This window comes from Gossypium raimondii, chromosome 5 (assembly GCF_025698545.1).
Source record: "Gossypium raimondii isolate GPD5lz chromosome 5, ASM2569854v1, whole genome shotgun sequence".
NCBI classification, from domain to species: domain Eukaryota; kingdom Viridiplantae; phylum Streptophyta; class Magnoliopsida; order Malvales; family Malvaceae; genus Gossypium; species Gossypium raimondii.
Window position 1 is genome coordinate 7,123,464 of NC_068569.1, and position 115,157 is coordinate 7,238,620.

Consider the following 115,157-nt stretch of genomic DNA (forward strand, 5'->3'; position numbering starts at 1 on the left):
AAGATGGAGATTGATACACAAAAGCTGAAAGATTTGAAGGCCAAAAATTATTTGTTCCAAGCAATTGATCGTTCAATTCTTGAAACGATTCTTTGCAAGGATACGGCAAAACATATTTGGGACTCAATGAAAAAGAAGTATCATGGCAATGCAAGGGCAAAGCATGCACTGCTTCAAACATTGCGAGGGGAATTTAAGAATTTGCGCATGAAGCCAGAAGAGACTATTTCAGATTATTTCTCCAAATCAATGACAATCGTCGATAGGATGCGTACTCATGGAGAAAAGCTTGAAGATGTTGCTGTCATTGAAAAAGTTTTACGATCCTTGTTGTCGAAATATAATTTTATTGTCTGCTCAATTGAGGAATCAAAAGACCTCGATGCTCTTTCCATTGATGAGTTAAAAAACTCATTAATGATTCATGAGTCAAAATTCGTTTTACAGGAGAGTGGGGAGCAAGTGCTGCAGGCACTGCCGACTCACAAAGATTCTAGGCATGGTAACAACAAATGGAGGGGAAGAAGCGCCGATGAGAGGAGAAATGTTTGGGATCATCGCATACCTGATGGGAAACCAAAAGCTATAGACAAATCCCAGATTGAATGTTTTCGATGCCACAGGTACGGTCATTACCGTAGTGAATGCTATACCAACCTAAATGAAGACAGTGGCGGAGGTCGAGGTCGAGGCCATTGGAGAGGGAATGGTAGAGACCGCGGCAGAGAAAAGGTAAATTTTGTAGCAGCAACTGATGAAGAGGAAGAGGAAGAAGTTACTCTATTAATGGTGTGTGATTCGAATGAGGAGACTCGAAAATATTTATGGTATCTTGATACAAGTTGTAGCAATCATATGTGTGAAGATCGATCAATGTTCTCTAAGCTCGATGAGACATTTCGAACAACAGTAAAGTTTGGTGACAACTCTCTCGTTTTTGTCCAATGAAGAAGAAAGGTAAAGATCCAAACAAAGTTCTCATCTGTGCAAAGTATTTTTGATGTTTTCTATATTCCGAATCTAAAGACAAATTTATTTAGCGTGGGTCAACTCTAAGAAAAGGGTTATGTAACAGTTGGATTTGTTTGTATGTATTCTGCAAACCACTCATTCATGATTTGGAAGAATGTTTCTTTTGCCTCCTCTCGACCTCAAATCACGGACCTCAACACTCTTGAGCGAAGTTTAGCTTGGCTCTTATGCTTCATCTCGGTTTGAACATTATTATTGAGCTTGGCTCTTAGCTCCCGTTATCACATTCATCTCGGTTTGATGACATTATTAGATTATATGATGAAATGTAACACGTGTTTAGGAAATTTATTATTATTACATATCAGTCATATATTAGTTTACAAGTCAAACATTATTAGTAAGTCGAGAAAATTAGAATTGATTTTTTCTTTGTTATTGAACCTTGAGTTAAAGAAAGACCATCATATGGCCCAACCTTAGACCCATGGATGTGATGGGATTTCTTTAACTCAAGGTTCAATAATAAGAGAAAAATTCGCCGAGTTTCTGATTTAGTCCTGACTTGTTTCTAATGTATGTTTAGGGCCTCGAGCGCTCATATAATGGACGATAAGATAAATTTATGACTAATTTCTGATATGAATATGAAGTAATATGAAATATATGCGTCTGATCGGTAAACTCTAGTAATACTCTTAAACCCTATTCTAGCGACGGATACGGGTTAGGGGTGTTACATTTATTGGTATCAAAGCTACGGTTTAGCCGATTCTCGGACTAACGTAGCATGTACCAGTCTAGCTATACAAGCCATTATATAACCTGTGATAGTGTGATATCTCCTAACCATTTCAAATATGTTTTTCATATAGTAATGTCATCCAACTGAGCTGAATTCGAGGAAGCTGAGAGCCAAGCTCAAGCTTCAGTTTGAAGAGATGCATCCAGTAGTAGAAGGCCCGTATATGAGGGCCGAAGAGGAGAGGCAAAAAAAGTCTTCTTCTAAATTACGAATGAGTGGTTTACAGAATACATACAAACAAATCCAGCTGTTACAACTAACTACTCTTTCAATTCCGTTGGTGCCATTCTATAAGGTGCTATTATTGATATTGGTGTTGTTCCAGGAACAAGATCTATAGAAAATTCCACTTCTCTATCCGGTGGTAATCTAGGTAATTCTTCCGGAAACATATTAGGATATTCACATACCACTGACACTAATTTAATCTTCGATTCAAATACTTTAGTGTCCAACACATAAGCAAGGTAAACATTACACCATTTCCTGATATATTTCAGTGCTGACATGACTGATATTACATTAATCAAACCATTCAATTTATCAAATTCAATACAGAGTAATTCATCGTCCTGACATTTCAATACAATATACTTCTGTTTACAATTTACCACGGCATCATGCTGAGTCAACCAATCCATACCCAGAATTATATTAAATTCATCAAATGACAATAGCATTAAATCAGCCGAAAAATAATAACCTCGTATCATTAATAGACAATTCTTACAGATTTTATCCACCATTACATACTAGCTCAGGGGGTTTGAGATTTTAACCACATATTCAGTGGACTCAACAAATAAATTTTTATTATTCACTAAATTCGTACAGATATATGAATGAGTAAAACCAGGATCAATTAAAGCAAATATATCAGTATCAATAAGAGAAAAAGTACTAGTAATCACATCAGGTGCAGAGGCATCCTCACGTGCACGAATAACATATGTTCTTTTTTCATCAATCATGTAATGCCAATAAAATGATATCATTTACCCTTAATTGGGATATGAATTCCATCGTTGCGGAATAATGCTACATTATGCAAAAGACGTATACCCAACGTACTAATTTTCAGTTCCTTAGTTATTTGAAATCAAGCTTTCATTTACATCAAAGTATATGAGTCATGCATACATAATCCGTCATCCACTCAGGATTAAGATATGTCATTATAAAACACAAATTACTAATTCAAAAGTATTTTAAAAACCACATTTGGCTCGTAAATATTAAATAATAAAAATTTACGAGCTTATTTGTCAGATTTGGTGGCTCGAACCACTATTTCTAACATCACTAAAAATCAGACTGTTACAGGCTATGAGGTGATTATCAAGGATGGAGTGTGTAAGATCCAATACGTCAATCTTAGGTTAACTGCTAATGTCACCATGACAGCCAATAAGCTTTTTCCATTGCATATTCAACATATTAAACATGACCATTCTTGTTTTTCAACACAAGAAACAAGTTTGGCGTGGCTTTGGCATTACAGGTTCAAGCACTTGAACTTTGGAGGACTGCAAACACTACATGTAATACCCCTTACCCGTATTCAATACCGGAATAGGGTACGAGGCATTACCAAAACACATGCACTTGTAAACGTATTTAACCGAGTTATAAAACTTCATCTAAATTAAAACTTTCAAAATAATTAACATGCTCCTGTAACTTTTCACAGTATATCCTCAAAATATTATAATCATAATAATTAGGGCTTACGAGACCCGATACATACTCATGCAATTCAATGCTTCATTTCCATTTCCTTCAATTCGCAATTTCTCATGCTCACGATTTAGATCATATCACTAGCAATTTCCATTTAATTCACGTACAATTCAATGACATCAAGTTCAACACTAATATGTATTTACCATTTCACTCAATGTTTATTGATTATACCATTCAATAACACATTTATGAAATTCTCAATTTTGCAATGAAAATATTACTTTAGCTTGAATAACAACATCGTCCTGATATAAATACACTACCACTTATCCATTTACTTTAATTCTTTTGGGTCCATTTGTCACTTACCATCCTAAATCAAATTAGGGAACAGTTACAGAAAATTGAGTACTTCACTTTCACTTTGCCATAGTATAACTATGGTCTTACGTATGATCACTTATCACTTGTCCCTGATCAGATAAGTGTAGCTAGGCTACCACTTATCACTTTGTCACTTGATCAGATAAGTGTAGCTAAGGCTACCACTTATCACTTTCTCACTTGATCAGATAAGTGTAGCTAAGGCTAACACTTATCACTTTCTCACTTGATTAGATAAGTACAACACTTATCACTTTTTCACTTGATCAGATAAGTATAGCACTTATCACTTTTTCACTTGATCAGATAAGTGTAGCTAAAGCTACTACTTATCACTTTGTCTCTTGATCAGATAAGTGTAGCACTTATCACTTTTCACTTGATCAGATAAGTGTAGCTAAAGCTACCACTTATCACTTTATCTCTTGATCAGAAGTACTCAAATCCGGCGTTCCGCTTAATTTGATCATTTATTCGATTTTTGCATTCTTATTTTATTCTCATTTCAACAATAAATATATTTCATCATACATTATATAATTCATGAAATTAACATTTAATCATTAAATTTCAGCCATATGAACTTATTATTTAATTATCTTTCCACACTTGTTTCTACGCACATCACACAAGATATAAGCATATCATTCAACTATAGTTGCAAGCTAGTGTATTTAAACATAACTCTTTTTGGAACTAACCACACGATAAACCATTTCAATGCATAACTTATAAATTTAACGTGGCATAATCTAGCCACTACTTGGCCAAAGTCTAAGCATATACACCAAATATGTTAGCCAAATACACGTATAGTATAAGCATTATAAGCATGGATGAGCACAACATTTATTCATGTATCAGGCTTACCAACATGTGTTAATTCATAAACCATTCATGACATTATTTCATGCTAAATCCTATACCGAATATACCATACACACATACTATGAAACTTTTATTTTCACACATGAGCTTAAACCATGACCAATAATGCACAAATATAAGCATCATTTCTATTTCATCGTTTATCAATTAAAATCAAGCATATGACCAATTATACACAAATCATTCATATATTTCCCAATTTTTGTCCTCCTCCTCTCCATTCCACATCCTTAATGTGTATAACACACTTAAACAACATTAGCTATAATTTCACTATTCACTCACATGTATATTCAAAACTGTTTATCCGAGTCAGAGTCACTAAATTATTTTTATCTGGAGCTACAGAGCTCCAAATTAAGATCCGTTAATTTTTCCTGAAACTAGACTCACATATCTTCATACCATAAAATTTTCAGAATTTTTGGTTCAGCCAAATAGTACAGTTTATTCTTTAAATTTTCCCCTGTTTTGCTGTCTGACAGATCCGACCACTCTTCACTAAAAATTAATTATCTCATTGTACAGAATTCGGATGATATTTTCATTTGTTTCTTCTAAAAATAGACTCATTAAGGATTCTACCATATAAATTATAACTCATAATAATTTTTTTACAATTTTTAATAATTTTCCAAAGTCAGAACAGGGGAACCCGAATTCATTCTGACGTTGTCTCACAAAATCTATTATATCTCATGATTTACAATTCCATTGCTCACACCGTTTCTTTTATAAGAAACTAGACTCAATAAGCTTTAGTTTCATATTTTATTCATCCTCTAATTAAATCTATACTATTTTTGGTGATTTTTCAAAGTTACACTACTGCTGCTGTCCAAAACTGCTTTACTGCAAAATGTTGATTTCCATTTTGCCCCAAATTTCACAATTTATACAATTCGGTCCTTTCTCAATTAACCCCTCAATTAATCTAATTTTCTCAATTAATACTTTACCTAGACATTATAAGTTGTTACACAACTATTGAAATTCAGAATTTCCACATATAACTCTATCTTCAAACTCTTTTACTATTAGGTCCCAAATATTTACTTTCTATTCAATTCTTTCAATAAAATCAGCATATGAACAATTTAAAGCTCTAATTTCATGATAAATCATCATATAATTCCAGCACATATTCATATCAACTTTCAAATTCTTTCATAAAATCAAAAACTAATGAATTTAACAAGTGGGCCTATTTGTAAAAGTCATAAAAATACAAAATTTCAAGAAATAGTCAAGAATTGAACTTACTTGTAATAAAAATATGAAGAACCAGCTTGAAGAAGCCCTTCCATGGTGTTTTAGCTGATGAGAATTCAGAAAAATGAAGAGAAATCTAGATAATTCCTCTTTGGTCCTAACTTTATTAAGCAAATTTTTCAATATTCCAATTTTACCCTTAATTCTTCTTACTTTCTTGCTGATTTCATGCCTTTGCCGTCCAGCCCAAATAGACCTTGGCTCTATTTTCCTTTTAACCCCTCTTCGTTTTATCATTTAAGCTATTTAATCATTTCCCAAAATTTTGCATTTGTTACAATTTAGTCCTTTTTGTTCAATTAATTATCGGAACTTTAAATTTTCTTAAAGAAACTTTAATACTAACTTTTTAACACTCCATAAATATTTATAAAAATATTTATGGCTCGGTTTAAAGTCCCCGAGGTCTTGATACCTCATTTCGATTCTAATTATTTTAATATTTATTTCTAGTGCACTATTCATTATTTCAAAAATTTTCCTAACTTCACATTTAATTTATACTTACTAAATTAATAATATTTTCTACCCATTTGTCGAATTTAGTGATCTCAAATCACCGTTCCGACACCTCTGAAAATTCAGGCCATTACATTTTTTTTTCTCGTCGGATTTATAGTCCCGAAACCACTGTTCCGACTAGGCCTAAAATCGGGCTATTACACCACAACAAAAAAAGATGGTTGTTGGTCTCTCTACATTCGATATTCCTTTAAGAGTGTGTGAAGATTGTGTTGTGGAAAAAATGCCTCGAGATAGTTTTCCAAAAGAAAAAGCCTGAAAAGCTTAAAAACAGCTTGAACTGGTTCACTCTGACATCTGCGAACTACTGAATCCAACTTTAAATGGAGGTAAGCGTTGTTTTATAACATTCACAGATAATTTCAGTCGGAAGAGTTGGGTTTACTTTTTACATGAAAAATCTGAAGCCTTTGTAGCTTTTAAGAGCTTTAAAGCGCTGGTTGAAAAGAAAGTTGGAATGTTAATTAAAGCTATTTGCAGTGATTGTGGAGGATAATATCTTTCTCAAGAATTTGTAAGCTTTTGTGACTCTAATGGGATCCATAGACAACTCACTGCTGCTTATACTCATCAACAAAATAGAGTTGAGTGAAAGGAAGAATCGAACAATCTTAAATATTGTTCGAAATCTCTTACGAATAAGTAATGTTCCAAAATTCTTTTGACCGGAGGCGGTGAGTTGGAGTGTTCATGTTTTAAACAGAAGCCCTACACGTGCTATTCAAAATATGACACCGGAATAATCTTGGTCAGGTCGACAACCGGATGTGCGTCATTTCAGGGTGTTCAGATGTGTTACTTATTCTCATGTGCTGGATCAGAATAGGACAAAGCTTGATGACAAGGCTGAGAAGTGTGTTTTTCTTGGCATTAGCAATACATCTAAAGCCTAAAAATTATATAACCCCACCACCAAAAAAATTATTATGAGTCGTGATGTAGTTTTTGATGAGCAGGTGTTCTGGTCGTAGGAAAAAAATAATGACAACCAGCAGTTGAGGCAAATTCCAACTGATTTTAGTGAGGAGATCACAGAACCAGCAATGGAACAACCTACAGTTGAAGCAGATCAACAGAATGGGCGTGGTAAAAGAAACAGAACAAAGTCGATGTGGATGAAAAATTATGTGGTCGGTGAGAATCAATCTGAAGATGACGAAGATCCTCAGACACTTTTTGCTTTATTTGCAGATTGTGATCCTGTGAATTTTGACGATGCTTGTAAAAAGTTGAAATGGCAGGAAGCTATGAATGACGGGATTGTTGTAATTGAAAAGAATGACACTTGGGAGTTAACTGATCTTCCAAGAGGACAAAAGTCAATTGAAGTTAAATGGGTTTACAATACCAAATTTAAAAAAAATGGTGAGATTGACAAGTATAAAGCTCGTTTAGTAGCTAAAGGCTACAAGCAGAAATTCGGTGTTGATTACAAAGAAGTATATGCTCCTGTGGCTCGGCTTGACACAATCAAATCGATGGTGGCAGTAGCAGCACAAAACTCGTGGCTGGTTCTACAACTTGATGTAAAGTCAGCTTTCTTACATGAGGAGTTGGAAGAGCAGGTATTTATCGATCAACCTCCTAGTTATGTGAAATATGGTAGTGAACAGAAGGTATATAGATTAAAAAAGACACTATACAGGCTGAAACAAGCTCCAAGAGCCTGGTATAGTCGAATAGATGCTTATTTCATTTCAGCAGGTTTTAAGAAATGTACATATGGGCATACTCTTTACTGCAAAGTTGAGAATGAGAATATTGTTATTACGTGCTTGTATGTGGATGATCTAATTTATACTGGGAATGATTCAATGATGCTTGATAAATTTAAGTAATCAATGATGAAAGAATTTGATATGTCTGACCTTGGGTTAATGCATTATTTTCTTTGTATTGGAGTATATCAATCAGATTGTGGAATTTTTATTTCACAAAAGAAGTATGTCGGGGAAATTTTAGACAGATTTGGGATGAAGAATTGCAATTCTGTGGTCACTCCCACTGAGCTAGGTCTGAAATTGGAGAAAAATCCTTCTGGTAAGAAGATTGACAGCAATTTATACAAACAACTCGTGGGAAGTTTGATGTACTTGACAGCCACATGACCTGATATTATGCATTCCGTTAGTCTTATTAGCAGATTCATGGAACACCCAAAGGAGATGCATTTTCTTGCTACTAAAAGAATTCTTCGTTATTTACAAGGGACATCGGATTATGGGATCTTATTCAAGAAATGAGTAAAGTCTAATCTCATTGGATTCACTAATAGTGATTTTGCAGGAGATACAAATGATCGGAAAAGCACTTTGGGGTATGTGTTCATGCTAGGATCAAGGGCTATTTCTTAGTCATTTAAAAAACAATTGATTGTTACTCTGTCAACCACCAAAGCAGAGTATGTTGCAGCCACTACATGTGCTACTCAAGCAATTTGGCTAAGAAACATTCTTGCGAATGTTTTTTTTTTCCACAGAAGGAACCTACTCCAATTTATTGTGACAACAGTTTAGCTATAAAATTGTCAAATGATCCTATTTTGCATAGAAGAACGAAACACATAGATGTAAAATTTAATTTCTTGAGAGATCTCAGGAAGAAGCAAATTATCGAAGTTGTTTATTGTAGAAGTGATGATCAAGCTGCTGATATTTTCACCAAACCTCTCAAGATTGAAAGGTTCATGAAGTTGAGAAAGCTTTGGGAGTTTGCACATTGAGGGAGGGATCGCATGATGAAATTGCTTAAGCTGGAAATCTGCTTTCAGTTTAAGGAAGGGATTGATGGAAAATTAATTACACCACATTTCTATTTTTTTATGAAGTGTTATGGTCAATTTGTTAACTCCTATTTATTAGCAAGTCTGTTAGTCAAATAAGTTTGTTTAATCTTGATAGGATTATTCTGTTTTCATTAGTCTGTTAGTGGAGAATCTTACTTCCATGGTTTAATTTCTCTGTAAGCCTATATAAAGGCATAATTGTTGAAGTTAATAACAGTGAATTGATTTTGGTTATCTTCCTCTCTTGTGTTAAGTATTTCTTTAAAGTTTGTCATCAAACCAATCAGATGGTGGCACTTGGTTTACACATAAAAATTATTAAAATATATGTATATATATATATATATATATATATATATAAATATCAATATAAGAAAATTTATAGAAAATATAAATATTAAAAATGAAAATTTATATAAACTTATAAAAGATTAAAAGATTATAAAAAGTATTAAAATATAAAATTCTAATATATTATAAAATAATTTATATAATTTATAAAACATATTCAAAATATTTAAAATTTTATAAAAGCATATTAAAATTCTTTAAAAATCATAAAATACTAAAATTGATATAAACTTATAAAATAATCATAAAAACTTGAATTGAACCGGGTTAGTTGGTTGGACCGATTAGACCGAAATCGACAAGGATATTGGTTCAGAGAAAGTCATTAGATCGGTTGACCTGGGAAACAGATGAATAGATCTTTTTATTTTTAATGTTTTATTTAATTGAACTAGACAGATCAATCGAACTGACAAATTTGTGACCTAATAGGTTATGATATTTTTAATATTTAATAAGTTTAAACATATAATATATAATATTTTAATTTTTTTAATTATGTTTTTTAAATAATTTTTTTGATTTTTGTAGGGAAAATATTAGATTAAACCAGAAACTACACGTGTCACCATCTAATTATTTCATCAATTTTTTTTAACGGCCAACATGGTCAATGACAAAAACCGTTAATGGAGGGGCTTAATTGATTATTTTAATTGGATGCGAATTTATTATGGGGCTTAATTGAATTTTTTTTTTTTACATTTTCTTAAGGTTTTTTTTCACATATAATCCTAAATTTTATATTTTTATTATAAGGTGAATATTAGATTAAAAATTTTGACAAATATTAACAGTATTGATGGAGATTGAAATTAGTTATTTTTTAAACATAACCAAATCAAACTTAAATTTAAAATTTAATTTATGAATCTGTTGTTTTGTAGGCCCAATTGAGATTCAAGTTACAAGGTAGGGCCCTAAACTTCAGTGTCGTCATGCGCAGGGCTCAATACCATAGTCCACCCCATTTGTGTCATAACCTGTTCTGGTTTGATTGAGACTTGACAATAAAATTATTAGAAAATAACACAAAAGGGGAAATGTTCACGATACATATATGTGGCATATATCATGAGAGATGTCTTGATGATTTATTTTTGGATTTTCCCTGGTGACGAATTACTTTCATTTTAATTTTAGAAGTCCATATAAGTTTGCATGCCATGATTAATTAGATAGTTCAGTTAAGTTATAGGATAGGTGGACTAGAAAAATAATGATGATGATTCTTTTATAAATGTGGTAAATGCATGCAAATGAAGTTTGAGAACCCATTGAAAGCACATCCTACACGAACCAGTCTCCAAACGCCACAGTGCAGGCATCTAGAAGTCAAACCGGGACACTCAGAACGTACCTAATATTTTTAAATTGACAACAAGTACAATTTGCTGACACCTGCTCATCTAGGAAGCTCCTCTCCATACAGGGGATTTAAGCAAGCTAGTTGGTTCATACAGAATGCTGGCAACCACATCTCGGTTTTTGCAATTTTGCTCTGTATGGCCATTTGAGGAATACAAAGGATAGAGTTTTCACCTTTCTTTTTTGCTCTATATTTGTGTTTAATAATAGGAAAGATAAAGATGGGAGCTCTTTAGACTTCAAATGATTTAAAAATAATATTCTTGCAGGATATCAAGACTAAACTATGGACAACTAGTCAAAAATCATGAAAATGCAGCACCACTGCTCATTGTCAAACAAACGGATCAAACTTATTTGAATTCCACAATGGTTAAGAATATAACTTTTTCCTCGTGTTCATAAAGTGCAAAACAAAAAAGAGGCACCTAAATTGATGAGTGTACATTAGTTGACTTGTAAAATGTAGTTTTCCTTTGTTGTTTTTAATGCCTTCATAGCACTTACAAAAGCAATATCCTAGACGCAGAGCACTAAAAATACACATCTAATCATTCCAGAAACCACAGCGTAACATTCAGTTATATTTGTATGCAGTCTAATCTCATGTCTCATTATAAACGCTTTTATGGATCCTTACTGCTATATGACGGACACTGATAAAAGTTGGTAAGTGGTAAGAATTAGCAGTAATACAAAGCAAACAACCTGATGTGAACCATCCTGCCTTAGATTAACCTTTACCTCACAAGACTCTCATCACACACACACACACACACACACACACACACACACATATATATATTGTCTTTTCTTGTGTTATGCATTGCTACTTATACCTGTATCAATATCCCAGTAGTGTTCATTGCTCAAATTTGTAGTAAGTTAGGAAAGTGGATCTTGTCTGACAAAACTTCAGTGCTTCACAAATTAAAACACCTTTCAGTAATTTTAAACTTGGAATTTCATAATTTAAAGTAACTCGTGTTCCTGAGATCTTAAAATTGTAAAGCTTAGCTCCTCTAGTACTACAAATAAACCAACAGTATGTTCGGATTTCCTCAATGATCATTCTCTACTCAACGAGTATGTCCAATAAAAAATGAGCAAGACTCCAAGTTCCTACATCTGCAGGATCCAGCCATATCCCAAATACTAGTTAGGGATATTCTTATTCGAAGATGGCTTCTTTCTTAAACACCAATCTAGAGATCACTTCCGTGAGCACAACCTAACTCTGCATAACGAACTTACAAAAGACTACCAGAACTAACTGAATTTTTCTAAAGAAATAAGATATTAAGGTGTGATTTCTCCATAATGAATACTAAATCAGATAGCTCCCGACCTTGGCAAACGTGAGAGAGCATTTGCCATTAATGATCATAATCAATAGGTCAATTCATTTTATTCAAGAAGTTCAAATATATATGTATCATTCAATGAACAAAGAGAGCTGCAACCAATATGAAAATCAATGAAAAAGCAACAAAAATTTCAGTAAAAGCATTAGCACTTACCTAAGTCCAAAGCTTAAATAGTTCAATAATTTCATTACATTGCATACCTGTTTGCCGCTAGTACACAAAAGGTATGAATTTGCACCTAACTTTACTCGCATACTCCAAATAACTCTCTCCAAAAGTCTCTACCATTAAAACCTCCTCAAGTTTTGCTTTCTGTTCATAATACATCAAACAAACTGCTACAACGAACATCAAGCTCAGAGGTGCTCTAAGTGCAAGGCAATAAGTTGCAAATAAAAGCATTGTAGATGCATATACTGGATGCCGTACCCATCTGTATGGCCCAAATTGGACAACAGCAGTTGGCACCACAACCTTCTCTGAATACTTTGCAAGATACAATGTTGAATTATATTGCATCAAAAGAGTTACCACAATCAATATCCACACTCCAACATTGCTCCAACCTCCTGGGATCCGATGAAGCTCCGGTGCTTCAAATGCAGCAAGCCAGTGCCCTACCATGACTCCAACACAGAACAAAAGGCGATACCATTTGGGTGGGTTCACATCCCACTTAGGATCATGTGGACGGGCATAATAATCCCCGTACAGTCGTTTTCTAACACTGACGTTGAAGAAAAAGAAATAGTGGTAGACAAAGAAGAAGACAAAGGGCCAACCTTCAAGATAGCCATTGAAATAAGCAGGGGGTACTAGAGTTAGCCAAGCGAACACTGAAGTGACAATTGCAAGTTGCTCCACAATGCTTGCTTCACCAATCGAATGTTTTCGGAAACAATACAAACCATAAACAGCAAGGGCTATGGCTACAAACCATGGCCAGAACAACCAACTCCAGCTAAAGTACATCCAAAAGAAAGGGCTGAAAGCCAATTTTACAGTCCATTTGGTAGCTGCAATTCCAAGGGAAACAGTAGTAGCCCATTTCACAATCTTTATAGGCGTTAACTCAGAAAGACTTGATTTGACTGAATCGAAAGAGAGGTTTTTGAAGGGTTTAAGCAAAGGGTTTTGAGAATCTGAGCTAGGAATGTCGGAAAATGAGCATTTGAGAGGCGAAAAAAACTGGGTTCTTGTTTTATGAAGTGGTGATGGTAAGAGACTGAAGCTTGATGGGTTCTGGATGAGTTTGAGGCTCTGATGGGAATAAAAACCCTTGCTTTGAAATTGTTTGTTGAAATGCCTGCAAGAAACAATTTGGTTACATTTCAAGTTGAAGCCGAAAGGGATTGTTCTCGACTGCAACAGCACTGAGGCAGTTTCCATGGATTGGTTGAACAATGGGGGTGCAAAAAACTATTATGGAAATCTACGGTGAAACATTTGTTGCTTTCTTTGAAGATAAAATGAAATCTCTTCTGCAGCCATTAACAACTCGCAGATTACTAGCAGGAAAAGGAAGACCCTCGGCCCAATTACTAACTTGGGAATCTATTCACTGGCCCAGTATTGTTTTCTTCGGTAACCCAATTGCAGTATAAAATATTATAGATTAATTTTCCTTTTTGATTTTTTTAAAAGCTTTGGTCGCATGAAATGAATTCTTTAAGCTATTTTTTTCACAAACTTGTCCCATTAACACAATATAATAAAAACAATAATAAATTACTTCTCACACTAGCTTTCAACTAATCAAACAATTAAAACAAAAACAATCAAATGGATCCTGATTTAAACAAATAAAATTAGATAGGACGTGCCATTAAGGTCCTTTTCAAATGTTCCTCAATGATTCAGGTTAGACATATATTCAAAGAGAGGAATAAAGTTACTGATGGCTTGACAAAAATAACGTTCTTCAAATTTTTGAAGAGATGTATTTATATGTAAGGTTCAGTCTAATTTATTTTTGTTTTAATAATTTTTTGTACAAAAAAAATCAAATAAGAAAAGAAGACTAGAAGTTTTGGTAATAATTGACACTTTTTCATTTTTTTTTTGAAACTTACAAATTGGAGTGAAGTATTATATAATATATTTTGGAGTTAATTTGCTATTAAATTAATTTTCTACGAGTTATTTTCCTATACATCATTGCCTTTTAAAATGTTATACAAAGGAAGAAAAATTACAAATTTTGTAATATTTTTATAACTTTATAAAAATTTGTGTCATTTTATTAAATCCAAAATAAATTTAAATTACTATTATTCTTGTTATCTTTTTTATAAAGATATTATTATTGAAACCATGGGCTGGTTGGTCTTGTGTAGACTTGTTCATGGATCAAGCCACTCAGCCCAGCCCAAAGGTCCACTTGAAATGTAAGAGGATTTGGATAAAAATATAGTCTCGAAAAATGGGCTTAGATAAAAAAATAAGGCCCGTAATAAAAATGAGCTGGGCCTCAGGTAAGACATATTTGGCCCGACCCTGCCCTGGCCCAAATTCACGAAAGGACAAAATTTGTTTAATATTATTTTTTATTGTTTTCTCCCTATCTTGCTACCATTTTACTATTATGTTCTACTATTTTGTTGTTATTGTTTGAATATTGTATAAAACTTATTTTATTGTTAATTTTGTTATTATTTTAAAGACATTTGTTAATTTTGTTATTATTTTAGATGCATTTGCTTGTTAAGTTGCATCTATCTTAGTGTTATTTAATTATACATATTTTTTAAAATTTATTTTTAATTTGTTGAGAAATATTTATTTTAATATTTGTAGTATTTTTGATGTATTATATATATTTTAAAATTATATAAAAATAATATAAAAATTAAGATGAACAGGCAAGGTCGGGCTCGGGTTTTAACATTTTTATTTAGGTCGAGCTTAGATAAAATTTTAAACCCATTTTTTAGCCAAACCTAGCAAACGAACTTAAATTTTTAATTGAGCCCGGCCCGACCATGCACACCTCTAGTCTTGTGTCTTGTTTGCCAAGAAAATGCAGGAAATGAACCTACCCGTTTGGTCATCTTTATACAATTTCACGACCATACCAATAAATCCCATTTTTAATATAACCCAAAAAATATCTAGCTCCCGTACTGATACACCCTACCCTATTTATCATCTTCCTCTCCCATTTCCCAAAAGAAAAAGAAAAATTTCACGCAAATACCTCTCTTTTTGTCGATTTGAAATCCAACCCAAAAACCTGAAAAAACGAAAAAAAAATACGTTAACGCTGTTTACTAGATTATTTCTTTACTTAAAAAGCTCTTTTTTTCCCCCAAAAAATCTTCTAATTTATATTTTACCTTCGATTTATTCATCCTTAAATCATCGAATTATGATATTTTCTAAGCTTGGCCGATCATCTCCCCGATCTTCTCATTCAAGAGTATGTTTTCCATTATTATTTTTTAATTTAAATATATTTTTTCTGAGTTCAATTTTTATTTTTTAAGGCTTATTTATCTTCTTTTTTTTCCTCTAAAAAATAGAAGTTGTTGTACCGTGGCGAAGGAGGTGCCACTACCGGTGGAACGTCGCCGAACTTGCCGCTTTTGAGCGGGAGCGTAGATCGAATAATTGGGCAATCAGGGTATTTGAGAGGATATCTAGCTTCAATAGGAGCTGGAAAGGAGTTTACTTCAAAGGCTTATTTGTCAGATTTGAATTTCGTTCTTGCTAACCCTAGAATCCGTCGCTTTTTCTCAAGTGAAGCCCCAAAGAAGAAGAGTAAGCCAAAATATCCCCTTCTTTATTTATTTCGAAGTTGATAGGTCATTAATTTGTTAGAAGTGTTGATGAATGTTGCCATTATTAGTTTTTATTAGCAAAATTGATAGCTCTTGATAATTTGAGGCGATTGAAATGGAATAAAGTCTTTATTTTTCTTTTTCCTTTTTTATGAGACGTCTTGTTCTTAAGTCTTAAGCGTTAAGCAAGTTTAGAGTCTTAGCATTTTGGGATGTTTATTTTGTTTTTTAATAATAACAGTTTGATGGGTTGATGAAAAATAACTTTAGAAAATTTTGATATTTGCATTGGCTTGAACTTAGAGTTCTTACTTTTTGCTATTGTCTTTTATTATTTGCAGACTATGAAAACTTTTACCCTAAGGAAAAGAAGGAAATTCCAAAGCAAAATGACCAAAAACCTGACTCCAAAGGTGATTTACGTATTCTCCTCCCCCTTTATTTCTAACTAGTTTTTTCAATGTTATAAATTTGCAAAGACATCACGAAGATGTTAGTTTTAAATTCTTTTCTCAAAGAGAAATAATTTTATTGACATCTGATAGCAACAGTTAGCATTGAGAGAAGTGAAGCGTGGTGCCATTTTCTTAAAAGCTATAGGTGATGGTAGACTTATCTATCAATCTTTCCCTCTTGCAATCATGCAATGTGAGAAGCTACAAGATAGGATTTTGAAATGATATCTTGTCGGATGATTGTCTTAGCCATGTAGGCTTTTACTATGTTGAGGTCGCGTATCAGAGTATAGCACTGTGACTGCCTTTGTTTTTACTATTTAATGTATATAAGTGTTCTTTGAATCTACTCTTATATTCCCTGCATGATAGCTTGCATAGAACTTTAACATTTTTCAACTTTTTTTCTACAATTTCAGAGGATTCGAAGACAGATGACCAATGGAATTTTCAGGAAACTTTCCTGAAGCTTTTTCAAAATTTGGTTACCCCTTTGCTTGTACTTGCATTGTTTCTTTCTATGTCTCCCTGGACTGTTGAGCAGCAACAAGTAAGCAATACTCAAGTTATTTCAGCTTGTTGATTTTCTGCATGCCTAAGTGGGTTAATTTTTACTTTGATGTGGGGGTGATCTTTTAAATGCTTTAGGACTCTTCATATTTTGAAGTTAGAAAGTAGATATTTCTAGAATGGATGTATGTGTATAAGCACATTTTGGCTGCACTTAAGAGATTTCTAGAAAGTAGATATTTACTATGTAACTTTTTGGCTGCATTTAAGAAATTTCCTCCTTTTACAGGTGATTAATGAATTGAGTTTATCGAAATCTTATTTTAAAGCTCGTCCATCTCTGATATTTTTGGTTCTGAATTCTGGATTCTGGAATTCAGTATTAGGTTGATAAAAATTTTAAATGGACCTAAATGTATATAGAATCACACTGGCTATTGCCAATTTAGAATTTAGTTCTTTCTTCCACGTGTATTTGGGTTTTAGAGATAAGCAAAGTTCATCTCTTTTCTTGCAGATTAGTTTCCAAGAGTTCAAGAACAAGTTTCTGGAACCAGGTTTAGTTGATCATATAGTTGTTTCTAATAAGTCAGTTGCAAAAGTGTATGTGAGGAACACACCATACAATCAAACAAGTGAAGATCTTATCCAAGGTCCTGCTAATGGTTCTTCTGTCAGAGGGCATGGAGGTGAATACAAATGCTTCTTCACCATTGGAAGTGTTGAGTCTTTTGAGGAGAAGTTGGAAGAAGCCCAAGAAGCTTTAGGGATTGACCCACATGATTATGTTCCCGTGACATATGCCTCTGATGTGATGTGGTACCAGGAGTTGATGAGGTTTGCACCAACTTTATTGCTTCTTGGAACCCTCATGTATATGGGACGGAGAATGCAAGGTGGATTGGGTGTCGGTGGAGGTGGTGGTAAGGGTGCCCGTGGAATTTTCAACATAGGAAAGGCCCATATAACCAAGGTGGATAAAAATTCCAAGAATAAGGTCAGTTTTCTGTTTCTTATCCAGGTGCATAAAATGGAAAACCTGAATCTGAAAATTTCCAGTTTTCTTTGTCTCTATTACCCAAACTTATGGGCCTTCTTTTCCCTTTGTGTTGCAAGAATATGAGAAGGTAATCACCGAGTCATTTTCCTATCGTTTCTGTTTCTGGTATGTGTAGGTCTATTTCAAAGATGTTGCTGGCTGCGATGAGGCTAAACAAGAGATCATGGAATTTGTGCACTTCCTTAAGAACCCAAAGAAATATGAGGACCTAGGAGCTAAAATTCCAAAAGGTGCTCTGCTTGTGGGTCCTCCAGGTACGGGAAAGACCCTCCTAGCCAAAGCAACTGCTGGTGAGTCAGGTGTACCTTTCCTATCAATATCAGGTTCTGATTTCATGGAGATGTTTGTTGGTGTTGGACCATCCAGGGTGAGGAACTTGTTCCAAGAAGCAAGGCAGTGTGCTCCTAGTATAATATTTATCGATGAGATTGATGCAATTGGTCGAGCAAGAGGTCGCGGAGGTTTCTCAGGTTCTAATGATGAGCGTGAAAGTACTCTTAATCAATTGCTAGTAGAAATGGACGGATTTGGAACCACTTCAGGAGTAGTTGTCCTTGCAGGTACCAATAGGCCTGATATCTTAGACAAAGCTCTATTGAGGCCAGGGCGATTTGATCGTCAAATTTCAATTGATAAACCTGACATTAAAGGCCGTGAGCAGATATTTCTGGTCTACTTGAGAAAGATAAAGCTTGATCATGAGCCATCATATTACTCTCAAAGACTTGCAGCTCTTACCCCTGGCTTTGCCGGAGCCGACATTGCTAATGTTTGTAATGAAGCTGCTCTAATTGCTGCAAGGAGTGAAAGGGCACAGATCACAATGGACCATTTTGAGGCCGCTATAGACAGGATTATTGGTGGTCTTGAGAAGAAGAACAGGGTAATTATCTCTTGTCTATGTGATTGTTTTATTGTTGCTTTTCTGTGCTTGTGTAGTTGTTTTTCTTTCGATGACTATATGATACCTATTATCCTTGAGAATATTGAAATTAAGTCTTCTTCATGTTCACTTTTGTTTGGTAATGATGAGAAGTACAACCTGCGACTTCTTTCAGTTAAACATTGCCTTTCTACCAGTCATTAGTATGAGATGGTGATTATTGCATTACATGTTATGTCCAGAGAAGTGATAATTGACTTAACATCATTATTTTATAGTTCCTTTTCATTTTCTTTTCTTCACCCTAATAACCAGATTCTTTTGGGTTTCAAACAGGTAATAAGTAAACTTGAAAGGAAAACGGTTGCTTATCATGAATCAGGTCATGCTGTTTCTGGCTGGTTCTTGGAACATGCTGAACCCCTCTTGAAAGTCACAATTGTTCCTCGTGGTACAGCAGCACTTGGATTTGCTCAGTATGTTCCGAATGAAAACCTTCTCATGACAAAAGAGCAGCTTTTTGATATGACGTGCATGACCCTTGGTGGTCGAGCAGCTGAACAGGTAATTTGAAATTTTCTTATGTCATGTATGGGTGGGTGCAAATAAAAACAAGAATTCAGGGAAATAGTTACTTGAGGACTCCCTTTTTGGTATTTGTCATACCAAAATATTCCAACATTGATGTACAAACTAGAATTCAAAACGTAAATCAAGTATTTCGGTTATGATGTCCATGCATCTAAACTAATATTTATTTTCATGATTCAGGTTTTGTTGGGAAAGATATCAACAGGTGCGCAAAATGACCTGGAAAAGGTGACTAAGATGACGTATGCCCAGGTGGCAGTTTATGGCTTTAGTGACAAGGTAGGTCTCCTCTCTTTTCCTCTGAGAGAAGATGGATTTGAGATGTCGAAGCCCTATAGCAATAAGACGGGTGCCATCATTGATGGTGAAGTGCGTGAGTGGGTAGCAAAGGCGTATGAAAAAACAGTACAACTTATAGAGGAACATAAAGAACAAGTAGCCCAGATTGCTGAATTGTTGCTTGAAAAGGAAGTTCTTCACCAGGAGGATCTGGTTCGAGTTTTGGGCGAACGACCATTTAAATCAAGCGAACTTACCAACTATGACAGATTTAAGCAAGGTTTTGAAGATGAAGAAACTAAGAGCATGCAAACACCGGAGGGTGGGATTGCGGACGATGATGGTTCCGCACCTCCCCTTGTTCCTCAGGTTGTCCCAACTTGATGGATCTTTCAGGTTAGTTTGATTTTGTACATTTGGGCTAATAAATTGTTACCTTTTTACTCGAATCTCTATTAATGACCATGTCTTGGCTGCTTTTTAACATTGTATCATTTGTACATGATTTTAAGTTGTCAACAATAGTTGTTAAATTCAGAGATATGTTTCTTGAATTGAAATTTTATTTCGAAAATGTAATATGAAATATAACATGTTTTACGACCAAATTTTAAGGGATAAATTTTAAAATTATATATTAGCTTTGATTTAATTTGTAATTGTATGCATGAATTAATTTGATGTAATTATACATGTGAAATTTTAATTATGGTTCAAATGTATATTTAAAATTTTAATTTTGATTTAATCATACACATTTAAAGAAATAAATACATTAATTTATTTTAATATTAGATAAATGTAATTATTTATGTATTTAATATATAAATATAAAATGATGTTATATCAATAATTGTATTAATAATTTATAAGAACTAGATCAAATCAAAATTTCATGTATAAGATTGTGCAAAATCAAAGTTTATGTATACAATCACATATTAAATTATAGATCATGTACAATTTTAGGATTTATCCCATTTTTCAAAAATGTCGATTTTAAGAAAAATTACGGGATTAGATCAATTTTATTAAAACACTTTCAATATATTTTTATTTTTTGATGCTATTTTTGAAAATAAAATTTCCAAAACATGTTTTTAATTAACTCCAAGTCTCATTTTCTTTATTTTCTTAAGTGATGTGGGACATGGGTTTATAGAGGCTTATAATCCCATATCGTTTAAGAAAACAAGTAAAATGAGAGTTGAGGTCTATATAAAGATCTGATTTGAATATTTTATTTTCATAAGTGGTGGCATATTTTAGGTGTTAATATTAAATTTTTTTTAAAAACAGCAACAATAAGGTGAGTATTTACCCAAAATTGCAGAATGTTTTGATAGGCCTTCTTTCTAAACCTTGAATCCGCAAATGGCTCATTTAAATTGGGCCAATTTGTGCTCAGACCTAAAGTTTGAATTTGTCAGCCCAAGAATGAGCAATTGAAAGCCCTAAATTAACTGTGATTAAAACAGAACCTAACTGAAATTGCGTTTCCCTAACCCTAAATCCTCGTTTTTCCTTCCTCCTTTTTCCCTCATTCAAAATAGTAGACTGAAAATTTTACCTTCTCCTGCCGTAAAAGAGAAATTACGCGATTCAGATAAATTTAATTCCGAGGTCCTCATTTGACACTGAAGGAAATTTCGGATCCTTAATGGCGAAGCGAGAGCTATCCAGTACTTTGAGGGGCTTGAAGGTAATAATATAAGAGAAAAAAAATTCTTAGTATTATTTTTCCCCTTGATAATTGAGGTTGTTTTTTGCTTTAATTTATCTGTTTTTTTTTTTTGATTTTCTTCTTAATTTGCCAAAAAAAAGACGTTGTAATATAGATTCTGGAGTTCCAAATATTTGAGATTTGAACTTGGCCTTGTTTTAATTCATAGGGGTTTTGCTTATTTTTTAAATTCTTTTGAAGATGGAAAAAGCAAATAAACCTTTTAACTTGTTTGAGTTCTGTTTTATATTCTACTTCATGCTATAATAGTTCATGCAAAGGGCAGCTCAGAGAGAGGAGACAGTGAAAAAGGAAGAAGAGGTTAAACCTGAAGGGATTAGTACTATTACTAGAAAATGGTATTAAAATTTCCACCCTTTATTTATGAATTATCTTAAATCTGTAAATTATTTTAAACATTATTCTTTTTTAAGCGATTGTTCAGATTTAGGTTCTTCTGCATCCAATACGATTGTATGATCGCATATAGGGTATACTTCGTTTGTTCCATGAACTTATACTGTGAGAGAGAAAACTAAGAGTCCATCTATGTTTGTTTCCTGGGATTTAAAAGATTCTTGCAATGCCAATCATTGGACTAGATCCTTGATAATTATATTTTTGTGTAGGACAAAATTTCTGGTGTCCAGAATATAAAGAAAGAGGGATCTTTGTAAAATTGGTTTGCGAGGATGTAATTACTTGTTGCATCTGCTCGCTTGTGAACTTTTCCTAGTTTCAATTTGTTTCGACTACAATTTATATTTGCAAACTTTCAGTGTGGTGATTATAGAAGGGGATCCTCATCCTGGAGCAACTGTTGGGCGGATGTCATTTCGAAGTTTCAATCCTTCTATTGATGTGAGTTTATGGGCCATCTGAACTGATAATTTTCTCTAACGACTTTTCACTTTGCTGTTATCTTGTTGCTTATGTCCTTACATGAACGCCTTGTCTTGTTAGAAACTGAATGAAGAAGCATCAAATGTGTCTCGGCTGGATGCCTCTGGTGGAAGAACTTTGTCTAGGTTGGTCTTCTTCTTTTTTTTCTCCAGGGCTGCTGTAAATGTTTTGTTGTTTCCTCCAAGTTTTTGAAAATTATGTTGCAGTATTGTGTTGTAATTATATAAGTCTAAGAAAGGATCTTTAATTTGGATGAAAATCCAACATCAAATATTGGTAAGGGGCGTAGAGAAGAAATATGGGCATGTTGAGATGGAAATGCTAGTGGCATGTAGGCTTAGTTCGCTTTGAGTGGCATGTGTTTGCACAAGATGTGAATTTTTATCTGACATTTGGTTCCTTGAATTGAAACAGTGAAAATGGATCTGCATCTGAAGCAACTCACTCAAAAGTTGGCACTGATAAACATGAAGGTAATGGAGACCTTAAGAGAAAACAATCTGACATTCAATCTACCCCTAGCAGCGGTAAAGCCTCATCCAAAAAGCAGTCAAAGCGTGAGAAACTGGACTGGAATGTTCTCAGGCCACCAAAGCCTAATAGGTGATCTTAATTAAGAAATTGTCTTCAACATAGTGTGGCGATTAGTATTACTTTTCAGGGTTCTCATGAACGTGTAACGTTATCTCATATTATTAAAGCTCAGCCTTGTTAACTTTCAAATTTGTTTATTGAAGATAATTTTTATCTCCATCCCTACTAAATTAAGCTTATTCAAGTTATAGTGACAAACAGTTTTAATAAGCTTCCAGCTTTGCCTGCCTGTTGCAATCTTATGAATGCTATAATTTTCTTCAAAATATTAAACATTGATGAAGTATATCTGTGTAACAGCTCAATTTTTCAGTGATGTCGGAAACAGTGGTTCGAGGCCACCAAATTCGGTAAGTAAGTTCGTAAATATTATTATTTAATATTTACGAGTCAAATATGGTTTTAAAAAGGTTTTTGAATTAGTAATTTTTGTTTTATAATGATTTATTAGGTCAAGTGATTTTAGAAAATGAGGTATCGGGATCTCGTTTTTATAAATTGAGCCGTAAATAGTTTTATAAATATTTACGGAGTGTCATTAAGATGATATTAAAGTTTCGTTGAGATAATTAATTAATGAAAATGATTAAATTGAAAAGGTATAAAACTTGTTAAATATAATAATTAGGTGATTAAATGACTTAATTAATAAATAAAGGACTTAAATAATAAATGTACCTAAATTTAATGGATGAGGCAGCATAAGAGAAAAAATAATAAAATAAAGATATTCAATGACAAAATTGTAATTTTGGTGAAATTAAAATAAAACAAATTTGAAATTAGAAAGTTTCTAGACATTTTCCTCTTCAATTTTCGGTTCAAAACAAACATAGAAGAGATTTTAAGCTGGTTCTTCAATTTTTGCTTCAATTCTTCCTGTTTTTGTAATTTTATGTTTTTGAGATTGTTACAATTAGGTCCAACTAAACCTTACCTTAGTTTTGACTTTATTAAAAATTTGGAAGTTTCCATTGATAAATATTAGATGTTTTTGATGAATAATATGGATTTAGAGCTTTAATCATGTTGTATGATGATTTTATAAAGTGATTTTGTTAAATATTGATTTTAGGATTAAATTGTGAAAATGTTAAAAATATAAGGGTTTGTTGTGAAATTATTGCATAAATGGGATGTTTTGAATATCATGAACATTCAGCTAGCTTGAGTTTGTATTAAAATGATTAATTTACATGTTTTGGGCTTAGGGACTAAATTGAATAAAAGTAACACTTTAGGGTAATTTTATAAATATGTCAAAAATAACCAAATTGCATGAAATGAATTGTTTTGTTGTCTAAACTAATATATGGAATGAAAATATTAATTTAGATCAAGGTCGAGTGGAAAATCGAGAAAATAAAAATTACCAAAATGCCCCGAATATTAATATTTCTGTAATTTAACCAGGTAAGTTTATATGAACTGTATTCTATAAAATTTTGATTAAAGTGAATGTTAATTGGTGATTGGTATTATATATATGTTCTATTGTTGGAATTAAATTATTGTTGGAAATATATTATCGAATTTAATATTCAATTTGGATTGAACGCGAAATTTGAGTACATTTTTAATTTGGTGTATCATGGTATTGGAAGGAGACAACGACATTTACCCAAGTAAACCGAGGTTCAACATTTGTTGCGAACTCTCGTGTTTTACTTTTTGTTCAGCTCTTACGAGCTTCTGTTCAGCTTTCGAGCTTCTGTTGGTGTATTCAGGAGGACTAGCTCTTATGAGCTTTTGTTAGCGATGTACTCTTATCCGTAAGTTGTTCTTCGATTTGGGAAAGTCTTGGTAAAGTGATTTATTTAATGAATTTGAAAGTTATCCAACAATATTCTAAATGGTTCAACGGTAAGAGAATGATATACATGAAATACAAACTAATACAGGTATATACATGAAATACATGGAAATGATGGTACATGATATATTGATATGTAATGATATATTGAAATGGATGATATATGTATATGAAGAAATGGTAAGAGAATGATATGTATCATGACATGAACATATACGAATATCTTTGATATGTTGATACATGGAAATTATGTAAGTTGAGACGAGTAATAAACTTAAGTGTGACATGTTGAGATAATAAGATTATCGATGTTGAATTTATATGAAATATGTTCAAGTATGCTAACAAGTGTTGTTGTTTGATGCTTAGGCAAATGCCAAGTTGTTGGTTGAATGGTAATATGTTTAATTATAAGTTGTATTGAAACGGTAAGTATTCAAATGAAAATATGCTTGAGCTCATGAAAGAGTGGTAATGTTTAAAGTTATTTAAAATCTTAATTTGCTAGGGATGATATGTATAAGTGATGCTGTGGATTTATCCACCTTGTGAATTGTTGAATATAGCTTCATGAATCTTGTGGTCTCGATATTGGATTGTTCTTGATATGTATAAATTTCATATTTGAAATGAATTGATATGATTAAAGTTTATACGAGCTTACTAAGCATTCATTGCTTACGTAGTTGTTTTCCTTTACTTTCAGATTATCGGAAGCTCAATTGGGTTAGAAGCTTGTCGGAGTTATATCACACTATCCATCAGCTCTATCGGTACTTTCGGATGTTTTAATTTTGGTTATAATGACATATATAAGTATTTTGTTTAATGTTGGCCTATATGTAATTTGTTGAGATTAGTCACTTATTTTGGCTTGTTTTGGTTGCCTAATTATGGCTTGTTGATATGCATAATGTTGATTGTAGGTTGACACAAAATTGAGTGAGAAATATGGCTTGTAAAATGACCTATTTTCGTCCACACGGGCAAAGACACGGGCGTGTGTCTCAACCGTGTGTGACACACGGCCAGGTGACACGGTCGTGTGTCTCTTGTATCTTTTAAAGAGTGCAAGTTAGTATATTCACACAGCCTGGTACATGGGCGTGTGGCTTGGCCGCGTGGCATAAGTCAGTGAGTTACATGGACGTGGACACGGGCTGAGACACAGCCGTGTGTTCCTATTTCGAATGTCCACACGGCCGTGTGACCCTTGCAGTGTTGAAAATTTTAAATGTTTCCGAAAATTTTTCTGAATTTTTGATTTAGTCCCGATTTGTTTATAATGCGTAATTTGGGTCTCGATGGCTCGTTTAAGGGACAATATGTATGATTTTGATTGGTTTTTGACATGAATGCTACGTGGTATGAAATGTTTGCATTTTCTGTCTATTTGATTTGTAAACTCTGGTAATGCTCCGTAATCTTGTTTCGGCGACGGATTCGGGTTAGGGATGTTACAATATGATTATGAATAATGATCACAAAAAAATTGTCAAAACTCCCAATATCATTGTCTAGTTTCACTATCAGTTACCTACAAACATGGGAAAAAGGAAAAGACAAAAAAGCTTAGGATTGTTTGCTATCTACATGCTTGATGCGAAACGAGCTTTAAGCCACATGCAACGACCCTTCTTAGAGTTGATATTTTACAAACATTACCAAACAGATAGGTGACTAAATTTATACAACAAGCGAGTCTTCACATCAGATGACCCCTATTACGGCTATGATTTGCTGGTTTAACGGCCTTAACTAACTATTACTCCTCATCACAGATACGGCTCATTCTTAACAGGTTTCCAAAAAGAAAGGGCATAAATAACTCTCCCTTTCCATCCCTGTAGCATCCACCGGCCATCTACGTCTACAGAAAAATCCCTATGATAATTACATTGGACCATATTCCTCACCTTCTTCATGAGCTGTTGTTCCAATGGCGCCTGCTTGAACCCTGCCTTCAGAGTCCTCGCTTGCCATTGCTTATACGTCTCCGGTCTTTCAACCCTCTCACTACCCTCGCATGCAACCACATTCATAACGTCCCTTCCAAGCACTTCCTTCTCATACATCATCCTTTCTGCATCTTCCCTACAAACATTAGCTTCAAATATATCGAACTGAGCAGAGAAATGGAAGAGGGCTTCTCGGAACCTAGTGACGAAGAAGGGAGCATTATATGTCCCATTTGCAACCCCGTGGATGAATATCGCTGGGTTAATGCTTTTGATCAGTTTCAGAACAGTGTCCCTCGCACTGGTCGGCGCCATTGTATCATCCGGAAGGTTCTTTAGCCGATACATGCAGTTAACAACAACCACTTCGTCGTAATTAATCTTTAGTTCTTCAAGTTGGATGGTTTCCCATTTCTTTGCTATCACGTTGTACTCAAACGGGACATTGAATCTCTCACAATACCTTTTCAAGCGACGCCCCGTCTCTTCCACCCTTTCTGCAGGTCGAAAACCTGGTTGGGGGAACTCAATACCGGTAATACGAAGCTTGGGAGGTCCACCGGCCCTTGCTGAGAGACGCTGGATAAGGCAAGGCCATTGGAACCCATAGCAAATGCCGAAATCAACGATGTGGAGCGTGGTTGCCATTTCTGCAACTTCCATTATCTTTTTATTGGCGCAAAAATTCGACATTTTCTTAAAAGGGCAAGCTAAAAGATAGACGCCGTAAGCTTTTAAGACATCAGCAGCGGAAGTCTTGTTGCTTCCCAGATGTAAATACGATGGTGCTCCCTTGCCAGCCAAACGCGTTTGAAGTGCATTACCAAAGTAATGTGCTAATCTTTGGGTTCCATCTCCAGAATCAGAAGAGTGTTGACTTATCTGTTTCAGCAGCTCATTGGCAGTTCTTTGGTCATTAATGGCTACAGATTGTGCACATTGAGTTAGGAGACTCCACAAATCCACCACTTCACTTCTTTTACTGCTTTTCTTCCTGCGTGACCCTGTTCCGCCATTGATAGACCCTTTCAGCTGCGCATTCTTCGGGGAGTTCCCGTTAAGAGAAAACTTCGGAGAGACCTCATTTTCACCTTTGCAAAGCAGTACCTCGTCGAATATGTCTGACTGTTCTGAATCTTCAAGTGAAGTTGCAGATTGCTTGCTTATCCTACCTTCTTCCAAATAATCACCATCCTCACGCTGATAATTTTTCCTTCCCTTTGAACTTAATGGTGATTTATACCTTCCATCAGGAACACAAGGCGATGATAGGCTGCTTTGTGGAGGCAAAAGCACCTTGTCACCACTGTGAGGGGACTCAGTAAAAGGCTCAGATAAAGAGGTTCTTTCAAGAGAACCATACATCCCAGTACTCGATTTAACCGAGTTGGTGCCAGTAATATTATAGCTGTTACTGGTTTGAGTGAGATTATCGTCTGGGAATGGAGAGATGGGGTGGAGTGAAAGTGGATATTGGTGGCCAAGGACTTCATAGAAGGATTTTTCAGCAGCTTGGAGAGCTAAACAATCCTGCAACATGCACGACTTTTCCTGCAGGTCTTCTTCCATTAGCATCTCATTTATGTACTTGAGCATCTCATTGGCGAAAGGAATATTATCAAGCGGATGTCCTTGGACACAGCTGCCTGATGATGAAGCATAACCATCAGGAGACTCTGGACTACCCTCTTTAAACCCATTAACTAGGTTGTGATTTGTATACATTGGCTCTGACCCATTATCAAAGTTGAACCGAGGAAAATCTTGGAATAGTGTGTCCATATAAAGCTAGAAATTAACTTCTCTGATACAAAACGATCCGACTGAAATCGGATTGAATGAAAAGAAGGAAAATACTAAAACCTGACCTACCTGATCTTGTTGGTTGCCAAGAATCTTGAGGGTGAAAACAAAAATGACGAGAGAGATGAATGTTGATTCAAGAAGCTAACAAGGCTAAGAATTGAAGTGAAGTAAAACTTGGGGGGAAAGTAGTCAAAGAGCTAAGTAAAGAAGCTATATAATTTTCGTAGTTTGAAGAAACGAAACTGAAGATGCACTTCACTTATAAAGCTCAACTTGATAAGCTTTGGAAAAGAAGCTTCGAGGAAACTACAGTTTGTGGCACAACAGCAGCCGCCTCCTACTCCGCGTTTTGAGACAAATTTTTTCGTGTCACCGGAGTCAAAAGGAGAAAATTTGATTTCATTGGAGACAGGCTTATTTCACCCCCCCTTCACTCACCTCTTGTTTTTATGATTTATTTTTTATAGAGTAAATGTCACTCATTAATCCTATATCAATTTAATTTAAAAATCATTAAGATACTAATTTTTTATAGAATAATAAATATTAATACATAATTTATACTTATATTAAATTATTATTGAATTTGTGTGACTAATTAATTAAATGTAAATTCAATTTAAAAATTATTAAAATATTATTACTTCTACAAAATAACAAATATTGATATAAAAGTATTTTTTTCCTTTTCGTGTTTTTAATAAAATAAAATTATAATAGAATTTCAACTACAGAGATATGAATTTTTTTAAAAATTAACTTAATTTTTATAAAGATTTTCTTTCACAACTACAACAAGAGTGCAAAGCCGTCTGTTATTCTTATAACAATTACAGATATTTTTTCGTGCAAGAATTACAGACAATTTCCGGTAATAATTAAACTGTTAAAATAAATGCCTGACTTTTTAAAACCATTCGAATATAAATAATATTATTATAAAAGAAGAGACATTCATTTTAACCTCTATGAAATTAGGATAGTTTTATATTATTTGGTATATTTTACATAATTAATATTTTAATGATTCAGTAATTTAATTTATAGATATAATCATATTTTTCATGCATGTCAGTTTTTTATTTGATCCAATATCTCTATCCTATCAATAGATTAAGGTCTATTCCATTACCTTTTCATTCATTAATATTTGATAGAATGGTTATCACCATTCAAATTTATAGGACTCATGTGTGGCGCATCTATTAAACATAAAAATGAACTCATGAATGATGATTAATAATGATTTTTAAACCGGATCAAGCCGCCAGTTGACCAGTTCAATTAAAAACTATTAATTTTTTTAAAAAAAATCTGGTTCAATCGGCCCGCGATCTAACCGGTTCAAAGTCACTCTTTGGACTGATACCCTAATCGATTATAAATCCAATCAGTTTGATCGGTTGGTCCGGTCAAGTTCAAACAATACTGATGATTAAACATGCAATGGATATTAATGGATGAAAAGTAATGGAGTGGAGCCAAATCTCATATCGATCTAAAATAGTATATATATATATATTTATATTTATTTATTGAACAGTTGAAAGTTCTTTTACATAAAAATAAATAATTAAAAACTCTTAATTTATATCAAATTTGACATGCATCATTTATATGAATGAAATATTTACATTAGTGTAAGTAGATCGGATCTCTCCTCGTTATAAAATATTTGTTAGATATTGAAATTTAGTAAATCACAATAAAATTTTAAAAATAAAATAGATATATAAATGAACAGTTAAAACAATTTTCTAGTTTTGAAAAGTTAGTCTTGACCCAAATAGTAGCAGTTAAATCTATTTGATTAAATTCAATTATTAGTCATGTACTATGTGTATAGTTGTAGATTTAGTCCATATTTTCAACTAAATCATTCTAAATCTTTATATTTTCAAATTTTAAAATTTCAATCTTAACACAAATAACAATCATTAATCTATTAATTAAAATTTTAATAAATAAAATATTAAAATAAAATTATACATAAAATAATATTTTTACCGCACCAAATTCATATAATACAATCAGCAAAGGCAATTGTGGACCATCACCAGAAGCGAATGCTTCCCTTCACCATTCAGTATTTGGAAAAGGGCATTTCGCTCAATTAGTAGAAAATTGTGATATCCATTGACCCCACCAAATATCATAAAGCATAAAGACAATATTCCCATGGCCGAGCCAAATAGAAAATCGCGGTATCTATTGAAGCCAAATAAATTAAACTCTTTGCTGTTGAAATTCAAAAAATAATTTATTTATTTCAATATCCATCATTTCTCTCTCAAAATTCTCATATTTTTATACCATCTTTAAATTTTTACAAAATAAAATAATTAATATTGGGTCTTCTTAATTTAATAATAACATTTGTTTCTATTAATTAAATTTTAAAAAATATTAATATTTGATTTGTGCTAGATTAAAATTTTATGCAAGATTTATTTTTTATTGAATTATTTTGGAATGCTATTTTTGTATGACATTTTGATTGGGTAATAAATGGTATTAACTCAAATCCTTGCATAAATTAAGAAGGTTAAATTTATTGAATATTAATTAGAAATTTAACATTTTTGTTTTAAATTATTATTGTCAATATGATTGCTTTGAATCTTGTATATGTGTTCATTTTGTATTTGACGTATTTTTTACTTATGATACAAATACTTGCAAATTGAAAAGAACAAAAAAAAACATTAGTTTTGTAATAATTTTACATTTAATTATATTATATATTAGTTGATCAAATTTTAATATTACATATTAATGCTTTTTCTATTTTTAAATATATTTATTTTTCAAACTTTGATAATATAGTCAAAATTTTCTAATTCAGACTTATTGCATGAACACATATTAATTTATGGATATACATTTAATTATTTTTTTCAAATAATAACACATCATCAAAAAATTTAAAATTAATGTATTTATATAGATATTAATTTGAATATGAATGTATTAAAAAATCGAGTGAACAGAATCCGTGTACTGTTCTGATAACTAAAGTGTTTATTTACGAGTGAATTGGATTCGAGTCGCGCTAATCATGTTATTGTTAGAGAAAATTAATGGCTAGGTTAACAAAAATTTGCATAAAATAACACCTACAGATTTCAATCATCCAATGATTCTCAATGCTCATGTAACAGCTCAATTTTCAATGGTTTCGAAAATAGTGGTTCGAGACCACTAACCCGACAAGTGAGCTCATAAATTTTATTATATAGTGTTTATGAGTCGATTGTGAATTTATGAAGGCTTATGAATTAGTGAATTATGCTTTGGAAATATTTGTTAGATTAATTGGTTTTGAAAAAGAGGTATGAAGACTTCGATTTTATAAATTGAGCTGTAAATATTTTTATAAATATTTACGGAGTGTCACTAAGGTAGTATTAAAGTTTCGTTAGAAAATTTTATCGTTTCGATAGTTAATTAATTAAAAAGGACTGAATTGAAAAAGGTGCAAAACTTGCTAAAGTGATTAAATAGCATAAATGGTAAATAAGGGAGGAGTAAAAGGGCAATTAGACACCCAAGGAATGGCTGAGACAGCATAAGTAGAAAAATATCTTGGAATTAGGTGATTTAAGGGCAAAATTATAAATTTGGTAAAATTAAGCTTAAATAAAAAGAAATCTAAAGATTTCTAGATAATTCTTCTTCAATTCTCAGCCAAAAAAACAGCCATTAGGGAGTTTCTTAAGCTGATTTTTACATTTTTACTTCATATCAAGAGCTCGTGGATCAACGAGAAAAAGAAAAATTAGTTAAGTAGTCTCTGAACTATTACCAATTTTACAATCCAACCCAGGTAAGTTCATATGGTTAAACTTTCATGATTATTTGTTAATTTAGGAATGGTATAATGTATTCATTCATAATTTTTTGTTGAAATTAAGATTATTGTAAAAGTATGAAAATTGAATTAAATGTTTAAAATGAGTAGAACGCAGGATTGAGTACGATCATTCCGTGACAAAGAATGAATTTGACGGATAAGACCGTGGTTGGACCATGACAATGTTTAAATGTAAGACCATAGCTGGGCTATGGCATTTTAATGAAAAGACCATAACTGGGTTATGACACCTTGAACGTAAGACCATGGTTGGACCATGGCAGTATAAATACATCTGTAAGACCATAGCCCAGCTATGGCATTTTGATGATAAGACCATAACTAGGGTATGACACTACAAATGTAAGACCATGGCAGGACCATGCCAATACATGTGTAAGACCATAATTGGACTATGGCACAAAAAGAATAATATACTCATATTCGTAAGTCGTTCTTCGATTCAGTAAGAATGGGTAAGAGACTTATGTGATTGAATTGAAAGATTTATAAATTATTATTGATATTGATCTGAAGAAAGTGTGTTTATTGATTATATTGTATTTGACAGAAAAAATGTATGATTTATTTACAATTTAATTTATTATATTATATTAAGTTCGGTAAGATCAATATTTAACCTATTGAACTTACTAAGCTTCATTAAGCTTACTCGTGTTGTTTAATGTTCTTGTAGATTAACGTGTAGTCGGAAGATCGGATCAACACATCAAGTTACACTATCCAGATTATTCCGATAGTTTTTGCAATGTAAATTTTAGTTTATTTGGCATGTATAGGGTTGGTTTGGCAATGAAATAATTTGAATTGTGGTTGTGAATATTAAATGTTTGTATGCATGTAATTAGTAGTAGAATTTGATAAATCAATAAAATGAGTTAAATAGGTAGGTATAAGTAAATGAAATATTTGTGATGTTATGTCATGTTGAGAACATGTTTTAGCTTGTATTGATTGCTTGGTTGGGATATATTGGTATATGTGAATGTTGAGTATAGGTTAATGTCAAAATGAGTGAGAAATGTCAAAATGAGTGAGAAAAGTGGCCTTAAAATGACCTATTTTCGTTCACACGGGCAGAGACACGGGCATGTGTCCCCTGCTTCTAAGAAAATTTTTGAAATTTTGGGAAAAATTCATTGAGTACGCAGTTTAGTCCCGATTCACTTCTAAGGTGAATATTGGGCCTCGAAGGTCCATCTAAGGGACAATATAAGTGTTATATAATTGGTTCTTAATATGTGTAACAAAAGTTGGGAAATATCCGCATTTAATTTGTAAAGTTTGGTAATGCTCAGTAAGCCTGTTCCGGCAACGGATGAGGGTTAAAGGTGTTACAGCTCAAGTACACTAGAAGCACATGTTTGAAAAATCATTAAAAAAGTTTTATCTTCAATAAAATTGTGTTTTCAAACAATATTAACTTTTTATTTAATATATATTTTATAAAAATATTAAATGTGATAAGTTACTTATCATTTAATCTTGAAAAATATTAAATTGTTTTTATTTTTTTAAAAATATTTTTAAAATAAGTTATTTCCTCTTTATTAAAAGTTAAAATATTTAAAATATTATTTTTACCTTTTATTCAAACTATTCAAAATAAAATAAATAACATCATACTAAAAACATTAAAATTATAAAATAATAAAATTTCAAAATCAAAATCAAAATTAACTATTATCAAACAAATTAATTGCTTGTGCCCAAAAGGTTTATAATATAAATTCAATGCTCATAATGTTTAGTGCTAAAATTTCAATATTTAATTTTTCAATTCATCAAACATGCTTAAGGTTGATAAAAAGTTAGACCCAACAGGTTTTCATTGGACCCAATTTGATAGAGTTGATTCTTTTCTAAAAGGTTGAGTTGAACAAAGTCTAATTTTTCAATTAAGGAAAAACCTGACCTACTCAAAATAATTATCAAAGTGCTGTTTTAGAAATAATATTAATTTTAATATATAATAATATTTATATTAATATTTTTCTAACACAATTAACAGGCTCACTAAAAATAATATATATATATCATTCCATTTTGATTTAAAAATAAAAATTTAATATCGAAAAAGATGGGTTTATGGCATGGTTAAAATTGATAAAGTTGATGAAGTTAGCTAATGCCTAATGGTGATTTATATAATTAAGTTTCACTGTTGTTTTGAGGTTGGTATGATTTGGGTCAAAGTTCAAAAAGGGGAAGAGTAAAATGAATGAAATCCAAATCCGATTCAATGAATCTCATTAACAAATCCATGCTTTCTTTGAAATTAAAAAAGGGTTCACGTGTAATTAAATACTCAATACAGAAAGCAGCAGCAACAAAACGAATTTGCATTTGACTCTGCTTTCATGCTGATAAGGAGATGCATTATTGTTTGTTTATAGCCTCCGAGCAAGGAAAATTAGCTTGCGTTTCACTCATTTAGGTTAGGTCAAGAATCTTAATTTTGAATATGCTTATACAATCATTGACAAATATTTCTTTTTAATTTATTTCATAATCATAATAAAATTTCATTTAATATAAAAAAACTAATAAATTACCTATTTTTCAAAACTTTTTTATTATAAAATTTATCATTTAATTTTGGGATAAATATCAAAATCTAACTCGCAATGTCGTACATAAACTTTGATTTTGTATGATTTTATACATGAAATTCTGATTTAATTCGATTTTCACAAATCACTAACCATATTATCGATCTACAAACAATTATATTAATCTAATTTAAAAATAAATAAATATTCATTTCTTTAAATGTATGCAATTGAATCAAAATCAAAGTTTCATGTATACATATGATTCATAATTCAAGTTTCACATGTATAATTATACCAAATCAAAGTTCGTGTATCAAATCACACATTAAACCAAAGTTCATGTATTAATTTTGTAACACCCCTAACCCGTATCAATCGCCGAAACAGGGTTACGGAGCATTATCGGGGTTTACAGATCAATTAGACAGAAATTTCAAATGTTTCATTATATATCAATATTCATAATAAAACCAATCAAAATCATAAATATTGTCCCTTAAACGAGTCTTCAAGGCCCGAAATACATATTAGAAACAAGTAGACACACGCCCGTGTCTCTACCCGTGTGAACAAAAATAGGCCATTTTCTATGCCACATTTCTCACCCAAATTGACACTAACCTAGCCTCAACAAATTGCACATCAACAAGCCATAACAAGGCATTCAACACAAGCTAAAATTATGTCTTAAACATGTATTATCACCGCATACAACCAATATGTCATTAAGTACCTTAAATGATAACTTTAAAAAAAATATCCAAACTTACCTAATTTTTTACCCAACCAAGTTACCAAAGTTCACTATAATTCAATTACATACATACATACATACATACATACATACATACATACATACATACATACATACATACATACATACATACATACATACATACATACATACATACATACATACATACATACATACATACATACATACATACATACATACATACATACATATAACACTCATACTCATATCACAATATACCTCACTCTCATACCAATATGTTAGTTATTTAAACAAAATATCTATCATAATATTTTTCACAAGCCAAGCCTTGACTAAACCGTACAAAAATCTATACATGTCATATAAACCATATTGAACGTTTCAAAAACTACCGGAATAAGCTAGATAGTGTGTTTTGAGTGTTGATTCGATCGTCCAACCTTCCGAAAATCTACAATGACATTAAACAACGCAAATAAGCTTAATGAAGCTTGGTAAGTTCGACGGAATGAATAAAAATCTTACCGAACTAACTATAGTAAATCAAATAATAAAAATCATTCACGATAACTCCCTGTCAATCACAACTTAAATCGATGAATACATCTGTTTTCAAGTCGTCACCAAAAATAAATAACATTTCTTTCAATTTCAATAAATAAATTACCTTACCAAATCTTTCCCAAATTGAAGAACGGCTTACGGATAATAGTACATCGTCAACAGAAGCTCATAAGAGTTGGGCCTCCCAAATACGCCAATCAGAAGCTCGAAAGCTGAACAGAAGAACAAAAGCTCGAAAGAGCTGAACAGAAGCTCGTAAGAGTTGAACAAAAGCTCGTAAGAGTTGAACAAAAACTCATAAAATTTAAACAGAAAGTAAAACACGAGAGTTCGCAATAAATGCTGAACTCCGGTTTACTTGGGAAAAATGTCATTGTCTCCTTCTAATACCATCATACACCAAAATACGAATGTACTCAAATCCCACGTTCCATTCAAACTGAAATCCAATTCAATATTATAATTCCAACAATAATTCAATTCCAACAATAGAATAAATAAATAATACCATTCATTAATTTATACAAAATATTAAATTTTTTAACCGTACGAACTTACCTGGGCTGAATTGTAGCAATTGCAGAAGTTCAAGGACTATTATGCTATTTTTCTTTTTTCACGAGTTTCTACAGGATCTTGATCTAAAATATAAAATTACTCATTCATTAGCATATATTTCACTTCCAATTCATTTCACAATTAATACCCTTTTATTTTTTAAATCTATACAATTACCCCAAACTTTTACAATTTTTTCAATTTAATCCTTTAATTAGTTAATCTATCAAATTAACTCATTTTCCTCAATAAATAATTTATTCAAATATTCTAAGTCATTATACAACACCTAATAAACCAAAAATTCACTATCAAACCCTAATATTTTAACATTTTCACAATTTAATCCTAAAACCAATATTTAACAAAATCACTTTATAAAATCATCATACAACACAATCAAAGCTCTAAATCCATGTTATTCATCAACATCAATGGTAACTTCCAAAATTTTAATAAAATCAAAAACTAAGATAAGATTTAGTTGGACCTAATTGTAACAATCTCAAAAACATAAAATTACAAGAATTGAACTCACATTAAGCAAAAATATGAAGAACCAGCTTAAGCTCTCTCCTATGTCTGTTTTTATCCGAAATTGAAGATGAATTCAATAGAAACTTTTAGAATTTTCTATTTGTTTGTTTTAATTTTACTTAAATTACCATTTTGTCATTAAATGGCTTTATTTGATTATTTTCTCTCTAATGCGGCCTCATCTTTTATTTTAGGTATATCTTAAGTTCTTCCACTTTTATTAATCAAGCCATTTAATCACTTAATTATTATAATTAATAAGTTTTGTACTTTTTAATTTAGTCCTTTTAATTAATTAACTATCGAACGTTAAAATTTTTCAACAAAACTTTATTACCATCTTAATGACACACCGTAAATATTTATAAAAATATTTACGGCTCGGTTTATAGAAATGAGGTCCCGATACCTCACTTTTTAAAACCACTTGACTTAATAAATCATTATAAAATACAAATTACCAATTCAAAAACCCTTTTAATACCATATTTGACTCGTAAATATTAAATAATAAATTTACGAGCTTACTCACCGGATTTGATGACCTCAAACCACTATTTCTGACACCACTGAAAATCGGGCTGTTACAAATTTAATATTTAACCCCTTTTAACTTTTGATAAAAGAACATAATTGTATTTATAAAATTGATCTGTTGTATTTATAGGCTAGATTCATGGCATCCTACCTGAAATGCAACTTTCTCTCGCATTACCTGACAAAGCCCAGACCTTTGTTATTATAATATCATTTAGTCCCACTACTATAACTTTGGGATTTTCTTATTATTATAATATACATTGTTAATGATAAAAAGATATTCCCTTCTTTGAGAGTCGTTGATGCGTCCATACATTTAAAAGTTTACTGCTGATGAGTAATGCAATATGTAACTTGGGATTTTCTTATTATTATAATATACGTTAGGGAATAAGAATGCCATGTTATTGAAGAGTGAAAGATTTGCTTTATTTGTATTGAACTGATCTGAAGTTCCTTTCCTATCAGAAAGATGTAATCTGCACAAGTATAGGTTTCATGAAGACTGCTACATTACAGCCCAAGCTATTCTGAATCATGTGCTTGAGTTACTTTCCAGGAGTCATAGAGAAACAAGGCCTATTCTCAAGATTGAGGCATTCCATGTTCTTTTACTTGTCCTAAAAGTTTAGATTAAACTTCGGATACTGAGTTATTTCAGTTTGATGTATATGCAAGCAGATTAGTCCTGGACAGGTTTCCAGCAAGAAAGTGCATGGATTACTCTCCCTTTCCAGCCTTGAAGCATCCACTTGCCATCCACCTCAATATCAAAATCCTTGTGGTAGTCCGATTTCAACACTGTCCTTGCCCTATTCAACATATTCTGCTCTAATGAAAGCTGCCTGAAACCAGCTTTCTGGTTCCTCAACTGCCACTGCTTGTATGTTTCTGATCTGTCACTTCTCTCCATCCCTTCATATGCTATAACATTAATGGCATCCCTTCCAAACGTTTCTCTTTCAAGCAGCAATCTATCTGGATCTTCACCACCTACATTGGCCTCCAGTACGTCAAACATTGCTGAGAAGTGGAAGAATGCCTCCCGAAATCGATTGATAAAGAATGGGAAGTTGTAATTCCCATTAACAACTCCCTGGATGAAAAGATCTGGATTCAATCTCTTGATCAGCTTTAAAACCATGTTCCTTGGACTGTTCAACGTGACTGAATCATCAGGGAGGTTCCTTAGCCTGTACATACAATTAACGACGAGCAACTCGTCTTTTTCGATGTTCAGCTCCTCGGCTCGGATGGTTTCCCATCTTTTTGCTATGGCATTGAACTCGAATGGGACATTAACATTCTCACAATACCTTCTTAAACGACGACCTGTTGCTTCAATTCTTTCTGCAGGACGGAAACCAGGTTGGGGAAAATCAATCCCCGTAATGCGAAGCTTAGGAGGCCCGCCAGACCTTGTTTAGAGACGGTGAATAAGGCAAGGCCATTGAAAACCATAGGCAATGCCGAAATCAATAACATGGACCGTGGTTGCCTTCTCTGCTAGCTTTGCAATGTTTCGATTTGAAAACAAATTTGATATCCTCCCGAAAGGAAATACTGAAACATGTAAAATGTGGGATTTTAAGACATCAGTGGCCAATGTAGTATTGGATGGAATTTGGGTGAATAGAGGTGCCCTGGTACCATTTAAGCGTATTTCGAGACCCTTGGCAAAGTAATGAGCCAACCTCTCAGTTCCATCACCATAAGGAGAAGAATAGTACCCGATCTTACCAAGTAGCTCAGTTGCAATTCTTTGGTCATATACGGCAACAGCTTGTACGCATTGAGTTAGGAGACTCCCCAAATCCACCATTTCCTTTCCATTGCCGGCTTGTTTCTTTGCAGGTATTCTTTTCCTATTATTTCTTTTCACCTCTCCATTATCTTCCAACTTGCTGTTGGCTTCTCTATTCTGATATCCTTCATAAAGAGGACATGACATGGATACACCATTCCCAGTCTTAACAAGGAAAACCTCGTCGAACATGTGTTCTTCAGACGAACCTTCTACAGCCATTGCCAAATGCTTGTTTTTCCTCCTTTCTTCCAATGAATCAAAGTCGTCGTGTGGATCATAATGCCAGGTTGATTTGTTTGGGACTTGTAAATTGTGATGGAAATGAGGAGGTGAAGAGGGATACTTCTGAGTTAGAACATCATAGAAAGCTTTCTCCGCAGCCTGGAGAGCTAAACAATCCTGCAACATGCAGGGTCTACCCTCTACATCTTCTTCCATAAGCACATCGTTTATGTATTTTAACACAGTATAGGAGAAGTCGGCGTTTTCATTACCGTATGGACAATTTCCCTCTGAGTTGGAACCAGGATGGTTGTTTGATTTGGCTGAACCGGGATCCACCCTACAATTGGACCCATTAACAGGATTCTCAGCCATTGTTGAATGAAAATGGCGACCCAGGGCAATTACAATAATGAATATGTTGGAACCTTTTTTGAAAGCCCCAAGGTAGGGCCAAACCTTTAGCTGCCTGGTAATAACAAAGCTGGAGAGACGACAATCACTGGAGTTATTAAAGAAGCAAAAAAGTACCTAAAATCATTGTCTACACCACAGAAAGACTCCATCATTGAATATTATATTATGTTTCTATATGTATGCTGGTAAAAGAGAAAGGTATTGCTAGGTTAATTGAACCTGAAAAAGTGAACCATTCTCATCTGTCTCTTATGTATTATATGACATACACCCACGTTTGCAGAGCTCTTTATTTAGTTGAAAAGATAATTTTTCCATCTCATAAATCTGACTACCACTGATTCTAATTGTTTATCATATTCATACATGACCAAAAAAAAATCTAATATGTTGATGGAGACACAATCTTAGCGAATAAAGGTGCACATAAAATCAAATACAAACATCATTTGTAGTAATTAATTTAATTTCTTAATCACTGTAATGTTTTCAGCTATAAAAGTATAATGATTATCATTTTCCTTAGCCAAGATAATATAGTTTATAGCTACATAAATAGCCACCAAAAAGAAAGAAAAACAAAATTATTGCGGGGAGACATCATTCAAACTAATTAATTCTAGGATTCATGTTAACCATTAGTTTTCAAACTGAGTTTCTCATCATTTCTTGTCTCCAACAACACTAATAATTGCAATAATTAAATGTTATTTAGAATAAAAAATTTGACTTACTACTCATTAAAACTAAAATATACTCATACCTTGGCTTATAAATCATTTGAACATGTACATGTATTAAGTATATTGGTGCTTTGAAAAGCCTTAGGCCGACACTATGGTTTGACAATGGGCTTATAGTGCTTGGACCTCAATTCTATTTATTCATTTTTTTCATTGAAGGTAATAATATGTATGTTTTTGCTTGTCCAATGCTATATATGTTTCTTAAATTTGTCTATCAAACATTGCACAATTAATTACATGCTTTTCAATTTATCTACCAAATGTCAAGTTATTTATTAATTATGTTATTACGACCCATTTTAATACATATATATATATATATATAGAATACAATTTCCACGTTTTATTACATCTACTCCTTTTTATTTATTTACCAAGTCAAACCAATGATACTCCTTAATTAACACGAAGTTGTGGATGATGGTGAATGATATTATTAATCATAATTAATCCAAATGATCCATAAATAAACAATGGTAGAATTTCATTTAAGACCCCCATCTAAAATCTAGTCCACAAATATTTTCCCTTGGAACAAATCATTTGACATTCATCTCTTTTTCAAGAAGAGACATTTTAAAGACTCGGAAAATAAGAGAAAAGAAAGCCAGCCCAATTTCAATTTGTCTTTATTATTTTCGCTTTTTGAAAATTTCAAACTCAAATAATGTATAAATAGCCTTTTGTGAAAGAGACTGAGGGTGACATTGCAAGTGTTAATGAATGCTACCACTAGGAGAATGAATGCCTGAAAATGCCACAGAGTAATATTAATGACCTTAGCCTAACAAATAGTAGATGCCAAGTGAATCCATATTTTATTTTATTTTATATTCACTTCTTCAATTAATTTTCTTTCCAAAATAATGCATAATCATCTTTTAAAAATAAAATTATAAAATTCAAATCACAATTCTTTCTCGGTTTTCATATTACAGCACGCTATACATCATGTGTAAGCCAAATAACATGAGCGGGAAATGATTATGTGAAGTTTAATACAGTCAACAAGCCTTTATTTAATCAACCATTCACAGAAGGGCCAAATATCTTTGTTGCAAGAGAATAATCATAAGCTAAGAGCAGACCATAAAATATTACATAGATTTCTTGGTACTTCTATTTCATCCTTGTCATACCTATTATTTTTTACATAATCATAATAAACATACAGGAAATTAAAAAAAAAATCCTAAACCCATAATCAACCTAAGATATTTTCGTCATCATCACATCGGCCACTACCTATCATTGTAGAGTTATAATGGGGAAGGCAGCTCTCTGGCAGCTGCTGCTGCTGCTGCTTGGCTTGCTGCTGAGACCAGTAGGTGTGGGCGTTTAGAACCCTGTCCAAGAGTTCTTGGGGTACCGGCTCTCCCCGCCTTTGCTGCGGGGATATTCTTGCCGTGTGCAGTAGTGTTTTCCACTTATCCTGCACGATCCCATTGAATACCATCACAACCACATGAAAATGCTTTTGATCTACCAATCAACAGACTACAAAGGAACAACTCATGCTGTTTGTTCCCCTTTTCCAACTGAAATACCAAAAGCAGCAGAAATTTCCAACTAGCCGAGTAGCCGTGTATTATTCATGTACAATCATACATCTATATAAACACATATTTATTGTGAGAAATCATGCAAGATTAAGATTCAAAAGATTCCTTGTAGTGTAGTTATCTTACAGATAAAGCTACAAAGTTTGTAAGAGCTTGTATAAACCACCAATCAACCTGTTGTACAAACAACTATGTGCCTGAAACAGATCAAACTACGTACACTGTGGGTCCAAGCCATAAACCAGACCTTTTAAATTTTAAAAACAAGGGGTTTAAACAAAACCCTTTAAGAAACAAACAAACGACCTTATAACGGGATCAAAATATAACATACAAGAAATTATGAAAGAGAGAAGCAGAATTATCAGCAGGTCAAGAGAAATTATGAAAGAGAGAAGCAGAATTATCAGCAGGTCAAGAGATTAGCCCAAAATAAGAACATAGAGTTTTGCAGTTGCTTTATGAAAAGAAAGTAGAGTTTTGACTTACCTTCAAATCAACATAAGTGCGATGCTTCGCATTATCAAAAGCTCTTAGTTTAACATCACGCCACCTGCAGATTAATAAAGTATAGAGTGAGTGGCAAAGAAACCAGTTTCTAAGTTACATACAGTACATTCCTGATAGTAAAGTATGGTGTGACAAGAAAACAGTATCTTCTGAGTTCTTAGTACATAGTTTTCCATAGAGCAAGCACCCATGCAAAGCTCTGATTGGGTATCAAGCTGAATCAAATTTCAAAGACACAGCCACAGTTCAACAGCCCCTCATAGTTTCTTCATTTAGTTCAAACATACCTTCCAGTTCCAAGTTTCTCAACGGCCTGAACCAAGGCTTCAACTTCAGAAATAGAGAAAGGTCGACGAATTCTTCGCTGTGCAACTTCAGATTGCTTGGATTTCTTATGAACGGGAACTGCAGCTAATGTTTCCACGCTCATTGCTGGTACAGCTACCAATGCTTTTGATTCAGTTGTGCTTTTGTCAAACATGTCAGTAGGTGAGGCCGTACAATCATTGTTGCTCTCAATAAAGTCGCACGCATTGGGTATGCAAGGCTCAGTTGAGGGATGACAAGTAACCTGATTAACTAAACCAGGATTTGCCGGATACCTAGCAAGAAACAGTATTAAATCATAAACTGAATCTGCACAATAACCAAAATAACTCTTAATTGATCCGACGGTCAAGGCTCAAGAGTATTTAAGAGATATATGCATAAGAACCTTCAATTCTAACATGTAAAACCTAGGCCTTTTTAATTACATGAACCATGGGATACTCATGCTACAACTTTCCAGGACTGACAAGCTCCATGCATTTAAACCATGCAGCCTCATGAATGAGAATACTGTTATCAGACAAAAAGTTAGCCTCCTCTCCAAGGCTGTATTCAGGAGAACAAAGTTAATCTAGAATACCAAGATTCCCATAGTTGCAAGTAATAGCAACATTTTCCTTTTTTTCCAGAAATAGAAAGAAACTACATAATTAGAAATGACTGTTCTTTTCTATATGTTTTAACTCTAGAAAACAACAAAATGAGACCCTATTTTAAACCATCATGAGTAGATATCTGCCAAACTTGTAAAACTATTTTTATTACCTAGCTAGTGGTAGAGGTATGTCATGGGGAAGTGTTAAGGGAGAACCTCCAGGGCATAAAGAAGGGGAAGTATGTGATGGGTTAGGCTCCAGGCTAAAACCCAGAGAATCCATCTGGTTATCACGAGAAATTCCCGTCTGCAGCAGAGTTTTATTATCATCCCTAACCTTCTTTCCTTGAAGCAGTACACCAACACACAATCCACCTCCAAGTATCGCTGTTACTGCCTCCTTAACAGTCCTCTACAGGTATTTCACATCATCAGAAGGAATGTAATGATGAAGCCAGCCAGTAGATGAGACAAGTCACTGGAATTATAATTTAAAAAAGATACTACCCAAGTATTCATCATGGACTGAAGATATATGCTGCTCTCAGAAGGACATAAAATGCATGCTGATAATGAAACAAATAGAACAGACATAATTTTTCAAGGTCCAAATGAAGCAGAATGTAGTAAGTAAAATCCATAATAGCTTCGCTAACAGCATACAAAAAATTAAATGCTAAAAGTATCTGAAAGCATTCTGTGTAAAATTATGGAACAGCGGCCAAATGTTTTACCACAATAATCAGACTCTGAGATCATTATACCTTCAAAGAACCAACAGTTGCAGATTCTGGAATTTCAATAAATAATTCCGGTACCCTGAAAGATTTGATCCTGAGCTTCACTGAGTAAAAGGAAAGATATCTTGATGTAAGAACCTCTTTGTATGCCAGACACCAATCAAGTGAAAAGATACATATGGATAGCTCCATCAAAGGCTTTCATACCATGAGGATCCCTAGAGTTGAATGATTTGCGTTGGTCTGCTAGTGAAGATGATTCTCCAGTGACTGCAAAAGGTTTAGAACCAACATGTGTAATACTGATGTTAGCAATAAACACCAAGAAAAGAGAAGAATAGTGACAGATGAAAAGTACGCAACTCACCTCCATGCATCTTTGAATATAGAATGGAAGCTTTTCCATTGATGTTCTTCTCAGGTAAATCAGAAATGCCCTCACCGATGGTTCCTCCATCTGAGTTTGACTCTGAGGTATAGTGCAAAAACTTTCTTTTTTTGAAGGGGAAGTTCCTTCCAGACCTTAGGCGTTTATAAGTGCTCCTATTGCAGTAACCCGATTTCAAATTCTCATCTGAAGGATCAAGATATCCATTTAATTAAAAATTACATACTTGTCAATATCCTATGATTGGTATCCAGACAATATACTCAAAATTGCAATGATTTTGATTACAAGAAGCCACATACCATAATTGGAATATGTTGCATTCTTTGATCTCAGAGCTACTTTCCAGTATCTAGAAGCCAGTATCTTCCTAATTCTTCGGTCTCCAATCCGAGGGGTTGACCTAAATGGTTCTCTTATGGGGCTAGGGTGAGTACACCCAGAAGATTTTTCATCATCATCTCTACTGACTACATTTACATCATACTGCTGTATGGGAAAGGAAATAAAGGGGTCGTGTTCCCCAAATGAAGGTGCCTTAATACTACTGTCTGAGCTAACTACAGCAGGGGGTTTACCATCCAAGACAAGTGGATCCTCTAAGGGGCATTTATCAGCCACTTCCCCAGATGAAGCCTTATTAGTTCTATCCAGTTCCTCATCCGTCAACACTTTATTTTCAGAAACTGGTTCAACACAATCACCAGGTGTCCTGGAAACAAATGGACCTGTCTCTACCTTACAAGCCAAACCTCCCATTTCATTCTTGATTTTTCCATTTATCAACTTCTGAGAATCGAGTCTTTCGGAAGTTGTTATGGCAGAAGTAACTCCAAATTGGGTGCCATTTTGTAGGCTAGGGGATTCCCTAGAACTATAATTTGGGTCGTTAGTTTGGGGAACAAGTTCAGAAACATTGCAAGTTTCTAGCTTCAATGACTGATCTCCATCCTGCCTTTCCTCTTTTACATTATTTTTTTCAACTGCAGACTGATCTTCAGCATTCCATGCTTTATTAGATGCAGGAGAACTTTCTTTATCTAGCAATAACGTCCCAGCTACAGTGGCCAGTAAATCAAATGCACTAATTCGGTTGCCTTCAACTCTCTTTCTAAATGGAACCCTTTTCTATAAAAATAAGTAAAAGTAGTAATTTAAAATAGATCAGCATTTTCCCAAACAGAACATGGAAATGGAGTAAATATGAAATACAACACCATCATACTAAAATATATTACCCTAGCTGATCTGGTTGCTCGAGGAATAGTGGGCACCTGATAGCCATTGAATCCATAGTCTAACCTCTTCTGCAATACCATGTTTCAAAGATGGAACCACATCGAACACATTATAAGCAATGAATCAATTTCCAAGCGATTGAAAGTATATGTGATTATATCAATCAATGTCTCGACTAAACTCAGATGATTGGACCCTGATAAGAGATTAATGTACGAGTTAATCTAAAAGACATATATAATTAACAAATAAAAAATTACTACCATTTAAGAAATAATTGGACAACAGGAATTGAAATTCAAGGCACGAAAAAAGAAATCAAAAGAACAGAAAATTGCACTCCTATAAGAAAATAAACATAATAAAAAGTAAAAACATATAGCAAAGTAGAATTCATATGCCGCAGCCAAAGACGGGGAAATCCTCTAACTAATAAAAAGTAATTACAGATTAAAACTGTGCTTATGACTTTTAAGCTTTTACTGGTTATTTTCAAAATTTACATGGGAATTCAAGCCTCCAACTCCAACCAAACTTTCCGATTGTCGGTAAGCTTCAAAAAGATCCACATGATCTGATAAGAAATGGAAAATTCCATACTCAACAGTCAACCCTCCATCTCCAGGGGACCTTCAATGAAACTCTTTATACTTAAAAATATAATAAAATTCAAACACAAGCTTTTGCATCAAACCCCAGATGGATCAAACTAATAAACTTGCCGACTTAAAAAAAAACGTCGAAAAGGAAAGAGAACTGATGGAGACATTTGAAAAAAGTTTTCTTTTCAATTATTTGTTCAAAACATCTAAATTTTCCAATTTGAGAAGAGAGATGGAGAAGAAAGCAAAGAGAAATTAGCAATTTTTTTGTTAAAAAGGAAAACCCTTAAACCACAACAAAACCCCGAGAGATCAGATTCAGCCCCAAATAACTAACTCAGGCCTCAACGCTAGAAAATGGAAATTCTTGTAAGTTAGATAAATTTTGCTTTTAAGAAGATCTAGAACCCTGAAGAAAAGGTCTATCCTGAAAAACCAAAAAAAAGACAAAAAAAAAACTGAGAAAAAAAAATATTTGATCATCTCTTCGGCTTTTCCAATAGGTTGTCTCCAAAATCGCAGATCGAATGCGTTATGACCCAAAATTATCGACGAAAGAAGAATTTAACGTTAAAAAGTGGCAAAATTTTAAGAATTTTCAAAAGAAAACGAAAAACAGAGGAGGAAAAGAACGGGCATTTGAATGCTTAAAAGTTGTAAGCTTAAAAATATTAAACCTTAGGAGTCATTTAGCAACTTTCTCCTCGCATTACCAGCCAAAATCGAATTTTTCCTTCCACTTTCTCATCGTTTCTAGGCAGCCAGAGCAACCCCGAAAACTTTCGGGGGAAAGAAAATCAGGAAAAATAAATTATTTTCTCACCTATAAGCTATGAACTTTTCACTCAAAAAATGAAACTCGAAACCAAACTTAAGATCGCAGAAACAACTAACCAAAATGAAAATTCTCTTCCCAGACGAGAAAAAAAAATACTCACTTCCATTTTCTACCCCATATTTTCCCCAGAAAACAGAAGGGAAATCTTCTCTGTGCTCATCAAGCAGAAGCCATCTGGGATTTTCTCTTGAATTGTCAGTTTATTTTTCTCACCAAAAACAAAACAATTTGCGTTCTTTTTTCCCCCCTCTGATCGCCTAAACCCTCTGAAAACCACTCAATTTTTGCTTAAACCCCAGGTCTTATACCATTGACCCCTAGTTACCGGACCTATCGATAGTCACCATGAACTTCACCGGTTATAACCGGTATGAAGGAACCACCTAAAAACCGGTTCTTCGTTATTGGATGACCCCACCAGTGGTTTAGTCCTCTAAGATTTCGACAGGTGTATCAAACATAAATCATGCGGCTATGGAATAGTTGCAGCATCGAGAAAACCGACGGGTGACACAGAGAGTGATTTATTTTATATTTAGTGTTTATAGTATAATTTTGGGGATTGGGGTTTTGATCATTGTTGTTTGGTAAGCCATTGACATGTCCACTTAGGTTTTGTTTCTTAGTAAAAAGTTAGTATATAATACTATTATTATCCAGAATTTGAAAAACTTTTGGCTCTAAAAAATCTACAATAATTTTATTATAATAAACAATATTATATTTAAATTTTAAAATTAATATGATGTTCTGCTTTTTTTAGCACTAAATTTTACTGTGTTAATAAAAATTCGTAACTAAATATTGATGTAATTTAACATCGTAGGGAAAATGCAACAACTTAAAATAGAAAAATATATATTTATAAGAATATTCTCTTTTTTTCCCTTATCAGATTCCTGTGGACGTGGAATGGTAAAAAGGAAGACGATGAAGAAGCTAATCATCACGTGCGTAACAGATCTAGACCATATATTTCTTCTTTGTTTTTTGGGAACACCATATATCTCTATTTTTTTTATTTATTATTCTCTTTATGATTTTTTAAAGTATAAAAATAAGCCTCAATATTTACTATATTGGTATTGTATTTTATATATTTTAAAAATTTTTTATTATAGTTTATATACATTTGGATTTTTAAATTTCATTAAAATTTATCAAATACTTTTCCTAAAATCATTTCTAGTAAGTTAGGTATAAGTTTTATATTATATTTTTTACTTATCATAAATACAGTAAATAATTTCATAAAAACAAATAAATATTATAATATATTAAAATTTAAACATAAATATAAGAAAAATAAATTTTAAACTCTACAAACAACAATATAATAACAAGTATTCTATAAAATATAATAAAATATTTTAAAAATAAATATATAAAAATGAGACAATAATAATTATTTAAGTCTACTTGTAAAATTAAAAAATACACGTTTAATGTACCAAATATTTAATGCATTAACATGAAAAAAATGTTACCTAACTACTTTTAAAAAAACGTTATCTAACTTCTTAAAAAGGAAATTTGAGATCATGTCTTTTTTTTTTTAAACAAAAGGTAAATGCCAGGTCGGAAAATGCACAATAATCCTACGTGGTAAATGGGAGGCTATCATTGGTCGCTTTTTAGTCCATGTTATCAACAACGTTGTGGCTGGGGTTTTTTTTTTTTGTTCTTAATTTTTTGAAATCCAAATGGCTTGGGGGCCCTCTGACGGTGAAATAGGAAATTCCGTCAAATTTCAACGTTGACGGCGTGGTTTACGTGCGGACTCCGAAAAGGCAAAGAGGGGGAAACGTCCGTTAAATTCGAGGATAAGGGTTGGGGAAATCGTGGCGGGTCCTACACTTATAAATTTTTTTATTGAATAACGGAAAAAAAAAACAATTTAGGAGAGAGCCATGGGAGGACACTTGGTGGGACGTGCAGAAAGAGCGATTACTTAGGAAATGTGATTAAAATAAAAATGATTTACTTTTATGCATGCCTTCCATTAATTAAATATTTTATTCATGGATTTATTTTTTTATAATTAATTGGATGAATTTAATATATTAATAAAAAGAGTTTTCGCCTTCAATTCGGTAATTATTTTTATATTATAATTAAAATATAAAATGTTTTTCTTAAATTAGTCTTTAAATTTAGTAATTGCTTTTATATTATGATTTGAATTTTTTATCTAAATTAATCTATAAACTTGGCAATCATTCTATGTTAAAGTCTAAATTTTTTCTTATCCAAATTAATTATTGATATTTCATTGAAAACTCTAAAGTTTAGACTCCAACATAGGAACAATTAGGAACAATTGTCAAATTTAAAAATTAACTTAGATAATAAAAATTTAAATCGCAATATAAAAATGATTACCTAGTTCAAGTCGTATGAATACTATTACTAAATTCGTGAATTGAGTTAAATAAAAAAAATCAACCTACCAAATTTAAACTTACTAAAAACATTTATGAGTAACTTGTTTACTTTTTATTAGTTGAGGAGGAAATTCGTGTTGTCAGTACAAGGCAAGAGATTTGAATGGCAAGACTTGTTGTCCTCTATTTGCTTTCCTTGTGGAGCATGTAAAAGTACAATGGCCGCAATTTAGATAAAAATTATTTGATATTTTAGTTGCAATGTTTCGGATTCTAACTTTGATTTATTATATAAAACATAAAAAATTAATTTAATTTATATATAAGAAGGTATTAGGTGTTATATTAATCTATGGCTTTAACTTAATAAAATATCTAAAAAATTGAATAATAAAAGATAGTTTAAAACCACATTATTAAAAATAATTCATGTGACAATGTCATGATAAATTTATCTTTATTTGTTCATTATAATAATTCATAAAGATCATTGAGTTCCAATTGAATGGCTACAGCGCATATTCTTAAGCACAAGATAGAAGCAGCCATTCGTTTGTATCTGCATGTGCATGTCTAGATGGATCAGTCGGATCATGGTTAAAATAATATGTTTCAATTTTATTTATATTTATATTTTGATAAACGGTTCGACTTTTTAAATATTTTTCTTACTCTAGAACAACAATGCATTTTTGTTGAATTTAATAAAGCAAGTATATATCTATCTAAATAAGAAAATAAATATCGTGTTTACATTATATTTTTAGTATGTATTAGTCTCTATTTCAAGCACTTAACTGATTAGATAGTACTCACATAACTCACACTTACATTATAAATAAATTTCTTAAAAAGTTTGAAGTTATTTATATAACAACATCTATTATTTATATACAATTTATACTATAAATTCACATTTAACTTATAAATAAGTGTCAATTTATTCACGATTTACGATTTAATATATATATTTTATTGCAAGATTTTGGGTAAATAAAGAAAAGAACATCGTGTCATCATTACAATTTTTGGTACATTTATACATATACTCACATAATTTATAAATAATAATATTAAATTAAAATATTGGTTTAAATAATGCAATAAATCTTTTATAAAAATATAAATTAATTAAATGTGCTTTTTAAATTAAATATAATAAACCCATGTATCTATATATTACATTATTATTAATTAAATACATATAAATTATTTTATAATTATAATCAATATTATTGCTATGTTAAAAAACAGAGAATGTATTATACTGATAAAAGCATTAACATATTTGACTTTTGTTAATTTTTTATCATTACCATATTAAAAGAGTGGAAAGATGATACGATTTAAATTTGTGATATTTAAGTGTCAAATAAAAACTCTAATCCTTACTTCAAAGATAAAGTTTATACATGCAGATTGGATATTATTATTTAACAATTAACGCATTTTACTTATTTTCCTTTTGAGAATTGTGATGAGATGACATTAATAAAACTTTACTCTTTTGGTTTTAAAAATTTGCTTATATTAATTTAATTATTAAAGTCAAATTTGGATTAAAAAGTTAAATGGAGTAATCAATTTTATTTAAATTAATAATTTCAAATATTATATCTAATATTATGTGACAATTGACACAAATAAAATTTCATTAACATAGAATAATTGAATTACACTTGAACGGACCAGCTTTTTTACTCAACTTAGCAACCTTCTTTTAATATTGGAATATTATTAAAACCCTTGGCAAAAGTTGTGTTGTTTACTTGAGGAGTATGCTGAATGGCAGCATGTTAGACGAAAAGCTGCTGAATAAATATATAGAGAGAGTGAGAGAAAAGGGCATAAAAAAGGGGAGTTATAGATAAAGATAGAGATATGAGAGAAGAAGAGTTTGGAGGCAAGTGTGGCATTTCTTGACGTAAAAGCAATGACCAAAGCTGATGGAATATTGATGGTCAATGAAAATGGTGTGAGGTTTGATTGGATGACCAATTCTGTTTCATTTCACCTTTCACCATACACTTCCTAACATTACATAATTTACGGAAATTAAAGAAAGTTAAATTAATTTTGTTGTAATTATATGGTAAGGATCCCAGATCTAGCTTCAGTAATTCATCCTACCTGATAGTCACTCTCAAAATACTAGTAATTCATTTGAAACTCAAATGTCAAAACTAAAGAAATATAATCACTCTTAGAAGCCAAGGTACTTTTTTTTTTTTTTGAAAAAAAAAATCTACTTTTCTTTCCATTCGCTCCAAGAAAAGCTTCTCGAAATTGGAAAGAAAAAGAAAGCTCCCCAAAATTCAAAGCAAATTGGGAATCTGTAAAAGTAACAAACCAATTAGAGAAATAGGCTTGGAGGCTAATGGGTTGTTACTTGTTCCTATCATCAATTATCATTTCTTGTGATTAAACTCTAATCTCCAAGGTATTACAAAATTGAGAAACAACCCAAATTATAGTGCAATTCTTTATTTATTTGTTATATATATTATTTGGGTACACTTTTTACTTATTTATTTGTTATATTATTATTTGATATGCTAGGATTTGGATCAACTTTAAGCGGTTTAACTAATACCTTTAGTAAAAGGCAAAATTAAAAAAAGAAATTGTTGAAAAAATGGGACGCAACTTTCAGATTACAAGTCGATTGAACTGCAATGGAACACTTAAAACTACATGAAAGATTTTGGTATTAAAAATGGTCAGAGCTATCGGGTGTGGTTTTGGGGTCAAAGGCAATGTTGGATGCAAAATTATTTTGGATGATCAGATGAACAAGAAAAGTGTGCATATTAATTGGATCTCCTCAAGATGGTACAAAATAACAACAGTATAACAAAACCGACCAACATATGAACCTATACAAGCTTACGAGTTTAGAATCAAATCCTGGATAATGGCAAATTCCAGCATGCATTTTTTTTGTACATGGTTTGGGCACATCAACGAAAACAACCATGCAAAAAGCCAAGTTATGACTAAAGTTGCTGTATCATCATGTCAATTACTAAAGCAAACAACACAATCCCAGCGAGTAGGAACTATAAATACTTCAAAATGCCATCTAGTAGATATACCCCATGATTGTATATATGTACAGAAATTTAAATCTGCAAGATTGCTATGAAATTTCCAAAACAGTTACCCGGAACATCACCTCAGAAAGTAGAACCCAGCAAAAGAGCATATCCTTTCCATCCATCTATTCTAATGCTAGTCATATGCTGTCATCCGCTATGGTTATGAAAAACACAAGTTTCTTGAGAAATTTGGAAGAGAAGTGATGAAAAAGTGTTCTGAAACAGTTTCAAATTTCCCCAGGGGTGATTATGATGGGATTATGGAATGCGGTACAACGCACACATGCCAACAACATATTGCTTCTAACATATAACACCAAACGGTTACTAACTGCCAAGTTTTAGAAGTATACATTAAAACACCAATACCTATTCAGTTGACAAGTTACCATACTGCCATGGGTTGAACTCGATTGAAGCCAAGTCAACCTCATCAATGCCGTCTGAGCTATCTACAGTAGCCCGATGCTCCGTGTATTTGCCATTGAAGCGATAGATTTCCAGGTCACCCCAAGGTGTGGCTGAGATTTCATCTGTCAAATCAAACCATCTAGGAGTAAACTGATGTCCCTTGGCCTCTCGTGTCCTCTTTTCCGCTCTCTGCCTCTCTTCCAACCTGTAAAAATTAGCAAAAGGTACAAATTATCTTGACATTGTAAGATTTGATGTTCTGAACACTATGAGAGGCAAGTAAACATTCTAAATACGTAATTCAATGATCTATAGCATTTCTTTTTAATTTAACCATACAAGAAATTAATAGAAGGGTCTGAAGGGAAAATAAAGAATAAAATTTAATATCTTCCTGCATTCACTATTTTCATTTCTTCCTCATTAAGGTACAAAGAAAGCAACTTCCTGTTAAAGAGCCCCTCCTATATTTCATTTTCTTTGAACATTTGTGGATGGTCAATCCAGATGGAGAGTTTATCTTACAAAATTCTCAAAACTACAACCCTTAAGGAAGCTTATGCATCTGTTGATCAAGGTATTGACATCAAAAGTATACCTGCAAGTATTGTTGCATCACCATAGGGTGCCAGGTTCGTATTTTAAATGGCATTGACGATGTGAGATTAGATAAGAATAGTGCATGGTTATAGATTAAGACCTAGTTTCTGGTATTTCATTAAATGAAGCAAGACGGAGACATGTACTAATTGCTACAAACCCTTCAATTCCATTTCAGAAGTTGACATTTTCAATGTATGCAAAAAACTGTTGAGCGTTTTTTTTATATTTTTTTTTGTGTGTGTGTGTGTGAGAGAGAGAGAGAGAGAGAGAAGAGAGACCTGCTCTTCTCAGAACCGGCCTTGGATAAATCACCCTTCTCAAGTGCAAATCTATCAGGCCGGAGACGAGAGTCTGATGCTAGCAACTTCTTAGGGGCAGTGTCAAAGCTATTTATTTTGTGTGCAAAATATGTAAACTGGAATTTGTCGTTTTTTGGAGTATCAGCAACATGCCACACCTACAGACCAAAAATAATAATAAAGAAGTCATAGATACAATTAGTTCACTGGTCACGACTCTCTTGATGAGATTTAATGTAGGGTAAAATTATCAGGGTTGAATTTCGCATTTATAACATTAAGGTAAATGCATGAAGACTCAAAGGCTTTGACAAAACAAATAGCCAGCCAACCAAACATTAAACATGAAATGCATCAAGAAGTATTTCAAGGATTTATACAATATATAAGATAGCCAGCCATCACCATAGATATTTACAGAGGAAAATTAAAACCTGACGTCACAATGCATAATTACCTAGGAAAAAGAAAAAGATGCACCCATTCCACACTGTAAAGAATAGGTTAAATAAAGCAGATGGTCACTATTGTATGGTAAGGAAGGTCTAAGAAAGAACCTCTTTCAATTCTGTGCCCTGAAGAGGTTCTCCTTCCATATCACATGGCTGATAACTCATTGACTCATTCCACTTCCCTGTCATCAATATTTTAGGTTCCTCAGCAGCATTATAAACATAACCATCCACTTCATAACGACCAGCTCTGCAATGAAATAATGCCATAGACCATAAATCAACCTCCAGTTCGACAGTAATCAGTAGCCAGATGCAACTGATGCAAAAGTGAGCATACCAGAAACACAGACAATTGTAGAAACAGATTTAGGGGGGAATGGACCAATTATATAAAATGTACGTATCTGACTGGCATGAATTGCATGAATAAATAAATTAAGAGTGCAATTTTGCGCACGTAGAAGCCTCATCAGAGACAGAGAGTACAAGAGTGGATGACATCGGAACACAACGTGGTGCAAGTCAAACCTTCAAATCAAATTTCATCTCAGAGCACTCATTTTAGAAAATCCCAGATATAATAATGCTATTACCTTCAGTTCCATGTGAAAGTACACTGCTTATAAAAAAAGAGCAAATGCTTAAACTAGTCTAAAAGATAGTATCAAGTTGTTAACAATACCCAAACCAGCCACATGGTTGAAAATAAAGCACAACTTTGTCCCCAGTAGTCAAATTCGTCATGATCATCTCTCCTGGTGAATCAACCCAAGTTCGTCCAAAAATCAGATTGTTAACCTTGGTGGGAGGAGGCACCAAATCTAAAACGACCCCATCTCTTTTAAGAGTAACGCGTGTTCTGCAAAGAATAACATACACGAGTATTACCTTCCAATAGACATTAACCATTATACCAGAAAAACAAGAAGACATAAGGGGAAAAGATAGGTTACAGATAACAGCACGAGTATTACCTTCCAACAGGATAAACATCAAGAGAATTTCCTAAAAATTTTGTCTTTAACTTTGAAGTGACATCATAAGTAAAATGTTCATTTTCAGCATGCCCAGCACTCATTGGAGGATGATGACTGACCTGAAATGATAATATAATAAATAAAGAAAACTTTGGATGAGCTCAAACTGATAAAACTGAACATATGTGATCCAGTGTTGCTTTTGGAACAAGAAAGAGAGTGGAGAGGAAGGCATAGGAACCGCTAGGCACTAAGTAGTGACCAGAAACATTTAAAAAAGAAAGAAAGCATGCTTAAAATAATCAAATAACTCGAAAGTAACCTGTTCAGAAATGAATGTAATCCCTTCATGATTAACCAGCTCATATGTTTCCCCAATAATAGGATTAAAAGGTTTCCATGTACGTTGGTAGGCATAGTACACAGATATAGCCCATGATGCTGTACAGGATCAGGAATTCCATTAGTTGGAAACTAAAACTAGTACTTACCTCATTAATTAAATAAAATTGATAAAGCATACTCACAGGCGTATACCAGCCGGAGATAGGGGTCCTCACATTCGTCTGCTCGGTCCAATAAGTAGGAGTATTCCATCAACTGTAAAAGGCCTGGCATATCACATATTGAAAAAGAAAAATACTGCATACCAAGTAACAAACCTCTGCAAAGTTAGACAAACCTCGGCCATTTTTTGAAGCATAGTCATCGGTTCAAATATGAGGACAGGAAGAGTCACCATTGATGTAACATCTGAACCTATATATTTGTGCATCATTTTCCAGTAGCTCTCTCGCTCCTAATAATAATAGTAATAGTAATAATAATAATAATAATAATAATAATAATAATAATAAAGAAAAGAGTAGTCAAAATATCAGCTTCTAAAACTAGTGAAATTAACGAATGTCTCTCTTGATCTCCATCGCCCGTAAGAAAAGGTTACAAGTACAATTAACTATTCCTAAAAGTTCCCAGAGATAGAGAGAGTAAAGCAAAAACAAGAGCATCTGTTGAATTGGTCTATGAAAGAGAGATCTAAATAACACAGTTAAAGATGCATACCTCCTGCTTCCATCTTCCTCTATGAGCTTCCTCCTCAGCATCTTCTTTTCCTCCTTCTGGATGTATGACTTCTACCCCTTCATAGCCAAGTAACCTGAAAGCCATGGTAAAAAGAAAAACATATAATGCCTCCTTCATAACAGGCAAATAAGAAACTTCATTAGAATTGAAACTAAAAGGTAAAAGGAATCAAAGCATACCAATAATTCCTATAATTCACAATGACAAGAGGTAAGCAGATAAATTGTGCAAGACACTTCTAAAGTTATAAAATAAACCAAATGAACGATCTGATCAACTTTCTCATGAAGTCCACAAAAGCATGCTTTACGATTAAACTATAATATGAATTATGAAGTTTGCAAACACAAGAGAAAGTATATTACTAACTAAAGCTTCTACACCTAAGCATACATAGAAACTGAAAAGATTCATTCAATCAACGCTCTTTAATAGCCCAGATGAAGCTTTTGATTAGTGAGAATTTCTGACAACTTGCCCAGAAACCATCTAAGTTTCCTAAGCAGTAATCAACCATGAATTCCATTAACAACCTTTAGGCGTCCTATTTGAAAGGCTACACTAAGAAGGGGGGAAATGAAAAAAAAAAAACAAAACGCAAGAAACAGACTGAGTTTCCCCATACAGCAGGACGCTAGGAAAAGTGAAGTTTGGGGTGGGGGGGGACCCTGCGAAGGACATAATTTACAGACAAAATTTAAGAAATACAAACCTGTAAAATAAATAGATATTCCCTCTAGACACGTAAATAAACAAAACTAGGAAATCGAATACTTCAAGTTGATAGTATATAATATTTGACATAGCCCTCTTGTTTAAAAAAGGAAATGATTACATAACTGGATTGACTTCCCTAAAGAAAAAGAAGTAGAATTGAGCTGAAGAACATTGTATGAAACAAGTACAAAAGTAGATTTCAATAGCCATTGCATTGCATACAAGTAAAAAAAGCAAAAGAGTCAAGGAAGAATCTTAAACATGAAATCAAGTGCAAAACCAACTCTTTTGTTGTTCAATTTTAAACAACTTTTTGTTAAAAAGGAGCAAAATTAAATTCAACCTATTTAATTTGGAATTTTATGCATTCAAATGAACTAAAACAACATCATATTAATTGCCAAAGAAACCCACAAGTTTTTGGCAAACTATTTCCAGACGAACCACGTTATTTTAGTTTAAAAAACGATGTACATTCCAATCAAATAATGAACCAAATAAAAAAATTTGTCAAATCACCCAAACTAACAAATCCTGGAACAAAATTTGAATTTTTAAAAAAAAAACATCGTGTAATTCGAACAGTCAATTATGGAGTTGATACTTAATTGAACAATCTCATCCAATTCAATGAAGGGAAAAAGAAAAACGTCCTAAGTAGAAAATGGGAATTTACCCGTTGACAGATCTGTGCATGGCGTTGCCAAACAAAGATAAACCCGAGGTCATCGCTGAGAAAAACCCTTTATTCTGATCTTTATTTGGACTTCCCATATTGTAAATTCCTTTTTAAATTTGTTCAAGAATTCAACTTAAAAGCTCAATTGAATTGCTATTTGTTCAGCGAATCGAAGCAAAGGGACGAATATAGAAAGGGAAATTGGGTTTTGAGAATTGATAAAATATTTTAGTGTGAAGAAGAAGAAGAGGAGGGTAGGATCTGTAATTTTAGTCTGATAAGGGGGGGTTTCAAAGGCGGTATTTTATAAATACTTTCTTTTTTTATTTTATGATATTTTTTATGGGATGATGTAGTAAAATCTCACGCTCTTCGTGGAGAATCCATGATGAAATATATTTGAATTTTGGGTCAAAGTCAAACTGGCGTTTATGCTTCATGCCTCCTGAATGGGTATACATCAGTCTAGAAACTTGGGCTGAAGAACTTGGCCCATCTCTACACTCCATATAGCTTTTTTCATCTGTTAACTCAATTTTGCATGCAACTGATGTGAATTTATGGTATTATTAAAATTTAATTTTATCTTAAAAATATTTGTTTTAGTTTATATAAAACACAATATTATCAAATTTTTATTTTATTATTTCAAATAAAACTTCATTTGTTTTTGAAATATTTTTCAAATAAAAACTTTTATCCAAATTGTAAATGTGTCATAATCTAATATGTAATTGATAAATATATATATATTCATGTTTGAAATATTAAATTACTACACTTCCTCATAGTCTGTGGTGAAAAATCTTCTTTTAAAATATTTTTAAATAATAATATATAAAAATAAATTAAAACTTCAAATTTTGAAAAAAACTTTTAAGTTATTTATTATTTTAAATAAAATAAATAAAATTTAAACACAAAAAGGTAAGTTTTAATTGAATGATAATGTTTAAGTGTCTTATACACTCTTATTTATTTTTGATTATTGTAACTTCGATTTTGGTGACAGTTGCTTCATAATATTAATTTAATTAGAAACTTGAATATAATATAAATAGTTATATTTATATAATTGGTGTAGAAAAAAATACAAAATATTAATGCTCATACACAAATTACTAGTGTGTTTCGATCGTTTTCATCATATTTTGGCAATAGCGGCTTATGTCTGTGCCTATTAATACAAGATTTTAATATTTTAAATTAATTTTAATTTGGCACTTCACTCGTTTGGGAGAGTATGAGGTAAAATCGGGGTATGTGCTGCCTTTTAAATACCATGTCTAATATTATGAATTTGGCATTTAATGGGCCGTGGAACAGTTTGTGGAACATGAAAGTCCCTACAAAGGTGGTGATTGTTGATTTTTGGTGGCGTTGCTTACAACGGTTGAAACTGTTGAGCATGTACTGCTATATTTGCCCGATTGCCATGGAAGTTTGGGGGGAGGTAGGAATGACTCGTTAACGCGGCCGTTTCTTTTTTCAACAATATTTTAGCCATTCCTGTTGTGGGTTCTCGATGTCGACTGATGAATATTGCCTGGAGCTTATGGTTGCATAGTAACCTTCTCGTTCGGAAAGGTAATGTTGCCTCTTTTCATTCTATCATTTCAGCTGCTGATAAATTTTTACAAGATTGGTCTGATGCCCGGAGAGTTGGCGACGGAACGCAGCAGCATGCTGCTGTAGGTGGCATGAGCAGCGAGCATTGGGTTAGACCTGCAGCGGACTAGCTTAAGTGCAATATAGATGCAGCAGTCCCTAATGATCAGAGAGGTTCGTCTTTTGCTGCTATTATCCGGGCTCACTCGGGGCCTTTTGTCCGGGGAGTTTCCGGTCCACCGCGGCTGAACTCATAGACATACGTGAGGCCTTGTCGTGGCTGAAAGAAGAAGGGTACGATAAAATGATCATTGAGTCGGATTGCAAGCCGATTATGCTTGCATTGAGTTATTCAACGACAGATTTATCTGAATTCGGAAATGTATTACGAGATTACCTTTTTCTTAGTGCATCGTTTGAGCTTTTGTCTTTCCTTTGTACACATTTAACTGCCAATAAAACTGTCCATGAGTTAGTTCAAGTGGCTTAATTCTCTCATGGTCGACATACTCGGGAGACTCCGTCCCACTTTATTTATCATATTCTTGATTTGGATTGTCCTTCACCCACTGACTTTGGGGAACATAGATTCAAGTAGAATTCTTCCTTTCAAATTTTTTTCTATAATGATGATTACCAATAGACGACTTGATCAATTTTTAATATTTTATCTTTAACTCTTTTTATTTATATAATGACTAAGGTTAGTAACGTAATTGTCTAAAAAAAATACATAAAATAGATCTGAAGCGAAAGAAAAAATTTGCATCACGTGCAGTGCAGTGATACAAGAAATAAAGTATGGTAGAAAATTAAAAAGAAAATATTGATAATCTTCTACCACTTTCTTCTTCGCGACATCCAATCTACTCTCCCTTTTAGATCAACATTGAAGCATTTCGAAAATTTTAAATATTCTTTCCCATCCAAAATCCTTCTTCAACTTTAACCTCAAATTAATCAAAATATTTTACTTGTACTAAATTTGTATTTGTTTTTAGAAAATTGACTATGAAAGAAGCGAAATCAGTTAAATTGAATTCACAGCAACATCAACAGCACGAAAACGGTCACTTCTCTCCGTTCAAATTCGCTAAGTTATTGGATCCAGAAGCTTCTTGGGACAAGGTTAATCTTCTTCTTCTTCTTCCTTTTTGTTCGTTAATTTTGTTGACTTTATTTAAAAGTTTCACTATTAATTTGACTCAGATACTCTAACAGTAAACTGTAATTATAGTCATTTATACTTTAATTATGCTCTTAATTGAGTTTATTTAGTTCTGGAAGTAGTTTAATTTAATGGGTTTTTGCTTTTCCTGTTAAATTGGGGGGAGTGGGGGTTAATTGGATGATCATGAGTTTTCGAAAAAGAAAATTATGATGGGTTTTGGTTGATTGTTGGTGCAGGATCAATTAGGAGATGTATTGCATTGGATTCGACAAGTTGTAGCTCTTTTCTTTGGCTTGTTATGGGGAGCAATCCCAGTGGTTGGAGGCATTTGGATCTTCATGTAAGTTCTTAGATTCATGTTGCACGCATTAGTAAATTGCAATGCTTTGGATTTGTATCGGATTGTTCAACTGTACCAAGTTTAGTGAGTTCACTAGTTATGTAGATGTCATATTGTGATATGCGGTGTGCTCATGGTATGACCCTGCATATAGCACTGTACCAAGTTTAGTGAGTTCACTAATTATGTAGATGCCATATTGTGATATGAGGTATGCTCATGGTATGACGCTGCATATAGCAGGAACCTAGTGTATTGGGCTTTTGGTATTTAACTAGTGTAATTAGCTGGAACTATTGCTTTCCGTTGACAAAATCTTAGATTGGCTGAGGATGAATCACCAATAATTTTTAGCTATTGACTTGGGTGTAAAATAAGGATTTGAACATTCTCTTAAGCTATCAGGCTGAAAAGGGATAAATAAATTGCTTTGCTAAAACTATACCAGAGTGTGTTTTAGTTCATGTGCATACCCCTGGTTCGCTCTGATGTATATTTCCTAGAAGGTAGTGAGAATTTTGAATGCAGTATCTGTCATTGGTGTTTTGAAATCGATAAGTTAAATACATAACTTTTCTACTTGCATTTATGGATTATGGAATGTCTTATGTCACCATCCCGTTTCTTTGAATATCTGAAAGAACTATGATGTTGTCTTCATGTGCCAACTACTTTTAAAGCTAGCTTACCAGTTTTGTTGAGGGTTTTATGCTGCCAACTTCCATTATCTTGAATGTCTTGACATCCGCCCAGTGTTTTTGAAGAATTCATTCAATAAGCAATAGTAGTAGTATTTGTCGTTGTCCTGCGTTTTTTTAGTTCTTATTCTTGCTGAACCTTTACTCAATTATTTGATGTTGTTATAATGTTTGCAGTTTTCTGGCCATATCCACTGGTATTATATATGGCTATTATGCAATGATACTGAAGATCGATGAAGAAGAATTCGGTGGTCATGCAGCCCTTCTCCAAGAAGGGCTTTTTGCTTCAATGACTCTCTTTCTGGTACTTGTTTAACTTTTCATTATTTCTTTCATGTTCAAATGCCAGCATTGCATAACATTCTCATGTTTATAGTTAACAAAACTATCTTTTCCTATTCAGTTGGCGTGGATTCTCGTATACAGCTTGGCCCACTTTTGATACGCATTTTAGCATCAACTCTGCTGCCCTCTGTTTCTAAATTCACATTTCAAGGATCTCTTTAGATGAGGAACAATTCATTATCTCTGAAAACAATGAGAAACTTTCTTAGTTGAGAAATGCAAATAGCTTTTATTTCCTTTTACGACATTCCGATTTTGCAGAACATGAAGTTTTTTTTTTCCTTTTATCATGGTATGTGTATATTTGATTTCAGTTTATGGTACAAAGCACCTGATGCTAGACTAAAACACCTTTTTCTCTTGCTTCAAAATATCTGTTACTGGAGAAATTTCTGATAATGCATGGAACTTGGGCAAATTTCAATAACGTTCAAATTGCCCTAGATTTTGTCATTGTTTTAAACAGATCAAGTACTGTGCTCTTTGTCCCCCCAAATCCACCGTTTCTTGAAGATTCTTATTATTTTCATTGTTGTTCATGAATGCTTGCTTTGATTCAATTGAGTTTAACTCCGATTTCTATGATTTTCCCTCTACAAGTTCCCCTTTGTCACATTCCCCTGTATTTGCCATCTTACTGAACTAGTAAATTTTCAAAACTCTAATTAATGAAAGAAAAAAAAAAGACTTTGGAGTTCATAGATAACAATAATCTCCAATAATTACAGAATCTAAATTGGTACTACTACTATTTACAATAATTAAAATAAAATTCCTCTTTGTTTCTTCCTCTAGTTTCATTGCTAATACCTCTCCCTACTGGACATTCGCCAGTTAAATTTGATTTTCTTTCTTAAAAAAATTAAGGGAAATTAGGATCAAATTCAAGGGCCATGTTTCCCAATTTTTCTTGAGAAATAAGCATCCCATTCATGGGGCCCAAGTTTCCCAATAGCAAAATACTTCCAAGATTCTTCTTCCTCAAAGTCATAATTCACTATTCTCCCTTCATTCATTTGATTCCTCACTGTCTCAACTCTGTCAAGAATACCCTTAACTGTTAGATCAAATGCATCTTCAATTTCCCCCAATCTTGATGATGGATCTGCATATATCACCTTTGGGATCATCTTTATAATTTCATCCTTCATAGCTACTCTTCTGTCTCTAGAAACTCTTGTTAATATTCTTTCAATGTTGGCTTTCCCAGTTTTAACATCACTTTCCGGGATCATCACCGAGTATTTATTGTAATCCCTGGGGAAATGCCATATATATTGAACATAAGCTGAACCTGGATGGAAGAAAACTGGGATACAACCAGCTATAATTGAATCAAATATTGACCTCCTGGTGTAGGAATCTCCTGGTGGTTGTAAACAGAAGATGGAGTTTTGAAACAATCTCATCACATTAGCTGGCTTGTGGCACTTCTGCGTTTTATCACATTCAAGGAACCTGCATCTCCTTCTTGAAGCAAGACACTGTTCGATGAGCTCATTGCGGATAGATTCGTGGCGACCAGGCCGTCGTGCACCTGCGAAAGAGAACAAGAATCGTCGTTTCAGTCTTCTCATCTTGTTCTGCCATTGAAACACAGCGTCATCTCTTGAAGGATGGAAATATGTTGGATACGGTATCGCAAAGTCATTGTAGTTCCATGGACTCGACTCGAGTACCAACATCGTCATGTTCCTCGATTCATCAAAATTCAGAAGCTCATTGCCCCAATCAGACTCGTTTTTCGGGTCTCTCCTGAAATCCCAATTAATCCTTCCTGCAACCAAGAAATGGTCTCTCCCCCACATTCTTTTCCATTCAGGTCTAGATGCAAGCCACTTGACAAGATTAAGTGCATCATAGTCCCTCATGAACCCATCAGGATCCCAAAGGTAACGACCGACATCGAGGCCGGCATAATACGGAACATAGATTGCTGAAGCAACCAATGGATCTTTAGTCAAGCACTTGTACTGCTTCATCCTGTTGTGGAAAATGACTTCTAGTAAGAACTGGTTTGTAGCAAACCAACCTGAGTTTGAATAAAGCTTTTCATCATTAGAAAGACGGGCACCTAGGCCTAGATTCGACGCACATTCACACATATCCGTCCAGAAACTAAGCGAGCGGCAGTTTTCGAGTAAATCTTGGTTAAATTTCCTGGGAAGGTTATGAATATATATATACCGCCCTGAACATGAATCCAATCCAGCTTGCACCGGATTTTGTCTTCTTGGTTCCGCAACAACTTTCTCTATCCTTTTCTCCATGACAGGATTCAATGAATCCGCAGGTTTATTCCTTTCTCTTCTCCTGGGACGTTGAGGCCTTTCGGTTCGGCTCTTAACAGCCGGTAACATGTTTTCAACAGGTTGATCCTCAGGATTGTCTTCCCTTTGTCGTTCTGAAACATCAGCATTCTCTTGTCGTTTTGCCGTTTGATCTTCAACATTCTCTCCCCTTTGTCGTTCCAAAAAATTTGCCGCCCCTTTCCGTTTAGCTGCTTGATCTTCAACGTTCTCCCCCCTTTGTCGTTCTAAAACATTTGCAGTCTCTTTTTGTTTTACCACACGATCTTCCTTTCTTCTTTCTTGATCCTCCTCAGACTTCTTGTCCCTTTGTCGTTCTGAAACATTTGCAGTAGTCCCTTTTCTTTGTTTGGTCGAACGACCTTCCTTTCTTTTGTCTTGCGCTGAAGATTGAACAACAGGTTTATCATCTTCATCCATATTTTTAACCTCTTCATTACTTGTTACATCTTCGTTATCTTTGGCAGAATCTGTGTCGGTGCCGTTCTGATCTTCAGACAACATGGAATCAATGACCTGGTTAACTTCTTCGACGTCGGAAAACTCAGTAGTTTTATCCTCATCAGTTTCGGTTTCATCATCATCAACAACATTATCTACAATATCAATATCTTCTACATGAGAAGGATCTTGAGTTTCATCATCTCTAACAACAACATGAAAGGACTGGGATGAATCTAAAAAACCCGTATGGTTGTTGGCTACGAAACTATGCCCCCTCTTGCGAAATGTTACAGATGAAGAATACAAATAGCACATGTACAGTGTGAGCCACAAAAGGAAAGAGACCAAAACAATGTACCAGGACTGGGTTCTGCATCGAAATTTTCCACTCATCGGTTTCTCCATTAACGTTTCACTGCTCATACTAATATGATGGTTAATTCAAAATAGATTGTATTCATGTGTGTGAAGAGATTGTATTAACAGAGGAAAGCATAGGCAGAATCTGGAAAGTCGTGAAATGGAATTGCTTGAAAAGCAATTAAGGATTTTTGAACCATTCAAGAATTTTTGGTACTGAATTAAATGTTATTAAAGGAAAAATTCTATAAATTATTATGCCTTTGCCGGGAAAAAAGAAAAGTAGTTAGCTCTATTCTGAGTCACTGTGAATTAAAAAGAAAATTAGAGGACTGATTTGGAATATATGGTTTCCAATTAATCTTATAAATTTGATGACACTAGACAAATTAAGCCTAACAATGAGACCTTGGATTTGATTGGGCCAATTTGCTTTAGACTCCATCCAAAATTGGGGTCTTAAGCTCTAATGTATTGGCTCTTTGTTTTCGTCCTTTGGGCTCTAAATGAGTTCTTTAGTCTCTTTCAATTATTTGTCAATTTACAAGTATAATTTTTACAGTTTACATATGTGCAAAAGTAACCAAAAGGAAGAAATCGAAATAAATGTATAAATTTTCAAAGAGATTATATTATGAGAGTCTAAATTAAAATTTTTAATAATATACAATTTTACTATATGAAATATAGATTGGTGTGATTGAGTCGGCTTTTCTTTTTTTTTAAAAAATCACAAATGAATCAGATAAACTAATTAAAGTAACTACCTAATTATCAAAGTCAGAATAGAATTGGTTTTGGTAGACAACAAGGCTTTCTCTTTCTGGCTTTCTAATTGTAGCGTTGAAGAAGCGGTAGTACACATTTTCTATAATTTTTTGGTGAGGAGTACTTGTAACTATTAGCAAAATGTCTCCATCGCTCGTTTCTTCCTTTCTTTCTTTTATGAATTTTAATAATCGCATGTTGGATATTTTAAAAATAATTTTATTATAATTTATGATTATATATAATCTTATTGAGATGGCATTTCAAATTATTTATAACCTTTTCTTAATGTATTTTAACACACTAACTTTGAATTATCAGCAAAGACAAACAATTACAAAAACCAACCCAGATTTGAGGAGTTGAGAAGTCAAACACTTTCTACTTGTTTATTACCATTTCTTTTGTCCAATCCTTTTGTCTTCAATATGCTGTCAACTTTCCTAAATTAAATCTTCCAAAATCATTGTCCCAGCACGTGTCAACCTGAGATGATTTTAAAGAGTACTTTATAACGGCAAACAATAACTTGATTTCTAAAATATTCGGGACTTTTTTTTTCAAAAATTACCGAAATGGGATAATTATCTAATTATTTATTGGAATGGTCCATTTTCTGTGAAATCGCGTCCATGTCAGCGCAATATCAGGGTACGCGCCAGGAAATCGCGTCCACGTCAGCGCGATTTGCTAACGTGGACACAAATCGCGCCCTCTAGGACGCGATTTGCTGACGTGGCATCAGTTTATGTTTTTTAGCTTGGAAAACTTTGAAAGGCCATAACTTTTCGCTCGGTTGTCCAATTGAGACGATTTTTTTTATTTCGAATAACTTTTCGAGATATACGCGCTGACAAATAGCCGAAGGCGGTTTGCCGCGGTTTTCGTCCAAAAAGATCCTTTTTTGCTCCTCAATTTTGATTTTTTCGGTTTAAAATTGAATTTTGAAACATTCAAATCATTATTTTCCTTATTTATTTGGAGTAAACACCGGATTTTTTTTACAGAATTGTTGTATTATTTTTCCTGATTTGACACGTGTATGGAATAGGTCCGATAAATTGTTAGAACGTAGGTAATATAATTAAGATAATAACAGTATTTTAATAATATGTCAATTAATTAGTTTAGTTTAGTTTAGTTGGTTAATATACTTGTTCTTTTCCTTCAATATCTTGGTTCAAATCTTGTTGGAAACAATTTTAAATCTTTTTGTACTTATTACTATTGATATAATATAGAAGAGTTAATTGACTAAAAAATGGTCCATTATTTCCCTAACTTACTCGTGAAAAGATGTTAACCATATGTCTATATACATATATTATTTTCTATACCAAGTCAGTGATATTAAAGTAGCCACTCAATTTCTTTAAACAGATTGAAAAGTTATTATTTATTCACCTTTATCGGTTTTTAAAGTTTTTGTTGTTAAATGTTAAAAATATATACATGAGATCAATTACGTGTTATTAATTATTTATTATCATCAAATGTTAATCTGAATTAAAATGATCTAAATTGGTTAAGGTTTATTGGATATTAGTTATTAAATAAAATATGGGTCAAATATGTATAAACACTCTAGTATCTAATTTTTAATTAATGATGGACTGATTATAAATTAGGGTTAATGTGCAAACTTTATATATTAAGGTTATAGACCACAAATTACACACGAGATAAATTTTCCAACATCCCATCTTCAAAAAAGAGTGAGCAAATTTTCTCTAAATTTCTTGTGCATTAATTTGAAAGATCAAACTTGTAAGATCCAAACAATTTCAAGGAACCGATAGATTCAAATACGCTTCTGCATCTAATTTTGTTCTTAAATTATTCTTGATAATTTTACATGACAGATATTGATTTATTAAATTTTGTATTCAAATAACATTTGTATACTAATATAAAGAATGCAAAGGCATATAACTTCTCCTGGCAACATAATCTACAGGTATATATATGATTTTCAAACATTATACTTTCCTTACTGTTGTAGAGTTGTAGAGTGTTGAAGTTTCATTATTATTTTAAAATAATGTTTAATTCATGTGACATAAAACAATTTTACCAATGTATTTTAGTTTTAGTATAATAACAAAATTATATGATAATTTTTATATGCAAACAAAAGTTTCACTTAATTTTTAAAATATGTGCTAATCGAGTATTAATTGATTAGCATTAATATTGTTATCTTTTAACTTTTATTGAATAATTTCTTTTAACTCTATAATTATCACTCTACACTGTATTATTTGAGATATTCAAGAGATTTTTTATTCTTCTCCGCTCCAATCTTCTCTTACTTTTGAGGGTACATTTGTTATTACATAAATAATCAAATACTCTCGTTGCACTTGTAACGCATCAATCATTTTACTTTTTTAACATATTTTTATCGATAGGTTCTAATACATCGTAATATTTCTCTTTCACGAACATCTTGAAATAAAAAGTCAACAACTTCAACATTAATTGCACCCTCATTTAATTTAAGATTATTCATCAATTGTTCTAACTCTCACTTGTCTTTTCCCTAAACTATTACTTTATCATGACCAGCAACTTAGAGAATCTCAATTTGTTAAGAGTTAGATTTGGTCCATTTAATAAACATAATTTAATTCTCATAACAAAAATAATAATAAAATTTTCATCAATACGATAAAGATCATGGGATAATTGGATTTGAACGTATGTTATTTAGATGCCAAATAAGAGCTCTACCCTCTCTCCCTATTTTAAACAAGTATTAGCTAATAACATATAAAGTAAAAACATCTCTTCTATTCCTCTTAATTTTGACATTTTAAAAATTGGTCGTTTTAGTTTGAGTTTTAAGAAAATTCAGTAAATTTAGCCCTTAATGTTTACAGAGTTATAACTAAAATGATAAATTTTATAAACATTGAGGGCTAATTTTGTTGAATTTTCTATATTTACGACGAAATTGATAAAATATACAAACATTAGAGGGTTAAATTTGTTATTAGGTCAATGAAAAAGTCCAGGTCAGCTTTCTGTTCCCGGCAACTAATAACAGGAGAGTGACAAAAATATTTAATTTCGAAAAGTCGAGTGATTAAATCGAAAAAAGTAATAGTTGAGTAACCAAAATAGAACCCAAAGGCATAGTTGACTGACTACTTTTACAATTTACCCAAAATTATAAGAAAAATTACCAGCGAAAGCGAGGCCATGAAAACTTATGCTGAAATGAAACCAACTGTATAGTTCCAAAAGCATTAAAAATGTGAAAACATAAAATAAAGAAAAAAAAAATAAAAACCAGAAACTGAGAGACAGAAATGAAGAGGTAGAGAGAATCCGTGTCATGTCAGAAAACCAAGGAACCCTTTGGGGAAAGAAAAAAAAGCAGAATCATTCAAATTCCAACAATACTAAAACAACATTTAAACATTGGGAAGTCGCGTTATGTTTGTTTGCTTTTGCTTTCTCTTTGGTTCATCCTTTAACTAAAAACCAAATACAAGTATCCCAAAATAGTGAAAAAGAAAATTCCCATATGTTTTTTGTTTGTTTGTTTGTAGTGAAATAAATTAAAAAAAAAAGGTTCTTCGTTTCCTTCTTGGAGGTGTTTTTGAATGGGAATGGATTCTAGGATCGAAATCAAGGTGACGAATCCAAAGAAAGTAGACAATGTGGTGCATCCGGTGGGACAAGGGCATGCCACATCAGCATCATCACCACCACAGCCATCCGCATCGTCTCCGCCGACTGATGGGCGGGGGAGGCAGCAGCAGCAGGTGCTGGAGGAGGGTCTGAGGCACAGCCGCGGGCGAGGACGGCAAGGTCGAGGGTTGATTGATTATATGCCGTTCAAAAATTGGGTGCCTTGGCTGATCCCAGGCTTTGTAATAGCTAACGTAGTCGTTTTCCTAATCTCCATGTTTATTAACAACTGCCCCAAGAACTCGTCTTCTTGTGTGGGTCGGTTCTTGGGAAGGTTCTCTTTTCAGCCAATGAAAGAGAACCCTCTCCTTGGCCCTTCAGCTGATACGTAAGTCAAATTATAAGCTTTTTAGGGAATCTCTGTTTTTTTTTTTGGGGGGGGGGATTGTGCAAAAATTCAATCTTTGTGGTTTAAAGGTTGATATGTAGCAGATGAAAATCATGATCATATGATGGGAATACGTAAAGATAACTAATGTAAAAGCCGTTTTTCGGAAATGAACATTAATTCAGCTTCTAGAGAATGATTTTGGGGGAAATTTGAATTAATAAACAGAACAGTTTGGATTTTTGGGACTGCCTTAATCGGTCTGTCAATTCTAAAATAGGTAGAGCTGGATTTATACAGATTAATATATGAAATCTATGGTCAGTCATGATATATTATAATCTACTTTTAGAATGAAATTTCTGATCAGTTTTTACAATTTTCTGCTTTAGCTATCATCTTGAAAGGTCATATAGTAAACAAATTATTTTACAGGATAATCTCTTTGAAGCTGTTGACTATATATATGTAGGCTACTTTAGCTAGGAAAATAGATCTCTATGATTATTATAAGTTCATTATTGACTTGTCCTAATATGCTTTTTCTTTCTTTTTTTCCTTCTTCAGATTAGAGAAAATGGGTGCCCTGGATGTAATCAAAGTTGTCCATAAACATCAGGCATGGCGTTTGATTTCTTGTATATGGTTGCATGCCGGTGTTTTCCACATACTTGCCAATATGTTGAGTCTCCTATTCATTGGAATTCGGCTCGAGCAAGAATTTGGATTTGGTATGCATATTGTTCCAGCTTAAACTTTGTCCTGTTGATAACATCGACCTTTATGACATTTTCTGAACTAAATACACCCTCATATCATGTAACCATTCTTTACAAAATCGAGACTCTGGTAGATTTCTATGACTAAAATCGAGACTCTGGTAGATTTCTATGACTAACTTTCCTAGATCACGCACTAAACTGGTCATAATTTTAACTCATTTTCCTTGTATCCACATATGTCAGAACAATTTTCTTTTTTCTACTGTAGTATTTGTGTAGAACTGTTGAGTGGTCATATTAGGCCTTAGAAAATATCAGTACATAGCTTTATTATCTTAATTTTTGCCAATTTCTGCATAGAGTTAATTAGCTTTGCGGTAAAATAAAACATGGCTAATCCCTTAAAATTTAATTCGACATAGTGATGACAATTACATACCTGTGTTTCCTCGTTATTGTTGTTAATTTCTGTGAGATCACAATGCAAAGTTTTAGAAATGAAGGATGTGAATGAAGAAACTTAGATTACAAACACAATGCATTCTACATTGCTGCCAAGTGGTTGAAGGAACTTTCTGCACTTGGTTGATAAAGGTCACATTGTTTTGCAATGTGCTATGCTTTCTAAATGCCCTTTCCTTCTTCGGAAATCAGCATTGTTGTAGGATAATGGTTAGATAAGGATGGAAAAAGCTCTGAACTTTCTTTGGGAAATGCTTGCAATTTACCTACCGAAAAGTTGTTTCACTAGTTTGAAGGTATTTGATCCTAATTCCTCTTCAAAATCTTTCTGCAGTGAGAATCGGGTTACTTTATCTGTTTGCTGGTTTTGGTGGGAGTCTGATGTCAGCTCTTTTTATTCAAGCTGGCATATCTGTTGGTGCCTCTGGTGCACTTTTTGGTTTACTAGGTAGCATGCTTTCAGAACTCATCACAAACTGGACAATCTATGCAAATAAGGCGCGTAAGATTCCTGCTGTTATTTCATTCTTCAGAATCTGGTACATCCCTTAGCAAATTATCTTACACTTTTGGTTGTCTTTCTGCAGTTGGCAGCGCTGTTGACTCTCATTTTTATTGTTGTAATTAATCTAGCTGTGGGACTCCTCCCACACGTGGATAACTTTGCTCATATCGGGGGATTTATTTCCGGGTTTCTCCTTGGATTTGTGTTTCTAATCCGTCCCCAGTTTGGATACGTTAGCAAGAAACATATTCCTACAGGATACATTGTAACTTCTAATAAACCTAAACACAAGCCATACCAGTACATCCTCTGGCTTGTCTCTATGATACTATTGGTTCTCGGGTAAGTACCTGGAAACCTTTGTTTTGAATTCAAGAAAGCTTGTATATGAAGTATATAATTACGCTATTCATAATCGAAATAGGCTATTGCTTTGTAAATGTACATGATTGATTTTTAAATCGATTCTTCTCCAAAACTACATGACGAACAATCACCTAGGGAAGACATTATTAATTGTTATGACTGACGAGTTAATGTGAATTCGGTATTACTAGGCATATACCTTAAACACCAGTTTCGTTATTTATTTTTCTTTTCTTTCTAGATTCACTTTCGGCCTTATCCTGCTCTTTCGAGGGGTTAATTTGAATGATCAATGTTCTTGGTGTCATTATATGAGTTGTGTCCCGACCAAGTTATGGAGCTGCAAATCACAACAAGCGTATTGTGAGGTGAGTTGTGCTGCTCTCTTCGTTTACTTATTTCTTATCAGTTTAGTTTCTTAATTATTATTCCTTCTCGACCGGATTAAAGCAAAAGGTCTTAATAAAATGTTAAACAAGTGACTTGTTGAGATTCTTTATGAGGAAACACATTTTGATCTAACGCATGGGGAATCATCACATACACAATCAACTGCCATATTGAATGTGAAATATCACTTGATGCTGCCCTTTGACCTTTTTCTTTTCATCAAGGCACTCGCCATCCTTTACTAAGTTTAACTAATATTTTCTTGTTCATGATAAATTTTGCATATGGCCACGGCTCAATGTTCATTGTTTCTATACCGTTATCGCTAGTTGAAATGCACGGTTTATCGATATATTCGGTAATTTTATTGCAGTCAATTGAATACCAGAATCAACTGAACTTAACATGCATAAGCAATGGTAAAAGCAGCATCTACAATTTATCAGGTGAAAGCACTTCGCAGGTTCAACAGCTATGTACTAAACTCTGTAGTAGATGATGGATGCACAATCATGTATAGGATAAGATTTCTTTGTAGAAAAATATTTAAAGTTTCGATAGTTTTTGTTGAATACATTACAGGCTCATTTTTAATGCTCCATTTTAGACGAAATATTCTTCCAATGACCAAGTGCTATATATTTTCTTTTAGTACTCTTTAATCCCTATCATTTATCCATACCTTATGCTTCATAACCTTTGGGGAACCCTGGATTTGTTTATGATGATGAAATAGTAGGCAATATAGCTTTGATGTAAAGAAAAGTTAAACATTGTTCTGGGTCCGGGATGTGTACGCTTGTTGTTATATTCATATCCAACTCTCATCTAAATTCGAGAATCAATATTGTATTCAACTTGACAAGTACACAAACTCGAAGCTTTGCTGAGTTTGAATCTCGGCATCTGCAAGTTGGGGTCTCATGTGCAATTCTAACAAGTTTTGAGCTGTTTTCGAGCAGATTTGTCGAAATCGGACTGAATTTAAGTCTCGAGATCCAAACCCGATAATCTTTAGATCCTCCTCTCCATGTACTCGTGTTATAAAAATGTTAGTGAAAATTTGTTTAATGGGTTATTAAATACAGAAGTTATACCCATCAGAATTGATGGTGAAGCTTTTAATGAAAGGATTCCATTACAAGAAAATAGATATGAAGAGCGTATTCAATAGCAGTTGAGCATTCTAATTCAAAGCTATTTACAGCCACCGCCCATTGCTCCAAACTCACTTTAAAATTTGCATATGAATAGCTCAACACCATCCAAGCTGTTCCTCCAAATTTAAAACAGTTTTATGTTTACACTTGGCAAAGAAAAGGTAGTGGTGGCCGTGATTTACTCCACACTTCTCTAACTCAATTGCAACTGTCCGATTTTGGTGGTTTTGGTCATTATTGTTTTATCCAACCCATAATTATTATCTCTGAAATTATAGTTAGTGTTTGAATTTCCCGTTTATAAAAATAATTATATTAAATTTAGAAGTTGGACTCTCCATACCTTTTCCTTATATAATTTAGGAGAGGTAGGTTAAGTTAGTTAGGGTAGTTGCTCTTTACTAATCAATAGAAAAATCTACGACAACATTGCATTGTAAACAACAAAAAAAGGAGAGGAATAGTCCAAGTGGTCAATGATTAAGTACATACATATGCATGATGAAGGTATATATGGGAAGAAAGAAAAGATATGATGCCATTTTTTGCTTGCTTGTCAAACATTTAGAAAGCTTTATTATATATTCCCATGGGAGAGAGATTGCGTAAAGCTGAACACTATCCCCCTCAAAGCATGCAAAGTTTCATCCAAATAGATTGCATGATCTTGGGAGGAAAATAAAAGTATATGGCCCCTACACCCAACCAACGGTTTGACAAAGACCAAGCATGTGCTTTGATGGACATCCCATGCATACCCGCTTTGGAAAACACTAATTATAACTTCATTTTAGTTCTTCAATCTTCTTCTTTTTTCGAAAAAAAAATTATGACATAATTAGTTGTTTTGGGACATAAAACCAGATTAACAGTGAGATGTTTAAGTTGTCCCAAACGTAATCAATGGGTTTAAAATTTTACAATAAAATTAGAAATACAACAAACATAACCCAGTAATGATATGATCGACTCTTTTAAGCTTTACCTTTAATCCATTAGGTATTCAAAGATCAAAACCCAAACTTGTTCTTAATCTCAATTAATGAACTACGTATATTCCTTGTGTACATATAGAATATGAAAAAAGGTTTATATAAAAAAGCATGACTTTCCAAATTGAACATGTTTGCTTCATGTCTAAGACACATGCAAATGAATATATGATCATAATGTGCGAATGTGGCGAATTATATTCTCCATGATAGGCTATACAACCCAAGCTATATATGATGTCAATTCCTCAATATAAATGTATTTAGAAGGTTCTTGTGTCATAGGAACTAGATCAAATTAATCACTCTATTATTAAATAGATTAATTTAGTCCCTATATTATTAAAATGAATAAAAAAAATCTAATTTGAAATAAAGTTAACCTTTACTGTATGAAAATATGTCAAAAATTAGTTTTTTTCAGTTGTACAGTAACTTTTGGACACCCGATATGTTGGAAATTAAAGGTGTTTGATGGTTGTGAAAATTAGACAAAAGAGATGAAGCATCGAAGAGTTTATTGCTACATGGAAAGATGTCATGTAGTGAAAGGACCATAGACAAGGATAGGTACTGTGGGGGCAAAACATTAGTTTGTCCCCTTGCGAAGTCTCCTACAGCCCACACATGTTAACGCCTTTGTTATCCATCTTTTCGTCGACATGCATTCTCAAGTATCTCACCTCCGCTTTGATGCAGCTTCATGGCCTTTCCTTGTTCCTTCAGCTCAGCTTTCTCATATATACGTGACAAAATGCATGTGATTTTTTAAAATTATCCCCTTCTTCCAATGCCCTTTTCAAGCCATCTTCTAAAGCATTGAAATTAATATTCCATGTGATTGCACGTTATGCATAGTTGTAACATATTGGCTAAGATAAACATGAAAGTTCAAAAAACTCAAAATACAATTTTATTATTATACTAGTTTATAATTTTACATTTTTTAAATGATTAAATTAAAATTTAATGCATAATTTTTAATTTTAGAGGGAGCTAAGGTCGGCTGACCCTAAATGAAGGACCCAAAGCTTCTACTTTTGACCAACAATACCCATGCCTCTTTGGCAATATTAACAATGTTATTTAAATTAGAAAAGAGTGTAGGACACATACATACATCTACTTATGTACTCGTAAAATGGAAAAGAGTACGGCAATCACAATTCTTCAAAATTTCTTTAATGGAATATATATATAGTAAATGATTTCAAAGTGTTATATAGGTTTTTTCTTCAAAGGGAATTTGAAATGTCAACATCTCTCTCTCTCTGTCTCTCTCTGTGCATTAAATACAGGAACATGAGTAAGGAACAATTCACCAAAACAAATGAAAGGGGAAGGATGAAGAGCTAGGGCCAAGGCATTGTTGTTGTTTAATTTGAATACGTGCACCGCAACTAATGCAAATGAATTCGAATTGGTCAAATGGCATTGCCACTAATTAACCCAAGACCAAGGGCATATCCCAATTTCCAGCAGCAAAAGAATAAGAAAAAAAATTCGAAGTTATGAATCTGGAAATTGGAAATCAAAGTCAGCTAAAGTGGCATGTTCCCAATACTATATATCCAAAAGTCCCACCTAATCCATCGTGTTAGTTATGACTGTCTCCCATATGACTTAGAACACATGAAAGTAATTTTTATGTAAACAATTTTAAAGGTCAATTTATATGTAGTAATGCCAAAACTAATTTGTTCATTTCCCACTCAACATATATGAAGTACGTACCAACCTCTGACCCTTTCCTCCTTCTTCTTCTTACCTTAATTATTTAATTAGTTAATATTAATTTGTACGGTCGAGACGTAAATTTCCAAATATTAGGTAGGATACCTTCGATGTTTTAAAACGTATGTACACACACAAAAAATCAATTATTAATAGACATGTATAGTTTTTATTTTGGGAACTTTCTCTATAAATTTTGACTTTGCGGAAGCGAATGAATCAAGAAAAACCCCATAGTGGGGATTAGTAAGTGAGAAGCACGCTCTAATCAGACGCAATGATGAACCCTAACATCAGGCGGGGTCTTGCTACTGTTCACGTCGAATCCCTACCATATTTACTCTACATTACGTGGAAAAGTATAATTGATCCACGTCAACGACGTAATTTTTGAAAAAATTGGATTTTTTGTGGCGCGCACATGGCTGGAAAATAAAAATAAAAAATAAAAAATAAAAGCGCAAGCCGACTGCAAGAGTCATGGGCTGGGATGTTGTCATGTTTGAGAAATGACTCACCTCACCCCCCAAAAGCTGCACTTCACGCATCCCTTACTTTTCACCCAATTTCATTTGGCCTTACTGACTGTAATTCGTGTACTTGAAACGTGACAATCTCACGATTCGATTGGTATTATAATATAAAAATAATAATTTAAAAACACAAATATATATATTATATATGTACGAACAAAACAAACGAAATTTTACATGCTAAAAGTAATTAATATTTCAATTTCTTTATAAATATTTATTATTTAAAGGAGTTGAAATAAAAGTCTATTTTACTTTTATTTTCCTTTCTATTTGTCAAAAGAAAACAATTTAAGTTTTGGTCAAAAACACTATGTTTGGGCTTTTTTTTCTTTTAGAAAGTTGAATTCACACGTTCTATTTTTTTTGTTATTACTATTATTTGAATTTTAGAGATTTTTGTTTATACTACTCTTTCATATTCAAGATTATTATTAATATTCCAGAAAAAAATTATTTTTTTCTGTGATAGATAAAATAACAAAATTACATTAGGCTAATTATTCGAAAGTACTTCTCGCTTTGTCTTATTGTAGATTCTTAAAACTTCATTTGGAACAGCATCAATGATCTATGATCTTGATTTCCATGTTAAACCCAACTTAGTCAAATGATCTGCAACTATGTTGTCATTTTTAGGTATATACCTAATTCACCATTGTCCTTCAAATCTCAAACTGGTTAGACCCTAGTAAGTACTGTGATACTTAAATCCTCCAACTCATTATCAGTTAAGGCTTTAACCATATCTAGGTTATCAGAATGAATTGTGCCCGTTTATAACTTAAAAAAGAAGAAGAAATTATTATTAAACATAGCAATATGATCAATTTTATACTATAAAAATTGCAGGCGAAGCTTTACACATTCTTCTTTTTATTTTTTTTTATTGAAATAACACATTCTTTTTAATACTTAATCAAAATTACGTTTTCTAAAGTCATAAAAGTACATGACCATTTGAATTGCAAATTACAATAATGACCAAGAATGTTTTAAGAAAGAATAATAATAATTAAGACATGTTGAGTGAATTGAGGTAACTTTCTATTCTCTTTTTTAGCAGACGGAAGGATGCCTAAAAATAATTAATAAATGGAATATTAACAAAATACAGTTGAAATTTGGCCATACTTCACTCTAGCTAATTTGTTCAATAAGCATTCCATCTTTGAAAATTTTAAAGCACCTTTATATCTAAAAGATTACCAATTTTTATATATACAATTGATATAAACTTGAATGTTCAAAAGCATTAATAATACTAATTTCAAGATAATATTTATTATTTTAATATGTTTTAAATAATTATTTAAAATTAGTTTTAATCTAAAGGAACATGAACCGACAAATGATCAAAATTACGTTGTGAAAAAGAAGAAGGTATTTTGAAACGTAATAAATTGCATGAGATTGACATTATCTCGTAGCTAACATGCACGTTGATTAGAAGGAAATAATAGGAATGAATTAATTAAAGGAAAAAGGAATTTATTGAAAAAAACTGATAGCACGGCATTGGGAGCAGGAATCAAGTGTGGGCGGGAGTGGCTCGAGATTTCGTGTAATATGGGCCGATGATTGCGGGATTAAGTGGGTCCCACTCCATTCGTTGGATGCTTTGCTTTGCAATGTGTTTTCTAGTTGGGTTACATTAAATATTCCCTCTTTTTTTTAGTAATCCGAATGGGTCCATCTCATACCCTCCAAATCTTTCTGTCGGGTTCTCAAATCACAGCCGTTCATCACGCTACTTCCTTTTCGTATTTTAGATAGGGTTATTAGTTTATTTAGTATTTAATTTTTTTAAAAATTTTGGTATTTAAGTTTGATTTAATATTCAATTTGATATTCAATTTTTCAATTTGATACTTGAGAATTTTTTCTAAATTAAACACTTAAATTTAGTTTTTATATTTAAATTGGTACTCGAGTGTTTTTTTTCTCAATTATCTACTTATATTTTTTAACGAGTATCTATGTTAAATGTTCATTGAGCCATATGATGCCTTTTGATTTAGATACTAAATTTAACATTAAGGTCATTTAATTATCAAATTGAAACAAAAATTAATACTAAATTAAACATTAAAATAAAACCCAAATAGCAAATAGCACATTAACCCTGGATAGTATAATTAAATAAAACCTATTTCCTTATTTTACTTTTAAATCATAAAATAAATAAACTTTAATTTTCATTATTTATAATAACTAATTATAAATAATAAAATATATCTATTTTTTAATACTACAAATTTTAAGTTTAGAAGAATAAAAATTTGGCGTTACAGGAATTTTTATTTATATTTTTGCAAAAGCAACATTAATGATTTGTTTGAAATTTCCAAATAATGGACCCCTCTATCTTACCCTCCTTAGAGGCTTAGACCCTCTCTTTAAGTAGAGCCCCCCTCCCTCCATCTGCCTTAACTCTCTCAAGTCTCAGCCCTATCTTCCTTTTTGTTTATTAGGAAAAAAAGAGAACAGTTTGAGTAACTGGAGAAGGGAAAAAATGGGTATTGCAGGTGCAGTGTGCATTATTGTGGGCCTTATCTCATCAATGTGGATGGCTGAGGCAAGAATTCCAGGAGTTTACTCCGGTGGGGCATGGCAAAATGCACATGCTACCTTCTACGGCGGCTCTGATGCCTCTGGCACCATGGGTATCTTCCTTTTTCAGCCCCTGTGTTTGCCTCATTTCTTCCCCATTTTCAGATTATGCTTTAAAAGTTTCTGTGTTCATTTTAGCTTTCAAAAAGCGAACCTACATTTATGGCTATAATGAAAAATCCAAATCCTCATTTCACATTTCCTACTTGAAAAAGACTTAAAAGCAGCAACTGAGCTACATTATGACCTTAATTTATCCACTAATTATTTTTTAATAAATGATTTGCAGGAGGAGCTTGTGGATATGGAAACCTGTACAGCCAAGGTTACGGAGTTAACACGGCAGCCTTGAGCACAGCATTGTTCAACAATGGGTTAAGCTGCGGTGCTTGCTTTGAGATAAAGTGCGCAAGTGATCCAAAATGGTGCCATTCAGGAAGCCCTTCCATCTTCATCACGGCAACCAACTTTTGCCCCCCAAACTACGCTCTCCCAAACGACAATGGCGGCTGGTGCAACCCTCCTCGCTCTCACTTTGACCTCGCCATGCCCATGTTCCTTAAGATTGCTGAGTACCGTGCAGGAATCGTCCCCGTTTCGTACCGCCGGTATGTGCTCTGTTTCTTTTTTCTCTTGGACCTCACTGCATTTGTTTTATTTGTCAAAGTTAACTAATTTCATTAAACAACGCCATGCATACTGCAATACAACTAATTAATTCCAAACAAGACCAAATGTATGTTTTGACCATGAAATCACAAAAGACAGCAAGGTTCACAAAGCCCTAAGAGTCTAAGGCTCTTTTTCCCAACATTGAATAAATAAACTTGGTCTTGTCTTGTTGACTAAATGTGTGTTTCACACTTACAGTCTGCTCCGCTTTTTATGCTAACATTGCTCTCTTTTTTTATATTTTAATAAATTACATAGGGTGCCATGCCGGAAGAGGGGAGGGATCAGGTTCACTATCAACGGTTTCCGTTACTTCAACTTGGTTTTGATCTCGAACGTGGCGGGTGCAGGGGATCTTGTCAAGGTTAGCGTGAAAGGATCAAGGACTGGTTGGATGAGCATGAGCCGAAACTGGGGTCAGAACTGGCAATCAAACGCTGTTCTTGTTGGTCAGTCACTCTCTTTCAGGGTCACAGGCAGTGACAGGCGCACTTCCACCTCTTGGAACATCGTTCCCGCCCATTGGCAGTTTGGTCAAACATTCACCGGCAAGAATTTCCGAGTTTGATAAATATGTGTTTTTTTTTTTTGACGATTTGGAGGAAGGAACAACCAATTTGCAAAAGAAAAACTTATTAACCCCAAGAGTGAAAAAAAACTTTAGCAGTAGAAACGAAAAAAAAATACAAGTTCCCCGCCATGATCCATTTCCATTTCTACTCTTATTTTCTTTTGGGTTTCGACTTTTTAACCAGTATTGACCCTTTTTAGTCGTAAAGAGACGAAGGGCAAATGTGTAATGGAAAAAGACCGATGCGGCTGCACAAGACTGTAGCCCACAGCCTAAAGGTTACCAGTTAGTTTAACGAGGCTATATAATATTACATACTATTTGCCTTACTATAGTTGAGTTCAAATATATATAAATGTTTGGTTTGTTTCCTATGCTTATTATATTAGGAAGTAGGGTTTTTTAAATATATTTACATAAGTCGAGATATCGTAACTTTCATTATGTATGACGTCGTATCTAATTGAGGATTTCTACAATTTCTTATACTCTCCAATTTCTAGTTAGCGCTATAATCTGAAAGTTAATGGCTTTACTGAATACGGAGTGTCGTAGCTTCAGCAGCTATGGTCTAATGTAAAATGGAGCAGGGTTTGGATAGAATCATAAAGCACTTTAATGGATATTATTTATGGATTCCCAATTATTGCCACTTTCTTAGGGGAATTTCCTGTTAGTTTCTAAAAGCAAATAGAGCATCTTGCTTTTTGTCATTCAATTATTTAACAATAAGCATATTACTTTCTCATTCTTATTAGATTAAGGGAAATTAATTTATCAAATTATAAGTCTTCCTTTTCATGTACAACATCTGAAATTTTACAAACTTAAATTATAATTTATTTATTAAAATAATTTGAGTTTGAATTATAATTAAAAAAATATCAAATTTTATTGGAATCTACATCTATCCGTTAAATAAAAGCCAAAATTTTGGAAAGATATATTTTTGGACTTACTAGAGCAAAAAATAAAAAAAATTCCCTTATTTCATTCAAGTACAAAGGAAAGTTACAAGGAACATTAAATTTTATTCTTTCAAGCAAAGAAACCTTGCCCAGTAATTCCATAGTTCATATTTGGAGGTCACATCAGTCAAGTGTCCAATGCATTTGCAAATCTTGGTAGAACCAAAGCTCGAGGAAATGGGGTGTGGGCCTATTATATATATGCCCTAATGGGGTTGGTTTATAAAATGTTCTAAAACTTTTACAATATATAAAATATGTTGGGTAAAATAATTTATAGGATAAAATATATGAAGGGCAGACAAATAGCAAAATACACCCTTCTTCTTCTTGTTGGTTTTGAGAGGAAAAGATCATTGGATTCTCTCGTCTTTTGAACCTAGAAATAAGGCAAAGGCTTTGGGTTCTTTTTTCTTCTAAATCTTGGTTTAAGCTTTATTTATGTGGGCTCCCTTTGGTTAAAAATTACTTTCACATTAATAATTCCTTTAATTATTTGTGCTGTGATAATGAGATGGTAACATGGTTTAATAAAGATAAGAACCTTGCAATTCATTTTTCATCTTACACATTGGTTTACAATGCCTAAATTATTATGTTTTAAAAGAATTTTATATTTAATCTATCATTTTTAGCAATTTTAAGTTACATCATTTTATCCATTTCTTTTCTTCAATGACATGTAAAGTTCTAATCATTGGGCCTAGAAATTGCCTCTCGATCTGAGTTTTCTTTCAAAACTTTTTTCTTATTATTATCTAAAATGTTTCATTTATGCAGATAATGTTATCCTTCTAACATAAAATTTGTTCAGTAAATTCAACGTTGCCTTGCTTGAAATCCCATAGTTCAGGTACCATGAACCTTCTACTTGGTATGTACTCAATTCATCTCTGAAACGGCGCTGGTGAGTTGTGACAGCAGCCGATATTCTTTCTGTAAGGTTAAAGGCAGATGTTTAAACGAAGAGGAGCAAAACAAACTTGAAAGTTAAATAACAAGATAATACTAGCGTAAGTGGTACAATGAGAGAGACAATGTTGAATGTAGTTGATCTCACCCTTTCTTTGTTTTTACACCTTGAACAAAAGTGAGGAGTGGGTATTTGGAATTGTTTTGCCAGCAAAACATAAAATACCTTGAAATTTCCATCATTGTCTGTGAATGAACATTGCTCTGCTGCCTTCAGACTGTTTTGTCTTGGCTGCAATTTGGAAGGTCCACCAATAGAAGCAGCTGTGTGGGTGACAAAATCTTTCAAACTCTGAAACAAACTCCAAATACAACATACATGTATGCTATGTTCAGATTCCATGCATGACCAAGAATCATGTTTATGCGCTCCAAATGAAAATTCACGGACATATGCATTTTCTAAACCTCCTATCTCACTCAATTATCCACAACTATTTAAGCAATTCATGCAAGTAGTTTTCTGTGCGTGTACATGTATATCAGTGTTACTTTAACCTCATGCACCCCTGGCCCTGCATGGTTCTTTCTTTCAGTAACTGATGGGATATATTTCCTTCTAGCTTGAAGATGAACTACGATAAGTGACCCAAAGTTTTATGCATGCTACATTAACAAGGCAAGACCAAAAAAATAGTAATATATCCTAAGAAAAGGAAGAATGTAACATATACTTAAAAGTGATTAAAACCATTCGGGCAACCTTTAATTCTTCATTAATTTTGCCTTCCTTATACTTGTTCCTTGTTCATCCCATCCCCTTTCATATGCTGCATTAATTGCTTCAAATTGGCCTTTCATTTTGTTGTGTATCTTTTGCTCCAGCACTTGTTTAGCATCAAGTCAAGCTCAATGATTTGAGTGTGAGATTCTCTCTGACATAGGAAGTAAATAAAAACGTGGATCCACTTTCTTAATTAGTACTACTGATGAATATGAGGATAGAAAATAAACCTTATGCTAGCTCTTGTGTCAATCTTAAGATGCTTTAATTTCCTCCAAGGTTGCCCCTCTCATATTCTTCGTAGGAAAGATGGCAAAATCAAAATAATGTAAAATGATAGAGCGACCTTGGAGCTAAAGAATGACATATTATACATATACCCATCAACTTTCCATGCTAAAGCATTCTTGTCTCGGCCTCAGATTGTAGCATAATTGGTGTATTTATTATGAAAAAAAAAGAGACGCTGTTGTTAATGCAACTACCATATCAACTACAAATAATGCAGGGCAGAAGGAGATCTTAGTGGCAGAAAAGCAAGCAAGCTCCAGAATGGGAAATTGGGTGCTGGCAAGACAAGAAAGAAGGCAGGGCCTGGTTTCTGTCATTATAAGAGAAATGGAAATGGTGGCCCAATAAACCAAGTCTAAATGAAGAAATTATGAGCCCAACTAGGGGCCTAGATTATAAGATTTTGAAAATGATACAGATCCCCCTAAGTTGAATCCCCCATAATTATAAGGGATAAGGAGTGGGCTTATATTACACACCTCAAGCCGCTCCTTTCTAATGATGTTCTTCTTTCCTTTGCGTGAAGTTACCGGCTAACTGATTCACCATATATTCAAACATGATTTAGCTTCATCAAATCACTACCTTTCATCCACATAAAACTCACATTTACAAATCACGCAACTTTTTTATTAAAATAAATGTAAAATTAAAATGTTTCCAACAATTGATTGAGCTCCCACTTTAGGTGAAATTGAATTATTATAAATGTCCCTTGCAACTATTATTAGTATATTCATGTCTCACACTTTTTCTTATGCTTTATTTTCACAAGTATTATTATTAATTAATAACATTTTGTTATGAAATAAATAATAAAGAGATCAAAAGAATTAGAATTAGGAGAGTAAAAGAGAACGTAATTTTTATTGATCCGTAAGGATGTTACTTCAAAATCTATATTTATAGATATAAAATTATAAATAAAATAAAATTTACTTTTAATGACTATTACGATTCTAAAATACATCAAATTTATCTTGATTTTAATTCTCAATTGAAAAAAAAGCAATTTGCATGATAAAATTTAATGTTGGACAAAAACTTGTTAAAATTAAGTAAATTATTATTTACAAGACTTATCTAAAACTCGATTTAAATAAAAGGGCTTTGCTTGTTTAAAAAGCAAAAATAATTGTTTGCTTAAACTGCGGTCCCATCGTTCCTCACATCAACATAATTCTTGCTTGCGGAATTCGTTTTTCACATTACAATCATTTCCAATTAAATGTCCTACTTAATTATTTTAAGTAAATTAATTATTTTAAGCTTAAGAAATTTATATGAGATGGCACCGTATAGTTTACTGTCCGTCATCTATAAAATATTGTTATATGGATCGCGTGTTGAGTTATTTGTTCAAATCTAAAGGTTCATTTGATATTTTTGAGAGTTTTGATAAAATTATTAAACCTCTTAAAACATGAAGCCTTTTTAAAATATAGACCAAGATCTAGTTTGAGCATTTAAGGTCCAGGTTTGGCCCGTTCAACCCGTTTTTAAGTTAGTAATGTTTTATGTTATGTTATTTTTATATATTATATAAATTATAACACACGAAAATTAAATCTGTTGTAGTATATAATACTAGTATTATGATGTAAATATTAAAAATTGTTAAAGGTGATTATATATAAAATTTTAATAAATAGAAAATATTAAAAATAATATAAATATATATTTAAAATTTTTAAAAATAATTTGGATGGACTTAAAATAAGTTTGGATTAGTTATTGACAAATATTGACGGGCTTAAATAAATATAAAATGTGTTAATACCGAACTAAATCCTTCATAATTGCATAATATTAATTATATAGTACCGATTAAGGTTTTTATTTGATATATTATTTGTGTATGAATCTCTTATATCATGTAATAGTTTTAGGGCCATTTTGGATAGGCATTTACCTCTAATAATTTTTTTATCTTACGCTATAATAATTAATTTCACTAACACCGCTATTTTTTCACTAATATCTCTTTGAATATATATATGCATTAAATAAAATCTGTCTACTTGTGATAATTAAAAAAATCATAGAAATCAAATTAGGGCAGCGAAAGTGGTTGAATGCAATTGCCAAAATAGTCATAGACATTTACTTTAGTGACAAAGAACCCATGTAATTTGTTCAAAGAGAGGACAAAACAAAGCCATGTTTTCACATTAGCTATGTTCGGGTCTGACTCCTTCAATTTACTGTACAAATATTAAAATATTTTAGTCATATTCATTCAATTTATGAATAGTTTTTTTTTTTACTAATAAATTAAAAGCTTACACAATTTATTAATGAATGCATTATTTGTTTTATCTTCATAATTCTGAAAATAAAACCTACATAATTTAATCCAAGCTTTCCATGTTCTACGCTTAACTTCTTCTTCTTCTTGGTTGTTGTTGTTGAATATTTGTATTTGCTAAAAAATTTGAAGTGTTGAAGTATAAATTTGGGTGAAAATGACGTAAAAAAGTAACCGTTTGATCATCAAGAAGCTACAAGGACAAAAAAGTCTGTTAACACACAAATCTTCAATTTTTCCTTTCTTTCCTTTTTTAACACGGTATAGTATAGGGACATGAGTTTAAAACGCTACTTTCAACTGCCTTTAGTGGCGGTATTCATAAACCCTCATAATTTCTTTTGGTCTTCCTACTATTAGTGGTCGGGGTAAATTGGAATTTCCATCGAGTTCACTTTAAAGTTTAGAAAGGAAAAAGAAAAATGAAAAGGAATTTTTTCTCATAAGCGAGAAGAGAAAGTTATTTGTATAGATATTTATTTTTTATTATTAATGTTTGTATTAATAGTAGCTTCGAGAAATATTATTCTTTATAGGAGTATTTTTTGAAAATAATTATCATTGGAAACAACACTATCTTGAGAACGCTTCAGAGCTAATCTTGAAAGGTTGGTAGGATTTGTAGATTGTCTCACTTTTGAAATATTTTAAGAGAACATAATTTAGAGACTTAGGTAGGGATATTGTTAAGTTCGATTATTTGGAATACAACTGATTCTTCTTTTACCTCTTTATTGAACAAACAGCGTGTTTGCACTTAAAAAAGAAAGACCATTTTTGCCAAAATGTTTTATGTGAGTGTAACATTGTGTAACTATCAGCATACCTAGCATCTTTGTAACTTACCTTCCATTGTCCACATTTAAGTCATCTCTCCTACTTCCATTATCCACTATTTTTGCACATATTTTCTTATGGTAACTTCTTTCTAAAGTTTATTAATAGAGAATTTAACATTTAATTTAAAATTTTTTCGATGGTTTGGCAAACTCAAGTACGATAAAATTTATCTTTGTAACTCTCTTGATATTATTTCTATAACTATTGTGTTTGTCACTTTCTTTCATTGTTTTTTGCTTTCTTCACCTTTTCTAAAATCTATTCCGATTTTTTTTTCACCATCTCTTGTTTCACTTATTCACTATATTATAACACCTTTCCACCCTAACAAAACAACCCTTTACGCAATTAACTTAGCACATTTCTTAATGGGTTTTGGTGGGGTGATATGGACAACGAACACAATAAAACTCATTGGTTGAGTTGACTCAAATTAACAAGGAAACAAAGTGGAGGTATGGGATTTAAAGACTTTTAAGACTTCAATAGGACATTTCTAGAGTTTTTCTAAAAAGTGACCTAAAAGTTTTTATTAATTACAAAAATGATCTATTTTCAAAATCATGTACGCAAATGATTCGTTTTGAATAGTGAATCTTGGTGCTGTTATTGTCATTGGTAGCACCACCCTTCATAATAGGTCAATCATTGGTTGGTTTTAAAAAAAATTATATTTTTTGGGTGTCGTTGTCATTGATGGTATTGAATTGAAGTGTGATTATATAAAACGTTTAGGGACCTGATGAAGCAATTACCCTTTTAAATTGGATGAAAAATGGATGGCCCCACTTGCGACACCCCGATTAACCTTTTAAAATTTTGATTTATTTGCATGTTAGGTCTGTCTCCTTTCAAATTAAATTTAAATAGTCCTTAAAAATTTAAGAAAAACAAAAATTCAAATTACCCAAATATATCATTAAATTTGAACAATTATTTTATATAGTTTTTTAAGTTTATTGTTTTTAAAAAATAAAAAAATGAGAAAAATTTATTTTTGTTTTTCTTATATTTTTTAAGGGCTATTTAAATTTAATTTCAAAAGGGAACAGACCTGACATGCAAATAAACCAAAAGTTTAAATGGATTTAATTGGGTGCGTCAGCATTTGTGGCACCACCCTTTTTTACATCTAATCTAAAAAAGATAATTACTTCATCAGGTCCCTAAACGTTTTATATAATTACACTTCAGTTTGGTGTTATCAATGGCAACAATGGTATTAGAATTTACTATTCAAAATGAATCATTTAGGTACATAATTTTGAAAGTGAGTCATTTTTATAATTTATAAAAACTTTTGAGCCAATTTTAAAAAAGTGGAGAGTCAGAAAAACTTGGATGCCCCTAGGGCAAGTCTAATGAAAGGAATCTATTTTAAGGGCTTGGAATAGTATCAAAGAGGGGATTTCGCTTATTAAATGGGTTCTCGATGGAATGCTAGAAATGGAAACCTAATCTCAATTTGGGTGGATAAAATATAAATGGCTCCCATCTCTCCCTTGAATCATGATGTTCATTTGGTTAAAACATTTATTTGACAATGACGAGAGGGGATACTGCTATGAAACTCTCTCTTAAATTCCCTCAAGATTCAAGCTATTAAACAAATCCTAATTAGACCCTTTTTTGTTATTATTAAATTCAAGAGAATTTTAGTGGGAATTAGGGGATAATGGTTCAATTCCATCAATTTTTTGGATTTTTTGAACATATATTGTAATTCCATTCAGCTCAACTTAATTTCGATTTTTCATATTAATTTTTATTTTAAAAATTTAGATTTATTTTAATAAATTGATTTTTATTTTATAACTTTTAAATAATATTTGACAATATAATTTTTTCATTAATAGTTCTAAAATAATATCTAAAAACCTTTTCAATTACTTTCATTATTTTAAATATAAAATTTAACTAATTTTTGAATAATTATAATTTTTAAACTTATGTTTCATAAATCTTCAAACCATCTCCAATCAGATTGATTTTGGATTTTTTGAAGTATCCAAATAGTTAAAAGAATAGTTGAGCTAACAATTTTTTTTAAAAAATTAGAATAATTAGGGTGAGCAAAACTCAATTTGATTTTAAAATTGAAAAAAATTCAAATATTGAGTTAATCGAATCGAGTTATTTAAATTATTTATTCCAGTCAACTCGAATAAGTAATTTGAGTTTCGAGTCCAAATCGAGTTGAATTTTACAATTTGAATAATTAATTGGTGTAAATACCTTTTAGTCCCTATCAAGTTTAAAATGAGCAAATTGATCACTCTCAACAAAAATTATAAAAAATAAAATAATTTTCAAAATTCAAAGTAAATTTTAAAATTCAAAATATTTATAAAAATTTCAAAATTTATATTTTAAAAAAATTATAAATATTTCAAAAAAATTCTAAAAATATATAAAGAAAGTTATAAAAGAATTTTAGAAATAATACTTTTGAGACTTAAATACCCACTGCTAAAAATAATACGAAGGATAGATAAGTCAAACTCCAAAAACAACACTATAAATCCCAAACAAACTCCTTTAGGACTTTCAAGTAACGAAAGCTTCAATGGACAATGGGACCGTTCCCTCTCGTACTGTCTGATTCTTACAGCTCTCTGCATCTCCTGGTCTCATCCCCACACTCTGCCATCGCCCTCGTGATCTCTTCCACTTTGGTTTCTTATTAATTCATGCCTAAACAACAACATCCTTAACTTCCCGAAGAAGAAGACAAACCCAACCCAAAAGATTCAAACTTCCATACTATCTGCTCATCAACTCCCGCCCCTCCCATTTCACCCCATAAAATTTCTCTTCTTGCTCTTTCGTTTTCCAAACTCTACATCTCTTATAGTTATGAAGTGTTTTCATTTCACTAACGGGGAGAGGCGAGACGGGGGAGACGATGGCGGCGGCGGCGGTGCCGTTTCTAGGGTGTCGTCGAAGGTAACGTGGACGAGGTCATTTAGCGTGGCGTCAAGCAGCGTCGGCACGAGTCGTTCTGAGTTCGACTCCGAGTCGACCAGGGACTTGGCCTCTGACTTCTCGGCTGTGGGTGGTTTCTACGAGTTTCTGACTCAGCGTCGAGCTAACGATCTGCGGGTGTTCTCATTCGCCGAGCTGAAATCAGCTACCCGCGGGTTCAGTAGAGCTCTTTTGATCGGTGAAGGTGGGTTTGGGTGCGTTTTCAGAGGTGTCGTTAAGGTTCCTGATGAAGCAAACGACGGTCGTGATTCAAAGCTAGATGTCGCCATCAAACAACTAAATCGTCACGGTTTCCAGGCATAGTTCCATTCCTCTCCATTTCACATATTATTATCTGGTTGAAATGTACAACTTTTTGGTGTGTTCAAATTAATTGCAAAACAAAGTGTATAATCCGTTATTATGAGATGCTTAATCTTGCTTATGAACTGCATAACAATGTAGTTGTACAAATTAAGTACGTCTAATCATTAAAATTTGTTATTATCAGATTATGAATCATAGTTTTATTTGTTCTGCTTTGCTAGTATTCAGGGGCAGAAAGAATGGATCAATGAAGTGAGATTTCTAGGTGTAGTTAAGCACCCGAATCTTGTAAAATTAGTGGGATACTGTGCAGAGGATGATGAGAGAGGGATTCAGAGACTTTTAGTCTATGAACTTATGCGTAACAAAAGCTTGGAAGATCATCTCTTAGCTCGTATGCATGCACCATTGCCTTTGCCATGGTTGATAAGATTGAAAATTGCTCAAGATGCTGCCCGGGGCTTGGCTTACCTGCATGAAGAAATGGATTTCCAGGTATACTGTTTTAAGGACAAGCAAATTCATTTTCTTTCATATATTGTTTAATTCATTGGTTTTGACAATATGCCTGTTTTTGCTATAATTTTGCTTTTATCATATTCTTAATTTGCGTTTCCCTTCATGATTTCTGCAGCTAATATTTCGAGATTTTAAGACATCGAATATTCTACTGGACGAGGACTTTAACGCGAAGCTCTCAGACTTTGGGTTGGCTAGACAAGGACCTTTGGAAGGATTTGGCCATGTTTCTACATCAGTAAGTTATTCCCTTTGTCTATAAATCCGTAATACTCTTTTTCGATGTCATGATAACGTTTTAGTTGTTTATGCGCCAGAACTATCATGCTGAGATGCCTTTTTAGGTTGGATCGATTGATTTTAATTGTTTCTTTTGCTGTTTTGGGCATGTTTATAAGGTTGTTGGCACGGTTGGTTATGCTGCCCCTGAGTATGTGCAAACTGGTAGGCTAACCGCTAAGAGTGATGTTTGGAGCTTCGGGGTGGTTCTATATGAGCTCATCACCGGAAGGCGAGCACTAGAAAGAAATCTACCTCGAAGTGAGCAGAAACTCCTGGAATGGGTGAAACCTTATATATCCGATTCAAAGAAATTTCACCTTATCATAGACCCTCGCCTTGAAGGACAGTATTGCATAAAATCTGCTCAGAAGCTAGCATCGTTGGCCAACAAATGTCTAATGAAAAACCCCAAGTCCCGTCCTAAAATGAGCGAAGTGGTTGAGATGCTAGGCAACATCATTAGTGGGACATCGACTAAAGATGAAGGTATCTCTCAATCAATGAGTGAAAGTGATGATGCAAAGGAAGAAACCAGAGTGGAGGTTGGGGCCGAGTCTACCAAGCAAGGGCACAGTTATCTGAAGAAGGTTCTGGATATCAGAGAAATAATGAGCTTAAGAAACAGATCAATTGGGAAGTTAGATTGGAGAAATTGGACACCTGGACTGGTGAGGACTTGGTAAACGAGGAGCTTGCAGCTTGCAACCGAGAAAGAAATAGATAAGCCCTTTCATACTGTTGAATGAATGCATTCCCATAGTCAAATACATAGTACCGATTAGTCAATCGATTACGTTTTCTTAGCAATAGACTTTTCGAAATTTTTGCATCACGGCACAACAGTATGTATATTACACCTATATTTTGCTCCAACTGATGTCTAATCCAACAAATTACCTAAAACGGCTAAAAGTCTTAACTCACAAGCAAATCGAAAGCAATACTTTTAATTAAATTGAACTTTTCCCAACGACTCCTGTTTAATTTTAACACAAATTCCTGTTTAAGTTTAGACCAAGTTTATATAGTCGTCATCTGGAATGACCTTTCTTCTTTTCTTACTTTTTTTTCATGGCCTACTTTTGAGGCCTTTGAGTGAACTTTTTTCCATTTCATAAAAGGAATCAGAAGCCAATGATTTCCAGTCAAAACATTGCATACTCTGCTATTCAAATGCTCTCTTTATCATTCTCAGAGAGCCACAATTAACACATCAATACACCGAGATTTGACAGATTCGTCCGGAAAAAAGATATATACATATATATAACTATAATTATAACTCACTAAACCTGGTTGTGGTCATACAAAAGCAATCACACCCTTTTTCTAAGTTGGCTCATAATTGTTACAAACAACACTTGATCATCTCTAAAGATCTACAGCATTGCACACATTCCCTTTGTTATGGGTTAGAACTTGCGATTTTGTCAGATTGGTTTTCATTACATTAGCTAAAACGACTACTGTACAGTCACGGAGGCTGACAAAAGAAATGGATAGCTGAGCTGTGAAGATCCACCTGAATATACCTCAAAAGAAAGCAGCTTTCATGGTGCGAACTTATGCTATTATCAGGCATAAAGAGGGGAAGCAGATGGCCGAGGGTATGCAGCAGTGCTCCTTCCATTGCTAGTATCACCGGTACTTCGCCTGCGTATCCGGGGTTTGCTGCTAATGTTGTTTGGATTGCTTCCACATTCACCAGAATCCTGGAGCTGCTCCAATGCTGTTACGACCTCTTTCATTCTCGGTCTGAATTTGGCTTCAGCAGACAAGCATCGTAAAGCAAGGGTTGCGGCCTTGAAGGCTGCTTCCATTGAATATTGGCCTTCAAGACGGTTATCTAGGACACGGAATATTTTGCATTTGTTGGCCAGGTATGGTTTGGCCCATTCCACCAGGTTGTGTTCTCCGGACGGTCGATTCTTGTCAACTGCTCTACGCCCAGATAACATCTCCAGCAGCACAACTCCAAAACTATAGACATCACTCCTAGCAGTCAAATGACCTACGGTTGGAGCAAAAGTAATGAATAAGTACTAGAAGCACTGAACGTCTACCAAATCCAACAAAGACCAGTAGGCAAACTAAATAGAGCACTTCTAAGTGATATCAGTAAGTACCTGTGGCTAAATACTCAGGAGCAGCATATCCATAGGTCCCCATGACCCTGGTAGAAACATGGCTCTTATCACCTGTTGGCCCATCTTTGGCCAGCCCGAAATCAGAAAGCTTTGCATTGTAGTTCTGCGGTGACATCAGAGTAGGAGGTTCTCAAAGAAGTCGATGATGGACAGTTTTTGAGAAAATCATCAAATGAAACAATGGAAGGAGCACATAGAATGTTGGCCTAACAAGTCACGTACCGAATCAAGCAAGACGTTGGAAGTCTTGAAGTCTCGATAGATCACTTTCGTTTCAGCACTGTGAAGAAAGGCTAGCCCCTTTGCTGCACCAAGAGCAACCTTCACCCGAAGGCTCCATGAAAGAGGCTGGAAATACGTACCTCCTGGTACAGATAATTAAATGTTATGATAAAAAGAAGAACCATCCAATTTCAGCAGAAAAATGGCAGAGAAAGAACTTACTTCTGAATAAATGATTCTCCAAGCTGCCACGAGGCATGAATTCATACACCAAAAGACGGTGTTCATCCTCTAAGCAATATCCAATTAATTTCACAATATGAGGATGATAAAGCTGTCCCAGATAATTCACCTCTGCCTATAAGGATCGAAAAAAAAGGAGTAAATCTCTGCAGTAATGCACTTTGATTACAAAGCATCATTTTAAAACTTTTTAACCATTAGAAAGGCCAAAATGATGAAAATAAATCAATAAGCTCCCAGATAAACATCTTAAAGCAAGCAAGTGAATCTAAAATGTCCGAGGAAACTGCAAAACATTAGCCGTCACCGTAACTATAACCTGAACCTTAAGCTTAAGACTTCCTCTAATCTGAAAAAACAATGAGGTGAGCGTTGACTCACCAACCACTCCCTATGACCTTGGAACCCTTCCTGGTTAAGCCTTTTCACAGCAATAACCGTCCCAGTTCCAGGCTTGGCAGCAGCTAATGAATTCTCATCGATCCAAGCCTTAAACACCGAGCCAAAACCGCCTTCCCCGAGCACACTGTCAGGACGAAAATTCCTAGTGGCCATTTTGAGATCGGCGAAACTGAAACACTTCAAATTGGGGGACTGTAAGATCTCACCCTCACTCCGGGGAGTCAAAGGTGCTGAAAATGATGAAGCTTTGCTGCTTGTACTACTCGTATCTTTCCCATCACTGCTAACATACTTCGAACTCAGCCCTGTTCGAAGATGTAATGCAGGCATTAGTTAATCCAGACAAATCTAATTTTTGAAGTAGAATTCCCTCCCTCCTGTCAAACTCATTCTTCTAATATTTCAAAGCAAACAAAAATGTTAACCAAAATAAAATAAACCAGGATAGAATTTAACTATAGCATCCTATGCTCATAAATGGCAAATTTTACTTTTCTGTCTAGAAAACTAAAGAATATAGTTTCTAAGGCGGATTAATCATATATTAACAACAATCCACGATGGTGGCACTCTCAGTCTCAGGGTCCCAAAGCAAGCCAGACAAAGAGAAAATGTGTGTTTGGTTGCCAAGAAAACTATCAGAAGAAATTTTTTACTGGAACCGAGACTTTCTAGATTGCAGCTTAGAAGTTCAAACCATCCGACAAAACCAGATCCAGCCACCACCCAGAACCCCAAAAGAGGAAACAACATAAAAGGAATGCCAAAAAAAGTTGGAAAGGAAAACATCAAAGTACTTAAGTAAGCCAATTTAAAGTCCAAAGCAAGTAAAAATAAGAGAATGGGGCAAGGATGTTTTAGAAACTCAAACTACCTGTGTTGCTTGGACTCTCATTAATTCTGGCACTTAAGCAAATCCCCATCAGATCAAGTCCTGGAAATAAAAACCACACTCTTCAACTCTTCTTCTGTAGATCTCAAAACACATAAAAATTTGAATTTTTGGGTTATAAGAAACCAGAATTCAACGATGAAATGAAGCAGATCTACGTTTAATAACCAAAACTTATCCCTGCTATCAAACAAAGCACCCCAAAACAATCACTTTTCATTACAACATCAAGTTGTCATACTGTTTAAAAAAATGAACAAGAAGATAAAACATAAGCTAAGCCACCCAAAAAAGATGAAAAGGCACACCTTTTTCTGTGTAAACCAACCCAACCCAACACAGAAGCAGATTAAAGCAAGAAGGGCTTTCGGAGGAAGCGGATTGTCGAAGTTGGAGTGAAAGCTTGAATATTTTTCTTGGATAGTAATAATGGGAACTAGGCAAGTAGAGAGTGAACAATGAACATGATGATTGGTTGCAAGTTTTTGAGGAAGGTGGGAAGAATTGCATTAATGGCGGGCTGGTCCCTCCTTTTTATGCGTAGACTATTATAGTAGTATATATCTATCTGTAAAGCTTGTATATAGAGTCAAGGCAGAAAAGAGAAGATAAGCCTTTCACAGCACTCCCGTCATTTGTCAGCCGTTGGATCGTTGCTATGATAGTGGCTTTAGCTTCTCTCCCAGAGCTTTCATTCACCAGATGTCTTCTTCTTCTATCCATGTAGCTTTCAACGTACTGACCGTGTGTCCTCAACATAAACTATTCAAAAAAAATGAAACCCTGTTTTCTCATTTTCTTTATTTAATGGATAATATAATCGGATTGGACATTGGATGGGCAATTTTGAAATATCCTACATTCTTCGACTTGCTTGTTTTGGCTATATTGATCTTTAGATCGTCTTTTGCCCCCACTGGAAGGATTTTTTCTTGTTCGCATCTATTTAATTACACAGGGCATAACCAACCATTAAACTAAAGTTAAGACCTGGACGCATGACTATATATATATATATTTAGAAATATAATTTTAATATAACAAGGCGATGACATCAAAATGATTTATCATCTTGATTTATCAACTTGCTTCGTCTTTGCTTGACATTACCGGTTCTTGAATATTTGGCTATGAATCTTGTCATATGTATATTGTAGTTTGAATTGTGTTTGCATTTTGTATTAATATTTTAAATACTGAACTAAATATATAAATTTCAAATACTCCAAAGAAAATAAAAAAAAAATGTAAAGGGCATAAGTTAATTCCTGGAAACTCCGGATGAGCAAAATCATTGATGTCATCAATCATTTCATTTTGTTGTTGTTGGGTACTACATTGATGATAACTTCATACTGCAGGCACTCACTTAACCTGAGCTTCTTCTTCACCTGCCTGGAAACTTCAGAGCTTTGGACACTTATTCTTTGAATATCCCGAACGTTAAATGACAAAACATCGAGTCATTGCTTCACAACTTTGCCAATAAGAACAAGATCTTAAAAACAAAGAAATAAATAAGAAGGTCGGTTGCTTTGCAAGCCCCAATTGATTGCATTATTTCTTTCCTTAAACAAATCATTTCTATATTTATTTTTTTGGATAATTATAAGTAAAATGAGCTCTGAAAAAGCATATGTGGATTAACAATTTAAAACTTCTATAGGCCCACATACACAACATACGGACGGTGAGTAAACGTATAAGGCTTTTGTGGATTAATAAATCTAGGGTATTCTTTTATATTTTAAAATAAACATTTCAGTGTGAGAGAAAATGTTATTATAATGCCGGTCTTAAACGCTATTATTACATGAAAGATTCACCAACTTTTTTATTAATGTGTTAAAAAAAATTTCCCGGGATTTCGTAAATCTCGGGAACCAAACATACCGTGACAGCTTTCAAACCAAACAGCTTTTGCTTTCTTCAAGTTATGCCCAAATGACGTGTGATCTTACTTCTGAATTTGCTTCAGCAGATGACAGCCGTTTGATTGAAAGACCTTATTTGGTCTTTTTTCTTTTGACTCCTTTTTGTTACGGACCCAACAACTCTTAGCTGTGAATTGATTAGACTATTTTGACCTTTTGATCAAATGTGGGACCCTTTCCCCAACTAGGCTCTCCAGAGCCGAATCGTTGCTTCGAGAACCATGGCTAGTTGGTTTGAGAGTTATGTTTTCTATTACAGTGTGGTTGAAAATTTAAATTAACAAAAACCTATTTTTCATTTTTCCTTTTCCAAAAACGGCGACGTAAAAGAGTCGGAGAAATATACTCTAAAACCAAATAAATTAACAGTCAGAACTTTATTCAAGAAACCAAAACAATTGCCTCTATATTAATCAATTTTTGTTTGGAGCTCATGAAATTAAATAATGTTATTATAACTTAGGCGGTTCGATTGTGTGGATTATTATAAATAAAGATATAAATAATATTATCTACTATTAATTAAATACTAGATCTCGGCCAAAATATATATATTAGTTTAATAGACCAATTCAATTAGAATTGGGAAAATCTAATTAGAATTATAAATTTAAAAATTATAATATAATTTATCGAGTATTTTCATATAATTTTATTATTTTTAAATAAACTAAAACAAAAAAAAAAACTTTCATTTTTAGAAATTGAAATATAATTTTAGAGTAAACAATTTATTTTCCCTCCTTGCCCTGTATTCGGAAAAATTAGTCCATTCATCGTTTTTGCCTTTATGTTTGGGTTGAAAGGGGGTCATAATTTGGCAATTACACCCAGGAATCTTTTAATTGACTGTACGGAAGAGATGTACTTTGGTTTTTTCTGCTTCATACCTCAAGTAATTGACCACAATAATTCATAGGGATACTTAACCCCATAAACGGCATACAGATCAAACTATAAAGAAAGAGAAAAACATATACATTTTTATATAAATGAATGATGCCATCACCAGATATTTTATATTTATAGCTATTGATTAAAAATTATATAAATTCAACAATAATGTATATTTCATTAACCAGGATTTTTCCTTAACATGCATCCGTGAATGAAAATAGGCAATTCAACTGCAAAGATCAAAGATTAGAGCAATTGCAATTTGTGAGGTAAATTCAGGGAAAGTCCGAAATGAGGATCAATGCCTCGACCACCACCAAAAAAGAAAAAACACATTGTTAAATTTGGCTTATTACATCGGGAAATTTTCAACAGACATTAGGTTCCAAGGAAAGATCTCAACTACAAAAATTAAAGTTTCCCAGAAGGTTGTTTCTGTTTCACCTTTAATTCCTGCTTTTCAACTTCTAATTCTTTTTCACCGTCGCGGCCTTGATGATATCAACAAACTCGGGCTGATGGAGGAAACGTAAAGAAGAAAATTGCCAGTTAAGAATCACTGCAGCTTGCAGATGAGAATGCATTGAATAAAATGAACCACCAGAGGCACAAGAAAAGAAAGAAAATCACTAACCTTTAGAGAAGCTCCACCAACCAAAAAGCCATCAACATCGGGTTGTGCGGCCAATTCCTTGCAGTTTGCTCCATTTACGGAACCTACATAGTATTTGTATTCGATGCCAAATAAGATTTTCTGGTTTAGGGCTTGATTTAGTGACCCTTTACCCCGGAATTGAAAGTTGAAACTAAAAATGTTTGGAGAGGTCAAGCAAAGTTCTAGATTAGTTTCAAGAACAGCATTTGGAGACAGAAGAATCCAATATGAATAGTTTGATCTAATTAGTTCAGTTAGGATGGATGCATCTAGATTATCCACTTTCAGAGCAGCAGTTAACAACCACCATTGTATCATGGTTTTACATGCTACCAAAGATCACGGTAGAGGAATAAGTAAAAATACCTCCATATATAATTCTAGTTGATGCAGCAATGTCACCGCCAACATTCTCATGAAGCCATTTCCTCAACTCGCAATGAACCTGGACATACAATCGCACATTTCTAAGTAAAACAAAGGAGGATAGGATTTCTATAGGAACAAGTTAAAAGCAATGCTTAGAGATGCAAACACAAGCTTAGATGCATGATATTGAAATTGATGAAGATACGTCGCCCTAAAACAGTAATGCAATCACACATTTGTAAGTAAAATAAAAGAGGAGATGATTTCTCTAGAACGAGTTAAAATGCAACGCTTAGATGGAAACACGAGCTTAGATAAATGATTTTTGACAAGGATAGATTGCAGACCTGAAACAGTTATATAATATCACTCAACATTCATGGGAGGACAAAACAAATGAAATGCAAAAGTTAAAACCCCTATCACATTATATAGGCATAAAACTCAAACTTACTTCCTGAGCCTGAGCAGGGGTTGCAACTTTCCCTGTTCCAATGGCCCAAACAGGTTCATAAGCCAAAACAACATTGTCCCAATTTGTTACTTTTCCTGCAGAAGACCGATAACAGTTAGAAAAAGATATATCAAAAAAGAAGAAAATAAAACAAATAATTACTTTGGGTTTTTATATTTTAAATGCGAGTACCAGCAATTGCTTTGGTTTGCGCAGCAACAACAGCCATGGTAGAGCCAGATTCTCGCTCTTCAAGAGTCTCCCCAATGCAGGCAATAACCTTCAAGCCTTGAGAAAGTGCATACGCTACTTTGTCTCCAACAAACTGCAGAGACAAGCATTCGGATAAACAAATGGACATGAAGTAATAACAAAAGCAAAGACTTGATTCATTCAAGAAACAACAAAAAAAAGCCCTGAATTTCGTCGACAATAACAGCAACCTAACTATATTATTTTACCTCATTGGACTCATTCAAGAGAGCCCTTCTTTCAGAGTGACCGATGATAACCCATGGAATGCTCAGATTAACAAGCATCTCAGCACTGTTCAAAGAGAAGAACATGAAGTTAACAGCCAAATACACAATCGATAGCAGATCAAAATCATGAGCTGTAAAAAAAAGAGCAAATGATAAAACGATACCTAATTTCTCCGGTAAAAGCACCACCTTTGCGAACCCAACAGTTCTGAGCAGCAACATGGAAATCAGACCGCAACAGACTTTTCACAAAGGTAAGAAAAACAAATGGAGGGCTCACAACAACCTCTGTCACAACATAAATTTGAATTTGGTAAATCTTTCAACTTAATTTAAAGTTTGACGTGTGACGGAATGAAGCAAATTTTGGACTAAATAGAAGAAACTAACCCACAACATCCTCAGAAGGAACTTCAGCTTCATTCAATGTTGTAACGATCTTCTTAACCTCCTCAGTTGTCCCATTCTGCAACCAGATCAAATCTCGAAATCATTAAATTTTCTTTAGTAAATCGTTATTTACTTGTAAATATGCAGTGACCACAACAGTTTACTAAATCAGATCTTAAAACTTAAGAGCTGTTCGAGACTACAGATCAGCTTAGTTTTCAAAATGAAATAAGATCTAATAAACGTTTTCAGAAATCGAATATTAATCAAAAAAGAAATAGATCACTAAATGAAGAACACAGCACGAGATCAAAAACATAGATCAATTGATTTTGGATAAAAATAACAGATGAAAAACATACGCATTTCCAGTTGCCACCGACGAAGAATTTCCGAGCCATGAAATTTTTGTTTTTGACTTTTCTCCTTTTTTTTTCTCCGATGAAAACGAGAACTAAGAGAATCAATAAATAAAACACTGCAAAAAGCTCACTGTGTAGTAAGAGTGGACGAGTAACTGTGGGCTGTCGCCCAAGGTAATTATAATGGTAAAGCTTTCTTGTAATTACTATAGTGCCATTTTCATTTCCCCAAATGTAGTAAATTTAAATCCCTAGTTTTACGAATCACTTGACCTAAAAGCTCTTAACTTTTGCTTAAGTCACCTGTCTCACGACATCCTTTTATTATTAATCTACCATTTGACTGAAATAATGATCGTCTTCCGAGACAAGAGTCCGGATTTTTTTTTAGCTACAATTAAATTATATATTTTTATATGATAAATATATAATTTTATAATTTTAATAATCTATATTTTTCTAATTTTTAAATAATTAAATTAAATTTTACCAAAATATAATCTTAACATTACTAATATAAAATTTTATAAATTATAAAATATTTAAATGAAAAATTTTCCATTTTAAGAGGGTGGAGCCTTGCTTGCCAACCCTCCTAGGCTCCGCCACTGAATGTGAACTCGACTTAGATCTAGAGGCGGATACAAGGGGCTCCTTAGCCCCTCTAAAATGTAATTTTTTTATTTAGACTCTTGAAATTTTTTTAAAATTTTAAATTAATAAAGGTAAAATTATATTTAGCCCCCCTAAAATTATAAAAATTTGATTTAATCATTTAAAATTATAAATATATAGACTATAAAAATTAAAATTTCATTCGGCTCCCTAAACATTTTTTCTGCTTACCTGCTTAGATCAATTTTGATATTTAAAATATTGAATTTTATTCTTTTCCTAGCAAAAAAAACCAAAAAATTACGATTATCTTTAATTAAAATAATAAATTAAGTCTCATTAAACGATTTTAGTTATTGGTCACGTTGACCATTAAAATAAATTGAAAAATCAATCGATGATGACATGTAGTAGTTATTGCTTTAATCTAATATTTTCCCAATAAAATGATTAAAAATTTATTTTAAAAATCAGAATAATTATAGAATAATCAATAAAACCAAAAATGATAAAAATATTATAAATATATAATATATTCTAATAAATTATAAAACTAATAAAACAAATTTAAAATTTTATAAAATCATATTAAAATTCTATAAACATAATGAAAAATATTAAAATCGTTATAAACTTATAAAGATTATAAAAAGAATCATAAAAAAATCATTAGGACTGGATCAGTCGATAGACCAATTAGATTGAAATCAACAAGGGGATCAATTCAGAAAAAGTCATTAGATCAATTGACTTAAGAATCGAACGATTGAACACTTTTTTGTTGACTTTTTTATTTTTTAATATTTTATTTTATTGAACTGGACAAACCAGTCCAACTGGCCTAATCGGTTCGACCATCAGCTCGAATCTGAAATCCTTGATTAGAATATTTTATTTTGGCATATGCTAATAGTTGAATGATTACATTTTAGTTTAATAAAATATATTGAAATTTAAAAAAAAATTCAGTTCAACTACTCAGTTCTCAGGTCAACCGATCTAATGGCTTTTTCTCCGAATCGATACCCTTGTTGATTTTGATTAACCGGTCCATCCAATTGATCCAGTTCAGTTCTAGCTTTTATGATAATTTTTAATAATTTTTATAAATTTTATTTTGTTTATGATTTTTTTAAAGAATTTTAATACATTTTAATAATATTTTTAATATAATTTATTAATTTTATAAAAAATATTTTTATAATTTATTAATTTTATAACATTTTATAATATTTATAAATTTACATCAATTTTAATAATTCTTTTATATTTTATATTTTTAAATTTTTATGGGTAAAATATTAGATTAAACCAAAATTGTCGATGTCATCTTTTGATTAGTCAATTAATTGATTTTAACGGTCAACGTAATCAATGATAGAAACTATTAATAAAGGAGCTTAATTAAGTACAAATTTAATACAATGATTTAATTAAATTCTTTTACATTTTTTAAGGGCTTTTCTGATATGTAAGGAAATAAAATAAAATAACCATCAAAGTTATAAAAACTTAACTTTGGCTCACAGTATTGGTTTTGGCAGCGATCAAGTAGTTTTCCTCCGTCCGATTTCTAAAACCATTGGCCATTGCTGAAATTAAGGTAGATGCCCATATTTACTTGTAATGAGAAACCCAATAAGAAAAAGTTCGGCATTGTCATTATCTAAAAATTGGCACAAAACCCCATCTTTTGTAGTTTTGAAACAACAAAACTACTCGGAAAAAGAACGTGTAGGTCTAGCTACAAGTTACATATAAACAATAAATTACACGAATGTATAACAAACTTACGACCTAGAACAAGAACAGTCCCAATTCTTGTCGAACCAAAGATAAGACATGAGTAAATTAGAGCTGAAACAAAAAAACAATTGGAGTTGAACAAAAAAGGCCTACTGCTGGTCAGTATGAAACCATCTGATTAATCAGATGTCGAACGTATTCAATACATCATTTGACCGCTTTTGCTGGCTATTAGGGAAGCAAATGCAGCAGCCCAATCTTGTTTAGTAGGTCCAGAAACTTGGTCATCCCCAAGGAAGGGAGTCCACGAGTCTTCAGAGGCATTTGTCAACAACCAATCAACTTTCTGCGGCACGTTAATGAAATCAAAGTTCAAAGGCTTCAGCTTTTTATCAGGCTTCTTCTGTTTGTTGCCCCCAGAGTTCCCTGTACCCTGCAAAGCACAATTCACATTCACCAAAAGCCGGGAGTTATGAATTAAGAAGTAAAGAATTGGGTAAATATTCAACATTGTCAACTAATAAGGCTTTTTAATGAGGTCTTACAACTTCTTCACTTCCAGAAGCCTCTGCTCCTTTCTTCCTTTTAGAAGGGGGGATTCCAGTTTCTAGATAGTAAAGCACTTCTTTCTTTGATCTGAATTTCCGGCCAGAGGATGGATCAAAATAATACTGCAGAAGAAATGTTATCATGTATGTTACATTATCATTGCACTGCCAAATATCTCCACATACGAATACAACAATAGAATGCCAATTACATTCTAATATGTCCTCCATGAATGAGAAACCTAATACAGACGCAACAAATAAACTAATCTCAACCCGAAAAAAACACCATTAATGAAATGAAAATTTCTCATTTCAATGGTTTTCTACAACCCTCTAAAACATATATGTAAAATACTAGTCTATCAACAGGGTTAGGAGATCCCAAACATTGAGTATCTATCACCTTCAAATGTGTAAGACCAACTTGTGACTGGTGATTAAATATGTAATTGATAATAATGGACGCAAAAGTAATGGAAAGGAGTCAAACCCCTCCCAACAATGCAACATTCCCCAGCTTGAATCCATTTTAATGAGCTAACCTCTATTCTTACATTCATTCACCAGATTTTTGCAATGCATCATGTTTCGACAAAATCTCTTATATGTGTTTATTAGCCTTTCGGGCTAGCTTTTAGTCCTTGGCTACTTAAAATAAGATCTAAAGATCAATAACCACAAGAATTATTGTAATTTCTGATGCCAAGCAAATGAATATAAGCTGGAAATTCATCACCATTTACAACTAATCCATCATTTAGTAGAATAGAAGCAATGAACAATAAAGTTGAGTGTTTTTTTTCTTAAATCAAATATGGGAAACCTAAGAACACACAAGAATTTTCACTAGTCTCTATGTATGTATGGATTTGACGGCTAAGATTATTTAAGCAGCAAAATATGTATATAATTCAATTTCAATCCACCAAATGAGAAAGACATAAATGATATATAGGTAAACTGTTATCAAATAATCATCGAAACACAAACGGGCAATTCAATAAAATTCTAATTGATACGCTAAGGTCAAACTTGACAGAAAAAGAAATCATGTGAGAGCTGAGATTTAACCCTATCAACAGTTCCAGCAGTTGCACCGGAGCTCCGAACCCTATCTTCGATCGACCATCCAGCTGGTAACCAAGTCTCGGGAGCTACCAACACGCGCCGCTTACCCTTAGGCTCCGCCGATGACGACGAGATATCCGGCCCTTGTGCCGGCGTCTCGGACTGAGCGCCATTTGGAATCGAACCATTTGAAGGTTCTGACAGCTCAGCCGATTGATTTTGGTCGTTGGCGTCGATGAAGGCTTCGGGTTTTAGGAGCGGATCGGAAGGTAAATCGGTTGTGGAGGGTTGAACCGGGTTTGACATTGAGAAAGGCAAGAACTGAGGTGAAAGTACTTCCCGACGTTTCAGAGAAAACAGGGAAGTAAAACAATATGAGACACGAGATGGATTTCGATATAGGATATGACGCCGTTAGACCATTCCCGTTATTCTTTATTACGTGTCAGTAATTTTGCATACCTGTAGTCATGTTGCCGTAAAGTTATTAAAACCGTGCCAAAATGTTGGGAAATTTAGTAGCAGCGTTTTTCTTTGAATCTTTCAATTTGCCAAAAACAGGAAAAAATGTTAATACTTACAACTTTGAGGTCTACTAGTATTAGATATATTTATAGTTGAAGTAAGAGAGTGAAAGAGTTCATATTGACATTCCAGTTTTAATATTTATAATGTTCTATTTAAGTTTTTTTATATTAAAATTATGAGAAAGAAAATTAAAATTTCAAACAATATCTAAAATGCATATAGAAAATCAAAATACGAAACACAAAATGATGTACAAGTCCGACCAATTCAAAGAACCGTATAGCCTAAAACTATGAAATCTTGTTTATTACAACATGCACATGGATTCCACGAGGAAGCCACCTTTTACGAAAGATCTAGAATTTCTTTTTTAAAGAAAAAAAAGGAAGCTGTCGATTTGGCCTAAACTAATTGTCTAAAAAACAAACAACTTCATCTAAAAGCTCATGAAAAACCAAATCTTCTAGCTCGAGTGCCACGAATTCTGAATCGGCTTGAAGGTTCATCCAGGCGGGTTTGTCCAAATCTCGAGCAATAATATCATCCAATGACTGGTCATGTTGAGGCTGGGATGCCAAGTTTTTGCTGACTTTGCTCCACACTTGTTGAACAACATTGTTTCCCTTGGGCACTAAACTAATGCGAGAGTTGAAAGAGAAGGGGTTGGGGAAATATTCAGGTGACATTCCATTGATCTCAAGTAGTGCCTCATTAACTAGATCAAAAACCAGTTGGTGATCACAGTTGCTTCCGACTTCATAAAAGGTAGATCCCAGTCTCTCCAATTCGTTGAACACTGAAGGGTCCAATGGTTGGTCCAGTGAGAACCATGTTTGGAGCCCCTTGTTTTGTGAGAAACCTGAGAGCTCAAGAATGTCTTTGACGTAATTGTAGCAAGGATCAGCCTCTGTATCTTGTTCAAAGAATAGGATCCGACGGCTGTTTCCCATGGTTTTATAATCAACACTTTCCTGCCTTATTTTGCGCCTTTCTTTTGTAAAAAACTCCGCTTCACCTAAACCTGATAAAAGTTTAAAAGAATTTAGCTTAGCAGCCATTTCTCCAACAGCACATCAAGAACAGATAAAGAAAAGTTCATTAATCATTCAACTATATTTGAGAAATACCCATATTTCCTGTTTGTTCAAGTTAATATTGTAGACATATTTACCTCCTGTTTGCTCAACTGCATCTTCATTGAATTCACAAGATTTAGCAATTTCTTCACCATTTTTATCCACTGATAAACCGGTTGAATAGCGGTTATCTGATCCTTCTCTCATTTCTTCCTGTAATTCAGTCTCTATAACAGCTTCTACTAGTTCAAATCTATCAATATCTTCAGGGGAACTAATTGATTTTTGTTCATTATGTGGATCGGTTTTCTTGTCTGCCTCGTGATCTTGGATATTATTGATTGGGAGCTCTGAAGAAACCTCATATAGAAGAGAGCAAAAGGATTCAAGTTCAGATAGAGAGGAAATCCTTCTGAAAAACTTGGGAGCATTCCCTATTGAAGGAATTCTGTCTTCATGGCTCAATTTTAAGCTCCTTGAGTGATGCAATTTGGTTTCTTTACTTACACTTTGCTGAAACAATTGAGTGTATCTATCTAATGACTCATTTATAGACTTTGTTCTTGTTATCCTTTTGAGCCTATCATTGCTGACATCATGATCAGCAGCATTGTTCTCAATACAACTACCGATGACTGCCTTTTCCGAGCTTTCCGACATGTCTCTCTCATTTGTGGACAATGTATCTCTAGAAGAAACCTGAAGGGTGAGTCCATCCACCTTTGTACGGTTATTAGTCTTTCTCCTTTCCTTGAGAGCTTGCTTTATTCTCTGCTTAATATCCTTGAGACGATTCATAACTAAATGGTTCCACCTTTGGGAATCAGATCCTTGGGATGATGAAGAGCTTGCTTCTTCCTTTACGTTGTTCTGAGACTGATCACCGGTTCTCATTATGGCCCTTGACTTGGATAACTGAGTACCGGCGACGGGTTTTTCGCCCTTCTGGAAGGACCAAACTTCCTTCTTCTTCTGCTCAAGTGTACTAGACCTAAGATATCCGGCACGAGGTGAACCGGGGATTGGAAATGAGCCTGATTTTGTTAACTTGACTGCCTTGGGAGTTTGCTTTCCAGGAAAATGCTGTGAAATACTAACATCAGGATCCTGAAGAATATCTAGGAATAGATCGTTGTTTACCTTAAATATCTCCAAAACATCCACACCCTCAACCTGATTATGTGAAACTTGTTTCCTAAGCTTCTTTGACTTTGGCTTCTGATTTACTAAGGTTCGAGCTCCAATTTTATCATGCTTCTCAGAATTCTGTATATGTTCAAAGTGTTTGTCTGCATCAGGATTTTTACTCTTTGCTGAGCTCGTACCAGAGGTTTCACCTCGCTTGCGGACAAGAATAATCGGATTCATCCAACCAAGACCAAAACTTGAAGGTTCCAAATGATGGGTAGAGTCAGCTTGCTGCAACTGTGATCCTGTTGAATGCCCCACAATCCATTGTTTATCATGGTTCTCTTCCTTAGCCCTTTCTTTACTAGTTAAACCCTTTGTTGGGGCTTTACTAGACCTTTTGTTGGTTGATCCAGTTTTTCTTGTTTGCTGTTGAACCTGTTAAATTAAGGCAGTCAAATGATATTTTATTGATGATCGTATCCAACAGGATAATTGAAAAAGTAGGAATTTTGTGTCAATTTACTTGGATTTGTTCAGCCTCTCCATCAAATAATCTTTGGGATTCAACAGGTTCACGTTCCATGGAAATAGTTTGTGGATTTGCACAGCCTGCAATTAAGGTGAAAAAAATCCTTAAGCATGAAGAAATCCCAATGAATCATTTACAAACCAAGCATTTTTGTAGATTTATAGATCAAAATTTTCTGCCTGAGGGCGTTGAAGGATACTACGCTTTTGCTGCCAGGGACCATATAAATTGGACAAACTATCACTAAATTCTCCAACTTTTTAATAACAATTTGATATATATATATATGTTAGCTTAGAAAGATGAAACTATAAAATACTGGTGAAAAAGATGAAGGATGAGACAATATGAGATTTTCTTACATCTGGCTTGTCTTCCTCTGTTGAGCTTTCTTTGTGGAAGGATCTTTTTCGCATTGTACCAATGATGGTAGTCAAGAACATTAAATAAGCCCCCCATGCAACCTGGATGATGGTTCTCAAATTCAACTTCAACAGACTGTTCATCAAATTTCCTCCCCATGTTGAAACCTTGGAATTTATCCTCTGGAGAAATGCTTGATTTCAACTACTAAGCCACCCTCCTGTAAAATCTGACATGTCAGAGAAAAAAAAACAGAACTTGGAAATTTCCATATACCAAATACCAGGATTTGCCAACATCTTTCCAAAACTTAAATTCTTTTTAAGTGAGATTGTTCTGAAGGATGACAAACAATGACCTGTATTAATCAGCAGAGATTACTCGTATTCATATTTGAGGAGTTCTATGACAAATTGGATTTCTTTTAACATAGTTTTTTTTTGTCCTGGGCTGGGGGTGAAAACATCAACAGCATCATCAATTATTGCTTGTGAACTTCAAGAATCCATGTAAATACCTTCTGATGGCCATTTCAAAAAAAAAAAAAAAGTATATATAACCGAAAGAAGCCCTTTTGATAAATTTCTAGAGGAGAAGGTCAACAATCAACACCATTAAAGAAGTTCAAGGTGAGCTTGAAAACTGAATGGAAGAAACTTCATATTTAATAATTTATACCTTTTTCAGTAATGAAAAAAAAAACAGCCGCCTTTAATGAATTTTTCGAAACATAAATAGAATTAATTATGCACCACAACAGCAACAGACAGAGTAAGAGATGAAGTAACCGGGGAACAAATTATTAAAACCTTAAAAAGCTTACCTGAAGACAGAAGAACTCTTTATGCTCGAGAGAGCTCAAAGCTCTGAAGCCCAGCAAGAAGTGAAAGAGAAAACAAAGGAAAGAAAAGACCCAAACAAATAATCAAAAATTGTATCCTACATAAAGAGATATGGAAGCAGAAGACACGGTTTCCTTAATCTCCACAAAAAGATATGTATAAAGTAAAAAACGAGGAAAAGAAGAAGATATTAAAGGTCGTTAGTCATAGTTCAAATTGTAAGACAAAGAAGGAAAGGAAATAGTGTTAGACGCCAAAGTTGGTTAAATGAAGGCTTATTTTACCCGCCAGCACTGGTCCAATCTTATGGTTTTAGGCAAAGACATGTCCAAATACAAATGGCAAAAAAAAAAAAAGCTACGTCTATGAAGTAAGCAATGGGTTAACATCAGCTGACCAAATCATATTAATGAATATTAATAAGGACCATAGATAAGATGCTGAATTCCCACTTTCTGCAGATTACCCATCCAAAAGAAAATTAGTATATTTCACCAACTATTAAAGGAAGAAGCTTAGAGATTGTAGGTTAGGCTGTTGTGATGAAAGTTATGTGTAGGATGCCGGTTTCAATGCAGCATTTGTAACTTATAAAGTTCCGCCTAAAAGTCGGATGAACTATTAATAAGAGTACATCTCACTCCTCCTCAAAAGCAAATGCCTATGCGACCTGCTACGCCATATGTGAACCTCCTACATTACTTATATAATACAGGGTTTTAGGTGAAGAATTAAAACCATAGAACATGTATTATCTCATCTTCAATCAACCCTTTCTTTGCCCTCAAATGCTTTAATCAGTTTTTCTTTTTAATGGTAGTACAAGGTTATGAGAGGTGAAGTTACAAGACATTTGAAAATTGTTTTTGTCGATATTCCATGAATTTATCTTTGAAGATACTGAGAAAAAAATAAGATGTTGTTATCATTATACGACTTGTTCAAAGCATTTTGATATGCATTAAAATAGAGAATTATGATACACATTAGATAATGAAGATTACTGTAAAAGGAACTTATTTGTACGGTCAGTCAGGAAAGAATAGTTCAACCAATTGAAGGAGAAACTGAGATGCAAATAGATCATGTTTTAGCATTGCTTAAAGAAGAGACGAAAGTTTGGTGAAAAGTCATTTCTTTTGGTTTTATACAGCAAATATGGTGATTAAAGAAGAGCTTGTCAAAGAAATGCACCGTGGAATTGTCAAACTTTAGAACGTCGAGAATAAAATGACTGGAAATCAAGGGTTTGAAATTGTGTATATAAATAAAAATGTCCAACCTGAAAAATCTGGGAGTAGTACCGAAATTGCTAAAGCTTGAATTTGTTGTAAAGTTGACGTTGTCTGTTTAGTCCAAGTTTTGAGAAGGTTTCAAAGCCTAGACTGATTCAACCTAGAGAGTCTTCCATGAAGCCAGTCAATGTTTCAAGAACCTGGGACTCAATTGACTTTAAACAACCCATCAAAGGTCAAATGGTGTATCAGTTCTCACTTAACCAGATTTCATTTATTTTTTATTTTAACATTCCATGCTGTTACTCTTTTTTCTTTTCCTTTTTTGGCAAAGAAAAAAACATCAGGCGACGATTTCATTCTTAATGCTAATAATTTTTTTTTAAAAATTGTTTTAGACTAAATTTAAATGTTTTTCATCTTAACATTGAATTTTAATTTATCAATGAACATCTTATTTTAAGTATGTTTTTCAAATATGAAATTGAATAAAAATTTCATTATGTTACGAATCAAAATAATAATAAAATAAGCTGGGCAGCCTTTTTTGGCATTGACCCACATGAGACGCCTTAATTGACGAAACATTTATCACCTGATCCAATATATATAATAGGCCTCGTAAGCCTGTATTAGAAACGTAAAGCCCAAACACATTCCATTTCTTCGTTTTTTGTGATGAATAGATTTCATTTCTAAGAATTTCTAGAAAGCCGACCTCTCTCAATCCATCCTAATTTCCAAGTTTTCATGTTCAACCTTTTGCACACGATAAGCATATTTAAATACATAATATTGTAAATATATAAAATTTTAAAAACTATAATCACGTTAACCTTGTATTTTTAATCTAAAACACTTATAATTTCTTTTCAATGGACCCAGCTTTATTCCTCACTGCTGGATTGGATGTTGACCTGGTTGTTAGAGGCATTTAGCTAGGGACTAAGGACCCTTATGATTGGGCCATTGACCCAGAGGTGCAACTGGGATGATTATAACCTATTAATTTGAATTAATTTGTTTTAACAAGTTTCATATCTTTTTGGAGAATTTGTTTAAGGGCCCTTTTCAATTATTTAATAACATTTCAATAATATTTTTTTCATGTCATTGATGCATAATTTTTGTTTTGTTTTTACTTTTAACCCTAAACCCTGAATCCTGAATTAGGATTTGAGACTCAGGATTAAGTGTTCGGTGTTTAGGGTAAAAAATCACCAATTTTATGTATCAATGACATGAAAAAAATGTTGAAATGTCATTAAATAATTGGTAAGAGACCATGAATGATGTGGTGGGAATGGTCCATAAAATGATTTCTCTATCTTTTGATATATTCTGTATAATATTTACACTACTATAGAGCAATTAATTAAAGTTTAGCATCACTTCTATTAACTCCTTTATGAAATTAACAAAATTTTAAAAATTGATTGTAATACATTTGTCAAATAAGGTTAAACGTGTCTTTTCCATATTGCAATTATCTCGACAGTAACAATTTTAGTTAAGCATTACAAGCATTAAACTAAATTACCAACTCGATTCAAACTACACCAATAGTTCGTTTGTAACTTAACTAAAAAGTTATAATTTTGTCATTAAAAGTTTTCAAATTTTGTTGTCATTCAACTGTTTGGTGACATTTTTTAATTTGTATAATAACAATTTTAGACCACACATTTTATATTTTGATTTATTTTGATCCCGATTTTATATGAAAATTAAAAAAAAGTCCAAATTTTTAAAAGGAATTTCAATAATCATTGTATCTATAGTAAAGGCCTATTTGATAAAAAATTTATAAAACCTGACGACTAAAATTATTATTATATCAATTAAAATGTGTCACTTAATATTCAGTGACAAAGAAAAGTAATTTCGAAAATTTTTATTATCGAATTGTAACTCTTTTAGTAAAGTGACCAAACGAAAATTTACCTTTAATTTAATGACTAATAATGTAACTTACCCTTAAAAACTACAAATATATATATTTCTTATATCAAGTCCCCCAAAATGCTATATCATTTATTCTTAAAACCTACCAACTGAGATAATTTTCTCTCTAATAATAAATAACTACTATTAAAAATACCCATTTACTTGAAAAAACCAAAAGTTGATTTTAATGTATTTTCTTTCAAAACAATAAAATTTTTCAATAATTTGAAAATGACTAATTTTCTTACTCATATTACAAGCTCAGTGAATTTATCCAATAAGACTAAATTAAAAAATCCAAAAACTTTAATTACAAAATAAACTATATGTTAATAAAATTACATTCATCATTAACTCACTCCTATCTTCCTCATCTAAAACCTTTTATACGAAGCTGCTTTAGGTTTTACAATTGATTATTTATTATAATAAATGCAGGTGCGTACAGGATTAGTAAGAATAATTTGATAAAATAAGAAGAGGTGGGTTATGGTGGCATAAGTTTTACTCCACTTTCTAATATTTAATAATCATGACTTTGAATTCTTTGGGCGTGCCATTTTATTATGCTAATGGAAGTGGAAATCAAGCTTTTCCCATTCTATATAAAAACTTCTTTAAAATATCATAACATAAATAATATAAATTGTGATGTAAAAAATGACGTGGATTAGTTATTGGATCAATCAATTGTATATTATGTAATCATCTTTGAATTCTTTTTCGAAAAAAATTTAATTTAATTATTTTTATTATAAAAGCACGACTCAAAAAAGTCAAAGGAGAGACGCGGATTGTACTCGGGGAGCGTTGACAAATGGGGAAAATTGAAGGTCAATAATGAGGTGCCAGGTGTCACTCAACAGTTGCTTCTATCAATCCTCTTGTGCCTCATCCAACGGTAATGGTGGCACGCTATTCAAGGAGTGCTTTTTCCTGTGGGTGGTAGTCGCATTTTGACTTTTGAAGGCTGCTACGATTTATTGAGCTCTTTCAACATTTTCACACCCATCACCAAACTCTTCGTGTCGCGTGCGCTAACACTTTTTATCTCAATTTATTATTTCTATCAATTAATCTCAAATTTCTTGAAACTAAATTATGTAAAGTTACAATCAATTAGTTATTCTACCTATATTGTGTTGATAAACATTTTTAAACTTTAGAATAAATTTATTTAATAATATCAGATATGTAATAAAATTTGAAAAGAAAACATAAACACTCTTAAATTTTATTGCAAAATATAAATTTGATTTAGTTATTTATTCACAAAATTGGTTTATTTTTAACTATCAATAAATCCTTTTAATATAAATTATATATATTAATAAAACATATGAATAAATAACCTAATATGAAACTAGACCAATATCCAAATTCACAGGTAAATATATATATATATTCATATACCTAAATTTAATATAAAAATTCACTTCATTTTATTTGAAATAGTTAAGTTAATACAAATATCAATATTTTGTTTAAATTTTCTAATTCTTGTTCTGTGTATATATCTTTATAAAATTATTAAAATATAAATATGTTTAAGATAATATCTATTGCTTTGTAAAATAAATATATATTTTTATAATTTCATACTTTTTTTTTATTTTTTAGTGAAAAGAAAACCAACTTAAGATAAGCTAATTATATAGAGGGTCTTTGAGCAAGACTAACACTTGTTTTGACAATAGGCGAGATTGCTAACACCTCCATTGAAAACTCTTTAAACACTGTCAAGTTTTGACCTGTATCAAATGCCAATTTAACCATACAATTTGCAAATTCATTCAACTCCCTAAGAATATGTTGTATGACCCACTGTCCAAGCTTCGCTAAAAGTTGATAGATTCTTCTAATAAGGCTCGAACTTAATTTATACTTAATTGATGGATGACTCACTTCTCTCTCTCCTTCTCCCCTTGGGTCACTAATTGGCTAAATAAAAATAATAGAAATCATTTTACTTAAAATATCCATTGAATAGGCCTTAATACTATGTAACTTTCAATAAAGGGATCATATATTAAAAACAAAAAGAAAATCCATCAAAATTCAAATCTTTAAATAATAAACTAGATTATGTTGCATTCACAATGTGGATGAAAAAAGATGTTTCCTTTAAAAATTTCAACAATGATTATTTGTAGAGTGGTAAAAATTTGTGTTTAAATCTTATTAATGTAAGTTCAATTATTGGATATTTCATTTTAATTATTTTATTTGAAGAATATATAAATCACAAAAGACAAACGTATTATTTTTA

The 115,157-nt window shown here is 33.0% G+C and overlaps 17 protein-coding genes and 1 long non-coding RNA gene across 28 annotated transcripts; 6 read left to right on the top strand and 12 right to left on the bottom strand.

Annotated features, from left to right (window-relative positions):
* Window positions 1-12,498: 12,498 nt before the first annotated feature.
* On the bottom strand, window positions 12,499-13,945 carry LOC105770391 (uncharacterized). The gene has a single exon (XM_012591570.2). It carries the CDS (start codon window positions 13,784-13,786, stop codon window positions 12,608-12,610), a length of 1,179 nt encoding a protein of 392 aa, XP_012447024.1. The 5' UTR covers window positions 13,787-13,945; the 3' UTR covers window positions 12,499-12,607.
* Window positions 13,946-15,497: 1,552 nt separating this feature from the next.
* LOC105769187 (ATP-dependent zinc metalloprotease FTSH 10, mitochondrial) lies at window positions 15,498-20,508 on the top strand. 2 transcript variants are annotated; one of them, XM_012589658.2, is made up of 8 exons: window positions 15,498-15,815; window positions 15,922-16,156; window positions 16,518-16,589; window positions 17,051-17,181; window positions 17,659-18,138; window positions 18,317-19,084; window positions 19,421-19,648; window positions 19,856-20,508. In XM_012589658.2, exons 1-8 carry the CDS (start codon window positions 15,765-15,767, stop codon window positions 20,336-20,338), a joined length of 2,448 nt encoding a protein of 815 aa, XP_012445112.1. In that variant the 5' UTR covers window positions 15,498-15,764; the 3' UTR covers window positions 20,339-20,508. The 2 variants fall into 2 exon arrangements, with proteins under 2 accessions (XP_012445112.1, XP_012445111.1); XM_012589657.2 differs by having other exon boundaries at window positions 15,499-15,815; window positions 15,919-16,156.
* Window positions 20,509-21,435: 927 nt separating this feature from the next.
* Window positions 21,436-23,333, top strand: LOC105770854 (uncharacterized). Its single transcript, XM_012592208.2, has 5 exons — window positions 21,436-21,656; window positions 21,948-22,036; window positions 22,457-22,538; window positions 22,641-22,705; window positions 22,995-23,333. Exons 1-5 carry the CDS (start codon window positions 21,615-21,617, stop codon window positions 23,185-23,187), a joined length of 471 nt encoding a protein of 156 aa, XP_012447662.1. The 5' UTR covers window positions 21,436-21,614; the 3' UTR covers window positions 23,188-23,333.
* Window positions 23,334-26,479: 3,146 nt separating this feature from the next.
* LOC105771097 (scarecrow-like protein 33) lies at window positions 26,480-29,032 on the bottom strand. Its single transcript, XM_012592500.2, has one exon. It carries the CDS (start codon window positions 28,725-28,727, stop codon window positions 26,763-26,765), a length of 1,965 nt encoding a protein of 654 aa, XP_012447954.1. The 5' UTR covers window positions 28,728-29,032; the 3' UTR covers window positions 26,480-26,762.
* Window positions 29,033-38,545: 9,513 nt separating this feature from the next.
* On the bottom strand, window positions 38,546-40,793 carry LOC105765903 (scarecrow-like protein 30). The gene has a single exon (XM_052631519.1). The coding sequence runs from the start codon at window positions 39,314-39,316 to the stop codon at window positions 38,798-38,800; it is 519 nt and encodes a 172-aa protein (XP_052487479.1). The 5' UTR covers window positions 39,317-40,793; the 3' UTR covers window positions 38,546-38,797.
* LOC128041345 (scarecrow-like protein 14) lies at window positions 39,539-40,519 on the bottom strand. The gene has a single exon (XM_052631551.1). The coding sequence runs from the start codon at window positions 40,517-40,519 to the stop codon at window positions 39,539-39,541; it is 981 nt and encodes a 326-aa protein (XP_052487511.1).
* A 1,498-nt stretch (window positions 40,794-42,291) lies between the features above and the next one.
* LOC105769110 (telomere repeat-binding protein 5) lies at window positions 42,292-48,398 on the bottom strand. Of its 6 annotated transcripts, XM_052631116.1 has the most exons (11): window positions 48,212-48,398; window positions 47,951-48,052; window positions 46,671-46,739; window positions 45,735-46,560; window positions 45,412-45,618; window positions 45,252-45,314; window positions 45,069-45,148; window positions 44,475-44,716; window positions 43,667-43,981; window positions 43,359-43,422; window positions 42,292-42,739 (listed from the first exon to the last, which is right to left on the bottom strand). In XM_052631116.1, the coding sequence occupies exons 2-11, from the start codon at window positions 47,960-47,962 to the stop codon at window positions 42,512-42,514; spliced, it is 2,106 nt and encodes a 701-aa protein (XP_052487076.1). In that variant the 5' UTR covers window positions 47,963-48,052; window positions 48,212-48,398; the 3' UTR covers window positions 42,292-42,511. The 6 variants fall into 6 exon arrangements, with proteins under 6 accessions (XP_052487076.1, XP_052487077.1, XP_012444989.1 ...); XM_052631117.1 differs by lacking the exon at window positions 47,951-48,052 and having other exon boundaries at window positions 48,212-48,397; XM_012589535.2 differs by lacking the exon at window positions 47,951-48,052 and having other exon boundaries at window positions 46,671-46,867; window positions 48,212-48,397.
* Window positions 48,399-53,794: 5,396 nt separating this feature from the next.
* On the bottom strand, window positions 53,795-59,114 carry LOC105769469 (oxysterol-binding protein-related protein 3C). Its single transcript, XM_012590125.2, has 10 exons — window positions 58,818-59,114; window positions 57,404-57,497; window positions 57,021-57,137; window positions 56,866-56,938; window positions 56,661-56,779; window positions 56,336-56,457; window positions 56,044-56,220; window positions 55,464-55,608; window positions 54,886-55,064; window positions 53,795-54,209 (listed from the first exon to the last, which is right to left on the bottom strand). Exons 1-10 carry the CDS (start codon window positions 58,913-58,915, stop codon window positions 53,963-53,965), a joined length of 1,371 nt encoding a protein of 456 aa, XP_012445579.1. The 5' UTR covers window positions 58,916-59,114; the 3' UTR covers window positions 53,795-53,962.
* A 2,092-nt stretch (window positions 59,115-61,206) lies between these two features.
* LOC105770852 (uncharacterized) lies at window positions 61,207-63,333 on the top strand. Its single transcript, XM_012592207.2, has 4 exons — window positions 61,207-61,556; window positions 61,836-61,939; window positions 62,815-62,944; window positions 63,044-63,333. The coding sequence occupies exons 1-4, from the start codon at window positions 61,440-61,442 to the stop codon at window positions 63,080-63,082; spliced, it is 390 nt and encodes a 129-aa protein (XP_012447661.1). The 5' UTR covers window positions 61,207-61,439; the 3' UTR covers window positions 63,083-63,333.
* Window positions 63,334-63,750: 417 nt separating this feature from the next.
* Window positions 63,751-66,291, bottom strand: LOC105770851 (xyloglucan galactosyltransferase KATAMARI1 homolog). Its single transcript, XM_012592206.2, has one exon. It carries the CDS (start codon window positions 66,159-66,161, stop codon window positions 63,870-63,872), a length of 2,292 nt encoding a protein of 763 aa, XP_012447660.1. The 5' UTR covers window positions 66,162-66,291; the 3' UTR covers window positions 63,751-63,869.
* Window positions 66,292-70,157: 3,866 nt separating this feature from the next.
* LOC105767419 (RHOMBOID-like protein 1) lies at window positions 70,158-73,992 on the top strand. The gene is made up of 6 exons (XM_012586937.2): window positions 70,158-70,893; window positions 71,461-71,624; window positions 72,412-72,575; window positions 72,665-72,924; window positions 73,190-73,316; window positions 73,712-73,992. Exons 1-6 carry the CDS (start codon window positions 70,478-70,480, stop codon window positions 73,835-73,837), a joined length of 1,257 nt encoding a protein of 418 aa, XP_012442391.1. The 5' UTR covers window positions 70,158-70,477; the 3' UTR covers window positions 73,838-73,992.
* A 6,188-nt stretch (window positions 73,993-80,180) lies between these two features.
* LOC105767420 (expansin-A4) lies at window positions 80,181-81,985 on the top strand. The gene is made up of 3 exons (XM_012586938.2): window positions 80,181-80,423; window positions 80,660-80,978; window positions 81,301-81,985. The coding sequence occupies exons 1-3, from the start codon at window positions 80,273-80,275 to the stop codon at window positions 81,608-81,610; spliced, it is 780 nt and encodes a 259-aa protein (XP_012442392.1). The 5' UTR covers window positions 80,181-80,272; the 3' UTR covers window positions 81,611-81,985.
* A 698-nt stretch (window positions 81,986-82,683) lies between these two features.
* Window positions 82,684-84,957, bottom strand: LOC128041414 (uncharacterized). 3 transcript variants are annotated; one of them, XR_008196433.1, is made up of 4 exons: window positions 84,508-84,957; window positions 84,257-84,428; window positions 83,720-83,817; window positions 82,684-83,517 (listed from the first exon to the last, which is right to left on the bottom strand). It is a non-coding gene; the product is annotated as an uncharacterized LOC128041414 (long non-coding RNA). The 3 variants fall into 3 exon arrangements; XR_008196432.1 differs by having other exon boundaries at window positions 83,642-83,817; XR_008196431.1 differs by having other exon boundaries at window positions 83,642-84,428.
* Window positions 84,958-90,252: 5,295 nt separating this feature from the next.
* Window positions 90,253-92,711, top strand: LOC105767424 (serine/threonine-protein kinase PCRK1). Its single transcript, XM_012586945.2, has 4 exons — window positions 90,253-90,998; window positions 91,236-91,502; window positions 91,642-91,764; window positions 91,925-92,711. The coding sequence occupies exons 1-4, from the start codon at window positions 90,573-90,575 to the stop codon at window positions 92,489-92,491; spliced, it is 1,383 nt and encodes a 460-aa protein (XP_012442399.1). The 5' UTR covers window positions 90,253-90,572; the 3' UTR covers window positions 92,492-92,711.
* Window positions 92,712-92,946: 235 nt separating this feature from the next.
* Window positions 92,947-96,501, bottom strand: LOC105767422 (probable serine/threonine-protein kinase PBL9). The gene is made up of 7 exons (XM_012586942.2): window positions 96,023-96,501; window positions 95,697-95,756; window positions 94,802-95,127; window positions 94,400-94,535; window positions 94,178-94,320; window positions 93,935-94,058; window positions 92,947-93,819 (listed from the first exon to the last, which is right to left on the bottom strand). Exons 1-7 carry the CDS (start codon window positions 96,222-96,224, stop codon window positions 93,383-93,385), a joined length of 1,428 nt encoding a protein of 475 aa, XP_012442396.1. The 5' UTR covers window positions 96,225-96,501; the 3' UTR covers window positions 92,947-93,382.
* Window positions 96,502-98,791: 2,290 nt separating this feature from the next.
* On the bottom strand, window positions 98,792-101,425 carry LOC105767425 (triosephosphate isomerase, cytosolic). Its single transcript, XM_012586946.2, has 9 exons — window positions 101,258-101,425; window positions 100,896-100,971; window positions 100,670-100,793; window positions 100,485-100,569; window positions 100,216-100,348; window positions 100,024-100,118; window positions 99,567-99,645; window positions 99,180-99,262; window positions 98,792-99,060 (listed from the first exon to the last, which is right to left on the bottom strand). Exons 1-9 carry the CDS (start codon window positions 101,294-101,296, stop codon window positions 99,013-99,015), a joined length of 762 nt encoding a protein of 253 aa, XP_012442400.1. The 5' UTR covers window positions 101,297-101,425; the 3' UTR covers window positions 98,792-99,012.
* A 2,086-nt stretch (window positions 101,426-103,511) lies between these two features.
* LOC105767426 (methyl-CpG-binding domain-containing protein 5) lies at window positions 103,512-105,681 on the bottom strand. The gene is made up of 3 exons (XM_012586948.2): window positions 105,241-105,681; window positions 104,164-104,289; window positions 103,512-104,051 (listed from the first exon to the last, which is right to left on the bottom strand). The coding sequence occupies exons 1-3, from the start codon at window positions 105,541-105,543 to the stop codon at window positions 103,818-103,820; spliced, it is 663 nt and encodes a 220-aa protein (XP_012442402.1). The 5' UTR covers window positions 105,544-105,681; the 3' UTR covers window positions 103,512-103,817.
* A 272-nt stretch (window positions 105,682-105,953) lies between these two features.
* On the bottom strand, window positions 105,954-109,992 carry LOC105767428 (protein TRM32). 3 transcript variants are annotated; one of them, XM_052630178.1, is made up of 6 exons: window positions 109,688-109,992; window positions 109,223-109,381; window positions 108,864-109,084; window positions 108,496-108,581; window positions 106,937-108,407; window positions 105,954-106,786 (listed from the first exon to the last, which is right to left on the bottom strand). In XM_052630178.1, exons 3-6 carry the CDS (start codon window positions 109,021-109,023, stop codon window positions 106,173-106,175), a joined length of 2,331 nt encoding a protein of 776 aa, XP_052486138.1. In that variant the 5' UTR covers window positions 109,024-109,084; window positions 109,223-109,381; window positions 109,688-109,992; the 3' UTR covers window positions 105,954-106,172. The 3 variants fall into 3 exon arrangements, with proteins under 3 accessions (XP_052486138.1, XP_052486137.1, XP_012442403.1); XM_052630177.1 differs by having other exon boundaries at window positions 109,223-109,384; XM_012586949.2 differs by lacking the exon at window positions 109,223-109,381.
* Between the last annotated feature and the right edge of the window lie 5,165 nt (window positions 109,993-115,157).

Bases quoted from the DNA above. Each gene is read 5' to 3' on its own strand.
- LOC105767428 (XM_012586949.2), bottom strand. From the start codon at position 109,023: ATGGGGAGGAAATTTGATGAACAGTCTGTTGAAGTTGAATTTGAGAAC. The intron at 108,582-108,863 runs GTAAGAAAATCT...CCTTAATTGCAG, and splicing joins CAGAGGAAGACAAGCCAGAT to GCTGTGCAAATCCACAAACT. The intron at 106,787-106,936 runs GTAAATATGTCT...AACTTTTATCAG, and splicing joins TGCAGTTGAGCAAACAGGAG to GTTTAGGTGAAGCGGAGTTT.
- LOC105770851 (XM_012592206.2), bottom strand. From the start codon at position 66,161: ATGAGCAGTGAAACGTTAATGGAGAAACCGATGAGTGGAAAATTTCGA.
- LOC105769110 (XM_052631116.1), bottom strand. The intron at 45,619-45,734 runs GTATGTGGCTTC...TTGATCCTTCAG, and splicing joins TGCAACATATTCCAATTATG to ATGAGAATTTGAAATCGGGT. The intron at 42,740-43,358 runs GTAAGTCAAAAC...GGGATCGTGCAG, and splicing joins GCACTTATGTTGATTTGAAG to GATAAGTGGAAAACACTACT.
- LOC105770854 (XM_012592208.2), top strand. From the start codon at position 21,615: ATGGCGAAGCGAGAGCTATCCAGTACTTTGAGGGGCTTGAAG. The intron at 22,037-22,456 runs GTATTAAAATTT...GCAAACTTTCAG, and splicing joins AGTACTATTACTAGAAAATG to TGTGGTGATTATAGAAGGGG. The intron at 22,706-22,994 runs GTTGGTCTTCTT...GAATTGAAACAG, and splicing joins GGTGGAAGAACTTTGTCTAG to TGAAAATGGATCTGCATCTG.
- LOC105765903 (XM_052631519.1), bottom strand. From the start codon at position 39,316: ATGTACAGGCTAAGGAACCTCCCTGATGATTCAGTCACGTTGAACAGT.
- LOC105767419 (XM_012586937.2), top strand. From the start codon at position 70,478: ATGGGAATGGATTCTAGGATCGAAATCAAGGTGACGAATCCAAAGAAA. The intron at 70,894-71,460 runs GTAAGTCAAATT...TTCCTTCTTCAG, and splicing joins CTTGGCCCTTCAGCTGATAC to ATTAGAGAAAATGGGTGCCC. The intron at 73,317-73,711 runs GTGAGTTGTGCT...ATTTTATTGCAG, and splicing joins CACAACAAGCGTATTGTGAG to TCAATTGAATACCAGAATCA.
- LOC105769187 (XM_012589657.2), top strand. From the start codon at position 15,765: ATGATATTTTCTAAGCTTGGCCGATCATCTCCCCGATCTTCTCATTCA. The intron at 18,139-18,316 runs GTCAGTTTTCTG...TGGTATGTGTAG, and splicing joins ATAAAAATTCCAAGAATAAG to GTCTATTTCAAAGATGTTGC. The intron at 19,085-19,420 runs GTAATTATCTCT...GGTTTCAAACAG, and splicing joins GTCTTGAGAAGAAGAACAGG to GTAATAAGTAAACTTGAAAG.
- LOC105769469 (XM_012590125.2), bottom strand. From the start codon at position 58,915: ATGGGAAGTCCAAATAAAGATCAGAATAAAGGGTTTTTCTCAGCGATG. The intron at 57,138-57,403 runs GTATGCATCTTT...TATTATTATTAG, and splicing joins GAGGAAGATGGAAGCAGGAG to GAGCGAGAGAGCTACTGGAA. The intron at 56,221-56,335 runs GTAATACTCGTG...TATTCTTTGCAG, and splicing joins GATGTTTATCCTGTTGGAAG to AACACGCGTTACTCTTAAAA.
- LOC105771097 (XM_012592500.2), bottom strand. From the start codon at position 28,727: ATGGACACACTATTCCAAGATTTTCCTCGGTTCAACTTTGATAATGGG.
- LOC105767426 (XM_012586948.2), bottom strand. From the start codon at position 105,543: ATGTCAAACCCGGTTCAACCCTCCACAACCGATTTACCTTCCGATCCG. The intron at 104,290-105,240 runs GTTAAATCTCAG...TTTCTTCTGCAG, and splicing joins CTGCTGGAACTGTTGATAGG to TATTATTTTGATCCATCCTC. The intron at 104,052-104,163 runs GTAAGACCTCAT...TGTGCTTTGCAG, and splicing joins CTTCTGGAAGTGAAGAAGTT to GGTACAGGGAACTCTGGGGG.
- LOC105770391 (XM_012591570.2), bottom strand. From the start codon at position 13,786: ATGGAAACTGCCTCAGTGCTGTTGCAGTCGAGAACAATCCCTTTCGGC.
- LOC105767422 (XM_012586942.2), bottom strand. From the start codon at position 96,224: ATGCAATTCTTCCCACCTTCCTCAAAAACTTGCAACCAATCATCATGT. The intron at 95,757-96,022 runs GTGTGCCTTTTC...TTTTATTTCCAG, and splicing joins GTTGGTTTACACAGAAAAAG to GACTTGATCTGATGGGGATT. The intron at 94,059-94,177 runs GTACGTGACTTG...ATGTCACCGCAG, and splicing joins CCAACGTCTTGCTTGATTCG to AACTACAATGCAAAGCTTTC.
- LOC105767425 (XM_012586946.2), bottom strand. From the start codon at position 101,296: ATGGCTCGGAAATTCTTCGTCGGTGGCAACTGGAAATGC. The intron at 100,972-101,257 runs GTATGTTTTTCA...ATCTGGTTGCAG, and splicing joins TCGGTGGCAACTGGAAATGC to AATGGGACAACTGAGGAGGT. The intron at 99,646-100,023 runs GTAAGTTTGAGT...TTGTATGTCCAG, and splicing joins CCCCTGCTCAGGCTCAGGAA to GTTCATTGCGAGTTGAGGAA.
- LOC105767424 (XM_012586945.2), top strand. From the start codon at position 90,573: ATGAAGTGTTTTCATTTCACTAACGGGGAGAGGCGAGACGGGGGAGAC. The intron at 90,999-91,235 runs GCATAGTTCCAT...GCTAGTATTCAG, and splicing joins TAAATCGTCACGGTTTCCAG to GGGCAGAAAGAATGGATCAA. The intron at 91,765-91,924 runs GTAAGTTATTCC...CATGTTTATAAG, and splicing joins TTGGCCATGTTTCTACATCA to GTTGTTGGCACGGTTGGTTA.
- LOC128041345 (XM_052631551.1), bottom strand. From the start codon at position 40,519: ATGGCTGAGAATCCTGTTAATGGGTCCAATTGTAGGGTGGATCCCGGT.
- LOC105770852 (XM_012592207.2), top strand. From the start codon at position 61,440: ATGAAAGAAGCGAAATCAGTTAAATTGAATTCACAGCAACATCAACAG. The intron at 61,557-61,835 runs GTTAATCTTCTT...TTGTTGGTGCAG, and splicing joins CAGAAGCTTCTTGGGACAAG to GATCAATTAGGAGATGTATT. The intron at 61,940-62,814 runs GTAAGTTCTTAG...TAATGTTTGCAG, and splicing joins GGAGGCATTTGGATCTTCAT to TTTTCTGGCCATATCCACTG.
- LOC105767420 (XM_012586938.2), top strand. From the start codon at position 80,273: ATGGGTATTGCAGGTGCAGTGTGCATTATTGTGGGCCTTATCTCATCA. The intron at 80,424-80,659 runs GTATCTTCCTTT...AATGATTTGCAG, and splicing joins TGATGCCTCTGGCACCATGG to GAGGAGCTTGTGGATATGGA. The intron at 80,979-81,300 runs GTATGTGCTCTG...TAAATTACATAG, and splicing joins GTCCCCGTTTCGTACCGCCG to GGTGCCATGCCGGAAGAGGG.